The 128,592-nt window shown below is 52.2% G+C and overlaps 12 protein-coding genes across 12 annotated transcripts; 6 read left to right on the top strand and 6 right to left on the bottom strand.

Annotated features, from left to right (window-relative positions):
- Positions 1-3,417: 3,417 nt before the first annotated feature.
- LOC100900803 (uncharacterized) lies at positions 3,418-5,310 on the top strand. The gene is made up of 4 exons (XM_003737600.1): positions 3,418-3,438; positions 3,560-3,761; positions 3,846-3,998; positions 4,115-5,310. The coding sequence occupies exons 1-4, from the start codon at positions 3,418-3,420 to the stop codon at positions 5,308-5,310; spliced, it is 1,572 nt and encodes a 523-aa protein (XP_003737648.1).
- A 5,346-nt stretch (positions 5,311-10,656) lies between these two features.
- On the bottom strand, positions 10,657-11,691 carry LOC100900660 (cAMP-dependent protein kinase, catalytic subunit-like). The gene has a single exon (XM_003737599.1). It carries the CDS (start codon positions 11,689-11,691, stop codon positions 10,657-10,659), a length of 1,035 nt encoding a protein of 344 aa, XP_003737647.1.
- Positions 11,692-13,505: 1,814 nt separating this feature from the next.
- On the bottom strand, positions 13,506-18,975 carry Atg1 (serine/threonine-protein kinase unc-51-like protein Atg1). Its single transcript, XM_003737593.1, has 14 exons — positions 18,886-18,975; positions 17,814-17,993; positions 17,322-17,525; positions 16,748-17,030; positions 16,515-16,664; positions 16,176-16,363; positions 15,629-15,718; positions 15,376-15,478; positions 15,025-15,279; positions 14,655-14,871; positions 14,296-14,536; positions 14,024-14,133; positions 13,850-13,929; positions 13,506-13,739 (listed from the first exon to the last, which is right to left on the bottom strand). The coding sequence occupies exons 1-14, from the start codon at positions 18,973-18,975 to the stop codon at positions 13,621-13,623; spliced, it is 2,310 nt and encodes a 769-aa protein (XP_003737641.1). The 3' UTR covers positions 13,506-13,620.
- A 1,660-nt stretch (positions 18,976-20,635) lies between these two features.
- On the top strand, positions 20,636-26,453 carry Wdr33 (WD repeat domain 33). The gene is made up of 9 exons (XM_018639606.1): positions 20,636-20,669; positions 22,220-22,458; positions 22,548-22,721; positions 22,816-22,911; positions 23,097-23,248; positions 24,442-24,539; positions 24,627-24,908; positions 25,048-25,237; positions 25,610-26,453. The coding sequence occupies exons 2-9, from the start codon at positions 22,228-22,230 to the stop codon at positions 26,451-26,453; spliced, it is 2,067 nt and encodes a 688-aa protein (XP_018495122.1). The 5' UTR covers positions 20,636-20,669; positions 22,220-22,227.
- Positions 26,454-27,623: 1,170 nt separating this feature from the next.
- On the bottom strand, positions 27,624-28,319 carry LOC100900375 (uncharacterized). The gene has a single exon (XM_003737597.1). The coding sequence runs from the start codon at positions 28,317-28,319 to the stop codon at positions 27,624-27,626; it is 696 nt and encodes a 231-aa protein (XP_003737645.1).
- Positions 28,320-30,921: 2,602 nt separating this feature from the next.
- Positions 30,922-36,310, bottom strand: aay (phosphoserine phosphatase). Its single transcript, XM_003737592.2, has 5 exons — positions 36,093-36,310; positions 32,639-32,835; positions 32,316-32,450; positions 31,391-31,643; positions 30,922-31,269 (listed from the first exon to the last, which is right to left on the bottom strand). The coding sequence occupies exons 1-5, from the start codon at positions 36,111-36,113 to the stop codon at positions 31,117-31,119; spliced, it is 759 nt and encodes a 252-aa protein (XP_003737640.1). The 5' UTR covers positions 36,114-36,310; the 3' UTR covers positions 30,922-31,116.
- A 2,872-nt stretch (positions 36,311-39,182) lies between these two features.
- LOC100899387 (uncharacterized) lies at positions 39,183-40,658 on the top strand. The gene is made up of 4 exons (XM_003737591.1): positions 39,183-39,226; positions 39,784-39,856; positions 40,127-40,251; positions 40,387-40,658. The coding sequence occupies exons 2-4, from the start codon at positions 39,784-39,786 to the stop codon at positions 40,534-40,536; spliced, it is 348 nt and encodes a 115-aa protein (XP_003737639.1). The 5' UTR covers positions 39,183-39,226; the 3' UTR covers positions 40,537-40,658.
- Positions 40,659-40,710: 52 nt separating this feature from the next.
- Positions 40,711-45,150, bottom strand: l(2)05287 (WD repeat-containing protein l(2)05287). The gene is made up of 8 exons (XM_029111542.1): positions 45,047-45,150; positions 44,664-44,895; positions 43,893-44,463; positions 43,600-43,790; positions 43,090-43,420; positions 41,653-42,122; positions 41,118-41,527; positions 40,711-41,019 (listed from the first exon to the last, which is right to left on the bottom strand). Exons 1-8 carry the CDS (start codon positions 45,148-45,150, stop codon positions 40,800-40,802), a joined length of 2,529 nt encoding a protein of 842 aa, XP_028967375.1. The 3' UTR covers positions 40,711-40,799.
- Positions 45,151-48,278: 3,128 nt separating this feature from the next.
- On the top strand, positions 48,279-54,474 carry clu (clustered mitochondria protein homolog). The gene is made up of 7 exons (XM_003737595.1): positions 48,279-48,357; positions 49,846-50,235; positions 50,435-50,703; positions 50,794-51,053; positions 51,154-52,112; positions 52,272-54,171; positions 54,306-54,474. Exons 1-7 carry the CDS (start codon positions 48,279-48,281, stop codon positions 54,472-54,474), a joined length of 4,026 nt encoding a protein of 1,341 aa, XP_003737643.1.
- A 2,308-nt stretch (positions 54,475-56,782) lies between these two features.
- LOC100899245 (phosphatidylglycerophosphatase and protein-tyrosine phosphatase 1) lies at positions 56,783-58,479 on the top strand. The gene has a single exon (XM_003737590.2). It carries the CDS (start codon positions 56,904-56,906, stop codon positions 57,567-57,569), a length of 666 nt encoding a protein of 221 aa, XP_003737638.1. The 5' UTR covers positions 56,783-56,903; the 3' UTR covers positions 57,570-58,479.
- Positions 58,480-66,963: 8,484 nt separating this feature from the next.
- AstC (Allatostatin C) lies at positions 66,964-72,096 on the top strand. The gene is made up of 2 exons (XM_018639635.1): positions 66,964-67,170; positions 71,647-72,096. Exons 1-2 carry the CDS (start codon positions 67,036-67,038, stop codon positions 71,800-71,802), a joined length of 291 nt encoding a protein of 96 aa, XP_018495151.1. The 5' UTR covers positions 66,964-67,035; the 3' UTR covers positions 71,803-72,096.
- Positions 72,097-77,310: 5,214 nt separating this feature from the next.
- LOC100899946 (uncharacterized) lies at positions 77,311-128,485 on the bottom strand (the record flags this gene model as incomplete). The annotated part of the gene is made up of 36 exons (XM_029111536.1): positions 77,311-78,020; positions 78,305-81,862; positions 81,992-82,249; positions 82,454-84,964; positions 85,190-85,252; positions 85,498-90,972; positions 91,199-91,315; positions 91,723-91,809; positions 91,932-92,138; positions 92,324-93,154; positions 93,279-93,602; positions 93,744-93,881; positions 94,042-94,656; positions 95,363-96,064; positions 97,014-97,439; positions 102,242-102,354; positions 102,467-102,596; positions 102,784-102,912; positions 103,000-103,105; positions 103,365-103,519; positions 103,663-103,804; positions 103,908-104,038; positions 104,307-104,429; positions 104,553-104,789; positions 105,005-105,397; positions 105,542-105,827; positions 105,992-106,206; positions 106,425-106,547; positions 106,661-106,921; positions 107,059-107,263; positions 107,381-107,553; positions 112,581-112,675; positions 113,139-113,262; positions 120,647-120,884; positions 125,513-127,715; positions 127,920-128,485. Coding segments are annotated over 36 exons (22,170 nt in total), but the record flags the coding sequence as incomplete, so codon positions are not given.
- Between the last annotated feature and the right edge of the window lie 107 nt (positions 128,486-128,592).

Here is a 128,592-nt window from a genome sequence, read left to right as displayed (position 1 = left end):
TCCTGGATCATTCTCAGTTTCCATCATTCGAGCTTGCCTGTAGAACTCACGTTTTGGTTGTCAGTGTCATCTTATTGATTGTCTCATATTGCGCTCGGGGCTTCCGCGCATATGCAACGGCGTGAGACGGGGTGGGCGAGTTGGAATTGTACTCTCCTGACCCTGCTCCGCTGTTGAGCTAAGCTTCCGCCCGTAACTTTTCCTCGGCGTGATTCTTCAAGATCATGGATTCAGACATCCGCCCGACGATTCATTAGATCATGATTATTTTCGGAGAAGCATGCCGCACGGAAATATGCCTCTGTCGTGAGTGCACGTTGGATTTAATTCAGAATACTCATTCGTTTTCTCAAGGAGATAGAGAAGGAGATCATCCTCGGCGATCAATAGCATGGGACGCGCTCACAAGTATCCGTGCGCTGCGAGCGTGTGTCTAGATGCGGCGAAGTCCGCATGTAGAAACTCCGCTTCGGCTCGTGATGTTCTGTGGGAGAGGAAAAAACGCTTGATGCCGCGAGACGGCTCGGCTGAAGTTCCAAGTCAAGAAGAATTCAGCAGCTTGCTCGCAACTTTCACCGTGGCTTTCCTCCACAGTGGCTTCTCTGCCCTTGTGGTCACCCTCCGTGTAAGCATTGAAAGCGCTATCAGGGGCAGCTCCTCTCGAAAGAGACAATGAATATTCAGAGAGAATGACAATCCGATGTTCATGTGCAACCTATAAAACCTCATGTCATGATGGACGATGATCCTTCCCTCAGCAAATCTACATCAGTACCAGAGGACGCAATGTCTTCAACATTAGCTGGCTTATAGCGTACTTCATGAGGTTGTCAGTTGCTGTGGAGCTTCCCTTCCATCATATCCGGGCAGTCTTGACGCCGGAGATCGTTGGTCTCCTTGTCTACGAAGCAGTGAATTCGCATCGGAACCACAACGACAGTGGAGGCTTCCTTGAGTCTGACCGCCGAACGTGAGTTCTCGAATCTGAGATTTCTTCCACCTTACGACGTGTTTTCCTCGCTGAGAAATTCCCATGGTCAAATGGAGGTTCTCAAGCTCTTATTCCCTGACCAATGCCTCATCAAGGCGATTCGTGAATTGATATGCTCCGCGGATCAGTTCTGTTACAAGGAGGATGTTCTCCACATTTTGGGTAAGTGAGGTTGTTTCAAGGCTAGAATCGATCGACTGCAGGGATCTCGATCAATCTTGCTGATAAAGAGTACGATCAAAAATAATGGAGATCTTCAATCCAATTTTCCCCATTCAGCGCCCATAGTGCAAATGGAGGACCTCAGTCGCAGCCTGTTGTACTTCATACGGAAGCCGGAGGAGCCGAGGTTGGCTATCTTATCGGACGCGATTGCAGCGAACCATCACCTGATGATCCAGATGGACTGATGCGACCGGCTCCACGATATCCAATTGGACGTTCGCCAGCACCTGCAGTTGTAAGTACATTCTACATATATCTGTGCTTTCATCCGATATGAGGCTCTTATCTTAATAGTTGTGAGGACTTGAGCCGAGTACGTAGAGGGATACTCACATCGATCGTTCTCCGAAGGTTTGCGAATCGTGAGGTTATGGATAGCTGCAGCGTCGTACTACGAAACTTCCGAAATCATTGGTGAGTGCCCTCGGGGGGAATCTGAGGCTCTGATCCTGGAAATCAAGGGAGCAGTCACACTGAGTGTTTTCTCTGATTCCGTTTTCAGCGCATTTGTGAATCATTGCGTACTGACAATGATGCAGCACGTGGCCGTTGACCTAAATGATCCCGGAACTTTGCTAACACCCAAAACCCTCTGTTGTTTCGTGGAACTTAGCCACAGATTCAGATTCCAGAGGTGGGTCCGATCTCCCTTCCTACGGGATAAAAGAACCGCGCGCCCCAACAACTTGTTCAAGCCAGAGTTTTGTGCAGAGAATGCCGAAGATATCATGCGAAAAATCAGATGTCGCGAACCCTGCCGGTTTGCGCTCGGACGTCATACATGGTCGTAGAGCTCTTCGGAGGTCAGCATAAAACATATGATATTCTGCATGAAACTGATATAATCTTCCATAAGGAGGTTCAATAAATATATCACGGGACGGTGTACGGAGGACGGAAACCTGCAGTTACGCGCGGCGCATAACTTCGTCGTCGTGAGTTCGGTGATGGGTCGCCAGTCGCCATCATGGAACAGAGGTAGTTACTCGGGGTGATCGGACTCGCACGGAGGTCTACTCCGGGGTCCACGAATCATCCAGTCCACCGTCCGCCCTACCGTGCCATTTCAGGATCTTACAGTGTCTTCAATATCCATATGGTAGTCGGAGAGGTGCGAGACAACAGCTGATGAGCCATGTCGGGTGATGAGTGATGAGTCAGCAGAGATACCTGAGAGAAGACCGCCACCGCAACCAGCGTCGCTGAGCATGAAACTCGCGACAATTCCCCGGCTCTGCTCCACGCCTCCTCATCAAAAGTTCCCGCCGGCCTCAACGGAAGCTTTGAGGCTCGGTCGAGAATATGATCGGAGATGATCGTTGAGATTGCGTAACTCACCGGCGCCGGCGTAACTTAAGTCATGCTGAGGCGAAGATCATATGAATAGCTATGACCGAGGGGGACATTAGGCGTGATAGAATCAAGAACCTCAGGCTTGGTTAGCTGATTCGACTATTCAAGCGCGAAAATAATGCGTTTGCAAATTGGTAAGTCGCCTGCACAACGCAGACGCCTTTATCGGCCTTGACCGTGGCTCCAAATAGCTGTGACATCCGAAGATTTTGATTAAAATCCTCCAGGGGAAATCTTATCGACCCTATTCTCGAAGCGCTTATTCTTGACTTGAATGTGGGAGAAATGGTTGACTTGAACAGGGGAGAGAACTCATACCAAGGCGCGCATTGTTTTGGGAACGGCGGAATCAGCTTGTCCGCGGCGATAAGATCTTGTGCACGCACATCGGATCTCCGCCGGGAAACAAGGTGATTTTCTCGCTCCCGGTTGGAAGACTCCGACTAGCGGATCCCATATCCGCATAGTGTACGATCATTGCTCATGTGAGTGAGTGAGAGGAAAAATGAATACGGATCCCGTGACTCATTGAGAGTGCTATCGGGATGATCTATTGACGACCACCGTGTCAGCGAGAGTACTTCCAGAAAACTTTATGAGATCTGACTATCGAAGTGAGATGAGCTTCGGAGAGCCGGGCTCCTCCTAGTGTCTAACAGGAGAGACCAAAACTATGAACTGGGCCTGGTCTCTTGCGAACATGTTTGGTCCTCACTAGGAGAGAAGCCATACCCAATAATCACTCGACAATATGATCGGTAGAACGATGCACCCGCGAGAAAACATCGAATTGACTTCCAGGTCGGCGCAGACCATCCCGCTCGGACAGTTCCCTGAGAGGATTTGAGATGGACAGCCTTCCCGACGAAGTTGGTGTGATTCATTGTCATCTTCTTCTCCACCGGGATTCTCCCTCCTTATACATATAGGATTGAGTAGAGCTCATTGTCTTTCTCAAAGCAAATTACTGAGCTCTCCATGACCTTCCAGATACTGACAGGAATGCTATTGGTGATGGAACCATCGGAGCGACTCGGGAAAGCTCGGGTCTGCCGGAGGATGGCGCGCCTGGTTTCTTCCTACAGGTTATTGGAGGATGTCCGGCTCGTGATCCGAGGGAAGAACATGGCGAAAGTCACATCGGTGGTGTTGAGGAATCGGCGCTCATATAGCAACCTTGCATTTTTGAAGGGTGAGGCGCGTTCGGCGCGGAACCTCTGAGGCTGAGCATCGGGAATGCGACGCTCTTGCTACACGGATATACCCTATATTCCAGCCGATCTCGACGAATGCGACTTCGAATTCTGGGAACGCTTCGGTAGAAACCTTCGCGACCTGCAACTCATCAAATGCACATGGTCGACCCAGATATTCTATTCGATTATACGACAGTGCCCGAACCTACAGTCTCTGATGTTCTTGGATCGAGGTTTGTGGAATCTCTGGATCATCTTACACAATCGGGCCCCACGGAGACGGGAGCAAATGATGATCGTCGTGACAGCTCGGAGAAATGAGAATATTCAGGGTCGGTCCGATTTTTAGGATTGAATCATTTAGAAACCGCTCAAATATTCGAGCTTCCGAGGGAGGTCAGCCCCGGGGAACTCCGCGATGCGTTCCAGAATGTTCGCCATCTCTCTCCAAGAGCTATCATGTCGAATGAAACATTCAACCGTTTGTTGGACGCGATGCCGAACTTGACGTCAATTTCCACTTGCGAATCTGACGAGAAGACCCATTCGTTGACAAGAGGACCGGAGAACCCGGATTTGTTTCCCCTAGCGCTCCTGGATGATCACCTCATAATGGACATGGCTAAGAAACTCTCAGGACGTCTACGGGAACTCCGATTGGGATGCAGCAAAAACCTCACGAGCCGGGCTTATGCCGCCATCAGCACCCTGACCAGATTGAGAGTCCTGACCATTGAGTCAGTCCGTTCTCTCGACGATTATTATCTGTCACAGATCATACGGAGCGCTCCTGATCTGGAATATTTATCGGTGAAGGTGTTAACGAACCGCGTATCTGGCTCGAGTCTCTTCTACCTTTCGGAACTCAAGAAACTGCGCCGCCTGTGCCTCGACTGTAGCAACATACAACCTCAGTCACAGCGTTACCTCGTCAGAATCCCGAGTCTTCGGAATCTCAGATTGATTGGATGCAATTTTGCGCATACTTTCGAAACCCTGGAGAGCATTGCAAGCAACGGCAACCTCCGATCCTTGCGCTTCACTGATTGCGTCTTCGACCCCGCGTGGTTCGATGTGATTATTGAGAAAGTGAAAGGTTTGGATGAGCTCCACATCGAAGGAATCGACGTACTGACGGATGCGCATGTGAGCAAAATTCTCGCACTGAAAAAACTCCGACACTTGATCCTGTGGGGACCTCGGGTGGCAGGCCCCGAACAGAGAGCGGTGCCCGAAGAGGAGGTTGCCCAGCTTCTGAGAGACGTTGAGCCTGCTGACACTAGAGACCAAATAGGCTGCCTGATTCTCCTCGAGCTCTATTTTTGCCGCAAAATTACCGACGTGGGTCTGATTTCCCTTTTTGGCGGTCAGCCCTTCCTGCAGAAAATCGCGATCGTTTCATGCTCGTCGATAACAGATAGGAGTCTGATAGCGCTGCAGACTTCTTGCCCCGATCTCGACCAACTTTCGGCTGGACCCTTCGCCGAGGGCGCAACGAGTGGCTTCGCTCTTCACCGACCATCGGTTCGAGTCTCTAGGCTGTGACAAATTCAAAAAGACTTGAGCACGGCTTCCTGAGACATCTTTAGGTCATCTCCAAATGCATTCGCTTACGAAAGAGCTGTCTCTGACTGGGACATGTATATATATGAATAAAGGCATGATTCCACAGAGCACCTGTCCTCTCATTACAATTCCTTCCCGAAAGCGGACGGATCGCGGTATGCTCAGTCCCGGGCGCATCTCGTGGTCGCGTTTCTCGCGAGCAGAGGATCGCGCGCTCTCATATAGAGCGCACCCAGGTAACGCTCCTGGAACCCCTTTCAGAAATCCATCGGAAGAATGAGGTGAGCTCGAATGGCGGAATGGATAGGAAAATCTTTGGGATCTGCGTGATCTCCAGTCAGGAAGATGAAATCAAGACCCTTGAATTATCGCATGAGATTCGTCGTCTTTATGCTTAACGTGCTCGAATATTATAATTATATAATACAGCAGAGGTGTCTCGAGTTTCGAACCATCGTGCACTGAAGGGTTGAGCATCAATTCATACCTCCGCAAGCTACCGCTTTCTATCAGTTTCTAGACATTGTTAAGATGATCGAGGTGCTAACTTTCTTCGGAGGGGGTTTCCGGGGTCAATATACAAGGGTAGATCTCAGGTTGACGAGGCGAGCTCGGCTCAAGTCCATCGGTGCGAGAACTCTAGGGGTGGCTGAGGAATTCCGGAACGGCGATGAGATGCTATAGAACGGGCTCCGAAACTTTTCGAGACGAAGAGCGGGAAGATCCCCCATATTTCTATTTCGAAGCGTCCCGGGCTGAGCACGATTTCGGAATCTCGAGATAATCAAAATCTTAGGAGTCTTAGGAGCTCGGGGGGTTCCAAGCCCGAAGAAACGATTCTTCCCGACCTCCCGGTACAGGGCTCCGGGGCGAATTCGCTAGGAATCATCTTCGACAATCTCCCGGAGCCTGATGCCGAAATGTCCTGCCCTGAAAGCGCGGACGAAGATGCGGGAGAGTCCAATTCGTCTCCGGGATCCGACAGGACTCAAGGAGACCCAGAGGATTTCAGAGGAAGATATAAGAGGATGCTACTCCGCGGGCTCTCCCAGAGGATGTCGAAGGCTCGTGCGCCGGTGCCTGCTAACTTTGAAGTTGCGGCGGTGATAGGTCTCAACAATAAACATTTGCTTCGATGACAATTATTGTTTTCTTCAACTCGGAGACCGGTCCCGTTGCAAAGATGACTGTATGTGTACTCACCCTTGGCACCAGACACAATGAGATTGTTGCAGTTATTCATTTCGTGGAAAGCCGACGAGAAATGATTCGATTGGAGAATCCGAGTTTCAAAGGCTTGCGTTGTCGGGACTCAAGCACATTGTCGAGCCGCATCGCGGTGTCTGCTCCGGCGGTCGCGAACGACGCGACAGCTCGATCTAAAGTCCGTGAGGATCGACTCCATTAACACCGCTCACTCGCGCCCGCAGCCCGGCTCAGATATACGAATCCTGCTTCCCATAGCGAGTCAATTTTGGACAGTTTCCGTCTCAGCAGAAAATCCGACCTCGAGGAATCGGAACACCATACCCCCCGTGACGACTTTGAACCCGGGACCTCTAGATCTTGACTAGAAGTTTTCCGCCAGCATAACGGGGAGCGCTCGAGAGCCTCCCGCGAGGTCGCTCCTATGCGAGTCGGATGATATGGTCCCGCTAGGAAACACTGCCCCATCTCCGTATACCTGAACCAGTCCTAGTCGATCCCCCTCATGTGCCTCCTGAATGAGGGAGCATTCGAAAAATAGACGAGTCACATCTCTACTCTCGAATGATTACTTTGATCGTGAACGATTTGCAAGCGGGAGTTCAATCGGGAAGAGCGCAAGAACGTGTTCTGAGGGCTCACGAGCCCCTCCCGCACGCTTCATATCCGCGACGAAGATGTCCTGTGAGCAGTGGCGTAGCGTGCCTCGATGGTACCTGGGCCTGATTCCTGAAATTCCTTGCCGGGACCTCGACATGATGCCCCCGCCCCTCAGTTTTTTTTGGAAAATCTCCCAAATCCGTCATTCCACGGTCTGGATACCGATGAAAGTCAATCTAACGTAAGTCTTCATTCATTACGACCGAGCCTCGAGGAAAATTTGGCTTCCTGGGACTCCTATCGAGCATTCCTCCGGAGCAGTGATGCCCGGGGCGGACCGCCCCACCGCCCCGCCTCGCTGCGCCACTGCCTGTGAGATCTTGGAGCCTGTAGGTCTTACGAGCGAACATCTCGCGGAGGCTTATTGGTGGCACATAATGATGCGGTCAATTCGGAGGCTGAGAACGGATGGGGTCCCCTATCATTCCGCTTTAGATGCGTCCTCATCCGAGCCAAATTTCGGAATCCCGAGAAGATTCCGATCTTGAGGATGATTAAGCCGACCATTAGCCCGTGACGCCCTAGCTCTAACCCCAGCCCAGACCGATTCAGAAAACCATCTCAAGTCTACCCTCACCCGCTCGCAGAGGGTCGTGAAGTGCCATATATACCGACTCCGAAGGTGAAAAAGTATCATAAGTCTCGAAACCGCAGAGAAGAAACTTCGAAGACCAGGCATGGTGAGATTTCGGTGGAGTTTTCCGCGACGCTGGGCTGGTGTGGAGAGGCCTTTTTCGAAAAAGATCCTGCGAACATTCTGCATAATATACTAACATGATCCATCTACCTTCCAGGCAAACATGATGCAGTTACCCAAGTCACGCTCACCGTGGACTTACTCATTCGGGACCCCTGCTCAGAAGCGGAAAGACGGTCCTCAAGTCGAGCCTCTCGAAGAGGGCAAACGTCCCCGGAACTCGCCCGAAACCGTGTCGGAAGAAGTGATTCCTATGGACCACCCATCGCGCGTCTCCAGAGCGAATGCGCTCGGAATTTTTTTCCACGATTCACCAGAGCCTGAAGCTGAGCAGCCCTGCTCTGAGAGCGCGGACGAGGAGATGGAGGAGGTCATTTATACCGAACCCGGCCCGTCTCGGGGATTCATCAGGTCTCGTGCAATCCCCGGAGACGTCAGGGCGAATCACAAGAAGGCAATATTCCAAGGGCTTGCGCAAAGGACGTCAAAAAGCCAGGCTTCCGGGGCTTCTAATTTTTGGCAGTGAATTTCGCTTTCATTAATAAACTCTTCCCGTGACTACATTGATCGCTGTTGCTCATCCTCTCCGGATCGCTCTCGTAAGCAAGAACTCGAGCAAGAGCATCAGTCGATCTGGCTGTATGCATTGCTCAATGAGAAAAATGCCCTTCATCCGCAGAAGGCCTAATGCAGTCTTAGTTATTCGAGAGGCGTCTTCATCTTTCATTTTGACTCTTTGCTTCTTTCTGACGAGAGGGTATGTTGCTATCAGAAGCCGACCCAATCCGAAATATTGGACCGCGGACTTTGGTGCGCGGCGAATGTCTTCTGCGACCTCCGGAAACCACTTGCTCCATTTACCGAATCTGGCGTGCTCGGATCAGCGCTGACACTATCGATCAGAAGCGACGCTAGAACGTCGCATCCTTGGTCATTGAGAAGCTTTCTTATTCACTACTCATTACCACGGTATGTCTTTCGCCCGGCATAAATGATTTTTCCATCTGTGCGGAGATTCTCTCAGACCCCAAGAAACTAGGAGGTCGAGTACTAAACGTTCTGATAGTGGAGTGGTCAGAGCGGTCTCTTCATAGATTACATTCTGATGTAGGTCCACTACGCTGCACTATCCGATTTCGGTTCAGGGCGATGGTGGGCTCGAATCTCCGCGAGGCGGCGTCTCCAGACGGTAGAGTCTAAGGGAGAGGAAACCCAGAGGGAACTCAGGATGGTGGCCTCGTCGAGAATGCCATGGTTCTCAAATGAATCATCATCTTTCCCTCCAGGACAACGGTGGCTGAGCTCTGCGCACCCCGCAATCTGGCCGAGTTGGCGACCGATCTCACGCTCACGGGTAATCGTGATTCCGCCCTCTCGGGCGACCGATATTCATTGACTTCTCGAACCCCGAGAACTCGCACGGGAGGAGCTACCGCCCCGAATTCCTTAGCAGATGACCATAGAGCGAAATCGCTCGGAATTTCGGCTAGGAACCCACGATGATTCGCTCGAGGCTAGACATGAGCAATTCTAGCCTAGACGTGAAAGAGATTCAACTCGAAAGATTATACCCCCCGAGTTCCATCGGCTTTCACGCTAGCCAAGGTGTCGGGAGAGTTCCGGGACAATATCATCCTGCGCTCCCGCGGGAAATCTCGCTTGAAGGCCCGCGTTGACTGTTGACTGTGCGGCAGAAAAATCCGATACGTTGGGACTCAAGAATATCTTCTGGCAGTACTTTCGGTGTGGGTTGATCCTGAATGGAACTTCGTGGATTTCAACAAGATTCGATGAACCCTTACAGATATCAGCGGGGCCTCCGCCGAAGGCTCTCATGATTCGCTCAAGGCGGGTATTGATCTCGAGATTCTCTCCCAGAAAAGTTCCAGAGCAGACTTCATCCGTGGAAGTCAGCACGAGATATATGACGAAGTACGAGTTATTCGCACTCCGCCGACAAGGGATCCTGCGGGCTTCGGGAGACATGTGCCAGGTGGGCGGATATCCGGCCAGTGTCATAATTCGATGCCAGGATCTTCGCCTCCAATCGATAGATCCTCTAGCCGCTAGAGCCTGCATTTCAGCGGGAGGGAGGTGAGTCTTCTTGATAAACATATGCTGAACATCTGGCTCCCATTCCCATCGACTTCCTTCAGAGGATCCTCCATGCACGACCCAAACCCATTTCTTGGAACGGCCGCCAGCTTTCCATGAGGATAAAATCGAACATTCCCCCGGGGGATGCTACCGAAGTGCACAAGGCTAGTCTGCCGGCTTTTAGCTTGGGATCAGGATGAGTCCAGAGCTGTTCGCCATTTCCGTGACGGTTGCGACAGCTCCTAATCGACTCGAGTCGGGCCGTAGCTTACCGATGGCCGGCTTGACTGGCAGTCGCCTTTTCTCTCGGGATCGCGGGCGGCTCTCCCGATGCCGAAACCTTCCTCCACCCTCCGGGAGATTGTTTACCCGAATCAAGAGGGGGAACTGGGCTCCTTCGGCGAACCTCTCACGGGCTCGAGTCCTTCCCTTCACTTCCATTGAGGTGAAGCATTCGCGTTCCCGGATTAAGATTCTCACCGTCCGCGAGGGCTCGGGAAAGGAAGGAGAACACGTAGAGCGCTAAATTTTATTATGATCGCCACCTCCCGAGTTTATACGCATTCGGCCGCGTAGGGACTCTGTCAGAGCAGTCTCGATGAGGCACAGATGTTCTCCGGATGAATTCTTCCCTTCAATGGCCATACTCGGACCTCCGAGAAGAGTCAGAATTCGAAGAAATCCGGGTCTGCAAGACGCTCACTGCTCGGTGGTATCCTGAATACAACAACATGCGTCGTCGTGATCGGGGGTGGCAAGCGGTCTTCTTCAAGTATCGTGAAATCGGGGTCGAAGTATATGCGACAGTAATCAATGTCTCCGAACCACGCGTGGTACTTCACGTCCCGACTGCCGTCCTTGAAGATACCGAGCCTCTTCGTATGGTCTCTCTCCAGTATTTTGGTCAAGAAATCTTTCGCGTCTTCAGTCAGGGAGCAATATTTCGGATGGCGGAAAGCCTCTTGAATTTTTTCCGCTACTTGCTCATCTGTGTCTCCGCGGCTGAATGGGACCCCGGGGAAGGGATATTGCGACACCAGCATGTAGTACATCATTACGCCCAGGGCCCACCAATCAACCGCTTCATTGTGAGGTATTCTTCTGTACATCTCTGGCGATATGTAATTTATGCTCCCAGTGACAAACGTCATGTTCGGCCTAGCGAATCTCGAAACACCGAAATCGCTGAGCTTCAGGCGACCTTTAGGGAAGATCAGAAAATTTTCGGGCTTCACGTCGTGATGGATAATGTTGCAAGCGTGAACATATTCGAGCGCGAGAATCGCTTGCGCCACATATTTCTTGCAGATATCCTCTGGCATATCCTTCTTCACGCCCATCTGGTCTTTCATAGCCCTCCCGAGATCGCCGAAAGGGGAAAAATCGAGAATCAAGAAGGTTTTATCAACGTCTTTACTCGTGAAATGAATTTGGATTATGCAGGGATGACTCATCGCCCGGAGCAGGTTCTTCTCGAAAAGCGAGAGCTCCACAATGTCCCATGGCTGAGCCTTGGCTGCGTAAACTTGTCCTTGTATTCTAACTTTGTAAATTTCTCCAAAGCTACCCGAGCCAACCTCGCCGTCGAAAGTGATCTTCGTAATGCTGACTTTCGGACATGAACCATCATTGAATTTTGCTGCGAAATTCTCGCCCGCGAGATTGATAAATTTTGTATACTCTTCTCTCCGCGCATGCATCGTTTTCTCCCGAAATGGCGGAGGTCCGCTCTGACGATACGGAAGGATTCTGTACAGGCTTTCTTCATCGAGATAGGTAGCGAACCATCTCCAGCTCAAACAGATGCCTGGAGGCAACTTAAAAGTGATACTCTATGAGCCTGCACAGGAGCTTCAGTTTGGAGCCTCGGAGAAGGACGCCAATTCTGAATCATGAGGTCGGAACTCGGAACTCTGGACCAGAAACTGTCGGACTCCAGAGAACAGCGCTGCCGTACGAGGCTCTCATATGTTTGAGTGGACTTTCATGAGGAGACCAGATCCAGGCTCTTTTCGCGAAGGATCGGGGTCATCGTACCGCCTCTAGACACACGTACCACCACATCCGAAAGTATGGTCTGGGTATGGGTATGGATGCCTCATCAGAAGGGAAAACCAGAATCGATATGAACGTCCCAAGCGTAAGATCGCCATGCTTTTATTCAACCGACTTTTCTTCTTATCCTAGTCCATTATTCAAAATGTTTCCAGCACGGTAAATTAAAGGTACAGTCTCTCCTCGTGCCGACCGCGTAAACGACGGCTGCTATCACATCGTCATCAGCGACATTTTAAATTAACGAAACTCAACTTATCATTGAAGCACGCTTTGCTCCCTCCGATTGTAATCACTATGCTCATGTTGTAGTGTATGTGTGCTTGCTCTAACGACCTTCACCATCACGTCAGAAGTATTACTCGTTCAATATATCAACACATATGTCGGTTTCGGTCTCCCGCATCCGCGCTTTGTTTACAGCACTAAATTTTTACTCTATGGTCGAAGGAAATGTAGGAGCGGCAGTCGCTCTCAACCTAGCTAAAACACCGCTCAACTAAGTGGACCATGAAGGACATTCGCAGAGAGCCGTCCAGGACAGTATTCCAGTATTACATTGACATTCCTCGCGCCAATTTTCGCGCAGTCTCGGAACGTTGCTTGTGTCTCTAGAATGTACAGTGCACTACGTCGATAGGAATAGTGTGAGCGAGCGAGCACAAAAGCTTTTCACGTAGGTAAATACTGGTGGGAAAAACTCATCGAAAACGAAAGAAACGGGTCACTCAGTCGAGAACTCAACCGGTCGCAACGGCCAAAGAAAATATCGCCGGCGAGAGGTCGCTTGTTCTTGGTGATTAGTCTACGTTTGGGATCACGCTACGAGTTTTCGGGTGTGGGCACATTGGTACGATTGTATTCTTCGTATATATTTCCCTTTTTTTTCTTCGGAGTCACACTGCGGGGAGACAATTCTCGCCATGAATGAAATATTGAATAGAAATGGATGCCTTCACTTCGAATTGAACCTAAAAGTGCAACAAAAACGAGGAAGCCTAAATTGCCATATCGATGCGTAAGTAAATTGCGCTACTGTCTCCTCCACTCACTTCATCAGCATGAACTCTCGAGTCTATATGACGACGTCTTGCGTCCGAATATCGATGCTTAGAGGAATCGTTGTCATTACCACCGCAACATCGATTCCGAAAAGTGTACAAACGGTCGGCGGTAGCGATCGGAAACAAATATTTGATAGGCATAAGAGCGCAGCGCACCTTGCTTCCGAAGGCTTAATCGAAAATCACCGAGGACCTCAGTCTCCTCAATTGTTAAAAGAGCTCTCCTATGAGCCTGAGAGAATTTCACTGAGAGCTGTTCCAGCCTCAGGAAATACACTCGACGTTTTTTTCTGTCGCCGTGACGAACGGCCGAATGTCGGCGTCGTCGGTCTGATCCGCCGAAAAGCCTGATCTCCGCGAAAATACATCAGAGCGAATCGCTGGGTCAAGCAATCGATTCCTCCTCTCCGTGAACAGATACATAACCAAGGGAGGAACAAATTCACAATGTGGCTGTTTCGAAGTCGTAGAAACCAGCCTGAGGGCAATTTCAGGGGCCGGTCGCAGCATCTACTGACCGACCGATCCGACGGGTGTCTGAATGTCCCCGATTGACTTCGGAGAACTTGCGGCAGATTCGGGACCATTCAGCTGGAGATTGGTCAGCCTTCGTTCCACGGCCAATTTGTCTGGAAGCGCGGCAAGTCAGTACATACAACCAACGTAATAAGCGTACTGAGAGAGATACTCTGCGGCAATAGCCATCTACGGAGAGAAGAGTACCGAAGTAGAGACTCACATCGAGCAAGCACCGATCGATCCTCTTCTTTGTCAACCTGCTGCGCGAGACAGTGGAGAAGAATTTGAGCCGTTTGGTATCTGGGATGAAATGGGTGTCGGAAACTCAGATTTCTTCTGGAAAACTCCAAAACCAACTCCATTGCTCTCCTATTGAACCTTCCGCGGGACTCACCTTTTGAAACTCTCGAGAGGTGATCCGAAAAGCTCTTCGAGCGCAGCTGTTTGACACATATGCATCGCGTGGTTGTAAATGAGCCGATCCGCCGACAGGTTTTGACAAACCTTGAATATATGGTTTGGTTGGGGTCAATGGTTTCTCGGAGATGGGTGAAATTGCATATAGAATATGTGACTACCCGAGAGTATCTCTCAGATTTCGTATGAGCAGCAAGATCATTAAATAGGAGCTATAATTATTCAGGAGACTTATACGTCAGTATTCACCTGGGGGTCGGTCAAGGCCCTCCGGGTGAGCCCACCAGCCTGGCTCAGGTTGGTGCACTGGTCGTAGGAGGCCAGCAACTTAACTCGCATCTCTTTCAACAGCTCTTTGACGGTCGGTGACAGTTGAAGAGTTTTTTCTTCGACCTTACGCTTTGCCAGATTGAGAGCCGATGAAAGCAGATGTACCGCTCGCATATGAAGCACCAGCTGCTCAGCTTGTCTGAATGATTCAAAATTATAACTGTAACGAGAAAGATTGCTCTCAGATTGGCTTGCGAGCAGCGCCGGGGAGGGGCGCCCCTACTTCGATGTTCGTTCCTCTGAGCACCGATTCCGATATCGGGGAGATGCATTCTTACCCCCTGATTAGCTGACTCTCGTCAATGTTCCTGGGCTCGATGTTCTCGAGGTCTCCAGCAGCGCGACTCTTCGCGAGCTCGAGAATGCACGTCACCAATGCGTGAACGAAGTTGAGTTTCGCCAACGTTTCGTTGTGTTCCCGGTCCAAGATTGTCTCTTGCGGTAGCTCCGGTGGTATGAACAAGTTCAGATCTGAGTCCCCAGGCGGAGAGTTTTCTGCAACACCAGAGTTTCAATCTTAATTTCTCTTGCCTCCTGGCCCTGTCTCGAGGGTTTGCCTTCCCGAAGTCAGCTGAGCGTATGCCGGAGACCGAACACATCAATATCCGAGCGTTGGACTAGTACAGCGAACCGAAATAAAATACGCACCGAATAGGGATTCGTTGAAGCGGCTCTGAGCGAACTGTATGAATGCGTTCGGTGACATTCGGTACAGCGCGTTGGCAGAGCCCGATCGCTGCATCAGCAAAGCCCTATCCCCGCATCCTGAGAATCCGGCTTCGGTTTGGAGTTCCGGTAAGGTCATGGCGCGCGCTCCGAGCGGATGATTGCCGGGTGGGAGTTGGCTGATCCTTATGGGCGAGGTAGCTCCAGTGCCAAGGTACGGCGGCGATACTCCGGATGCTAGAAGGGGCACTTTTTAGGGGTCAGCACGCGCTTTTCCCAGTGAACGGTTTTCGAGCTCAGGAGGGCTCTGCATTATATGAAGCATTAACTTACCTCCAATCATGAAACTAGGATGAGGCGGCGTGAGATTCTCTACGTCCGGCGACCCACGGAAACCCGAGATCGGCGAATTGGACGAGCGTTTGGCGTCGGTTAACTGTGGGTAGAGAGAATTCTTGCCAAATGCCCTCTGAGGATAAGCCTCGGATTTCGGATATGAGGCGTACTCAGTGATCAAATATCTCCGTTCTCGATCGTATTACGATGGGACGGGGCAGGGTTCATGATCTCTCGCGGGGAAACGAACCTCGGGAACGCTTTTCTTTTGGCGTAGATTCTTCGAAGGTACCGGAATAGGTTGAGTTCGGGGAGTGCTGTCGGAGCTCCGCGGCGTCTGCTGAAATCGCATTGGTTTTTGAGACTTGACCGAAGCTTCCGGAGCCCGCGTAGTTGATCTACGCAATCATCTCCTAAAGAAACAGCTTGAATCTCTCCTCGGAGAACATTCACCAGAGTCAACATCCATAGTTTGTCGCTGACAGGATAGATTAAACGGTCGAAACCGGACGCTTCAACCAGCCATGCGAGCATTTGCATCGCGAAACGAACAGCGACAGAATACAGGTATTTCTGACTCTCGGTAGCGATTCGGAAACCCGCAGTCGAAACCACTGTAAGTCCCTCTAGGGGCCCCTCCTCTCGCTTGGTCTTACTGCGAGCGCTGCCAATGTCCGAGCTGTCTGTAGGGTCAGCGTACACGCTGTCATCTCTGCGCCCGGCTCATTGACTCATCACGCAGTAGCTCTGCGACAGAGCACCAAAGCAGAACAAGGACAAACAAAACGCTTACGAACCTGCTGCGAGCAGTGATCAGTGCAGATTTCATTCTCAACAAGGACGAAATCTTGTTCTTCGGGTGAAGAGAAGGAGCCCTTCGCCGCTTGAGCCGCCGCTAGGACGACTCCCTCACGCAGACCGTGGGAGGTAGGATTCTCCACATACGGATTACCAGGCGATGGTGACGGTGGTAGATGGGGGGTTCCTGAGGGCATAGAGAAAGACATGAGTATGACGCCTATCCGAAGGCTCAAGATCTGTCGGAACGAAACCGATCGGCCTTGATCCCTGTCGCCTCATGTACGACGACGCGCAGACTTTTGCGGGCGAAAAGAAGCTCGCCGTCGATAACTTACCATAGGGCGACACGATGGGCGAGTTGGAGCAACTACCCCTTCGTGGAACAGGCACAGGACTAGAGCCCTGTTTCGGATTGAAGGTTATGAAGGGATGGTTGAAGAAACTTTCGAAGTCGATACGTTGTTCAGAGCTCCTCTTGAGCAGCCCTGGAAGGATGTCCAGAATCATCAGTTGGTGATTAAGGTGGAAGGATTGAACACCGTTTCTCGGGCCGCGAACTCTCGCTTACCCCGCAGCAGATCGCTGAGCTCCGGCGATGTTCCCGGAGGAAATTTCGGGGACAGTGTCGAAGTCCTTTCATAGTACTGCTTCAGGGCCTGGGGATTTTGTGCGCGGAATGGAGCTGATCCAGTGAGGCATTGGTAGACGATCGTTCCAATCGACCAAAGGTCCGCCTTCGCGTTATACTGCTGCGACATTATCACCTCGGGAGCCATGTACATGGGCGAGCCGCAAAGGGTAGCGGCCATTACGCCTTCAGACAGGAAACGGGCGAAACCGAAGTCCGCGATCTGAAATAATTCGGAAAAATTTCACGCCTCAAATCTCGAGTTTCGGAAGGTTAGGACATCGGATTCAGCGTGGAATCATGCCGAGACTGCCTATGGGCATGATGCTCTTCTGCTGCTCTAGCGAAACGATTCTCAATTGTCGGAATCGAGTTTCGTGATGTCTCTGGTGAGCATCGAGGGCCAAAAACTCCAAGGTCTCCGATTACGACACAGCGAGACTGACACCGATTTGCGTCAAAGATTTCGAATGCGCCGGAACGATAATTATGATGCGAAAAACTCATTCCATACCTTCAGCGTTATGTCCTGAGGGGGTGGGTTGACTTTCGTGTGGCAAAGGAGGATGTTTTGCGGCTTGAGATCGCGATGGAGAATTGCTTTCACGTATAAAGCTTGCATGGCGCCAGCGATCTGCTTCAAGAAAATTCGGATTGTGTTCTCCGAGAGTGTCCCCTTGGCTTGCAGATAGTCGGCCAGGTCTCCACCATTGCAGTACTGTGGACAGAATCATTCCCCATGTATTCTCAACCGAAGCTCTCCCACTGTCGACGGAGCGGTTGATCTTGAGATTATTTTATATGATCGAAGAGCGCCTGTGCCGTGCTCTCCTCCTCCTAGCGAAAAATCTATCCCGTAGTTGAGGACTCGGACCTCCGCCTTAGATCTCTCGGACTGTTGAGCTCATGAGTATGCGGGCCACTGGGTGATGGCGTCGATGAACTCTTTGAGCCCATTCCGTTGGTATACCTCGAGCTGTGTTGCTAAATCTAGAGATTCACTCACCTCCATGACGAGATAAAAGAATCGTGGCGTTTGTTTGCAATCCAGAAGCGAGACGACATTCGGATGTTTCAGCTGCGACAGATCCTTCAGGATGTTAATTTCTTTGTCGAGGAGGTTTTCCGATGATTTAGAGACATTTTTCCGCGTGATGCATTTGATGGCGACTGCCACGTCGGGCTCCTGCGATCGAACAAACGTTCTTCACTCCAAAATCAGAAACTCCTGGAGCCGACTCTTCCGATGGGAGCGAAAACTATCCGACCTCCGTACAGATGCGAATTTCCTTGATACTTCATCGGTGAAATGTCGGAAAACTTGGAAAACTGGACTGGGAGACGTTCGCAAAAATAAAAATATGATGGCGAGGGCTTCTATGCTCTCTGATAGCTGATATTCTCGGATTCGATATCTCCCCGCGGAGAGCGAAGCGGAGAGGATTCATTGTCAACGCTTTGGATCTTCGATCCGGCTATCGTAGAAACCAGAACCGGTAGCGTGGACCATCACTCAAACTTCTTTGTCGGTACTACGAACAAAGTCTCTTCCTTCCCCCGACTCACACAATCGAACAGTTGGTGGGGTTGGACGCCAGCTGAGAGGGGCCGCTTCCGACCCAACCTGAACAGATGTATGAAAGGTCTACGGCCGAGATCCGTACCGGACTATAATCGCGGTGGAAACCAATTGCAATCATGATCTTGTGCATCGCGATTGGGAGCCAAATTGATTTGACCCACAAGTCTCCAGGAAAAGCTTTCCCATCACAGAATGGAACGACCGCCGATCGCTCGCAATCGGTGGCTGCAGGGCACAAGCGACGTGTTGGTCACCTAACTAAATATAAACCAGAGGCCCCAGAAGAAAATTATTTTGCATTTGACCAGAATGAGTCAAACACAGTTTCAGATATGAAGCGAAGAATGGAAATGGGAAGCTCAAGGCGACAATTCAAGAAAGACAAGGAGTCTCCGCCTCAGGACATGCAGTATATAATCATGAGAAATTCTTGTCAGTGGGAACTGCGGTCGGAATTGGACGTAAACTGCGTTTCTATACCGAACGGCGTACTCACCGCTCGGAGTCGCCCTTTGTAGACCACAGCAAATGCTCCATGGCCAATGAGGTCCTGGGTTGTGTATTCGTAGTCCCCGATCACCTCCATGGCAGGCCGAGAATCAGGCCGTTCGCATGTTCTCCGCGACAGCTTGAAGCTTTCTGGTCGACGACGTCAACCAACTAGCCGATCAGTCGGTCGGTCGGTCGGTCGGTCGGAGAACCCGTCTATCTGTCGGGGAGTCAGTCTGTTGGTATAGCAGTCGGATTCAGTGAAGCACAGAGAAACGCTTCCCCCGACTGCCGTCGAAGACAAAAGAGCTCACTCTGTGGCATCAAGCAAGAAGAAACGCTAGATGCACGGAGGATCCATTCAGAAGCACCACAACAAGCGATAACTCTCTTCACCCTCTTGCAGCTTGTAGCAGCAGCAGTTCGGGATCAGCTGCTCTTACTGTTTGGTGGTGGTCCTCGTCTCTATCTATCCCCGGTTCTCCGACGAATCTACGCTTCAGCTACAAGACAACAACGCACTGCGGACTGCGAGAGAAGGTGGTGAAAGCGCATGTGGATAAGCCGAGGCCATCTTTGGTGGCGCCAGTTTTCGAAATACAACAAGTGACCCAGGGAATCTTGCGTGTGAGATTGCGGAAATTGTCCCGTCCTCTCTACGAGAACTCGATTGTATATCCCACTGCCACTCTCTCAGAGGGATCGGAGCGGATGTTTCCCTTCCCTTGCTAGCGTAAGTGCTCTACGAAGCTTATCCATTCGACCGCAGAACTTCCTCGTCGATAGCAATATCAAGATCCAGAGCCTCGAAATGGACACATTAGAACCACTCTGATCGAACTCGATGGAATCTTTCAAGATTTCCGTGAGGTGTCCGTTGAATATCCCATGAGTCCCGAAACGTAGTCGTGTCTCTCGGCTGGTCACGTCTTCGTCGATATGAGCAAGATTCTCCGAATACTCCGCATCGGAGGGTCGAACGGAGGAGGCAAGCCCAAAAGGGATATGACTATCGTATATCGATCGTCGAGTTGCGCTCCTCCAGAGGATTCGCGGGAACCGAGATTTTTCTCGAGCATAGCTGTGGTCGGGTCACGACGTTACGACGGTATCAGGAGTCTCACGGATCCGCTCCGCGATCATCTCCGACGAGAGCGGAATTAAATTCGACTTATACGGAAGGAATCATGTCGGACGAGGAATCCCGGGAGTCGGCAGCCCGAGAGTACAGGGCTTGCTCGAGACATGCGGATAGGAAATAGGAATTAAGGGCACACTGCCGCCCAGCGAGGTTTGTACATGGATCAGCCGGCCAATCGTTGACAGGCATCAGGAAGTTGGAGATCCTTGATGGCGAAAGTCGTTCCCCCGCTCGAGGGAGATACGTCCTTTCGGGATCTCTCAAGTTTTACCGTCCTCTATGGATCCGATTCTGTTCCTGGAGCAGCGAAGCTCTCGGCTCTTGTCGGTTTCCATATGGAAATCGGTCCATCATGTGTGGGCCATGTCTCCGTGGGTCCGGGTCAGCGAGCTCAGCGACGAACGAAGGAATCATCGAATCAATGAGCTAGGTGTGAGGAAGTCCAGGGGCGGAGGCGCTCGACGGCGATCGTACGCAAGAGTAATATTTCAAAGTTGCCGCCTCGCCGGATCGGATGCGTCGTCTGGTAGCCGGTGTTGTATTTACACGCTCCAATGTGTGTGTCTGGGGTTTCTCGTCGTCTGGTACGGTAGTGAAAGTGAACGGTTGCGTTGCAGTGTGGTGTGCTGGTTGTTGTCGTCCTTGCGGCAGTGAGTTTTCACATTAGGGCCGCTGTTGCCGCTGTTGGCCAAGCTAGCAATCAGACTTGCGGTGCGGGCTGCGAGTCGACGAGGACAGTCGAGATTTGTCGTATTGTGCATAGTCCGTGCTACGTCTCCTCAATAAACGTCAGCTAGAATAACCTCTATGTAGATCATAGCATTAAGGGGTTTCTGTTTTATCATCCCGTAAGTATTGTTCATAATCGTCTCTCACTTTCTGATTGAGTCTCTCTGTACATCTGACAAGCTTTCGTGGATAGGCTCCTCGCTCTGGACACCACGACATATTGTACTGATCGGCACCGGCTTCACCAATAGACCTACGCCACCGACTCGTTGCAAAATCGAGCAACGAACAATCGCGTCCGCCTGCTCGTCTAAGTTCAAGGAGTGGCAGGATCGAATCCGGAGCAAGTGTCTCCATATCCGGTGAAAACGTGCCGCCGAAGTTTCCGATTGGGAATCGGGTCTGCCTCCCGAGCAATAATCGGAATGCTTCAGCGACTTTCATGGGAATGTCGAGCCACTTGGAAGGAGCACCGCAAGCAGGTGCTGCAAAGTCTCGAGGAAGTCTGGAACATCCAAGCTCCCGGAAGCGTAACTCGCTTAGACCGAATCTCGGGATCGATCTTCGCGGCTGTAGGACAGTTGTCTCTTCCAGTCGAAGTCGGTCTGAGACTCGAGCTGTCATCCCAAAGGGAGTTGACGTCGTGATTCCATCAGATGTTCAGTCCTACCATTGACCAGCGAGTCATTCGTTCATCGGAGGGCTGCTGGGACAGCCATCGATGCTTGGCGGAAGCCCGAGGGGGAATTCAAGGAAGAGGGAGAGGTTCTCTCTTAGCGGGGGAAGCCTCCTCCAAAAAAAAACCCGTCCAAATTCTCCACCGGATCTCCTGGAGCCGGGCTCAACGCTGGAATAGGCTCCTCTAGCCGCCCCCGATCGTGAAGGCTGTATAGATCGCCCGGGGCTCACCCCGAGTAGAGCGCCGTAGGTCTAGGCCTTCAAGGGAACACTTCGCGAAGGGGTGCTCTCTGCCCGGAACAAACGTTCATAGAGCTCGGAGAGCCTGTGTCAAACATTTGTTCCGGCGGATATCGATTGGCTCCCCATATCTGCCTAAGCCTCTCCTTTAGGGTGATATTTGTTAGCTTCGATATTCGGTTCTGGCTCTGCATCGACCTGACGATGGCATGATGCGGATTACTTCCAGTTCCGTCGGTGGGGACGGGGTCGAAGAATTCCTCGACGAGCAGCGCTCGTCTAGCTCGGTTCTAGTGCTTTCTGAAAGCTTCCTCAGAGGACATTTCACGTGGGCAATGTAGCTCTACTGGGCTGGAACACCGCTCAGATCCCGACGATGCTCCCGTGGACTGGATCCGTCTTCCGGGTCGATCCGTCACGCTCTTCCTCATGCTGCCCGCCTCATGCGTGACGAGATATGACGAGGAGGAACCTGTCGAAAGATTCTAAAGATTTCAACACCTTCAGTTCTTCAACTTGAGTAATGATTGTATTTCTCTTCTCTGAATTTCAGAAGACACGATGTCACAGACGCAGATGATATCCACCACACAGGTGTACGCGAGGCCTCGGCACCAGTTCATGCCGAACTGGATGCCTAGGAGTCAACATGGGCACAAACAATACTCGCAGAGTCAAGGAGGTCAGGTCAACGTGACGGCCATACCCGTGGAATTCGACGGGAAGCGGCTTCGGAAGCCGGTCGCTCGAAAGACTGTGGACTATAACTCCAGCATGCACGAGTGGCTCCAGGTTCGTATGAATGGCTGACGCATGCTTCGTTTCCCGGTGAAATCAATTCCTGATGATCGATAATAATAATTGATCGAATCGTTTGCCAGGAGCGGCTATGGCAAAGGGACCATAGGGACAAACCTGCTCTCCAACCGGATCCTGCGTACCAGATGCGAATGGTGACCCCATCGAGCATGGGCAATGATCCCTCAAATGTCGTCACCTCGAAATTCGTCAGGGCGGCGACAAACAAGATGAAATGCCCCGTTTTCTGCGTCACGGTACTTCCCCTGGTCTTTCATGAATGAAGCGTACAAAGCGATTCATAATCAAGTTTCGAAGGGAATCTTATCCGTACGTCTCATTCGCTTGCAGTGGACGCCCGAAGGCCGAAGACTGATCACAGGAGCATCGAGTGGAGAGTTCACTTTATGGAATGGTCTCACGTTCAATTTTGAAACTATTCTCCAGGTAACTCGATCACAGGGCAGAAGTTCGATGTCCGATCTTTCTGAATCTGGTGGACGATTCGGCCGCTGTCACAAGGGATTGAGAATTGGAGTATTCAGAGTAGTACAGTGGGACTTCCTTATACATGGAGTGGAGGGGCTCAGAAATCTAAAAACGATTCTCACATCGATCTTCCTCCTTCTCAGGCACATGACTTACCAGTTCGCTGCATGACGTGGAGCCGCAACGATCAATGGATGGTCACCGGGGACCACGGAGGTTACATCAAATACTGGCAGACCAACATGAATAATGTTCGAATGTTTCAAGGTCATAAGGAGGCAGTTAGAGGAATCAGGTATTTTTGCCGGGACTCAGCCCAGGTCGAATGACCGAAGCCGTCTGATAATTTTTTCTCTGTGTCATACCACACGAACTTGCCAACCCAGGCGCACAAGGACTCTCTGTGATATTTTAAACGATTTACGGTATTTGACGGTAGTGAGATATAGGGAGACGGTAGGGGAAAATACACGTGCGGAGGGTTATACCTTTACATATGAGATGACAACGCTCCGTTGAGGGTCTTCCGAGCGGAAATACTCTAAATTATGATGCCGAAAAATAAAGGCCTCGAAACGCACAGACGCGATCGAGAGGTGTCGATCGGATAGGACACGCAGCACTTGCGGAATCTGGTCCTATCATGACCCTCTCTACACTCCCCCATCCTCGTTATCCTCAATTTCACCCGCGCGATACTCATTTTTTCATCAATCGGAACTTTCGTCCATCAAGGCCATCATTGTTGGTATCGTTGTTCCCGACGTGTCGAGTCATTTTCCCGTATCGACCTAATAAACGGAGCGCTTTCATCAATCACAAAATGTTTTCTCATTATTGAGCTTTGGCACTTTGTGTTTGACCGAATCCGGAGCGTGCCCCATCGACCCGAAATTCTCGCACCCCAATCGGAGGCAAGGTTTGAATCCTACGCTCTGCCGAACTCATGAGCGGCCATCAGCCGAAACAGATGATCACTCCGAGCGAGTGAAGGATCCGCGAAGCTCGAATTCGACGCCGCGACGATTGCGGGACGAGCTCACTTTCTTTATGGTGTCGCTCCTTCGAGCCTCCACGTCACGCTCCGGCCTGGCCCAACTCTCTCTGGGAGATACGGAAACTATCCGTCCTTGCTGATTATCATGACACATCCCCACGCTGCCGCCTGAAAGACGTCTGATCTGACAGACCTTATCGTATGAACGAGGCTCGTCCTCGCTGCGAGAACTCCGATATGCCGTTTCCGATTCTATCCCACGCTTATTGAGCCGCTCTCCCCGGAAGCTATTTCTGATATAGACCATTAGACGTTTTTCTCGGAAGGCCGAGCTCTCTCAGACGGAGTCTGCGTGTACGAATCTTGACAACGACGGGGCATCCGGAGTTTAGTTCGAAGCCTTCTTGACCGGAGCAGTCTCGATTCGGTCAAGCTAGATAATATGAGAAGTTTGCCGGAAATAATGCGTGTACATTGTATTTCCTTTCCAGCTTCTGTCCCACTGATATGAAATTTACTTCCTGCTCAGACGACGGCACTGTTAGAGTGTGGGACTTCCAGAAATGTGATGAAGAACGTATTTTGAGAGGTGAGTTCGATTGATGACCTGAGCAGAGGTATGGGACGACTAACTCTCCCATACGAGATCCTTATCCTTGCTCCCTCTCTTCGACAGGACACGGAAGCGATGTGAAGTGTGTCGACTGGCATCCACAGAAATCCTTGATTGTTTCGGGATCGAAAGACTCTCAGCAGCCCATAAAGCTTTGGTGTCCCAAATCCGGTCAGAGTATAGCTACGATACACGCGCACAAGTCGACCGTCATGGACGCTCGGTGGAACCGAAACGGAAATTGGCTGTTAACGGCTTCCAGAGATCATCTCATAAAACTCTTCGACGTGCGAAAGCTGAACGTTGAATTACAGACATTCCGTGGACACAAACGCGAAGCTTGCAGTACGTAGCATCGGTCTTCCCGAGCATTGAGAGTACTTGCTCTTGACATCAGATTCTAATCCAGAAGTCGTTCCATTCAAAAGATCGGAGTTTTCTCATATCTTGCATGATACCAACAGCGTACCGAATCTCATTGCAGCTCTGGCGTGGCACACTGTCCACGAGGAAGTTTTCGCCAGCGGTGGATCGGACGGCTCCGTCATGTTCTGGACGGTGGGTACTGACAAAGAAGTGGGCTCGATGGATCAGGCCCATGATTCCTGCGTTTGGTCGTTGGCGTGGCATCCAGTAGGTCACATACTCTGCACTGGATCCAATGATCACACCAGGTGAGAAAAGTTCGCTGATTTCCAATCGACTCCGAATGTCCGCAGTGCGAGATGAGCGTAAGAGATAGCGTGCTCTACATTCTCCTCAACAATCGACTGGCATTTATTCTGCACATATCGATTCGAACAATCCTGGCTCTCGACTTCGGAATTGGATGACAATCCATTTCACTCATTCGGTCTTTTCGATGAGAGTTGTGCGCGGCGTGCAATTCATTGCCCTCATAGCATGCTTGTCTAGATTTCGAGCTCGATTGTCCTCTCCATCAGGATAAGGTCGCATCCCAGGAGTCTATAGGGCATCAATCGGAATGATTCGGGATTTCGGAGGGTAACAACCTACTCTATTTCTGATCGACTTCGATTTTCCAGCAAATTCTGGACCAGGAATCGACCAGGTGATAAAATGCGCGACAGATATAATCTCAACACGTTGCCCAGAGGACTCGATGATCTCGATGAAGACATACCCGGCATGCATGATCGAAATGCATCGCAGGACCCCTACATCCCGGGGATGGGAATCGACGCCGATCAGCTGGAAAAATTGAGAGAGGGCTCTATCCCGGGACTGGACGACGATCGACCGCAGAAGAAGATGCCGCACAGCAAGCCCATCCACAAAGGCTTCCAACAACAATGGATGGAGAATCGTGCACCGGTCAATTTCAAAGACGGTGAAGGCAAACAGTCATCGAATTCGGCGAAACAGGACCGGTCCGAAGCTAAGAACGACCGAGTGCCTCCGCCTCCACACGTGATGCAGCAAATGCCCCCTGATATGCGACAACCTCCGCAGGACGGAATGATGCCTGGCTTGCATATGCCTCATCCAAACTGGATCGAAGGCGGTTTATCCTTCTTGCCACCGCCAGGACCCATGGGTTTCCCGATGGGACCTCCTCCGTTCATGAATCAAGGCGGGCCCTTCCGACATCCGCCACCGCCGAGACCTCCAGGGGACCAGTGGGGAGGTCCCCCAGACGGCTGGCGGCCGCCAGGGGATTGGGATGCGAACGGAAACGGCGACTGGGGTAGAGGACCAGGAAATTGGAATAATAACAATGGACCGCCGGGAGGAGGACCCCCGGGAGGAGGACCCCCGGGCGGAGGACCCATGTGGAGAGGTCGCGGAAGAGGAGCTCCCCGAGGAATGCGCGGAGGACCGATGGGAAACATGCAGCGGCGAGGCGGCAATGGTACCATGTGGAGATAGTCTGCGACGCGCACAAGCCTCTGTACAAAAATTGTACATTCAATCGATTAAGTTTCTTCAGTCCCAATGGGAATCATTCTCCTATCAAGATCGAGATTTTCAATAAACGGGAAGCATCAAGCAATTCGCTGAATCACTGGCTCTCGACTCAGAGAAGATTGAGGGCTTCTTAAAATAGGAAGAAGAGGGAATCGCATCATGGCGAGATTGAGAAATTCCCCGCGGATCAGGGATATTCCCTCATCCGATCGCTCGCGTGTAGGGCCTATAGAGGCCAGAACCTCTCAAGGGATAAATTTCAGAGATACACCAGCAGTGCTCACAGGGAGTCGGCGCCCGAGACGTCTCTCGGTATCCCTCGATCCCATGACGTAATTCGGCTGCAATGCCGTTCATTGGTGCACATATGCTTGCATGTGCATCTATTGAGTTCTCTGCGGTCTTGAGCAGGAAATTCCACTTTCTAGAAACAATAATTACCCTCGCTTTGATTGCGGAATCCGAAGATGCCGCTCCTCAGAAAAGCCTCTGCACTCGTCTGCACCGTATGGAGACCTCTTTTCTAGCAGTCGCGAGGAACTAAAGCCCGGAAAGTACCGATACCGAGGTCTTTCGTCTTTCCCAGGGGGGTGATATATGATGATATGATGATAATTAATAATAATCATCCAGATGGCGGCTGGAATGTACAGTGGGAGGCGTCGAGTCGTCACCGCGCACAAATCCATGAGAGTTCGGAATACGGTTGGAGAAAAATGCTGAGGTGGACACAGTTCGGATTGATAGGAAGAATCTAAAACCACGATAAGTAATTCTGATATTCACTCCCCGTGGACACGAGACGAGTTTTGAGCACATAATTTATTCTTTTCCTCTTCCTCTCTACCATCAATCACACTCGAATATATTAGGTACGTCTGAGTTCTCGTGGATTGTAGACATTCCGAGGGCGCCGCATCGTTAGGCCAGATACATCATGAAATCATGAGTTTAAGAAGCCGTCGAATCAACGACTGGACATCATGAACTATCTCACTGTTTCTTCAATGTTTCTGTTCTATTCCCTGCTTCCGACTCCCCATCATGAGAACGGGAGGAGCGGCCTGCGACGATTGAGCTGAATCCGAAAAGCTCCCCCAATCCAAGAGGTCTCTCCCGAAGTTCGAAGCTTCAGTAACCGAGCTGGACCACGTTTCCATCTTCTGCAAGGCAATAACTCAGGCTCATCTCCACGAGCCTTTTCAGGAGGCTCGCCGTGTAGCTATTACCATCCGCAGAGTTTTTCGTCAGACATGCTCTGAGAGCATGATCGCATCTACAATCCGATAGGGTGAATCTATTGGGACCTCTGGGAGTTATCGCTTCCCCGGGAAGAGATCTGATGGGGCACAGGTCGTGATTTCGACAGCAAGCATCTGGTCCCGGAAAGTAGCCCAACGATCCATAGTCTGTGGCTGCGTCTCCGGGTCCGCACCACATGGTTCCAGGGAATACGGGGTTTGTGAAACGCGGTAGGTAATAACTTGTGCTCACGACACTGTCTCCACACTTCTCGATGATCTGAGTCATTTCATCGAAGGTTACCGCTTTCGGGATCCGGCCAAGCTTCCCGTACAGCCACTTGCGCTCTTCCGCATCTCTGACCTCGGTGAAGCGGCACGCGATGATTTCGTCCGTCTCGTTCCGAGTAACCTCCGCAACGATCACACCTTTTGTGAAGAGCTGAAGCCTGCTCGGGTCACCATCGACGGACACGTTGCCCGAGTTGGTGAACCATATCCGGGACCCGTGTGCGTCCCTCGACCACGACCAACCGCAAACTTGGGGGAGAAACAGCAGGATGAGCGCTGGAATCCGTGACGTCATCTCTGCGAGAAATCTCCGATCCGAGAAATCACTCGGCGTAACGCTTCACGGGCGCTGAGTCTTGATTCGCACTTCACTTCGGACGGGTTCATCTAGGACGGAGCTCGTCGAGGACTCTTCGAAGTCACTCCCGGAAGAGTTTCAGAGGTGAGAGTCGAGAGGCGAGGACTCTCTTCTCTTCAGGTCTTTAGCACAAAGGTGCGACGACCGAACCACAAAGAGGCAGAATATTCGGAGAACATCGAACAATCACCCAGGGGGCGGACTTGAATTATCGGGTTGCGGTCCGTTCTCAGAGTGAAGTTCTTCTCGGACTTATCGTATCTATTCTTGTTCGATTCACTCAATAATGCTCGGCCGCTTGAAGCTCTCTGATGAACTCGAGTTTCTTGTCGACCTCGCGCTGAGAAAGTAGTTCCATCTGACGCACTCTGTCTCGAGAGTTCTGACGTCCTCCGGAATGCCCCACGCGGACGAAATCATCCTCACCGACTGAAGTAGAGGAGAAGGAGAGTGACTCAGAAACAATCATTGCGGTACATTCTTCTGATTTCGTTTCGATGAATGGAAATGGGTCGGGAGCGAGCGCGGATATTTCAACTCTCTCGAGTACATTGGGGTGCTCATGAGATCCTCCTTGTGATCGAGAACACCGGGAGGGGGTTCCTGCTGTTATTCGATGGTCGTCTGCACCGGCATTGGTCTCGCTTCGGGACTAATTAGAGCCCGAAAAAACCTCCTCACCAGGATGGCTGCTACCGATCCTGACCTCGCGATAATCGAATGAAAACACTCTGAAATCTCGGTCATCAGATGATATGCAGGGTGCGCACGCTAATTTGTTCGGGGTAGAGATTTCCGACACCACCAGCCTTAGGATGCTCAATCTGCGGGCGCGAAAGAAATTTTGAGTCGGTCTTTGAAATCTCACTAGCATTTCGCAGAAGGTTGATTCGGAACCTGAACAAGGGAGTCTAGGACATCCTGTAGAGTTCTGACGATCCTTCGTACATCAAGCTTCTCAGAGCAAGCAATTCAACGCATGCTAACTCCTGGCGTGTCTCCCCGAAAAAACTTACGATGCTTCCGTTACAACCTGAGAGAGACAGTCGAATCTTCTGTGAATAACTTTTGCTCCTTACTCCTGTCTGATATGGTTCGAGTCGGGAGAGTATTACGACCGCGGAAGCCCATTCGGTCGTCGCTGCGAGCAGGCTTGCAGAGACCAGAGCGGACTCCTCGACCCTCGAAGCAGTCGACCATGTTTCAGGAACCTTTTCTCAATCGGGAGCGCTCTCGTTTCTCTGTGACATGATCTTTCGAATCTGGGAAGCCTCTCCTTCTACCTCTTCTCTTATACGACGGGTCACTCGTTGCTCCGCAATCATTTCATCTCGCTTTCGAGTGAGCGTCGATGGCTCGATGGAGAAAATTCGAAACCTCACCAATCACCAATGATATCAATCGAGCATGTTCGCCGGGGGGCGGTCGGAAGCGACATTGCATGAAACGATAGTTTATTATACGATCCATGATTCATGGAAAAGTTGAGAATGAATGTTCACTGAATAATATGATCGTTGATTCTATAAAATGTACAAGTTTTTCTTCGCGAGAACAGCCCGCAGAAGCAAATGTAGAAGTAGAACAACAAGGCAAACAACAAGGGAATCGCAGCTCCAACTCTTAGTTTGAGATGAGGCGATTATTTTCAAAGAGGGCGATACCCGCATTCGACCAGGGAGAGTCCCGTACCCTCATTTAGGATTGAGCGATTCCCGCACATATTACGTATTTCAAGACTCCATCCGGAGATCAATACAAATTCTCTCAAGGGTTGTAACAAGCTGCATCTCGAGCCAGCAAGATTTCAGAGTCTTCCATCGTGCGAAACATGATGAGGAGGGAAGCCAATCGGGTGAAGCGTGAATCGATACAGGAATACCTCGCGTAGTGCGGCGCCGGATTTCGCCGAATCGCTGTAGAGCAGGTTCCCCGAGCAGAATGATGTCGATCCGAATCCTGGCTCATGATTTCCCTACGGAGATTCCCATCTAGAGCTCGGGCTCCGTGCACTCAGACTTTCACACGAGCCGGTCTGCTGCTTACGGTCTATACGAGAAGTGGTCCGCCTATAGTCGATACCACAGGCCATGCTCAACGGGAGATCGTCTTTGTAAGAAGTGTTTACGTCACACGAATAGACCGCATGCGAATCCAGACCCGAGCGTCTTCCGAACTCCCGAGCCGTGATCGGTGGCGAAACGAGGGGAGATTACTCTGGGCTCAGAATGGTTGCCTCACTCGTACGTTGATCCCTGGCTGGGCGACTGGTCTCGATGATCGGTAGTCACTTACACCTAGGTATCACCCAGCCATCTCATCGGCTATATGTGGGGACTTCCAACACTCCACAGCGCACTCCTTCCATTTTTCACGAGAGCTGAGCGAGGAATATATTGGACCATCGATGCCATGGGGACATAGAATTGGAAAATCACCTGGATAGAGAGACGGCAACCCGAATCGATTCCGAGATACGTACGCCCTTCGGCCGGCGTTCTCTCTCTACGCAAATGAGCGATCTCCAGTCCCAAAAGGCTCTCTCAAGATTCATTCTTGTTTAATAAAACTTCTTCCCTCATGCGGAATCGATGAACATTGTGCGGACTCGCCGGAGTGCGGCAAAATAATCATAATTATTGTACACTATACGAAATATTCCTGTGTCTACATCTTAGACTATCAACCATGGGACACCGCCTTTCGGAGAAGAGGCTGTGAAATGATCGAACGATCAAGCCATGCTCAATTCTTTGACGAGATCCGAAAACGATTCGACGAACCACGGTGAAGCCGCCTTGACTTTTTCCCGAATCTGATTGCCTCCGTATCCGATGAAAGCGTCGGCTGGTGGACATGCTGCCAAATCTGTGGCTCCATCCCCCACCTGGAAGAGAGACTCTCCGCGATGACTTTCTACACGAAAAACAGATGAGCAAGGTTGTGCCGAAGGCCCTGGCTATCGAATGGATTCCGCAAAGTCGTCTCATGAATTGAAATCCACCCACCATCACTACCCGTTGATAGCCGAACTTCTTCTTCAAGTATTGGATAACGCGAGCCTTGCCGTCTTGGTTGCTAGTGGGCTGGTTCGTCTCAAAACCAGCATAGCGACCATTGAAGTAGAACTTCAGTTGGTTTGCAAAGATGTTCTCGTGAGGAATTCCCAACTCCGTGGCGACTGGCTCGATGATCGACTGGAAGCCGCCCGAGACTAGATAGACAGCAACTCCTCGCGACTGGAGGTGACCTACGAGCTCTCTGGAAAAGTGAAGCCAACGTCTTTAGTTCTGACCTGATATACTATTCACCCCAGAAAAATTACCCGAGTGAGAAAAACAGAAGAACGCTCCCTCGAATCTTAAGCGAAAGGCTCCGAGATATCAACTCCGAGAGGGGGACACGCGTCATGGCGGGAAGACAAAGGGATACCTCGCTTTGTAGGCAGCCGAATTCAGCTCGGGTCCCGTATTCGAGAGGTTCGGGAGAAAAAGCTTGCACAAGAAGAGCTCGATTCCCTTATCTACCAGAAGAATCAACGGACACCTTTCTAAGATAAGGCAGTCATGGAGGCAATGGCATTGACCGAGAGAAGAGGGGGCCGGGGATTGATCAGGCTGTGTGAGTTTTGAATATTCCAATCACGGCAACCCTCACAGGCACAGCCTGCGTCAGGAAGACGGACGATGATCGATTCGCAGCGACGTCTCTCGAATGGAGAGAGCGCGATTTACCTTGAAACATTCCCCGAATGCCGAGGTATCGAATAGTGATGAGGGGAAGCTTCCTAGTTTCGGCTGCTAGATTCATCACGCTTTGTCCACGAGCCTCCCCAACTGTACAAAGCTCATACAACGTTCGATCGTGAATGCCCCAGACCTTTATATCATGAAGTTGAGGAAAGCACCGCGACGAATCATCTCCGATACTCACTCTATGCCCGGAGAGAGGCGCGGAGGATTCTCTCGAATGTACGTTTCAACCATCTGCATGTCAGGCTGGATGAGTTGGAGTCGCTGTTCCAGAGCCTCGCGGAATGTCATGCCGCCTTTCATGGCACGCTCAGTTCTGCAAGGAGAGATGATAAGCACTTTTTCCGATCATCCGGCGGATATCCACTCACTCAATCGTCGGCCGTCACCGTGCCCTCGCCAATCATTGACGTTCGTCTAGTCATCTCCAACCCAGGAGAAGGGGACGTATTCCTGACGAGCGAGAGAATCTACCGGGATATTGAATCGCAGGATTGAACTCACAGGTCGGCAACTTCCTTCTCTCTGCCAGCGAATTTCGCTAATTCGTCGATGGCTTCATCCATGCAAACTGTAGAGTCCACATCGAAGCAAACGCAATCTGCGGCTCTCCACATAGCCCGAGTCTGGGACTCACTCAAATTGAGGGAGTGGCAGGGCATTTTCGTGCTGACACTCGACAATTGACGGATGAGCGAGGGCTGGAATTGAAAGAGACTCGATATTAACCCGCGAAACCTGAGCTGCGTTGTCGGGAATTGAGAGACCCCGCTCCGATTTCCCAGCTAAAACGGAGTCTATAGAGAGCCGGGCGGACGATCCGCTTCGTGTTGAGGTTCTGGTGATGCAGACCTGCTCCTGACCGCGGAGACCCCGTGACGATACGCATTTGTTCATATCACACCTAGAACACTAGATCTTCAGCTCCTCGTAGCAACAGAGATTGTTTTCGCTCATCCGTTTTCAACCGTACTCATTGTCTCATTCGTAGATTGTGAGTGGCGGAGCGAAAGCTCGTTCCGAGCTACATATAAATGGAATGCCTATTCACCGATAAATGGATGAAAGGGACAGATCCATGGTGAAATGTGAGAGTGATGGTCATACAGGATCCGAGAGTCGATCGCTGACACCAAAACCTTCCCAGCAGCCTTCGTGTCTAAAAGCAGCCCCAAAAGAACAGCGTAGATCGCATCGAGTGTTTCATGAATCTATCTTGTCTGAAGAAATCAAGAAAAGTCTCGGATGACCCCTAGGAGTCCTGAACTCGTTGAGCTCGACACTCTACATCAGCGGTTCCCAACCTGGGAGCCGCGGCTCCCCTAGGAGCCGCGGAACTTTTCTGAGGGAGCCGCGTACGAATTTCCGGTGTAGGTCCGGGCCGTCAGGGTTTGTCAATTCCAAGGAAAGGTTCCGAAACGGATCGACTTCATCTGCCACGATTGCCGGAATTAAGCTGCGAATGGTCCTTTTAGGGGAAGAAGAAGGGAGAGTAGGTAGGAGCCGCGGGAGCCGCGTGGGCACTGGGTATCCTGGGAGCCGCGAGGGAATTCTGGGTCCGCTAGGGAGCCGCGGGGGAATTCTGGGTCCGCTAGGGAGCCGCGGAGCCAAAAAGGTTGGGAACCGCTGCTCTACATAGAACACCTAGAGTCTGACCTCCTGAGCTTCGATAAGATTTACTGTTCATCACACGTCCCGGCGAGACCGAGACTGAATAGACAAGAACGCAACAGTCGATCGATCGAACAGAAGATCGAAGGCATAGATAGAATGAGAATTACTATGGGATAAGAGCCGAGGAATTGCACGCTGTTGGCACTGTTCCGAGATTAGTCGGCAAGGGCTCACGTTCCCGGTTCAAAACTCCAGAAAAAGTCAACTATGCGAGCACCGAGCCGATCTATGCCGCAAGGAAATCCCCGCCGTTTCTCGATGAGCTGACGATCTGCGGTTAAGGATTGTTATCGCAACAGCCTCGCATCGAGACTCGCCAAGAGACGTCTGTGTCTGAGAGCAAGTTCAAGGTTGCGCTGGTGGCGTCAGCGTCTGCGAGCTTCCCCGTCCTTTTGACGCTCATCCATGATGTCAGAAGAGTCAGCTGGTGGATAGCTCCGGCAAGCGAGACGAACATGAGATCGCTCTGGTCAGGTTCCTAGCCACAGTCCCTCCACGGAGAATCCGAGAGTCATTCCACTGTCTCGAGAAGTCCGACAAACCATGATCTGATCGTTACATAGTGCCGATACGCATCGATGAGGCTAAGCCTCAAGTTCCAGGGTATCGTATGATTGAACCGCCTCGGAAAGATGGGAAACTCGGAAACACGCAGTGGCCACGGAGGATTCTAGATCGCGTAAAGAGACTCTGCTGACTCCTCATCGCCGGCGAGAGTTCGGGCAGAAGATGTGTCGGAAGATCTTCATGTCTCGGCGCGAGCCGTAACAGATTTCTCGCCGGAAATTCAATTCACCAGGCTCCCCGAGAAATTATTGCAATCAGGAGCCGACCGCGTAGGAGCACATAGCGCTGTCGAGTTCAGCCGAGTTCGCACACACGCTTGAATATTTATACATGTAGAGTGGCACAGCTCTCGCGATTCACTCGCGCGTCAGCCTCGAGACATGGAACTTTTTCCTTGGCAGAGCAACGCTTCTATTTTTGTCGAGCAGTTTATAACCCTCTTCCTTAAGTATCGAGAGCCTGAAGGAGTGAATACTGTGAGGACGTCCAGTATGACATCACAGTTTGCCTCACCATTGTGACCAGAGGCGAATCCAGTAATGAAGACACGACACAAAGAATCAATTCGTAAACACAAATGTTCAAAGAGTATCACTCCTCGAATGGTCATCCCTAATATATAGCTCTGGCTGGCGGTAAGAGTGTCCTCATGGCCTATCGGAAATGAGAATCCTATCTCGCTATCTTACGGGCGAGAGTGCTTCACAAAGATAAGAATGATTGTGATCGGATCAGCAAGTGTCAGCGCGATCTAGGAGCGACAGAGTAGATAGCCCCCGTCGGTGCTGCGGGGAAAGGCCGCCTTCCGTGATTTGACACGACTTGTCCAGTGTCCGAAATGATCTCCAATGGTAATTCAGGGAACCCACCTCGGTTGAGCGATTACGCCTCACTCCGGTGTTTCAAAGAAAGGCACGGCGCGGAACTCTGAGCCGACCTTGTGAGCTGAGAATGCCAGTAGCACAAGAGGTTCGTGACGCCATGTGAGAGATAGTCTGTGTAAGAGGAAAGGTCCGCTCGGGGAAAGGGAAAGATTCCAGTAGTCGGGTGAGGGTTTGTTAGGCTGTCGTTCCTCAACTTGGCTTCGGCGGAAACCTGGGGTTCCGCGCGACCTTTCCTGGAGTCCATCAGGAAGACGCCTCACAGATTTCCGTGATTCCGCCGTGCACAGTATCGGCTGTCGTTGTGGGGGGCTCTTGGCGACTTCAAGCCGTACCCTTGCGTAAACTAAGGTTCTCTCACAGAACAGTTCCTCGAAAGCTCAGCGAGACCTTGATCAGAGTGTCAAATGTTCGCTCACAGAGTAGAAGGCTGACAGGAATCCCCTGAAGCACCCCGATCCCGACTTCTATCTCCAGACGTGTTGGCGGTTCACAGGTTTCGAACCCGAACCTTTCACCGAGCGACATCAGTATCCGGAGTGAGATGTCTGTTTTGCGGCCACTAAGAGCTACGTGCTCTCACCGCCTGAGCGACCAATTCATGTGATTCTCTCGCAGCTCATGTTGCCCTGGAGTAGTTTAATCTCGTCATTCTCAATGTTCCTGGAAGCTGTCATCGATCCTAGGCTCCGGGAATGGAAGTCGGCCGTCGATGTACATATAGGGTGTTCGCCGGAAGTATTGTTTTTCAGCTCCAAGTCTCGATCTTTACGATCCGATGGGGAGATTCGAAACGTCAAGGAAACTCGATCCAAAGGAATAAATATCTGACTCACCATCATTCGTGGGGAAAGCATGCGAGTATAGGTTCCGCCTTGGCTATCGTATTGAAGGTATCAGCAGGACTGTATCCGTAACACGAGATATTCGCCAGGGTTCTACAGTCTCTCCGAATCGCTTGAAAGGGTTCTGCAGGGTGGAAATGCTTGGGAACCGCCGTGTTGGGCAACCTAACAGCCGCGATGACGATTTCCGCGCGGAAATACGAGCATACAATCTCGCAGTCAAGTCAGTCACCCACTTGTTGCCCGCGAAAATTCGAAATTCGAAAACCTTACGATCATCTGATTGAGGAGAGACCGTCAGCTGATCTAGATCGTGACGATCCTGTCTCAGGATGAGATCGTGATGGAGCTCGCTCCGATGAGCTTCAGAGTCCGAGGTACCTTTCATCTCGCGAGAGAGCGTGGCGGGGTTCCGATTTCGCGAGCTCTGAGACAGGAGTAATTAGGTGAGTTGACGATCAGGGGCCTCGCAGAAGCGGTAATTGACTCGGAGGACGCAGTACGCAGGTCTCATCCAGAGGTCACATTCTTCGTCGGGAGAGAGCTACGAGACCGATTCAGACTTCTAAGCTTCTCTGCGAACTTGAATCGGCCGCTCAATCTGCCGCCATTTATGTAGTCATGCAGGGGCCCGATGGCCGGACGGGAATGGCTTAGACGTCGGTTTTTCATCGATCGGGGGCTCCGATGGCTATGGCTGCGGGCATCCCATCAATGGCAGATTTGGGGACGCTCCGAGGAGAGGGGGTAAAGCACCCATGTGCTCTCCCAGCCCAGGAGGCTCGGCGAGCCGGGACCACCACAGGGGCTATGGGATCGATCGCCCCCCTCCATTCGCACACCCCTCTTCAACTGTCTGGATACGACACTTCACCACGGAGCCCCCGAAAAAGTTCAATGCGTCGCAATAGCTTCCCGAACATTCTGCCGGCCCCGAGACGGCGGCAAGCTCGCATTCGCAATAGATAGAAAGTCCCGGGCCAACCGGGGAGTTTAGTGGTCCAATGAGCGGAGGTTCCTCCGCAGGCGTTTCGGCTGAGATTGCGACGCGCCACTCGAGCAGTGTTGGACGCGAAAAGATACTCCATCGTCATAACCATTGCCTTGTTATAATAATAGATCTATATAGCGAGCGCTGAGACAGCGACTCCGCCGTCTCACCGATCCAAGCGGTGATATGCGACGTGACGCAATATTCGACGCTCTCATCGGTCATTTAGAGTCTAGAGTGAAGGTACTCTAGGATTTTGCGTCATTCGGAGTTCCCCAAACAATCGGGAGCCGCGTCGGACTCCGCCGCCGGCAACCTTAAGGGAGGAATAATCTCGAACTTTCTCTCCATGAGAGGGTCACGAAAAAAGGACGGAAGAGCTTGTTCTAGGAAAAGAAATCGACTTATTCGCATGTTTCCCCTGGCCACTGCGTTCGTGTCCGACGGACGTAATCAACGGGGGAACTATGCAGATCTCGGTAGAGTGAGTTCTGCCATGTACACAATGTTTCGCGGCCCACCGACAACGCGATTGGATCCGAACATCAAGTTTCAATCATTGTTTCCGAGAGAACATGCTTCGAGCTCTGCCTGATCCTCCTCGGTATTAGGCAGAGCACTCGGCTGCTCCTGGATGAGACCTCCTATTATTACACAGCCCGTACAATTTTTTTTTTGCCCAACAGAATAGGTGAGACCTAAGTTGGGATAAATGGAGGCCGAACATTCCGAATCTGTGAACAGTTTTCTAGTATCAGGTCTACTTTTTCTGTAAAGTCCATTTTTCGGATTTTCGTTGTTCCTTCCCTCAAAAATGTTTGCTTCCTGCTTCACGATGAGCAAGATCCATGAAAATTGGGGAATATATAGACCCATCCCAGGTCTATCTCTGGTTGAATTTTCGTGTAATTCGGGGCAACAGTCTCTGAGCTAGACGGGTTCGAAGGAGATAGTTTTTTTGTCAGCCCTCGGCAAAGAGGCTTGCCATCCGCGTTTTTCAGCCATTTTCGAACTTTGATGCACTCTAGCTCAGAGACTTGCTCTGAATTACACGAGAATTCCACCAGAGATAAACCTGGGATGGGTCTATATGTTTCCCAATTTTCATGGATCTTGCTCATCGTGAAGCAGGAAACAAAAAATTTTGAGGGAAAGAACAACGAAAATCCGAAAAATGGATTTTACAGAAAAACTAGACCTGATACGAGAAAACTGTTCACAGATTCGGAATGTACGGCCCCCATTTATCCCAACCTAGGTCTCACCGATTCTGTTGGGTTTTGGCTGTCGGGCAGTGTTATATGTACCCGCCTTCGCGCCTTTGCGCTTGCGCTTTTATTCTATATAGGGGGGATAATGAGGGGGGTTCCTGAATTTCAAACATTTTGGTCTCTCGACGTTTGATTGGGAAGGGATCTGATTGCGGTGTCATCACTTGAGCGTTCCCCACACCCCACCTCCACGAGGGAAAACTCATCAGAGCCGATTCACTTGTCGGTATATAAGGTGGTTGGTCTTCGCCCTTGCGAAATGGATAAATTAAGAATGTTCGGGAGATATAATAGCGAGTTATTCAAGGATTCGAGACGCTCATTCCTTATCCGTTGATCATCTGGTATCATGGTCCGAAATCAGCGCGAAGCAGCCCTCCATCGAGCCTTGGTTGCTTCAGTTGCCTAGGACTCGCTCCTTTCTGTTAGATACCGCGCTTGATTATGCCGATCCTTTGCCACTCGGTGTTTACCCAAACTAGTCTTAGCGACTTCGCCGCAGCCGTCTGCCGAACGTTCTCGTAGCGTAGAACATGATCGCCGTACATAAACGACCAGTGCAGTCTGGGATGGGCTCGCCAGTCTTGTGGCGAGCTTGAATGGAAAATTTCTCTCGCGTCCCCTCATTACCCGACCGTTATCCGGCTTGATTCGCCTCTCGGATAAGATGTTTGTAGGGAGGAATAGGAGAAATCCAAACTGGAAAAAGCAGTTCTATCCAGTCAAACAGGCCAAGCCGGAATGTCATCCTGATTATGGAGATCGCGGAGATTATCGCCCCGAAGCGAGAACTGTCAACGAACTGCTTAACGGCATAGGAGCCTTTGATTGCGTCGTGAGCTTCCCGAGTACTTTCGATCGAGGTGAGATAATCTCGAGCACTAACCATGTTCAATGGGGAATACGGTTCTAAATATAGGCGGCAGGCTTGACAATTTTGTCAACCGTTGATCATCTCGAGCGATACGCCTATGAATGCACTGAAGATGCGAGTCGAAGACTCTCAACCCGTCATCTCGAACGAGAATGATTGAGAGGCTTCCATGTTCAATATTGACTTCCGGATTTGAGGCGGCAAGAAGGGGATAGCGCTGTCGGCCGAGAGGTCAGTCTCTAGATGTCTAGAATGTTCAAGAGGAACCTCATACAGAAAGAGAGCTGTCGCATTCGCGGAATACCGAAATTTCGATCTCGGACGACGGCGCGACAGTCCTGGTCTCTAGAGCCGTTTCCTACGCTATATCAGTCTTTGAAGCGGTTCTGTGTGATCTGCCGAGATCCATTATGGAGAGTATGCGAAACCAAACGGATACGCTTTTGGATCGGTTGAGAGGTCTTCTCGAAGGGAGCTTGAATGGTTCTGACTGAAGTTTCCGCCCAAGACTCCACAGACAGGTTAACAGACGGGTGATTCTTGCAGATGGCTCCCTCGATGTATCACGCGGTCGTCGCCGCAGCAAAATGGCGCAGCATCGATCTCGATCCACTCAAAGGTAATCGCCGGGATTTCCCTACTACATGAGGATACCGCGTTGATTTCGGATCCTTTCCCGGGCTCTCCCAACCGGATGGAATTCCCTAATAAATGGGATGGACTGACCCTAATAAATAAATAATCAACGAATAATGAACAAAGCCCTGAGATCCTCTTGGGATCATGTACGGATCCTCAGACCCGATCACGTGTTCTGTGGTCGGGAACTCGAAAGAAGCACTCCGAGGTCTTCATCGCAGCGAGTAATACTAGCGACTTTTCCACGCAGAAAGGACGTCCGTTGTATTCCGCGAAAGGATCGGCATCGATTTCTTGTTAGGTCCGGATTTCGGAGTCATAGTGCATCAAGATAAGGAGAACATCAATGAACAGCTCATGAAGTGCCATAAGAAGGTTCGTGCACCGCAAGTTCCGCGAATGTCTATTTGTGGAAGTTTTGGGCGTCAACAAGTACTTGTCTTATGCTCTGACATACTCTTCTTCGGAAGTCGGTCGTGGACTCGGTCGGAACTCTCGTATATTTTCCAGCGCCCGTCCATGAAGATCACGGTCATCAGCTCCACATATCCGGTGAACCTACAGCTTCTCTGCGACGAATTGGGGTATAAAGTGATCCCGTCGTTCGGGATCCAAATAGGACAGCTGCTGTCCTTTTTGCTACGGCCCAAAAAAGCGTAACACAATTTTCCGAAGTTTCGTGATTCCCAACTCCTACGTCTCGGCTAATTTCGGGATGTCGGAGCCGGTCTAGAAGACCGCTGACCCCCAAGCCCCTAAGTGACTCCGCCACTCGAGAGACGAGCGGTCCCTCAATGATTCTCACGCCTATGAAATGAATCTCACATCCAAACGAAACTCTCAGTCTTATTGTAATAAGTCAACGCGATACGTGTATGTACACGGCAAATAAATTTGGTCTCTTTACAATATCGAATTTATATTTACAATCGAATCCACTCGTAGTCTTTCAATTTCGGCAACTTGACTTTCTCCAATTTTACTCCGTTTCGGAGTTTTTCGACGAGATCCGTTTCGGCAACGTCTTCCGTGACGATCTTCGATTTCTTGATCACATCATCATGAGCGTCGTCGGTCCCACTGTCGTCGTCCAGCGCCGGTTCTGCTCTCGTTACGCCATCAATCTCCATCAGGTCAGACGTCCTGAAGATTCAAAACTTATATTGTTCATCCCGTCTCGTATATATCCTGGCTTCCCGATTTCTAGAATTTCCCGCCGCTGGGAGGAGGATCATACTCACTCGTCCGACACATCGTGGCCCAAGAAAGAACTCAAGAGGCCTTCGACCAGGAGAGCCGCTGAGGGCATGACATGCGTCGGAGTTTGTAGAATCTGCTCTATGAACCGAGAGCCCTCAAGGTGACCGTTAGATTTCAATGAGCGTCGATGAGCGTCCTTTCTGCGGTCTGTCATCGAGATGAGATGTGATCCAAAAGGAGTGACGAGACTCGCCGTATTCATCGCGGATTCCACGACATCGTGACTCAATTCATCTTCAGTGGTATCCTCGTATTTCTTCAGCACAAAGTGAAACAATTTATCTTTCCTTCCCATGACTAATAAGGAACTCGCGGATTGCCAGGGAACCTCGGAACACTTCCCTCGCCGTAGCTTCTGTGGCACAAACAATCCACAACGAATTTGATCCTCCTGTAAGAGTGCACGGCGACGTCAGTTGAAGCTCGACTTTCAGCGAAGGGTTTCGTTCCGACGATGTGAGACCGTTCGCGTGAGAGGTTCACCTCGGAACTGATTCAATTCCCTCGCTTCATTACCTGGCTTGTTGAGATTTCGGCGATCGGCGCTTCGATTCCGTGCTCAGGATGGAAAACCACAACAGATCGACTAGGTTTAATCTGGATCGCAGCGACGTTCTCCGATTGAGGATCGACGATCAACTGTTTGATCAGGGTCGGCGAGGTCCATATCCGATCAAGAGAGAAGACATCCCACGCCGATACACTCTTGTGATTAGCGACAAGAAGAATATTGCTGTGGGATGCTCGACAGAACTCGAGCGAAGTTATGCAGGATTTGTCGCCTTGGACGCACAGCTCGCCGAGGTAACGCAGACTGTCGCCGTTCTGTATTTGCCACAGTGTGATCATATGACCGAAAGAAACCGCAAGAATCGTGTGGTCCTCGGATAGCGCAATCTTATCACACGGATATCGTCGGAAATCGCGTTCTTCCACCGATTGCCAGAAAATTTGATCACCTGAAAAATGCGTAAATCGAGCAGGTTCTTAGGGGGTTGATTCTCGAGTCCTTCGAAGGGAAATCGGATATCCCCATGGAATACGGGGGAGATCCAAGCGCAAAATTCACATCCGTCAATGGTAGGGCGGAGAGACGTATCAAAGAGAACTCGACCGACACTCGGTCGAAGTCGACGAAATCCTAATCAAGCCCTGTGTTCTTTAGAGCTTGGAAGGAGAGAGACATGATCCTTTGCGGCTTACAAACAGCCGAGGCAGCGCACTGTAGGCTTCAGCCTGTGCGGAAACGTTACCTTCGCGAGCCCGCCGAACGAAGTACGGATTAAAACACCCGCATCGTTCAAGATGTGGGGGTCAAAAAGAGGCCATACCGCTCATCGTTATGAAGTGAGACTCTCATCACTCCGAAACGGATGAACTTGCCAAGAAACTGGAATCGGGTTCGTGAGACGGGATGGGAGGATACAGAGAAAACATTCGAGAAGCGGGAGGCTGCGACCCGAAGAGTGGTTAGTGATGAATGCCTAAGGACCAGGGTCGCTTTTCTAGAAACGGATATTATTAGGCATGAGCGAGAATCACCGATAATGATCACAGATAAATTCATTCCAGGCTTTCGGCCCGTCCCAAGAAACTCTCAAACTATTCAAGCAACGAGCAACATTCTGACGAATTTCTATATCCGTACAGGATCGTTGAAAGAGGATTTGTTGAGGAAGAAATTTCCGATCCAACACATCGCTCGCACCGCCGAGATCTCGGTGCCAAGAGCGAAAAATGGCGCATTTTCGATTTTCAATCGACACCAGTACTATATCCTTGAAAAATCTGGAAAGCGGATATTTTCTGAAAAAAACTCAAAGTACCGAACAAGAGAGGACGTGGACATTCGTATCACAACGCTTACTACTCACAACCATAACCATGATCGTAGCTATTATTCCGCACGAATGTTGTTAGGTAGATGAGAGATTCATTCCGAAACCCACTAACCTCCTTGCACGATAGTCCACAGTTTGAAAGTTCTGTCCGCCGACGTAACGCAGAAATATCGGCCGTCTGAATATCCGATTTTGCAAGCTCGGAGCCGATGTTTGAGATGGGGCATGAGGACGTTGGTGTTGAGGGCAAATTCTCCACTCTCGTCTTGCCACTTCCAGAACTTCAATTTACTCGTCGATGAGAGTGTTGTCCTGAACTCGACGGTCGCGAGGTATTTCCCATCGGGCGAGAAATCCGCAAGTATGATTTCGGAGTTTATGCCTTTCATCATTTGGTAATGGAGCTTGAAATCCGTCGCGAAATTTTCTCCCGTCACGTCGACCTGCAACGAGACCAATGGGGATATGTACGTCGTCTTTGGATGAGCTCGCAATCGTCTAACGGCATGAACCGCCGGAGACTCCTTTCTACATTTCTGGGACTTCTTCCCGGCTACCGAGCACTTAATCATCAAAACGGAGAGAGGGATTTCTTCGGAGACTGCTCTGCGCAAGGACTCACCACTCGGACTTGTCGGTCCTGCTCCAAGTCATAGAACTGAAGCTGCCCGGGTCTACCCGAAACCACGAGGTGGCCTCTGGAAGGCTCGTAGAGGAGTCCGAGCTCCGACGGTGAGTCTCCAGAGAAGCTGCGTTGAATCAAGCCCTGTAGCACCCGGTGAACGGTGTTCGGCGCAACCACGACCGTTAACGCTGGGAAGGGAACGATCTCTGAACCATGGATTCCCACCGAGGGACGGAAGGAGGACGATGTAAGTAAGTGTATTCAGTATAGTTCCCAGAATGCCAACTTACTGTTATCACAGTGACTGCAGACCACGTATTTTTCATTCTCAGCGACCGATATGAATTTCATCGGTAAGCCCAATCTCGGAAGGTACTGTCTATCTTCGTTCTCGATGTTCCATCTGACTAGAACACCCTCAGAGCCGACAGAGTAGAGGAAGTTCGAGCTCAGATGTAGATCGCCCACGGCCAAAGTGTGCCAATGGAGTTTCATTGCGGCCTGGTTGAACGGAGCCGTGTGAACATAGATGGCACCGTGAATGTCACCCACGGCTAGAATTTCGTTCGTTGGATGGACCGCCAAGCAGGTCGGTTTCGAAGAACATCTACTGTTTCGGACGACGCCCGGGCTCGAACAGTGGATGATTGCGACGTGTCCTTGCTCCGTCCATGCCATCAGATCCGACTGCGCTGCGAACGCGTAGAGACTACTATCCGTCGAACAAGAGTTGCTGATCTCTCGCGGCGCTTCCGCGAGATCCTCGAGGTTTCGAATATACAATGTGTTTTGAGCCTTGCCGTCGATTTTCGTGTGAGTCACATAGGCGATGAAGGGACTTTGACGGGACGCCACGAAAACCTGCGGCCAATGATCAATAATCAGAAACACAGTTCGTTCCATTTCTCTCGACAAGCGTTTGTATGGACAAACAGGTTTTCTCAGAAATTAATCCGACGAAACGATCCCGATGTGGCGTCCGCGCGCAGGAGCCCGGTTCACGGACGGATAAATTATATCCGATCGAATGCCATCGAGCTGCAGAAAAGTCGGTAGCTCACCTGAACCTTCAAGTCGGCTTGAACCAAGCGGTGCTCCGAAATGACAGAACAATCCAGGGAGTCCCATCTGAATAATCGCCCGTCAACGGAACATGACAAGCACTGGACCCTGTTGCCGGCATAGGGTGTGATGGCGACCACGAAACTCTGGTGGAACCGCAAAGTCTTCAAGGGTTCTCCAGATGTCAGAGAGAACTGGCGGATGATAGATCCCGAAGGTACGAAAATCGTGCTGGAATATTTTCACTCACTGTCATCGTGTCGCTACAAGGGAGCCGGTGCGCGAAGACTCTGGTTCGACAGATCTTCATCCTGCAGCTTCGAACGCGATTCGGTGCTCTCTGAAGCGTCTATCGCGAAATTTCGGTGTTTGTTTCGCTCACCTTGCGTCGTACGAGATGTGAGGTCTTTTATCACACAAAGCCACCCCGCACCTCCCTGTGCAGACCACGTCGTCGGCTTGACGCACCTTGCTCCGAAGCTGCATGGTTTGTGATATTCCCCCCTTTTTATGCTTTGCGGGTTTTCTGCACTTCCTAGAGAGACTTGACAAGGAGTTGGAGTAACCTGCAAGGCGAACACCACGAGGATTTGTTTGTTTTTTCGAACGGCCGAGCACGTGCGCCGCGCTGAACGATGCCCTCTCCCCGGAGCGATTGCTTTCCTAGCAGACGAACAGCGGCAGCAGCCAAAGAGCTCACGGAAGTCTTCGTCACCCCATCGAGCTCTGGGCATTCATATTCTATTATATGAGATTTCGAGCTTATATCTAACATCTGATCTTCAGACAGAGGACTTTTGCAGGCCGCAATTCGAACTAACCGCTCCGTCGCAGTGTGTTGGCGCCATTTCGGTCCATACGGAAGGAGAGCATGGGAAACACCGCGCTGCTGATTCCTGTCACCGGTGTCAGCGCAGCTTCGAACATTCCCACGGGAGTCGATGATTTGAGTCGAGAAGCGCTGCCTTGCAAGAGAGTAGATACGAGTGAGAGTCCGTAGTCCGTTGCGAAGATGGGTCCCCATAGCTCGGTCGCTTATCGAGAATTGCCTGTGATTAGGAAGCATCCGTCCAAATGTCGAAAATTCGAAATTCGTAAGTTCTTGAACATCGCTCCCTCTCACGGGAGAGTCATTCGAAGGGGTGAGTGGGCCTGAGAAACTCTTGAAGGATACTCTTAAGGGGCTCACTCGAGGCAGCACAGTCATCTCGCCGTGATTAGGAAGCTCCGATTTCACACGGGGCTGAGAAACGATGGGCTCGACTCTTTTTTGCGCCAAGTAATAATGCCTTGCTGCACCGAAGCTCCTCTTAATCGATCTCTGACCTGATCACGACTGGAGATTTTTTTTCGACCTGATTGCAGGCACGCGGATTTGCCTAGTTAGCCTGGAGGCTGTAACAGTTCCGGAAAAAGCGGAGGAAGTCCTCGATTTCGGGCATAGGTAAAAATTAGCGAACTGCGCCGATGGGGACCGAACTGCGAGCAGGGTTGGAAGCAGGCTCCATTTTCTCTTCAGTATGCTAATACGACTCACGAATTCGCCTATCTTGGGAGTCTCTGTCTTTCCTCGTGCATCCAGAAGATGGATGATCGTAGCCGAGGCTACGAGAGGGGTTTCCCGTGGATCTACGAAGCCTTCTGACTCTCCAGGTCACAATGTGCAGCAACAAGCTTCCAGCATACGATGATGCAGTATCGGTACGGCGACCCCCCTCTTCTCAATCATCTTTCATGCCTCGCGTACTTCGTCCATTACCTCTATAATTATAATCGTCCTCGATCTTCTCCGGTGATCCATCAAAATGCACGATCTTTCTTGCAGGAAGTATCCCGAAATATTTCCTCCTCTAAATCCTGGTACTTATGCAGGGGCAAGAACACGGCCAGCTTCAGGATCGCCTCCGGCTGCTCGAAGGAAACTCGGCTCTAAGAGGTCTGCAGACTTCCTCCTGGCGCGAGCCCTCATCGAGAGCGGAGAGGTCGATCGAGCTCGCAGTGGATTTTCATGATGAAGCTACAGTAGATCCCCTCTTCATCGAGTGAATCCAGTAGAGAGAGTCGGAGCTCGTGACCGTAACTTGGAACGAGAAGATGGGCTGCACGCATCGAATTATTCGGGTCGCCGAAGACGGAGAAGGACGTGTTGATTCATGCTGGGGACGGCCAACAGATCGGAATCGATCGATGCGGGACGGGGCTCGCATCGGTTCGAAGCTGGAAGTTGATAAGAAACTGGTCACAGCGATGAGTTCGGCGCGAGCACGGGTCGGATGGCAGATTGACAATCATTTCAGGACAGACGCAGTGTTGTCCTCACCGAGAATAAATGAATCCCTTCCATGGTAGTTGGATTGGCAAACACGTCGGCCAGTATCATACATCGATGTTTATCCTCTACGAATTAACATGCTTTATTCCCTCGTAATGAAGCCGGTCAGTGACTCGCTATCGATGGAGACGCGCGGAACAAAGCTGCAACACCGAGCGATATCATAGGGCATGCATGAGCAGCCGCTTCCCAAAGGGGATCAGTTGACGATCGCAGAGAAGCGTTAGAGGACGGCGGGAACCCAAAGGGCTTCCGATGGTCAGTATTTCGAGGAGAAATTCTCCCAATCGTCTTCTCGCTCTGTCATTGTAGCTGTGCTCGGGGGATATTTCCCCTCGGAAGAATCGACGGCGTTCTTCCGAAATCCCCCAAGCCGGATCTCGAAAGAGACTGCTGGGAGCCTTGACGGAAGGGCAGGGATCTCCTGCGTGTTGCTTATGTCCTGGCGGATACCGCTCATACTTACGCTATGGTCGACGAACCAATCATCCGGAGACGGCCCCTGGAAACTCGACCAACCTACGTTTGCTCCGCTCACAGGATCGTTGTACATTGTCTGCGATAATGGAACTACCTGGACGTTATGGTGGCAAGTTGAATCGGCCATAATCCACGACTGAATTCTCTCAGCAATGAGGATCAAGGTGTGAGGACTCAGACATAAGCAGGGGTCATGTTGAAAACTAGGGGTCAGCTGTTTGGGCTTATAGGTCCATGCCTGTTGGCGAGTTGGGGGTATCGGAGCTGCAAAAGGACCTCAGGGCATCCAGGATCCGAAATCAGACACAAGGGAGTCACAGATGGATGATTTGATTACTTTCCTCGGGACGAGTCTCTTCGATTTATTGTGATAAAAAGGAAGTTTCCCGCGGCCATGCTACCGATCATTCTCTTTCGGATTGACCCACCGCCGTAGCGGATGGTCCGACCCTTGGAGACTCAGATTCGGTATTGTTCTCGCGTCGACGGTCTTTGCTTCCTCCCGATGCCTCTCCCACTGCAGAACGAAAGAGGAAAATCGATCCATGGATGGTGAGACAGAGATCCGAATCCGCGCGGGCCCTCGCGAGCAGCCCGTCTTTAGGGAAAGATTCGCTCAACATTTAGCCGGCGCCGACGGCGACTATTGAGCAGCAGCAGCAAGCAGACCAGACATCTCTGCTCTGCTCATGCGACTGCGTACAGCGGTGGTGTGCTGAACAACAAACACGTGTTATAGTCGCGGTTAGTTTCTTGTCCGCGGATTCTCGTGCTGCACGTTGCTGACCCTCTACGGCTAGACATGACGAAGAAGCGTCAGGACAAGGCCACGAAACTTCCCTTGGACAAGGACGCTCTGAAGACCGGGGTCACCTCTAACGGTGAGTTGCGCGCGGTCGCTTCGTGCATCCTATCGATGTTTCCCCCCGCTACGCTGTATGCGAAGTTCTGAAAGCATTCGGAGTCTCTCGCCCGGACGGTGAAGGAAAACTCCCGTATATCCGTGAGCGGCGCCTGGACCGGAGAGGTCGCAGCGCCGGATCGCGCAGAGTCGTTCGTAGGCTTCGGAGAAGGGATCACGTGTTATGGAACACTGCGCGCATCGATGTGAACCGGGCTCCGGGACGTCCGGATCGCCCGCTGAGAAGTTTTCGAGTCGTTCTCCGGTCCGAGATCAGATTTGGCGTGCGGAGGAAGAAAAGTTTCCCCATTGAAATCTCGAACTTCATGCCTTGTTTCTCATTGCCGTTGCTTAGGGAACGCGAAACCATCAGCTGGGCGACGAACTTTCTGTCCTTAATGGCTCATCGATGGCACGCAGCGGCCGCGTTAGTCGATTACGATTGGGAAAAGTCCGATCAGAGCTGTGCCATCTCTTGAGCGAGACCCCTGAGAGGACGCTTGCCGTGCCCCGATCTCATGATTTCGATCAGGGCATTCGGATCAAAGAACAGGGCACCCTTTGATAGGGGGAAATTGGGAAGGGAAAAGTCCCATGGCTCGTAATTAATCAAACATCGCAATATTTGAACCCTCGGGAAGTTCTCGAGGCTCCGCTCCGGCTGCATTGGTCGATACCGATGCGTGCGGAACGGGTTCGAGCTGCTGTTTGAATCCGGACCTGAACGGGTTTATGGTAGAAGGGACGTCTTTCGTCGAACTATCGGGGAAACGCTCTAGACGATTGTCCCAAGCGGACCTTTGGTCATCCAAACATATCTCTCTCACCCTCTCAGATCTTCTCTGCGCGGTTCAGTCGAGAAGTTCGCGTAGATAACCTTCTTTCTCCGGCCAGCGGAGGCCTCTTCATCGGAGGTGCCCCATGCCTCGTGACAATTCGGGAGCTTTGCTTTCTCGAGATTATATTCAAACATGACTCGCTTACTCCTTTCCACGAGCAATCAATCAATCCGTTGCATTGTCCGAAGCACGAACCAATCATAACTTCAGCGTTTGATTAGGCCGGAATTCCGAACGTCCGGAGAGCATCCCGTCAGGACCCGAGGACCGGAAAATCCTGTTTCGATGTATAATTTCTTGAAGTTGGAAGCGATATCAGCGGATAAATTATTTCTCGATAATGTTTTCGAAGATTTTCCCCGATCGTTTTGTCTCGGTCCGATATAAGCCCGAGCTCCTCGGTCCTCCGATTGGTGGATAAAGCCGACTCAAGATGCGCACTCTATAGCGGTCTGTTCCGGTGAGAGAAAGAAAACCAGAGAGAGGGAAATTCTCCTCCGACTGATCCTGTCAATCTGGTGCGCGCACTCGAACATGTGCTCACGGCATGTTATTCGTCAGTGTAAATTGCTTCTGCCGTTCCGCGTCGATGCCTTGACTAAAACATTGATTGTGTCTTTCCGTTCCAGGTGGGACCGATTGCGAGCAGAATGTTGTGAATGGTCAGCCAGAAGCACAAGAGCAAAAACAAGATGCCGAGCCGATCGTTGCAAATGAGCCGAGCACCCAAGAGCAGAATGCCGGAAATCAACAGAACGGCGAAGCTGAATTAGATGCCGACATGATGTCGGACGTGCCTTTCAACATCATCGTTGAACTCCCCAACGATAAAACAGTGGAGCTTTGCGTTTCTCCTCAGGAGCTGGTCCAAGAAACTCATCAGCGATTGATGGATATGCAAGACACGTGTCATAGAACATGCTTCCATTTGACCTTCAACAATGTGACATTGGACAATTTCGCCGAGTTGAAGTCGATCGAAGGTCTCAAGGAAGGGAGCATAGTCAAATTCATAGAAGGTGATTGTGAAAGGTTTCCTTAGACATAGTCATACGTAAATCCTCGCGGCGGAGAATTCTCCCTGATTCTCCTTTCGCGTAGTCCCCGAGATTCCATCCTCTCGGTACAGGCAGAGGTACCGATCCGCGATGCCGACCCCCGTTCTCGTCGCGAGGGGCCGATTCCCGTGGCAGAGAGACTTATTTTTCGATCTTCCAGAGCCGTACACGCAGCGCAAAGCCAAGACACACCTGCGCCATATCAGGGACATGATCAACTGCGTGTCGCCCGCTGAGATATTCTCGGGACAGGACTTCAATTCTCCGTCGTTTCTCAGCATCCTCACCGGCGGGGACGTTATCGCCAGGGTGGTTGACGGCAATAAAAGCATCCGGCTAGACGAGGACTGCACGCCGCCGAGTTTCATCATGCCCGGCGCGAAGGACGTACCCTTATCGGGGCTCCTGCTCGATTGCGAGGAACAACATGTGAGTGCGAGTATTGCGTTGTCGATCCCTTCACCAAATCAATCAATTCTCGTGTGAGAGAATTCACGAAACTCGACTCCTTGTTTCCAGAGGAAAGCGCTCAAGGTTCTGACTCTGAGCGGATGGAACCCGCCCCCGGGTCCGCGAAAGCTGCGAGGCGACCTATTGTACCTGTACGTTACGACACTAGAAGAGAAAACCTATCACCTGACCGCCTCCTCCAAAGGATTCTTCGTGAATTGTTCTACCGAGGAAGTGTTCGACCCGAGGAAACAATCTCAGTTGGGGAAAGCTTCGCAGACTTATCACTCGCTAGTCGACTTGCTCAATAACCTCAGTTCGGGCTTCAAGTGAGTCCCCCCTTCCCCCCCACCCATATCCGTTCGGGGAAATTCATCCGATTCGACCGAGACGGGAAAGCATTTCCCCTCATGCTTCTCCCCCTTCCAGGAAAAACTTCGCGTTGATTCAGAAGTTCCGCTGCTCCCGTAACGACCTCGAGCGCGTGATAACGCCATACCAAGTGTACTCGTGGCTCGCACCGACTATCGAGCACACTTTAGACGCGATACGCGCCGAAGATGCATCTTCATTCAAGCTCGGATACGAGGAACAGATACCCGGTCAGACTCGTGATTGGAACGACGAACTTCAGTCGAGCAAGGAATTGCCTAAAACCGATCTGCGCCAAAGAATTCAGCGCGAGCGTGCCCTATTCAAAGTCCACGGAGATTTCGTTTCGGCGGCGACGCGCGGTGCGATGGCTGTCGTCGACGGGAATGTTTTAGCGTTAAATCCCGGGGAGGACTTCCGATCACAGATGTTCATTTGGAACAACATTTTTTTCTCGATGGGATTCGACGTCCGAGACCACTACAAGGATTTCGGAGGAGATGCCGCCGCTCACGTAGCCCTGATAAACGATCTGAAAGGCGTCCAGGCTTACTTCAGCGCCGATGTCGATGGCCTACATACGTTGGGAACGGTTGTTATAGAGTACCGAGGGTATCGCGTGATGGCTCAGTCCATCATCCCTGGGATCTTGGACAAAGAGCAGGACCAATCTGTCGTTTATGGCTCGATCGACGGTGGGAAAACAATCGTCACCCATGAAAAATACGTGGAATTGCTGTCGCAAGCGGCGGAGACGGTTCGCGTTCAACCCCACGGGGTCTACGACTCGAAACACGAAGCGGTCAAACTGTACTCTTCGATTGAATGCAAAGGAATCGTCGGAGACGATTCGAGACATTATATCCTGGACCTCTCGAGAACCTTCCCACCCGACGTCAACTACTTGAAACAGAACTTCGCGGAGCTGCCCAGTGAGCTTAAGGATCTGGGCTTCCCGAAGGAGCAGAGGCATAAGCTGTCTTCTCTCCGTCAGGAACTCATCGAACATTTTGTTGGTAAGTCACCCTCACCGCATACGTGTGGAATGCCGGAAGGATCTACGGTCTGAGCCGGGCATCTTTGAAGGGCTCAGATTAGATGCGATTCTCACCTCCATGTCGTTGCCACTGAGCGGACACGAGAACGAGTATTCATCGTTGATTTTCTCTTCACAGACCACAAGTACGTTATGTTCGTCAAGAGCTGCGCAATGGAGTACCAAAATCTCGAGAGAGCGGACAAGGACGCGAAGCAAGCGAAAGAAATCTCCAACGGTAAAGAATCCGAGTCCGCAACTCCCGCTGTGGAAAAAGGAAACGATTCGGTGGAAACCAAGTCACCGGAAGATGAGACGAAGGAAAGTGAGCGGAAATCCGAAATCCTCAAGAAAGCCACCGAAGCCGTCAACTCGCTCAGGGACGACAAGTTCCACATTGCTTTCAACTCGGATGCCTTTCTCGAAAACATAGAATTAGTTGAAAGTCCAACTCTAGCGAAAGAGCGTCAGCTGATCGTTGAAGCAGCCGACTTCCTCGTCAACACCCAAATCCCCCATCTCGTCAAGGAGACCAAAGAACACGGAGCTTCGATAATGGACGGCTATATGCTGACAGGCGCCATGCACAGCAAGGGAATCAATATGCGATATCTGGGCCTGCTCACGAAGCTGGTCGCAGCCGAACCCAGACTAAGCTACTTGCACTGCATCTGCATACAGGAGATTCTGTGCCGTGCAGCTAAACACATATACGTCAGTTACATGCAGTCGGCCGAGGCTCATATGGTCGCGGAGGCCGTATCGCATTTTCTCAACTGCCTGTTGAGTACCAAGCTCCCGGCGAACTTCCTTCCGGCTTGCGTGATCGGCGCGAGCAAGGCCTCGAAGAACCGGAACCGGAGAGCGAAGGGCAGCCAGTCGCCAACTTCGACCGGCTCAGCCACGCCCGTGGTGCATGCCACCCTGGATTGGACAACGATCACACCGAAAACTCTGTTCGATCTCGTGAAACGGGAGGCTCGTGAGTACTTCGATTACGAGCTGGACGGTGACTGCTTCGATGCCACTTATCAACAGTACGACGTTCACCGGTACGGTCTGATGAGAGGTTTCTGTCTCAAGACCGGAATTCAGCTCCGACAGAAGAACTATCATCTACAATCGAGTCTCAGCACCGGCGCGTTCACGGACCAGGACGTCGCGAGTCTCTTCCCCGTCGTGCGTCACATGGAGCCCCGCGCGAGCGACGCGTTCCGGCGCTATTTGGATGCTCAAACCAGAATTCAACAAGGCTCTCTGACGGACGCCTTCGACCTCATAGCCGAATCGTTGCAGCTCATGAATCACGTGTACGGCCCGTCGCATCCGGAAATCGTGCAATGCATGAAGTTCCTCGCTAGACTGTCGTACATTCTCAACGAGCACGAAACCGCGCTGCTGCATCAGCGACGCGCCGTCATCATGTCGGAGCGAGTCAACGGGTTCGACAGCCCACACACGATCCTGGAGTACGGGAGTCTCGCGTTGTATCTCTTCGCTTGCGGACAGGTCTCAACGACGTTGAAGGTCCTCTACAGGATGCGATACCTCATGTTGACGGTGTGCGGCGAGAAACATCCCGACATGGCGACCCTGGACGCAAACATCGGACTCGTCCTGTTCGCTATGCAGCAATACGATCTCGCGCTGAGCTTCCTAGAGCATTCGCTGCGTCTCAACATCCAGTTCCATGGGGAAAAGTCGCTGAAGACCGCGCTGAGTTACCATCTGGTCGCCGAAGCACAGTCGTGCCTGGGAGATTTCCGGAGCGGACTGAAGAACGAGAAGGAGACGTACGCCATCTACCGGGCGATCCTGGGAGACAATCAAGACAACACGAAGGAAAGTGCGGAGTTCCTCCGACACTTGACGCAGCAAGCCGTTCAGCTGCAGAAGCAAATCAACAAACTCAGTGATAGTGCCAACATGCCGAAGAATGCCAACAAGGTCATCCCTCCAATCAACGTCGCGCCTATCCCGATGGGGAGAGTACTCGATTGGCTCAACAAAATCAATGGAATCATCTATTTCAGAATCAGGTGAGGCCGTATAATCTCTTTTCGTATTTTCATGCATCTGATCGGGAATGATCCCCCTCCCTGACATATTCTCCCTGAAATCGTCATCAAGGCCAGCCATCATCGAACGATAATCGCCGTTTCCTTATTCACAGTCATGCAGACATCGAGGCGCTGCGCGTAGAGTTTACCAAGAGGACCCCGGAGAACGAAGAACAGCCGATTGAAGGCAGCATCATCGAAGAGATCGCGAAATCGAACAAGAACGCAGATCCAAAGCACGAGTCAAATGACATCATGAGAGAGCCCGTCGTTTCTTCTTAGATTCACGGAGGATTCACGGAATTATATAGAGGAAAAGAGAGAGCGCACTTGGAAAATCGCGACATCCTTCATGATTTAGAGCTCAGCACCATGATCATTGAAGTCGTCAATATCGAGGAGGAGACGTTCGTAGATGGGGAGATCCGACAGGAACCTGTGAGGAGTGCCTGATGAGCTGTGAGGACGATTGGCGGCTTCGACGGAATAATGGTTGGGCGCAGCATACTCCGAATCTTCAATATGTTCAGACCAAGGACGAAACGTCGCTCGAAGTCTAGACAGTGGATGAGAGGAGATCTAATACGTTCAACCGGAAGAAAGAAACAAACAAACAAACGAACAGAACAAAGCACAACCGAAACCCTGAAGAAAAGTCCAACCTTTCGAACTCCGTTCGTGTTACGATTTGCATAGTAATGGTAGCATAAGTACCGGTACCTCTGGAAGACTTGCGATGCCTCGCATCTTCTGCACCTATCTTCTTGGCGCCGTGGTTCCCCTTAGGAAGCGAACTGGTGAATATTGGTCCATCAGTTTACACTGAACGATCACAATCACGAACAATGTCAAATGGTGGATCTGTTAGCCCGATTTCTGAAATTTCCGAAAAACCTGGCGTCATTTTTGAGTGGAGGAAATATTTGTTTCAACCTACGCTATTTTGGTCATCCCGATACTCTAATTCATTCGATGAGAGAGTAACCATCGATTCCGATTTGTTTTTTGGCTTACGTGCTCATGATTTGGAAATCTCAGATTGGTAGATTGACACCATCGAAAGACGAGAATGAAACTTTTTTTCAAGACCGCTCATTGGGCGAACGCGGTCAATCGATGAGCGTTTTGCAGATGTATGCTTACGAGTCGGGAGCTCTGCGAAAGCTGATGACGATGAAAGAAGCAGCAAATATATTCATATACAGAGGGAGGGAGGGGGAAAAAACTACAACTAGAGACATTTACGCTTAGACTTTATAGATTACGATAGCGGTTTACAATAAATTGTATTTTTTTGGATTTTTTCCTATAAAAGAAAGAAACGTGAAAATGTGTTTTTCGCCATCCGTTTCTCTTCGAGTGACAAGGACGGGATATACGACACGGATCTGGCATCGCAAACCTATCCTGGAGCTCTTCTAATGCTCTATGTCACAGTTGTTTCTACACTGGGCGGTCGAGCCAAGCTCTCGCACAAGTCCCGGGGCTGATCGATTCCCCATCCTTCTTTAATCGAATTGAGGCCCTTAGAGACGCATCGCTCCGGTGCGGCCGACGGCCTCATAGATAGGTTGCAACCATTTCTGTGATGCCTAACTGCTCATTCTGAAGCTCCACCGAAAATACAGCCATGAGCAGGATCTCGCAGGTTCAGCCTCATTCTCGCGGCACGACTGTCGCTACCCGAGCGACTACTCAACTTCGAGGAGCCCGGAGTACGCATACTGCGACCTCTAGTCCTTCGAAAAGCCGAGCGTGAATTATTTGTGCAGCGTTGCGTCATTCTTGATACAGAAATCAGACTAGTGAGATTCGACAATTATGAGCTCTCGGCGTACCAGCGAAACTCGACCAGAACCGACTCCACATTGACCAATTTTGACGTCGGGACGAGGACGGGGAGAATTCCACACAAAGCCGTACTGGTCTAGGCTACGGACTCCCAAACTTCTTTCGCTCTGCCCCTGTTCTTCAGCTGAGAGCTGCCAGGGCCCAGCCTCGCTGCAGCTTACCGGGGAATGAAATTCAAGAGTACCTGGATCTTGTGAGATCTGCACGTCTCTCTCTGATTTGTGGAAGGAGATATATAGAATTTTCTATGAGCCAATCTTCGCAAAATCTCAGCGTCGGTAATTCTCTTGATGATTCTCGCAGAGTCATCATGAGCAAGACGAAATAGCTGGTAGCTTTGAGCTGCGCCCTTTTCCACTCTCCGGGGCCACGGTACTTTGCCCCGGGATCACGGTGTCAGTGACAGAAGCACCGGAAAACAGGACCGCCCGATACCGCTCGAACTCCCAGCACAGATCAGCAATATCATCACGTTCAGTCTCCGGTTGCCAGATTCCATTTACAGGGGGGGATTTTTTCCCCGCGTTTTCTTGTACGCGCCTCCTATAAACCCGACATACGTACGATTTTACGCTACCTTGAGCATACAAGCGTGTGGAGTAAGGCCGCTCAGAGCGTATTCGCATGAAGGCCGAATCGCACACCTACTTGCGATTCGATTGTCGAAGGCACCATCCGATCGGTCTCCTTGCTCGTCGCACGAGCGGCTGATCCAAGAAGTGCTTCAACATTCATTCACCGGTAGCCGCTGCTGGTGCTGGCTCGATCTCGACGACCCGTGCCATCGAACCCTCGCGGACTTGTGCCGGAATAATCTTTTCGTTTGTGCATCCATTGTGATAAGGAGACCGACTGCAAACATGTTCTCGCGCCTTACATTTTACCCATCTCTGGTGTATAACATCGTCATGGAACGCTTCACCGATCGGAATTGGTACGACCGCGTGGATGACACCGCCATTCTGGGTGCGCTCCCGTTTCGGAGTATCATCGAAGACCTCGTAGAGAAAGAGAACGTCCGCGGTGTCGTCTCGATGAACGAAGACTTCGAGCTCCTCTTCTGGGTTCCGACAAAAGACGAGTGGAGCGAGAAAGGCGCGGATTTTCTGCAGCTTTCGACAACCGACATATTCGAAGCTCCGACCGAGGACAAGCTCGTCAGAGGCGTCGAGTTCATCAAACAGAAGTACTTGGACGGTAGCTCGGTTTACGTGCACTGCAAGGCTGGTCGAACTCGTTCGGCGACGCTGGTCGGCTGCTACCTAATGCGGAGGTATCGAATGAAACCCGAGACCTGCGTCGAATTGATGAGAAGTAAACGAGAACATATCCTCCTTCAAGCTGCTCAATTGGAAGCTTTGCAAAAGCATTATGATAATCACGTCCAGCCGCTGATCGACCGAGAAGGTCCCGCACAACCCAACACGGATTATTGGGCCCCGGAGAGAGCCGCGGCCAGAGCGAATCAGCCTTCCGAAGGGGCGAGCAAACCTCCATCAGAAGCGAATCAACCTAGAAGCGCATAGTTTCCTTAAGTCATCGTTCACGAAGCGCCGCGGGAAATAGAAGAATCCGTCTTTCATTTACTCCTCGTCTATATCTCTTACGTAAGCATACATTCATCACCTGACGACATTTCTTCAAATTATGGATCCGACCGACCAAACAACCAACCGGCCGACAGCTCTCGAGCGTTTGGCGTTTTTTTCTGTAAATACCCCTGAATAATGTGTTTTGTTTTTGGAGGAGGTGGAATACGCTGCGGTCGTCCGCTCGGATAGCTAGACGCCACGAGCCGCTTGATTTTCCGCTCCTCGGGAATATATTCCCAATATGTTGGGTCGGGATTCATCCGTGAAAACCAAAGTCGCAAGAGCTAAGCGATGATCGTGGTCTCTCGATCATGCGAATCAGGCAGTTCATGGGGCGGAGGCCGATACATTCTGTTCGGCATTCAAAGCATCCCTGCGAATTCGAGTACAAAGTAATAAACGACTCGAACACTGCCAGCTTTAATCTCCATTGCCCGCGGACTTACGTCAAACTTGGGGTGATGCTCTCGGGGAACAAATGCGATATCATAGGTACCGAGTAGGACTGCGATATACCAAATCAGTAGAGCTAAGATTTCCGATGGATGATTTTTTAGCGATTCGACTTATCTAGACCGGTAAATTTTAGAGCTTCTCTAGAGGAAATTCTTAGATATCCACCCGCGAACCGCGAAGCGTCCCTGTTCTGGGACATCGATCCCGTGTTTATGTACGAAGTCACGCGTATTCCCGACTTGAAGACCGAGAACCGCCCGCAATGGACATTGTTTTGGGAACGGAAGGAAGATATACGAGCTGCTGTATATTCGAGAGATCTTTCATTAGGAATGGACCCGACTTCTGGCGATCAATAAAAAGAAGTGGGAATATTGTTTTGGGAAAAGGAAACTGGTATCTTCCTCAACACTGACAACCAGCTCCGACTTACCAGAGTGCTCCGAGAAAGAGCAAGAATCTCTGACTTCCAGATCGACCATCCCATCGCATCCGCCTCAAGCTTGTCACTGGAAGTTCGGAGGTGTTATAGATTGTAGATGATTGACGAGAAGATGGTCACCGAGCCCCAGGCCCCGCGCTAGCTCCATCTCGCAGTTCTTCTCGATTTCTCGACGTGCACGACATAGAGGATTCCGGAGCTCTGGAAAGTACTAGCTCCCATTCTTATATCTGCCGCGTCATCGAGCTGAATAAGCGTTCCGTCCGCGTCTCAAAGTGTGGAGCATTGTTCGCACACGACGGGTATCACGGCTTACTGACTTCTCATTCTCTCCGCGTACGGCAAGTCTGTCAATGGAGTGGCAGGGTACGCCTCGTGTTTCGACCGATCTGGGACCCCGACCAAGCTCGAGTCAACTCCCGCGGCAGTCACATCACCTTCCAGATTCTTTCCTAGTCATCTCCAGTTTGGTAAGCCTTATGGTCACTGTAGATCAACAGCACCCGAATAATTGTACCAAGTCCCCAACTAACGCGCAAAGAATCCGTTCCTCAAATTACGCCGCCGCCCGAAGACTGACCAGCGCAGCGGCTCACGATCCACGATCCTCCCTCTAGCGTGGTATGGGAGTTTGCTATGGATTCCCGCAGAACGGTGGTTCATTCAATACCGCATAGAGGATCCTTCGAGCGGGTACCGATCATCGGAATCGCCGAATTCATGCTCAGATGTATCTTCGACCGACGAGGCTGGGAGAGCATAATCGGAGATTTACTCGGGGCATCTGATGCTTCGCATCTGCATTTTGTACATTCAGACTATGTGCGTCTTGCCGCCACGGCATTTCGTCCAGAAATAATGATGCTCCGCTCCTCAGTGGAGAGGATCGCCTCTGCGCGGAACTCTCAACCAGATAAACGGAGACTTAACTGTTCGGGATCATCGCAGAGACTTCCGGAACGAACATTCTTCCGGATGTGCTCCGATCCGACTTACGATTAGAATCCACTGCACAAGATCCTTGGTAGGTTTTCGGAGACGCCGGGGCCGGCCGACCTTTCATTGTGTTTCATAAACAGCCCCCTCGGCGGGCTGTGTTGCGTCATTGCTTCCTTGACAAATAATTCATTGATCCCACGATACATCCGGTAGATCTATATCAATTCTGAGCGGCTAAGTAGGATTGTCAGCTCACTTCGGAGACAGGTGTGTCTCAGTAGCTTTTGCGAAACAGCCTACTCCGATGAGCATTCCCACCCAACATTAGTTTATGTCACTATTCTCGCTCGGTAGAATGCTTATTTGTCTCGAATGCGCGTTAAGACTCGACAGGAGTCGACATAACATGGCCTGCTCGGGCATGGGTGCGAGCGCTTCCTAAACTTTCTATATCCACTTGGGTAAGTCCACGAATCACACCGGACTCGTGTCGCAGTGTTTTCGTGCCTAGACCTGTTCCCTGAGGGAGGAAAGTCGATCATTTCGCCTACAAGAATGTGTCATGAGTCATGACTATCGAGCGATATTGCTTTCCGATTCGGGGACGTGAGAATCGAGAAGTTTTCCGCTCGCGGGTCTAAACTGCAGACACGGAAGGACTTCCCGATGCAGCGGTGACTCCGGTTTTGCTCTCTGCGCGAGGATATTGATCCACTCCGGAGGGGTAGGATAACTTTTCCCTTCCGCTGAGCTTCGAATTATCGCCAGATGATTAATCGTTTCCCCGCCTTGGGGAAAACGACTGCTCAAGTCCAGGAGCCCTCTCGCATGATTTTCAACATACATTGAGGGGATTCCAATTTCTTACTCAGTCTCGAGATGCAGTCTGTTCCGAGCGCGTCAATATCGTCGCTCAGGAAGGGATGGTTCCGGAATCGATCACGCATCGCGATTATTTGGGTGTAGAATTTCCCGATGTTTGTCCAACTGAGCCCGTCTGTCAGAAAGTACTCCTCGCAGCACTCGTCGGACACGAGCTGAGGAGAACCCATCCGATATCATGACTACATTCAGGCGGACAAAGACTAACATTCCACAGATTTCACGGTTGGAAGAGGCGTGACTTCTTCACAAACTTCCTCCCCCGATGTATCCGAGCTGGGCTGGCTGGACTCTTTTTCCCTTTGAGGACATTCGGTGAGCCTCGAACGCCCTGCCCAGCTCTCCGCTATCGGATCTAGCTCAGATGGCGCGCGGGGGCAACACTAACAGATGCGCCCCCTTTGCTCATCATTCATCATCATCCTTTCACTCGAAACAGCACACGCTTTTTCGACATCGTGTAGCACCAATGAAATGCCGCTCTCCTCGCTTCAGCTGCGGTAAAAGTTTCGATGATCGCCATTCTGCGCCCCATCAAATCCTGCGCTCGGGGACGCGTGCTCCCCAAACCGCCATTCCGGGGGCTTGGAAATCGGAAAAGTCCCACGACGAGATCACAATCCGGATAAACGTATAGGACGCTCGGTTCTTATGGATCATAAGGGCCGGCGTGGCGGATGTGCGCCATGATCGTCGCGTCGATGAAAGTCTGAACAGATTCAATCAACTAGCTATTCACATGGCGAGTTTGCGTGCGGCCTCCGCCGTGTTAGCGCAGAGCTTCGAGGTTGTGAATGGCAAACAACTCAGCTTGGACACCTTCCATAAAGAAGGAGCGTCTCATAGCTGTCTGTTTCCCGGCTCAAGCAAATCACGGCATCGGCTCTATGGTGAGTCGCTCACTCCCTCTCCTCCCCCCACGTGAATGATTTTTTTCTGGAATTCTCTCGAAATTGTGTTCGTGTGTATCGAAATCCAGGAAAAAAGGCAATCCGACCCAATAATGAATGGGTGAATCGATGTGATTGGAGGATAATATCAAACTCGCAGTCATCACTCCGACGTTTCCGAGAACGGCTCCGTTTGGATCCGGAGTCCTGCCAGGTGAGGATGAGTGTCCTCGGATTTTCTCAAGATCAGACGAAAAGGCTGCCTCGGAAGCGTCACGTGTGGACTAATAGGATCACTCGTTCCATGTGGGACGGATATTTTTTAACGAAGAAACACTGTTATGAAACTTCTTCTCAGACCTCGCCATACACAGATGGGTCTTCAATAACAAATTCAATTAAATAAGTCGATTAGAGGAAGGTGATGAGGGAGGGACGACTTCGGCGCGCGCCGGGGAACGACGCGACGGGAATGTTCTCTCCGGTTCGATATCCGGGGGAATTCTCGATCTTCACAAAAATGAGTAGGTAGCTCCTTTCGTCCTCGACTAGGCCAAGGTTGCATCGGTAACAGCTCCAAGCCTCGGGAAAGGCGTCGACTCTTCGAGAGCCGCGGACGGCGAGGAAGTCTGCTCACTATTAGCGTCAGAACGTCGTGTTGGAACACCAGCATTGGAATATGTATTCCACGTCTCCGAGGACACATCCTGTCGAGTCAAGATGTTAGCAAACATGGCGAGCTCTCATTGGTCGTTGCTTCCAGATCGGAGTCGCTTTTTTTACCGACTACGGGGGAAAAACCAGCCTGTCAGACGACTACGAAGAGCCGTCTCAAAAGAGAATACTTACGTCTTCGTATGCAGGCTCGCGACTGGCCTAATGAACGCCGGCATTTTGATGGCTGACGACGACGATCCGCTCCGTGGGAGCCTCGATGAGAACTCCAGTAGATGTGAGAAATAATACGTTTGATGAGAATGCTTCGGTATGCGAAGATCACGATCACTCTTGCGAGAAAGTTTCGTCTTCTGCCCCTTCGCAACCCTTCGATACCCGCCTGCTTGTCGCGTGATCCTCAATCCTTCGGAGGTTCCCCGGGGTAGGGGAGACTCCCGACACCCTCACGGATCCGCCTGGGTTGCCTTCTCCACCCCAGTCGGATTCTTGACCCGGAATTTCACGCCTCGGACCCTCTGTCGGGGAATTTCAGCTTCAATTTCGCGCTGTACGTAGAGGCCCAGTTTCAATCGGTTTTCAGCGGCGAAAGCCGCCGGAGCGGCATCTCATTGATTCGAGTCGTGGTTGATTCGATAGGAATCGGAGCCCTTTTCTTGGTGGATCTCCAAGGGACCCTATTCCGAATTATTTCGTCTTCACTCGGTAGACGTCAGGATGCCATTGTGGATGCATGGGGAATCAAATGAGGAAATGAGTCATTGCTTATCGAGTCGCGACGTTTCCGCAACTGGTCGCAGGGTGAGATCGGAGGGGTTTCTCTGGAAGAATGCTTCTCCAACCTCGGCCTCCGGAGCGAGGAACTTCCTCGCCTGGGACTTGAGGCTCCTTCCGCTCCCCACGTGATTCATCAACAGTAATTCTTAATCATCTGGTGCTACCCGAGGCTGCTAATAAACTTGAGCGGCAGCTCGCAAATGTTCGTGTCTACCTGACCCCATCGCGCCGCTTTCCGTTCCCTCCCGCCGCTGGCGTCGCCGAGCGACGATATTCTTCGGCTGAGTCCCGGATCACCGATGATACTATTCTGCGAGAAAAGAGCACCCTGATAGGATAAGCATGCTTCGTTCCTCACATCCATGCGGATTCGCTTCGTGATTGTCATCTATCCCTCTAGCCGGCTGAGGGCCTGGGAAAGGTCGTCCGATCGGACGACAACTCGAACGACAGGCGAAATGTGCAGGACCCGGAATGGGACATCCAGCCCAAATAGCCTTCAGCAGATGCTTGCACGCGATTTGTAGTCTTAAAATAGCTGCTCACCTCACAGTACCCCTGGAAGTTGTAACGTGATTGCTGTACATTGTGTGGGAGACCCGAGGTATCCATATGTTAGCCTCTGTTTTCTCTCTCCGCTTCCCCTACAAAACGACAAAACATTGAAAGCATTTCATTCTGATCACTATGCGGTCCCATGTCGTAACGAATCAGGGCGTGTCGCTCTGTGCATTTTGACTAGGAAGGGCGGCCATTGGTCCGAACGAGATCGCCGTTGGCTTATTTTCCTCATCCACTTTGGAGATCGACGTCACGGCTGATCCGTGCGGGGCAAGTATCCGATGGCTCCGGTAGATGATCACGAGGATACAGCCACCGATGGATCTCCGTGAGCAGGGGAAAATTTGGAGCCTCGTGGCGCCTTTTTCGTAGGAGTTCGACTTTTTCACGGAAAGCTATCTGTTCTCCGTCGCAAACCTTCCTCTTGTCCAGCTGACTCTGCCCGTAGGTGGAAGTGGAGCTGGAACTCCCCCGATCTTTGACCGAGGGGAAGATGACAAGCGGTCTGATGCTTTGACGATTTGCTCGATCGCTGGCGGTTGCGATAATTCTTCATCGAGTCCGGGACGAATCCATGACGAGCGCAACTTTCAGCCATGTCCACAAAATAGGAATTCCAGGATCACGCTCGAACGATAGCTCGGAAATCTGATTGCCTGAAGCGAGCGGAAGATGACCAGGGAGCTGCAACCATGACCAGATTCGACAATCTGTAAGCGATCAACTATTCCTATTGAGGAATACTCAATGAACGAACCGAGTCAACGCGAGGTAAAAAAACACGTGTGACTCTTCAGTTCAGCGAAATGACTTATATGAGTCTCATAGGTGCCTTCCCGGGTCATGGAGGTGGAGAAGGGTACGTCATCCGAGGAGTTCGTGAGCGAGGTATAGAAATAACGTCAAACGAAATCAGAAATAAATGGAGCCTGACGTGTGCGAAAATGAATGAGGTCCCTCCATGAGGAGGAAGAACGAGGAATAACATCATCTCAACGTGCGCAAATAGGCGAACGTCTCCGGACACGTAACGAGCTTTTCATTCTTCCGCGCTCTCCGAATAGAATTTCGCATGTAGACTCGAACCGTCAGCCACGAGCAGATTCACCAACAATAGAAATTACTCCAGACAAGCATTCATGGAGCCGGCGAGAGAGAGCGGGCGACACAAGAAATAAACTTCTCATCACGCTTTCGAAAACCTTCTTGAAGAGCTCCGCACCGATTGATTCTGACGGTGCGTAGGGAAATCAGTATTCTTCGCGAATCATTGTCCTAGGAGCCAAGGATTGGCAATCGTCTACGGCAGGCTGACAGGATGCTAGGCGCTTTCCCGGATATCTATTGTGAGTCTGTACGGCTACCGCCATAATTTCCGTGGACAATCCTCGGAACGAGCCCGTCCTCATCCGAGAGTGCAGCCGAACACGATTTCGTTTTCTTCCCTCGGGAAGAGCATCAATCAGAGCGAAGAAGTCGAATTCTCGAAAAGACCCGTCGGTTTCCTTGTAGAGCCTTGACCAGGACTGGAGTAAGAATTTTTTTCGGAATGGAAAAGCTTGGATTACGTCTCCTTCCTCTCGATCATGCATACGATCCGATCCTACAGCTCCGCTTCCGTACGTAACTTGCAGGCGTGAATTCATCCTCGATGGAGGGGTCCGTCTTCGGAATGGTGAGACTTTGCAGGATGTGCGAGGAGTCGCTCCTCTAGCGCTGGGATAGCTCGCTCCTGCCAGAAAAAGGGAACACTTGTGCACACACAGGTGGTCTCGATGATACGACCGTTGAGGCTGCGTGAAAAAAACTCATCCCTCAATGAGTAATTCTCCCACCGGTTCATTAAGCATGAGAACGCTCATAATCGAAACTGCTCCTGACTCCCTGGCTTGAATCAAAGTGCCTCCCGAATACCTGGGTTGAATTTAGTTGTACCCCGAGAACTGTCTTCGATATTCACACTCAGCTCCTTGAAATCTCGATCGCTGCTGTCAGTTTCGCGCGATATACCGATTCCCCGGGGGCTCGCGAGTCTATTCCCCAAGCTCCTCACACCCTGTCTGCCTGTCAGAGGGAGCCGTTCTAATCAAGGGTGCCCGTCTATTCTACGATTTCCTGACTCTCGACCTTCGACTGGAGGGTTCTCTCGTGTGTTTTCCATTGGAAGCCGGAGAACGAAGCCTCTTCTCTTTCCCATCATCTTCGCATCACTAATCGGCACTATACATGATTATTAGCGTGGTTCAGAATTAGTATAGAATATAGTCTATAGCATTCTCGAGTCATATGACTCAGTCCGTGAACGCAAAGTCGAGAGAGCAATGTAGGCGACTCCCGAGCCCCTAGGATCCGAATTCCAGAAATAGACAACGCAGGCTTCCGAAACATGATTACAGGTGCCCTTCTGAGGAGTGCCCGTCTATAACAGATTTCCTCTCCCTTTCATTGGGGATGTCCGTCTACCTTCCGATCTTCTCGGATGTGCACCTACATAAGTAATGGAACGGTACTTCGCTAGATCCGGAAACAATTCCGAGCGGATCCTCGTGTTTCTGAAGACTGTTTTTCTAGCAGCCATCATTCTTAGGAGGTAACCATGCATAGAAGGCGAGCTTGCTCCGAGCTGGGCGTCATCATGGAACCAGTATGTCCAGCGGTCACACTCCTGAAGCTCCCGCTGATAGGCAATCATGACGAGGAGTCTTGGAAAAAAAATCGCTTCGTGAACAGAATCAATCCACCGACTTCAATACTCCGCGAGGCCAGAGGAGGGAGTGCACATTCGACCTCCCACCTAGCCCCATTCGAGAACGATTTCGCTCTTCAGACCGTCTCGAACGGTAATACGTCCTTGACTCAATTCGAATCCCTCTCACGCGTCATAGTCCCATATCTTTTGTTTCTTTCTCCTACGTCGAACCTCCCGGTAGAGGGACGAAATCGAGGAAAATCGCGCAATGATACGAATAGCTCTTGAATATCCCCTGCCTTGAAATCTCGGGAGTTATGATAAGAGCGGCTGAAGCATGTTGACCCCAATTCGTTCGAGACTCGCAGTAGGTGAGTTCCGAGCTTCGAATCAAAGTAGTCGCAGGTTATAGTTTTCCTTAACCTAGAAGCGCCTTCGATTATCTCCGTTCGGACTTCACGAAGCTGTGGAGCGACAAGTTCCGAACTCCGTAGAGAAGCGAAGGACCGAGTAGCCTCGGTCTGTATGCTCGATGAACTCGACGAGGTTTTGACGTCAAAAAAAGAACCCTCCATACGCATTACGAGCTGGTCAATTGGACCTGGGGAGCTCTGCGGTCCCGGTGCGAACTCACACATCGGGGAGAAGTCGACGCGCCTTGTCCCGACTCGAGCGAGGATCGGCCCTCCCGGGAGATGGATCGCCCGCTCCCTCCGTCAGAGATATTTTGAGCTTCATCGATCGATAATAATCGCCTAGTGGCCACGTGTAATTCTCTGATTGACCTATAAATCACCTATAAACAAGGAAAAGAAGGTCGCGAGTTTTCTCTCCCCCGACACAGGGAGGATAAACGCGGTGGAGTAGTAAAAGCCGGCTTCGACGTGCCCTCCTCCGGATTTTGCGTCACCGCCTCGGAGGAGACCCTCACCCTGAGACCGCCCGCGGGTCTGTTATTGGTTAGACTCGTGGGGTGTTTCTATAAAAGCACGACGTCTTCGCACGATCAACAAGTTGTCTCGTGCACTTTCTGCTTCCCGCATCTTTCCAGGACTTCGGAGGAGGATCCTGAGGCTCGAAATTTCCGCGATGAACTCTTCGACAATGCTGAGAACCTGCGGACTGATCGCGTTCGTCGCGATCGTGTTCCTGGCGTGTTCTGCTGATGCCGAGCCGGCTGGAGGACTTCAAGATATCAGAGCTTTCTACGGCTTCCAAGCGCCGGTGAGTTTTCTCATTTTACAACACTCATCCGATTCGACTGAGCGGTCGTAAACTTGCCGTTCCAACTTCAAGATTGCTCTCGGCGAGGAGTCGTGAAGCTTGAGAAGTTGAACTGGTCCTTGACTGTTTAGTAAAAGGAATAATATGCGCTGGTGTTGTGAGTGACGGGCGAGGTGTTGACGGATACGTCGCAGGAACGAATGGATTGTCTGATCCCTTTCCTTGAAATGAGTCGACCAGGAGGGTGACGAATCGGAATATTCGACGAGAGAGCCTGAGACACCTGATGATCTTCGATGGACTTCTCCAGAGAATGATGAGCGCAGGATTAGAGTCGCCGTCTAACAGAGGACATAACCATCGGGTTGGGTCATGCATCTGTCAGACGAGGATCCGAGGTCAAGCACAAGACCTTGCTCAGATCTTGTAACTCGATATCAAGCTTGATAAGCGCTCCCGTTGGAGGGTGGTTGTATCGTATTCCTCCGACTTTCACCCTTGAACTCTTCGTGGTGGGACATGGATATGGTCGACCGCAAATGTGAAATGAGAGCCGTAATTACACGCCATCTGAGAAGCAGACAGATAAGCATTCAAAGTATTCTTTCCATATTAAGCAGGGAAACGGTGGATCACTTTCGAGACGAAATTTGATTGCCCCGCATTCGAGAGTGTCCTGTATGTCGGGGACGGAGCAGAACTTCTAGAGGTTCTGCTCTCGCTCGTGAAGTTTCGAAGCTCCGAGAACTTTCGACCACCTTGCCCCCTTGAAAGAAGTTCCCCGCCTAGAATCGTTGTTTCCCAATTATCGGTATTCGTCTTCGGGATGTTGGGAAGACTGGGTCGATATTATCGGTCAGTCTACGATCGTCGGGAGCCGCGGTTCCCGAGCGCCAGAAAGGCTCGTTTAGGGCTCGATTTTTCCCGTGGGCGGGGTTCTTATCAGCGGTACAGTCGAGCGAAGAATGGATCTACATAGAATTTAACGGAGAAAAACTCCCCCACGCGCTCGAGTACCCACGTCTCGCACGACAAATATCCATTACAAACATTACTTGAGTATTAATTAGGCGTTCGCAGCGAGGCCTCTACGAGAAATGGCAAACCCGACGGGAGAGGCAGCTCGCTATGTCGAGAAACATGCAAGAATTACAGAAGTAATGACGGTCTTACAAAAATGACAGGCCCTCTGAGAGCTTCCTGTAGTTTTTCGTCTCGCAGTGTCTTTGCAGACAATATGCTTTCACACTGCTTGCGAATTACAGAAATCTCGCCCACAACGAGTGCGGCCTCGAAGAACTCACGTTCCTCGCAGCTATTTCTGCCGTTTATTCTGAATCTCGATCACGTGTGACACGCCGCATTCAAGAGCGAAATTAAAAAAATCAACACCTCTCTCAACGACCTTCCGGAGGCGTGCGCGAATGCGAACATGTGCTCACTGTCCCGATTCAAATTTTTCCGTATGCGAAAACTGTTGGTCACGTGGACTACTTCAGCGAGGGGGCTTCCATGCGCGAAGACCTCAATCGGCTCCTCTCGATCGGGGAGACTCCGTCTCCGGACTTGAGATCTGTCCCAGATATGGAGTTGCCTCATGATGCGGTCCCAATTATTGGGATCGACCTTTCCATTCGGATCTATTCTTCTAAATGACACAAATCATGGGACAATGGGACCAAACTGGATAGGGACAGTCATTCGAGTAGCGGACGCCGCCTGGAGTGATTTGTTCGAGGACGACGAATCTATAATCCGAAGCTGAATCGTTCTCCCTCACTGGAAGCTCAAGGAGTCCGATTTCGTAATCTGGCAGATATGAGATGTCGTTTCAGAAATTGACGCCGCCAGAAGTGATATTTCACGTGATAACTGGTGACATCATTGAGACGGCCGGCGTACGTTGTGCAACAACTTGTCTAGATGGGTGGATTACCTCTCCGAAGGTTGCGAGATCAGTGTCAGAGCCTCTTTGACACATAAACAAAAGCCATAACGACAGCTAGCATTCAATCGGCGGAATCCTCCTTCTAGTCAGCTCTATCCGAACAGCGCAGGAGCGTCGGAAATGGCAGTTACGTGTCGGGAACAAAGACTTGACGACTTCCCGCCCCGAACAAATACTTATGGCGAAAGTCCGGAGTGCCTCACCGTCCATGCATGTACGGGGTTTTCCAGCCCACCTATATTTATCAATCGGCTAGTCGGCCGAATAGCCGCTTGACAATGAATCATCGCGACACCCACTCTTCGAGCAGCGTTCTGTCTGTATGAAAAGATGCGGAAGCACAATACCGGCTACCGAAACAGTCCTGCCCTAGAATTCACAATCGATTCCAGTCTGGCGCTCTTGTTGCTTACGTCAACCGCCGCCCAAACTCGAATTAGTGAAATCATATTCTTCTCGATCATTCGATCATATCCGACGCTTCAACAGAGGAAGACTCCACACGAATTTCCTATCGGTACCTGATGAGCATCCAGATTCGAGCCCGCGTTTAGCAACCCCTGGCGCTCGAGTCGGCCTCGGAGAATCTCCGACATTGACCCTCGACGTCTCTTTGGACATTGCGGGATGTTTTGCACGATTTCTCCTATTCGCGTCTCCTACACCTCTCTCCTCTCCATCCCTTGATTCGGACAAGGAGGCATCGTCATTCCGAATTACATGAACCAGTCGAGGGGCCTATGAATCAGAGTCTCGGCCGGTCTAGAACCTAGGAGTCTGATTTGCGCAATCTCTCCCAGGTAGGCACTAGATCGTTGATGGATTCCCATCTGGAGGGCACTCATCCACTTGAGCAGGATTGTTCCGGGTCAGCCTTATGCTGCATCCACCTCTCGTTACGAGGCAATCCAGAGCAGTATATCCGGCCGCGTAGCTAATCTACGTACTCGAGATTTCCTTAGCGCTGAGTACCGATGCCGAATGCTCACAAAATCCTTCTGACGTTTCTCAGCAGTATTAGCCCCGTACAATTACGAGGGATGGGTGCGCACAACTACCTGGATAACTCCCGATTGCCCGAGAGAGACGTCGCACCGTCACCCATGCGCTTTAAGAGTTACGCGTCGCACGACAGAAGAGATCGATGCTTAGACGAAATTTTACGTAAGCGTTGACGTAAGCTGGAGCGCAATGATTAATTTCGTTCCATTCTGGAACCCCAGAACTTTCGACGAGTCCATCAACAAAGGGTGCTTCGCTGAATGGAGATTCCTGCCCGCGGTTTCATAAAAGCTCGCCTAACAAGAATTAGGGGCTGAGCGGTTTGAAAGCCGGCGTCTTCTCCGACTTACTATGACGTTTCGCTCATAAAATCCTCATTCAAATTACTGCCATGATCAGAGCACCTTCTTTCGAATAATGAAGTTCGCTCCGACTCGAAAGGTACATCGATACACAATATATGACATTGAGGAGCTCGGTACGGGGGAAAGTCGATCAGCTACCTCGAAAACTGCCTTGGGTCCCCCATGCCTCGTCTCGTATCTGCTATACCGCTGAGCCGAGCAGTCATCCTCCGAGGCAGACAAAAAATCGATTCGTTTTCAAAGCTCTCAAACTCGACGTATACTCTCACGAGCGACTTGAATTACACGAACTTCCTCACATTCAACATCGGAGCGGGAATCTCCGCAGGGGTTCCCATGGATCGTCACGAGAAGTCGATAGAGCTCCTGAGTGTATGAGCATATGACTTGAAAGGATTTCACTTCCAAGTGAATTCGGTTTGCCCTACGCGATGTTTACAGAGTCGAGCATAGGTCGCCGCCGACGAGTCCACATGAAAGTTCTAAATCACTAAGTGAAGTATACCTCTCGTTCCAAGCAAGAACGAGTCGACGTCGAGACTGAGAGCGGAAAAACATAAAGGGGAGCTGGTGGCGCGAAAATCGATCGTGTAGAAGGCTCCTTCCCAGCGTGAATTCCTTGAGTGAGTCGGCGATGCCAGTTCTCACGCTGTTTGCTGTTAACCCTTTCTTTCGTAATGCCCAAGGTTTGAGTGAGTCGTACATGTGTCCTCGTGGACTCGTATGTGATTGCCTGCAGTTCAAGTCTGTGTCAACGACTCTCGAGAATATTCCTATTCCGCAGAACAGCGAGACACGGCAATCTTCCTCCGTTCCGTGCCTCTGAGTCGCGTAAATCCATTTCTTATCCACCATCTGGAGAGGAGAATGAAACCATTCGGGATTTTGAGGGAGCCGTCAACGAGGCGTCTCATTCTGTGTTCGGGAGACGAACTCGGTGAAGCCTCTCTCGAAAGACAGCCAGGGGCAAGCAATGGCCTTTACCATCCGAAATGGAGACTGAAAAACTGTGCACAGAGCACTGACGAAGGCATAGCTTCGCTATTAATTAATAATTAATGGCTGCGGCGCTTCATTTCCATAAAGGAATATGTGTAACATAAGAAAAGCGAACGGACGGTTGAGGCATATTAAAGTAGCTCTCCATTTTCTCCTCGACAGAAAGACGAGCGCATGAACAACATCATCGAAGCTCTCATTCAAGGCGGACTTGGCCGTGGAAGGAACTCGTACGCTGAACCAATGGCTCCATCCAAACGTCAACTTCGCTATCACCAGTGCTACTTCAACCCAGTGTCGTGCTTCAAACGGAAGTAAAATCCGAGCTCGTAGACCCGGACTGTCAGAACCGACCTCGTTGTTATCCTGTCGCCGTAATCCTTTCAACGCACAGGGGAGCTATTCTAAATCGTCTCTCTGTCTCGCTCACAAGTTATCACTGACCGACTGATTGTCACGTGTCCCTCGCCGAGCAGTCGAATTGCAAGGAGCTAGAACCGCCAGAAAAATCCTGAGCATTCGCTTGAAACGCTACGATCGAGTCATTCATAAATGAAAGCGAGCGGGGGGTCGGTGCGAGAGAGATAGAGAGAGAAAGGAGGAAGGAGAGGGAGACATAATAAAATTCAAGCTCGATTCGAAACCGTCGAATAAACAGAAAATGGCATCCCCTCAATTGCGGAATCCCGTTTCGAAGTTTTCTTTTATTCTGCGAGAGCATTTATGTCAGTCGCGACAGGGTCGGTGTTATGTGGAGTAGGAATGACGTCTAGGAGCGATCACTGAGGACTTCGATCTACATCTCGAATGACAGTCGGTGGCGAGACGAATTCATAATGGAACAATTGATAGTGCTGAACCTTGTACCGAGCCGTATTAGTGATTAGGGTGATGATCTGGGCGAAGAAATCGACCACGAAAGCCTGTGAACGGTCTCCCCTCCGCACGCTTCCCTAGATGATAGTACAGAGAGAACTTTTCGGTGAGGCGGTGTCAGAGCCGGTTCAACGGAGATGCCTTATTTCCGTCTCTCGAAAGGAAACTGCGTGGGAAGCTGCAGAGTCCGCATTCGTATCAAAAGCTTGTAAGACTTGTTCACGGCATTCCTAGCGATTAGACACAAATGAATCCGAATACACAGCTCTGCGTTGGCACGGTAGGAGAATCGGTTCCGTAAAATGTCGAAGATCTGTGAGAGCTCATCGTCGATGCGTGATCTCCCGAAGGACAACAACACAAACAACAGCAGCAGCGATCATCTACAGGATAAATGTCGATGATGTATTTTTGGTGCATCCGATCGAGTTTCGACTTTAATCCATACAACAGGAAGCTCGAGCCGCAGAAACAGCAGCGGGATCATCCAGCTCGTTGCCCACCTGCTGGCTGTCTGCCCGCGAACCGCTCCTGCTTTCCATGTCATACTTTTCGGTGATTCCACGCCGCGTTGGCGCCCCTGAAGCCCCTGTCCTCGAGCACGCAAGGCCACGTGAAAAGACCTATAAGAAACGATGTTGGTGATAATCATAATTATAGAAAATAAGCAGATATTCAATGATGCCACGTCGAAACGAATGATGGATAACAGCAGAGAAAATGGAAAAAAATAAAAAACGAAACACAGAAAAGAGCCCCATTGGCATAATTTTTTCCCCTGGAGGTTTCCCGTGATCGGATGCCGGCCAGGATTAGGCAGCCTCTCCAAGATCGATTTCTGCTGGTATCTTGCAAACGTTTTCCCGTTGCATTCGACTAAGTGGTTGAGGCGGCGTCACTAAAAGAGTATATGGCGCCGATATCTGACCTCCGATTTCTTCTGCCTCCGAAAGAGATCCATCTTCACCTGCAAACACCGTTTTTCTTTAGATTGACAATAAAGACGCGTCCTCTTCCCTCTGGACTTATTTTACCCAGCTTGATCGACTTCTCTTTGCCCAGCCCTGAATTTCGAGAGCCCAGGACCTTTCATTTTTAGATTATAGATAGAAACACGCCGCGTCCTTCAAGGCATTTTCGAATCGCCGACGAGGCTCATCGGAGGAATATCATCCTCGCCGGAAGATCGATCGATCTCGGAAAGGTACCCAGGAGACTGTCGACCCTGGGTTCATTCTTATAAGGCCGTACTTCGTAGATACGACTCGTTTCATACAGAGCTCATGTGGTTCCGGACTCAGAGCCCGGCGCTGGGACTCGAAAATCGATGCCGAGCAGAGATCGCGAACTCTCGTCGAGGAGAGTACGAGTCTGCGTTCAATGGTCATTGTCATTAGTCAGATTCAGATTCACGCGAATCGGTTGAGCCCTAACTGTCGGGAGACATGTCTGTTGGGCAATCCCTGGAATGGATATGGTAGATCAATCTCTGATCAGTTTTCCTTCGGATGATCAGGTCACGACGATTTCCGACGCGACATCGGATATCGAAGGCAGTTTTACCGTGTTTGGTCCGCGTCGGTCAGCCGATGCTCACAGTACGTCTATGCCGGCTGGTGCCAATGAGTCTCAACATTACGTTATGCCGCGGGTTGTCTCTCGCGAGCGTCAATATCCGACGTTCGCAGTCCCCGCCTCAGCACACAGATCACTCATGGGGGGATGCTCATAATTCTTACGAGGTTCCGATCGTTCGAGGGGAGAGAGTTCTCGGGGAGGGGTCTAAGTCAGGTGAACCAAGAAACATGATTTCGCCGTTCGAGCCGACTCAGACTTGATCCCCAGCTTCCGTATGCCCGACTCCCGCATGGGAAAGGAAGTCCGAAATCATTCCTGATAAGGTCCATGGACGAGCGTTGGACGTGGGCCGCGAGATTCCGGAGTTGAGGTGGTCGCCGCGAAGCCTTTCGACGACATGCACACCCCAGTCGATGGCTCTGACGGTCGGGAGCCCGTGATCAGCGAGACGCGACCAGCGGCCAACGGATTACAGCTAGAGCTTAATCACTTTGTTCCGACAGTCTCGACCTCGTTCTCATCGCTTCACAGACTCTTCAAGGAAACGTAGGTAGCCTCTTGAGGAATGTCATGAGTCCCTTCGCCATAAGCCTACTATTGGGTAGGAGGGCAAACATTCCTTTCCGGAGAGAATGAAGGCCTGTCCGACTGGTGGACGAACAAGTGAGATTGCCTTCCGAGCGAGCAGTTATTCATGAAATCGCACAAAAAATATATGAATGAAGAGCCAATCGCCACATTCGACGTCTCCCCCATGTGACGTCTTTTCCGCGCATCCCATGATTTCGATGACGCGAGTTGTAGCCGTTTCGTCGTTATTCGGTAGAGTGGTTCCCCCGGACCACCAGTAAAAGTCTGATGCTAATCCGCTGCTCGCTTCATTGATGTGCGGATGTGATTTCCGCTTCCATTGGATCGAGAATATGCCCCCTCACAAAACTAATGGCGTGGCGGGGATGGGAGCTAATCGCGCGCCTCGGAAGCGATATGGAATCCGCGTAGCGTTGTATAGAATGAAGTCAGTGCCAACCCGGCCTCTGCGATCCTTTGGCAGTTCAAGCTTCCAAATTGGACGCTGAGTCTCGAGAAAGTGCTGGAAAGAAACCCAGCCAGAACCGCACGTCCCTTGAGAATTCTGCTTCTTATGTCATTCATTCCTCAGTGACCGGCGCGGCGGTCGGAAGCGGAAATTTCGAATTGGAGCCTCAAGCCACGCCAGTACCTCGTCCCTTACTATGTACCTGAAGACGGAATATGACCAGCGAGAAAATTCCCGAATCGGCGTAGTTGTACATAGATGTGAACAGGAGAACTTCAAACCCAGGACTTATCAAGTCTCGCTCACTCAGGATGGGAAACAGGTGGCGAACAATCACCCCGGTGAATCTTGGTCTCCTTGGATATGAGCGCCGACGTGAACGGCAATCAGCGGTGGTACATTATCGTCAAGAGGTCTCGGCAATCTTTCTCATTGATTAGTCAGAAGTCAATTCCCCCTCCGTTTATTACCTCGAACTAATCGAGTTCGGCTTGTTGGAGAGTTCCGAGAGCCGAAGCCGAACGTCATAAAATACCGTATGACATCAATATACCGCGGAGGCGAGCGAATCGACCCACGCTCTCGCGGAAGTGAGATCTAATTGGACGAGAGATTCGGCTGAGTCGATTCTGCTGTTGCACTCGTGCTTGCAATCGGTCGGGGTCTTCCACCTCTCCGACGAGGATAATCGGAGAATTCGGATTGGAATGAATTGACAGAGCTGCCACCGAGAACAGGCGGGAGTCTCTGGACTCAACATGGTGCTCGAGGCCGTTCACAACTGTCGGTGAATGTTTTTTCCTCGTCTGCAAACTTGAAAAGTCATACACCTGGATGATATACTTGTTTACGGAAAACAAGCAGGATATTGAATCCGTAAGCTTTAGGCAGCCTCTCTAAGCATCCCCTGAATCAGACACCGATTCGCTTGGACAACTTTTCGTGGACAAGGTCCAAATTTGGAACATGGAGGATAGCCGCTCGCAACAGAACTCGTTCCGCAATGTTCATGAACGGGAGAATAGAGGCGGCGATTGTCAGAGGAGGAGCCCTCGCCTCCGCAGACGGGGCTCCGGCGACGAGCTCGCCTGGTGAGGCAACTCCAAATCTCTGATTCATGGCTGGGACTCACCGTCACCGGCACTTTGCAGCTGCAAGCCCATCAGGGTTCCCGCGCCTAGACCCACAAGCGAGGAAAGCTTCGAGGCATTCCGTGAATGCGTGACCTCCCGTCGGATACGCTGGAGGAACGAGAACGGTTCGTATCTGAATTCGATCCATTTATTATCAGATATTCAGTCGTAGATTCCATTGTCTTAATTATTACTTCCTATTACTTTCACACGATCTCATAAATAGTAGAGTATATATCTCATCTCGCTCTTTGAAAGGGAAAAAAAGAAAGAAATGATAAAGCGACTACACGAAAAAAAATTGAATCTCGCTTCGTTAGTTCTGCGAAAGGCCGGCTCTAAAAGAGTTACTACTTAGAAGCAAATTCCCAATGTCGATCGTTCACTGACGGGAGTGACGCTCCCGTTTCGTCCGATCTCGACGAAATTATTCAAAGCTTTATCACAAGATTAGTGTGGTCGATTCGGTCGATTCATGCGAAGACTCTCCTAGTCAAGCTTCGTCTGTTCCCGTTTCTCCGGCGACCGGTTCGTTTCCTTCGAAGATTCTATTCTCTTTCGTCTCTCTCCTCCCTCTTGATCCGCTACTCTCGAGTTTCCGCGAACTCGCATTCGATATTCGATGTGCTTCGATAAATAAATATATTTGAGCTAGGTGGGGTCGAGGTGGTGAGAGATGGGCGTAGATCCGGCTCCGGAGTTTGGCACTTCAGGGAAGCAGTCGTCAGTGAAGGGTACGGGTCGAGTTCTCGCACGTCTCGCGTAGAATAAATAACTAATACACTCTACGAGTCGGCGCAATCGTTTTGTCCCATGTCCGCCCACGTCACAAGGGAACGACCACAATCTTTACACGAGCGAACAGACTTGCGTTGACGGCAGCTCATTTTTCTTCATGAATGATATACTCGAAAGCTTTCGGCCGTCAGCGTCGTTTCGCGTCCTCTGTCGCGGCCTGATGCTCTCTCAACTCGTCACGTAATAATTCAAACTTATCTACCTAGAAGTTGCTTATGGAATGTCGATGGCAATCTAATTATTAACACATCTTAACCCTTAAAGCTTTGGCTGATGATTTGAATCGATTTTATGCTTTGTACACTCAGACACATTGATGTGAACCAACTCACGGAACTTTGCACAGCTCCTGACTGTCGAGTCACCGTTCACAGACTGCCGTTTCGGTCTCCGTTCATCTTCTCAACGGAGCCTCGAGTGTAGCCTGGAAGGCGCTTGGTAGTAATCTGGAGCTGGTTCGGCAATGGTTGGTTCGGGAGTGGTGTACAAGGGATTGGGGAACTCCGCGGGATGTGGTAGCGGTCCGGGGGAGCGGGTCCGCCGTCTGTAGGCCATCAGCCAGCAGGAGATCGCTACGGCGACGACCACGAGCGCGAGAAGAGTCGTTAAAATCAACGAAATCAGCAGACCGAGTTTCGGAAGGCACACCGTGTCGATTTCCTCGATGGCAGGGCCTTCGTTCAGCTCTTGTAGAGGTCCGATTTGATTTTCCTTCTTCTCGAAGGTTAGAATCGCGTTCGATTGAACCTGAATTTCCTCCCGGAGCGTTCCTTCCTGGAATCCGATGGATCCCGGATTGAGGTCTGATCCGCCGGCGACTTGCCGCCTTCGACGACGTCTTCGACCGAATGCGTCAACGCCTTGGCAATGAACCGGAGGACAAGAGCCAAAGCAGACTCGGATGCTGCACTGGAAGCGCAGGTTGTTGCTCGATGGGAATTTGAAAGCATTGAATCTAGCCATGAGCACTTTGGTCTCGGGATCGTAACTCCAGTTGTCGAATATGGACGTGTCGGTGGCGCATCCGTTGTTGTCGGTGACCTCGTACTGAACTTCTTCGTCGTCTTCCATCGTTTTGGCGATGCAGCCTCGAGCGAATCCACCGTAGATTTCTGCGGGGGGAATCGAATTTGAGTGAAGAAAATCAGGGGAAAAAAATACAGTACGTCATCATTGGAGCTTGCTGCTGCCATGGGAATCTTCCCCCGGGGATTTCGGGAGGAGGAGGAGGAGGAGGAGGAGGAGGACGGAGAACGACGCCGGGACGAAGAAAACGATCGAGGGGACGAGTGTACGCAATGGGGGTTTAAGAAGGAAAGACGCGGCAAACGGCAAACGAATGTCTAATCGAACCAGGTGATCGCAACTAGAGGAGGGAAGCGGTGGAAAAACTTACCGTGGGGTTGAACGGTGACCTTGAGCAGGAGGTCATCTCCGATCTCGGCCTGGGAGACTTCCTTTCCGTCGACAGTGCAGATCTGCATGTGACACGTGGGAGGTGGTCCGGTATTGGAAATCGTTCCCGACGTCGTGATCATGCTGACGTTGAAGCCGAGCGTCACGGTCCGTTCACCGGTGTTGTAGACGCATTTGATGTGATAAGCTCGTGCCCGATATGTAACAAGTTTAGGATGTTTCTGAATGACTAGAACGAACGACGCCTCGCCGTTGATGTGGACCAGACCGCATGAGTTGAACAGAACCTTGAAGTCGACCGTTTCGCGGGCGTTGCTGTTCGCGATGATTCGTCGACAGCTTTCATCTTGACTGTGTCCCTTAACGTAAACGACTCCGTTGAAGTTGTCCAGAGATATGAGCACCTGCACGCCGTCGGCGAGACACATGACGTCCAGCCCACCGGGCGGGGTGTCCTGCACCGGCGGCTCGGTTCGCTGGGGCGGCGGTACGTAGCAGCCGTGGATCTTGTCGTACGGGTCTCCGATGAAATCTGGCGGACACGTGCACAGCGCCACGTGGTTCGTGACGGTGCAGATGGCGGACGGTCCGCAGACGAAGCACGGGGAAATGCACTGCTTCGTTCCGAAATCGCAGATCTTATCGTTGGGGCAGTCGTCGTTGCTCTTGCAGCCCTCCTCGAGCTTCTCGCAGCCTCGGATGTAGGCGTCGCCTACGGTTCCCGGCGGGCAATGGCAGTCGTAGCCGCCCTGCGTGTTGTTGCAGAGCGCGTTCTTGGCGCACGGGTCGGGCAGCTCGATGCACTCGTTGATGTCGACGCATCTGAAATCGGCCTGATGTCTGAATCCGCGAGGGCACACGCAGAAGCCGTCCTTCGGTCCGACGTAGATACAGTCCTCGTTCTTGTGGCAAGGATTGGTGGTGGTGCAGTTTCGCGATTCCGCGATACAGAAGTCCCCACGTCGTTCGAGGCTCGGAGGACAGCCGCAGGTGCGATCGTCGAGGCAGATCAGGTTGCCGGGACAGTTGTAGTCGATGCCGCAGATTTCGATCTTCACGCAGCGCACCAGCGGATCGCCGGTGTAGCCGGGCGGGCAGCTGCAGCTGTGCCGATGGTTCTGCACGCGGCAGATGGCGTCGACGCCGCATTGGTCTTTGAGGCATGGATCGATGCAATCGGGGATCGATCTGTCGCAGGCCTCGTGTTGCGGGCAGTCGTCGTCGACGGCGCAGCGAGGCTTGGGCGGCGCCAGCCGGAGGCATTCGCCCTTGTAGGCGTCGCCCTCGTGGTCGGGCGGGCAGCCGCACTCGTAGCTTCCGGGCAGATTGACGCAGTCGGCCGCTCTGCCGCAAGGTGTGATCTCGACGCATTCGTTTATGTCGACGCAATCGTCATTGGGCGTGATGCGGAAACCGCGGGGACAAACGCAGAAGCCATCCTGACGGCCGACGTAAACGCACTCTTCGTTATGTCGGTCGCAAGGGTTCGTCGTGGTGCAGTTGTGGCTTGTCCTGAAACAGTAGTCGAGTCGTCGCTGGAATTCAGGAGGACAGCCGCAGTAGCCGTCCAGACACAGAAGGTTGCCGGGACATTGGAACTCGTGAGGGCATCCAATGAGCTTGTGGCAGTGGACTTTGGGGTTTCCGGTGTGGCCCGCCGGGCACTCGCACTGCGCCTTGTGGCTGGTCGCTCGACAGCGTGCGTTGTGGCCACAGGCGTCGGGTGCCAGGCAGGGGTCGTAGCACTTGAGAATGGAAACGTCGCAAGCCTTGTGGTCTGGACAGTCGTTATCGGTGGTGCATTCTCCCTTGGGCGGCTCGCAGCCCGCGTGGTAGGGTTCTCCGTTTGTTCCCGGTGGGCATACACACTCGAAGGATCCGACCTTGTTGTAGCACTGGGCCCCGCTGGCGCAGGGGAACGGCAGCTGGTCGCATTCGTTGATGTCGCGGCAGATCCCGTTCGGCATGAGCACGAAGCCTCGGGGACAGACGCAAAAACCGTGATGAACAGGCCCGTCGTAGATGCATTCCTGGTTTTCGGTGCACGGATCGGTGGTGGTGCAGTTGTGCGAGGTGAGGATACAGAAGAAGCTCCGTTGCTGGAACGGCCGCGGGCATCCGCAGTACTCGCCGAGACACTGCAGATTGCCCGGACACTCGTGATGGTGTACGCAGCCTCTGGCAATGGTGCATTCGACGTGTGGGTTGCCGCGGAGTCCGCTCGGGCAGACGCACTCGGCGCGGTGGTGGACGCCGCGGCATTCGGCGCCCCGTCCGCAGACTCCGGGCTTGTGACAGACGTCATAGCATTGTTCGGTGATCCGGTCGCACGCTTCGTAGTCCTTGCATTGATCGTCTCTTGTGCAACCCTCAATTCTCTGCCTACAGCGCTCGTGGTAAGGGTCTCCGATGAGTCCGCTTGGACAGGTACATTGGAAGCTACCGGGCAGGTTGCTGCAGATGGCGCCGTGTCCACAGGGACCGCGGCCGTGCAGACACTCGTTGATGTCCTTGCAGAAGCCGTCGTGACAGACGTAGCCTTTTCCGCAGTCGAGGTCTTGGTAGCATTCCGGTTTCGGGACGAGATCGCACCGAGACAGCGGATCTCCCGTGTACCCGGGCAAGCAGTTGCAGATCGCCTCGTGGTTGGCGGCGTGACATTTCGTGTTGCTGCCGCAGACCCCGCCGATGAGGCAAGGGTCCTGACAAAGACGGTTGATGCACGCCTTGTCGAACGAACACTGGCTGTGAGTTCGGCATCCAGGTATGCAGCGCGAGGCGTGACAGATTTCGCCGTATCCGCATTCTTCGTCGCGTCGGCAAAATCCGTCGGGCACCTTTTCGCATGCAACGATTGGATCTCCAGTGAAGCCAGGATCGCAGGTGCACAGTTCGCGATGCTGTACCGCAGAGCAGAGAGCGTTTCGTCCACAAACTCCTGATCGTAGACACGGGTTGGCGCATTGACGGTTGAGACACTGTTCATCGACGGGACAGTTGACGTCGGTCCGGCATCCGACGATGCATTTGTTCAGTTCGCAGATTCTCCCGTAGTGGCATTCTTCGTCCCGGACGCACTCCGGTGGCGGCGGGAGCACTTTGACGCAGTGGTGCTTGGGATCTCCGGTGAATTCGGGCAGACAGCTGCAGATGCGGTCGTGGTTCCAGGCGCGACACACGGCGTTCAGCCCACACGCGCCGTATTGCTTGCATGGGTCCTGACACGTGTGACGGATGCACGCCTGGAGGAAACCGCAGTGGTGGTCGGTCCTGCATCCCGGGATGCAGACGCCGTTCTCGCAGAGCAACCCGACGGCGCAGTCGCTATCGTGTAGACATCCTCCCGGTTCTCTGACTTCTTTGCAGTCCGTCTGAGGATCTCCTTGGAATCCTGGCGGGCACGAGCAGATCGCGTGGTGGTTTCTCGGCTGACACAACGCGTTGATTCCGCACGCGTTGGGCAAGCGACAGACGAGCTCGCATTGTCCGTTGATGCAAGCCCGATCGTCGGCGCAGTTGTTGTCGTGACGACATCCCTCTGGAATAGATCAGAATCGAGCGGTCAGAGCCCGCACGCGTCGACAGGAGAAGATGGAGTTCGAACTCCTCGACGAGGAGTCCCGCACACGGATGGACAAGGACGACGACGACGGTTATCGATACTCACCGATGCATCGCTGGTTCTCGCAGATGAATCCGAGAGGGCATTCGATGTCGCGAGTGCACTCGGGTTTGGGCTCGTCTTTCACGCAGACCACGTTCGGGTTCCCGCGGTGACCAGGTAAGCAGACGCAGTCGGCGTGATGGTTGACAGGAGTACAGAGAGCGTTTCGTCCGCAAGCTCCGAACACGGAGCACGGGTTCTGGCAGATTCCGTTGATACAGGCCTCGTCGAGACCGCATCTCTGGTCGGAACGGCAACCGACTGCGAAAAAAAACGTGAAATGTTAAAAATCACAACAGAAGGAAAATAAATAAAAAGTGCTGAACGAAGTACGAATCCATGCAACGAGCGGTTTGACAACGGAAGAAAATGGTTTTCGGTGAAATCTTCAACTAGAGCCTGAATCTGAATCGGTTCAGACCCTTGCAGGCGAAAATCAAACCGTCGAACGTATGTAGTACTCACAGACGCATTTATGCGATTCGCAAATGTGTCGCAGCTGGCATTCTGAATCGATCTCGCACTCCTTCGGCGGTTCGGGCGGGGCCAAACGGCATTCGAATCTCGGATCGCCGATGTAACCAGGATCGCACGAGCAGACGGGTCTGTGGGCTTCCATGACACAGGTGGCTCCGGTTCCGCAGGTTCCGGTGAGTTTGCACAGATTCGCGCACTTCCCTCTGTAGCAGGACTCGACAGGAGAACAGTGATCGTCGGTCCGGCATCCTTCGACGCAATCCTTGTTGGTACAGATCTGACCGAAAGGACACTCGCGGTCGTGGTGACATCCGACTTCGCGGACCTCGATACAATGTTCGAGCGGGTCTCCCGTGAGGCCCGGGGTGCAGAGGCAGACGGCTTTGTGGTTGGCCGCCTTGCAGTCGGCGTTGAGACCGCAGACGTTCTCGAAACTGCACGGGTTCTGACAGCGGTTCCTGATACAAGCCTGATCGTAGGAGCAGGCGTCGTCGGTTCGACAGGCGTCCACGCAGAAGCCCTTCTCACAAATCCGTCCCAGCGGACAATCGGCGTCGTGGAAGCAGAACTCCTGGGTGGGTACGATGCATTCGAACGCCGGGTCCCCGGAGAGACCCGCGGGGCAGGTGCATACGGGTCGATGGGCGACCGCGAGACACTTCGCTCCTTTTCCGCACGCGTGGGGTTGAGCGCACGGATTCTGGCACGACCGCGAATAGCAGGCCCGGTCGAACGGACAGTTCTCGTCGGTACGGCAACCTTCAACACAGTGTTGGCTGTCGCAGATCTTGCCGAGCATGCAGTCGGGATCCCTCGTGCACTCGGGAGGAGGCAGTCGGATCTCGGGCCTGCTGCAGTAATCGTACGGATTTCCTTCGAATCCCGACAGACAGGAGCAGACGGGCCGATGGACGACGGGTCGGCAGTCGGCGTTGATACCGCACGAGTTCTGGACGGAACAGGGGTTCGTGCAGCGGGTGTTGATGCACGCCTTGTCGAACGTGCAGTCGGAGTCCCTTCGGCAGCCGAGAATGCATTTTCTGCGTTCACAGATCTCTCCCGGATTGCAGGCGGAGTCGTGGGAGCAGCCATCGGCGATGCAGTGGTGGTTGCGGCAGATGAAACCGATCGCGCACGGGTGGTCGGTCGAGCACTCGGTTCTGATTTCGTGGACGACGATCTTCGCCGAGCACTGCACGCGAGGATCCCCGATCTTCTCGTGGGGACACGTGCACACCGCTCGGTGGTGGTGGGGCCGGCAGAGGGCGTTGATCCCGCAGGCGCCGGGCACGCTGCACGGGTTCCTGCACGAGCCCTGGACGCAGGCCTTATCGAACGGACAGTGCTCGTCGACGCGGCAGCCGAAGATGCACCGTGTGCTGACACAGTACTTCTCCAGTCCGCAGTCGCTGTCCGTGAGGCATTCGACCTGGATCTCCTTACAGTGAACGCGGGCGTCGCCTTCGAAGTTCTGCGGACATCTGCACTCGGCCCGGTGTCCGAGCGCTTGGCATTTGGCGTTGATACCGCAGGCTCCCGGGACGCATGGGTCCTGGCAGACCCGGTCGCGGCATTCGAGGAAAAAGTCGCAGTCGCTGTTCGAGCGGCACCCGATGACGCAGCGGGTGCTCTCGCAGATTTCTCCGCGGTTACAGTCGTTGTCCGAGGCGCAGAATTCGGCCGGAGCGCATTTTCCGCGCAAGCAGACGAAACCGGGTTGACATTCTTCGTTGACGCGGCAGTCCTGCGATTTCTTGCATTCGAACTGAGGGTTCCCGGTGAGACTGGGCGGGCAGAAGCAGTGCGCGCGGTGGTTCTCCGGCAGGCAGTCGGCGTGAACTCCGCAAGCCCCTCGGATCGAGCACGGGTTCTGGCACTGTCCGTTGTGGCAGGCTTGGTTGACGGGGCAGTTGGCGTCTCCTCGACAGCCTTCGAAGCATCGATGGTCCTCGCAGATGTGGCCCAGCTGACAGTCGGAATCCCTGTTGCACTCGACCTTGAGTACGCAGCGTCCGGAATCGCAAGATCGCTCTCTTCCGCACTCGTCCGATCTGCTGCAAATGTCCGGATCGCTGATGCACTCGACGAACGGATCCCCGAGCGTTTTCGGCGGACAGCTACAGGTGAGACGGTGACTCTTGGTGACACAGATCGCGTTGGCGCCGCAAGCCCCGATGAATTTGCACGGGTTCTGACATTGTCGACTGATACAGCTTTCGTCGTCGCGGCACGTCGAGTCGGATCGACAGCCTTCGTAGCAACGGTAGTTCTGGCAGATTTTGCCGAGAGCGCATTCCGAATCGATGACACATTCGACCTTGGAGCATTCCACCTGTGGGTCTCCGGTGAATCCGGGAAGACAGTTGCAGAGAGCTCGATGGTTGACAGCTTCGCATTTCGCCTGAGGTCCGCACGCCGCTGGGCTCTCGCAGGGATCCACGCACTGTCTGTTGATGCACTGCTCACTGTTCGGACAGTCGTAATCGGATCGGCAACCGACTGGAAAAAATATCGTAGAGCTTGAAACCATGCAGAGGATCGAAGAATATCGAATGCTATTTTCTGCTGGACCGGAGTCCACTCTCGAGGCCAGAACACTTCCGAGTGAAAAAGAAAAACGGACGAGTAAAATCGGAGCCTCGTCTCCGCGTTCACAAAAGAAAAAACAGCTGACTGGATGGTCAATTCGAAGTAATACTCTCTCGAGCGACTATCGATACTCACATAGACACAGTCCTTTTTCGCAGATGTGATTTTTCGGGCAAATGGAATCCGCTGTGCAGATGACTGAAAGGAGAGAGTCGATGAGAATTCTCATTCCGACCCATTTATCCGATAAATATCCTCAGCACGGTGGCTGGAGCCCGAACGAAAGAGAGAGGGGCGACGGGAGGAAAATTATACCAATAATAATAATAATAATGTTCTACAATGATGCCCGCAGAGATGAAGGATAATAATAATATATGGAATAATGCACTAGAATTTGGGTCGATTATCGGAAGCGTTCAGAGCTGCCACGATCAACTTACGGCTACAGTGTCGCTCTACGCATCGCTCGTTATCGAAACACTCGTTGTCGCTGCTGCAGGTGACGCGGCAGATGGTCGACTCGCAGCGAGCGCCGACTCCGCAGTCGTCGTTCGCCCGACAGTCGATCGAGCTTCGGACGCATTCGATTTCCGCTTCTCCTCGAAGTCCGGCCGGACACGAGCATTGGGGTCTATGGTTGAACACTTGACAGGCGGCGTTGGTTCCACAGGCGGTTGGACTCGCGCAGGGATCCGTACACTGGTTCTTGATACAGGCCAAATTCGTCGGGCAATCGGTATCAGCACGACATCCGACCTTGCAGAAATTGTGTTCGCAGATCTCCCAGTCGAAACATTCCTTGTCCCGATGGCACTGCACGTGGCATCGGTTGTCGACGCACCGTTCGTTCAGAGCGCAGTCCTGGTTGGTGCTGCAGGTGAGACGACAATAGCCCAAGAAGCAGATGCTTCCGGGCTCGCACGCCTGGCTCGAGCTGCAGACGATCGCTTTCCGTACGCAAGCCACGTTCGCATGGGGACGTCCGATGAAGTTCGCGGGACACGAGCACACGGACCGGTGGTTGGCGACCCGGCACTCGGCGTTCGGGCCGCAGGTGGCCTGTCCCTCGCAGGGGTCTCGGCATTGATTGCTGACGCATGCGAGATGATCGGGGCACTGTTCGTTGGATCGACATCCGAGCTGACAGCGGTTGCCGACGCAGATCTCTCCGTCGTAGCATTCGGAGTCGGAACGGCAGAGGATGAAGCAGCTGTTGCTGAAGCACCGTTCGCCGAACGCGCAGTCGGCGTCGGTCGAGCACTCGACGCGGCATCTGGTCGACACGCAGTTCTGGTGGTCGCCGCATTCGACCGAGGTTCGGCACGAGACCGAGACTCGGACGCAGGAGACCAGCGCGTTTCCGGTGAATCGCGGCGGGCAGGTGCATTGAGCCCTGTGCTGGATCGTCTGGCACTCGGCGTTGGTTCCGCAGGCGGTCGGGTTGTCGCAGGGGTTCTTGCACTGGTTCTGGACGCAGGCCTCGTCGTAGCGGCAGTCGGAGTCCGAGCGGCAGCCGACGATGCAGTTCCTCTCGAGACAGATCTCCTTGTCGAGGCAGTCACGGTCCTCCAGACATCCCTGGATGCAGTGACCGCGACTGCAGATTTCGCGGGTGGCGCACTCGTCTTTGGCGGCGCACGGCGTTCGGCAGCGGCGTTTCTCGCAGACCAGCGGCGCTGGGCACGAGGTATCGTCGTCGCAGAACGGCGGAATACGCACGCATCCCGTTGCACGATCGTAGGGTTGGCCGGTGAATCCGTGCGGGCAATAGCAGCTGGCTTTGTGGTTATCGACTCGGCAGATGGCGTCCGGACCGCAGGTGTGCGGCACGCTGCACGGCGACTTGCACATCGGCGTCGGACCGTCTCTGATGCAGGCGGCCGTCGGCGGACAGTCGACGTCGCCGTTGGGGCATTCGTTCGGATGTCGGCAGCCCGGCGGACCGTTGGGGTTACCGATGTGACGGTCCGGAGGGCACTCGCAGTGAGCGCCACCGAAACGGTTTCGGCAGAGCGCCGTAGCGTGACACGGGTTGCCTTTTCTGCAGAAGTCGATGAGCACGCAGCCAGCGACAGGATCGCCTTCGTAGCCTTCTCTACAGGTGCATGTAGCGGAATGGCGTTTCGCGAGACAGTGCGCGTTCGCCCCGCAGCCCTGACGCATCACGCAAGGATCGACGCATTTGTTCTCGTGACAGATCTGGTCGTCCCTGCAGTCCTCGTGGTGGAAGCACTCGGCCTTCTTGCATCCGATCCTCTGGTCGAGTGGGTCGCCGATGAATCCCTCGCGACATTTGCAGATCGCGCTGTGCTTGTTCGGGATGCACAGGGCGTTCCGGCCGCAGAGCGTGTTCTCGCAAGGGTCGAGGCAGCTGTCGTATCCGCGGTGCGACGAGCGACAGATTCGGCTCTCACCGCACTCGCCGTCGTGGAAACAGCGATCGGCGGGCTCGCAGTTACCGAGCACGCAGCGGAAGCCTTCGGGGCAGTCGGTGTTCGAACGGCACACCTCCCGACAACGACCGTCCTCGCAGATCTCGTTGCTGCCGCACTCGCGGTTCGCCTTGCAGTAGAGTCTGCACAGACCGTGGTAGCAGAACTCCCCGATGGGACAGTTGTCGTCGTGGTCGCAGGGAATGTCCTTGATGCATCCGGTGCTCGGGTTGCCTCGGAATCCGTCCTTGCACCTGCAGACCGCCGTGTGGGACTTCGATTCGCAGATGGTGTTGATTCCGCAGTTACCGTTGCTGCGGCACGCGTCGACGCATTTGTTGAGCGCGCAGATTTCCGTGTCGCGGCAGTCTCCGTCGGCGATGCACTCGACGACGTCGCACCTGATCTTGGGATTTCCGGTGAATCCTGGGGCGCAGGTGCACACGGGCTGGTGGTTGATGCAGGTGCACTTGGAGTTGCCTCCGCAGGTGTTCGGCGTTTCGCAGGGATCCTTGCAGTACGGCGTTCCTTTTACGTCGATACAGGCGGACGACGACGGACAGTCGCTGTTGCCGTTGTAGCAGATGTTCGGGTCGTGACAGCCGGGCTGACCGGCCTTGGCGAAAGGATCTCCGACCAGCTGCGGCGGGCACCTGCAGCTGTAGCCGCCGACGATGTTGTCGCAGAGCGCGGTGTAGTGACAAGGCTGGTTGGCGCATTCGTCGACATCGACGCAGAGCAGAGAGCCCTGGTTTTCGAACCCTCGGTCGCATTCACAGGAGGCCTGACGGTTCCTGACGACGCAAGTTCCGTGAGCTCCGCAGTTTAGATTATCGCAAGGGCTCTGACAGACGAAGTTGACGCAGTGCTCGGACAGATGGCAATCGGTATCGGCGAGACAGTCCACGGCGATACAGCCGCGGTTCCTGTCGTACGGATCTCCGGTGAACAGTCCGGTCTTGGGGCAATTGCATTGACGGCGGTGGTTGATGACGGAGCAGATCGCGTACGGTCCGCATGGGTCGTTGGCGCACGGGTCGACGCACCTGGTGATTCCGGTTCGGTCGCAGGCCGCGTGCTGCGGGCAGTCGACGTCTCCCCGGGGACACTCTCCCGGGTTCGAGCATTTGATGAAGCCGTCCCCGATGAATCCTTCGGGGCAGCGGCACGAGAAGCTGCCGAGGGAATTCTGGCAGATGGCGCTCTTGTGGCAGGGCTGTTCGAGACACTCATCGATGTCTTCGCAGCCGTACGGCGTCTCCCTGAAGCCCGGTTTGCAGTGACAGTTGTTGAGCGAGCAGACCTGGTGCACCTGGCAGTCGTTATCGGTTCGGCATCCGAACTGACAGTGGCCATGGATACAGAGCTCTCCCGCGGGGCATTCGCTGTCGCCGGCGCACGACGACATGCAGAAGTCACGGACGCACGCTTCGCCGACGATACAGCCGCTGCAGGTGGCACGGCAACGATTCTCAAAGCAAGACAGACCGCTAGGACAGTCGCCTCTACCACGTCCTGTGCAGGTGAGCACGGCCCTCGTGCAGCCGATCTGAGGTGTGGGGTTACCGACGAGGCCGTCACCGCACGAACAGTAGGCCTCGTGGTTCCTCACCGTACAGATGGCGTTGGGGCCGCACAGACCTTTGATGAGGCACGGGTTCTGGCAACGGTTCTGGCTGCAGGTCTCCTCTGAGGAACAGTCGGCGTTCGATCGACATCCGATCTGGCAGTATCCGCCGGAGCAGCACGCCTCCTTGGGCGGGCAGTCGCCGTTTCCGTAGCACATGTGGACGCATCGCGAGCCGACGCACTTCTCCCCAACGGCGCAATCGCTCTCGCGGCTGCACGCCAGTCGGCACTGCGCGTCGATGCACACGTATCCGTTGGCGCAGTCGGAGTCGTGGAAGCATCCGAACGACTCTCGGACGCAGCCCGAGGCGGGGTCGCCTCGGAAATAGCTCAGGCACTCGCAGACGGCGCCGTGTTTGTTGTCCGGTCGGCATTGGGTGTTCGGTCCGCACGAGAAGTGGTCGCAGGGGTTCTGGCACATGGGCGAATTCTTGTGGTCGGGGAAACAGGCCAGGTGTCCGGGGCAGTCCCCGTTGCCGTTGGGGCACGAGTTCGGATGACGGCATCCCTGACGGTACGGATCCCCGATGAAACCGTTCTGGCAGATGCACTCGTAGCCTCCGGGCGTGTCGATGCACTTGGCAGACGAGTGGCAAGGGCTCGAGCTGCAGAAGTGGATTTCTTCGCAGCGGACCAGCGGGTCTCCGGTGTAGCCGGGTCGGCAATGACAGATACGTTGGTGGTTCTGGGCGACGCAGGCGGCGTTGATTCCGCAACCGTCGACGCAAGGATCCTCGCAGTAGAACGTCGGGAAGCACGCCTTCTTCGGATGGCAGTCCTCGTCCTTGAGACATTCGACTTGACGGCAGCCGTCACGTTGGTCGTACGGGTCGCCGATGTAGTTTCCGTGGGGACACGCGCATTTGGGCAGGTGGTTGTCGACGACGCAGATGGCTCTCGGGCCGCACTTGAGGAAACGGCAGCCGTCCTGGCAGCGTCGTTCGCCGTAGTGCTCGTCGAACTGGCAGACCTGGGTCGGCAGGGCGCAGTCGGAATGGCTGATGCATTCGGGCTCCGGGATGGTCCGGCAGCCGTCTCTGCTGTTCGGGTCTCCGGTGTATCCTTCGCGGCATTTGCAACGTCCCATGTGGTTTAGAGGAATGCAATCGGCGTCAGGCGTGCAGCTGAAGCTGATGCATACCTCTGCGCAGCGGAACACGCCGAGTGAGTTCGGTAGGCACTGGGCGGTACTGGGGCACATGGTATGGTTCCTGCATTCATCTATAGCACGGGGGACGCACGCGAACAGATTTCCGGGATCCCGGACGTGGCTCTCGATGCACTCGCAGTGGTAGTTGTGCTCGCCGGGAATGCATCTCGTGTTGAAGCCGCATTTGTTGTAACGGCAGGCGTTCACGCACCGACGTTCGCCGGTGTTGTCCGCGCGACACACGTCATGGATGTTCGGACAGTCGAAATCAACTTGGCATTCGTCTTTTCGGCGGCAGCCGTTGATCGGGTTATCGGGGTCGCCTCTGAACCCTTCGAGACAGTTGCATTGGGCACGGTGGTTGAACGCGTGACAAACGGAATTCGGACCGCACTGCCTGCGGTCACAGGCTTGGACGCATCGGTTCCCGCGGATACAGATCTCGGTCTGAGCGCAGTCCTCGTTCACTTGGCAGCCCTCGACGACCGGGGCGAGTACTTTGCAGCCGCTTCCCGGATTGTAGGGATCGCCCTCGAAACCGGGCTCGCAGCTGCAGTGAGCCTTGTGTCGGATTCCGACGCAGATCGAATGAGGTCCGCATTTCTCGTACACGCAAACCGGGACGCATTTTCGACATCCGGCCAAGTCGGGTCGACAGATGAGATCGTCGGCGCAGTCGGTGTCTCGGTCACACTCGTCGGGGTCTGAAATCCAGCGGAATCCGTGTTGTAGTTCAATGATGGTCGATTGTGGCATTTTTTCGATCGGTTCCCGGACTTGGCGGGGGAATCGAACGAAAAAAAAGAAAAGACAAAAAAAGTCACGCCAATACAGAAATTATTTCGGGCACTCTCCCAGAGAGATAATTTTCGCCGTATGATGAATGAGGAAAGTCGAATGCTTGCAAAAAACTTCAAGACAATAACTCACTTCGGCAGCCGCGGACGAGAGGATCGCCGATGAGTCCGGGCCTGCACTCGCAGGTAGGTCTGTGGTTGATGGCTACGCAACAAGCTCCCTCCGCACACTGGTATCCGTCGCAGGCATCTGTAACATTTTAATGAATTGAGTGATTACTCAACTGAGCCTCTACTGGCGAGCCGCCTAAGCATCGGACGGGAGTTTTTCCCGGGACAGGCGCGTCCTAGTCCCCGGGAAGACTCGCGAGCTCCATATTCACGCTATTCCCGAGACTACCCGGTCGAAAACAAGAACAGTGCAACGGATAGGGAAGTTCCAATAGGGTGTTGCATCAAATGCACCATGGAAAGATACAGGATCATCTAATCGTGAGATCTCATCGCTATGGGAACTTTTTACAAGCGCTAGGCGTGATCGATGGCCACCGAGATCGCTCCACCATGAGATCGCTGACGTAACTGAGGGGCTTCGGCAGACTAAATCTAGCTCTCTCTCTCTTCCTACGCGACCCACGTTGAGTATTTCGAACTCACCGAAGCAGTCGTTTTTGCCGTCGTGACCTTTCTTGCAGGTCGCTATGGATGGGCAGTCGTGGTCGGTGTAACAACGCTCAGGCACGGCTGGAAATCGAATAAATTCTCTTATTCCCAAATCCAAGTATTCGAGGCACGAGACGAAGCGACTGGTGACACCGACTGTCGGCGGCTCCCGTGCCGGCGTTCCGGACTCGAATTTCACTTACGTGTACAGCCGGTTTCACGGTTGTAAGGATCGCCGACGAAAGTTTCGTGGCACCTGCATTCTACGATGTGATTATCGGTCCTGCAGTTGGTGTTCTGTCCACATAGCACGGTCGAGCATCCAATGAGGCACGCTTTGATACCCGTCGAGTCAACGCTGCAGATTTCGTCGTTTCGGCAGTCGCTGTTGGTTCGGCATTTCGGCGAAGCTTCAAAAGAAAATCACAAGTTCAGCTCTTTAGCTGTCGGGGGGCACGGGATGCGAGACCGAATAGGGGTCTCCCGCCCGTCAAATCGAAAGCTGCGATGACGTCAATCAGCCAAAATCGAGTCCGGCGAGGTTTTATTCGTAATCAGTCAGCAAGAAAATGACCCGCGGAACACGTGCACTTACGAATGCAGCCTTCACGGATGTCGTCAGGAATTCCTTCGAAGCCGGGACGGCAGACGCAAGTCGCGCGATGACCGTTGCCGATACAATCCGAGTTGGGGCCGCATCTCTTGTCCAAACACACGTCGGTACAGTTTCGGATTCCGACCCGGGTCAGAGTACAAGCGTCGGGATCGCCACAATCAGCGTCTTGATTGCAGAGATGCCGTTGACAGCCTCTGACCGTGTCGGTTGGATTTCCGGCGAATCCGGGAAGACATTCGCAGAACGCCTGGTGCGATTGAGCGAAACAGTTCGCGTTGAGACCACAACGTTTCTCGCTGCAGACGTCCACGCAGTCACGGACGCCGACGGGCGTGACTTTGCACGCCTGGAACGGTTTGCAATCGATGTTCGTGTTGCAGGTGTCCAGTCGAATCTCCTGACAGCCGATCGAGAACTCGGCGGGATTTCCCGCGAACCCTTCCCGGCAAACGCATTCCGGTCGGTGATCCCTCCCGATACAGTGGGCGTGGGGCCCACATCGGGTTTTGATGCAGGTGTCCGTGCAGTTTCTGATGCCTTGGGAGTTGGGCAGACATCTCTCGAATTCCGGACAATCGGCATCGTGGAGGCAGTTGTCGAGGATCGGCTGACAGCCTCGGTTCTGGTCGTTGGGGTTACCGAAGAAGGATTCCCGACAGACGCAGTTGGCTCGGTGGTTGACGGCGTGACACCTCGCGTTCGGTGCGCATTGTTGGGACACGCAAACGTCGACGCATTTGTTACCTTCCGGCTGATGGCGACATACTTCGTGGCCGAGACAATCTCCATCGACTTGACAGTCGTCCGGAACTGAATGGGGGAGGGGGAGGAAGAGGAGGAGCTTAATTCGATATCCACGACGTCGCGCTGATTCGAGAATTCGACGATCTCCCGATTTCTCGGATCTAGGCGACCCCCGAATCGAAGTACTTACCATGACATCCGATTCCGTCAAAAACGAATCCTGGCAAACACTCGCAGACGGCTTTGTGCGTTTCTCCGAGACAGTTGGCGTTGGGACCGCAGAGTTTGTCTTCGCAGACGTCACGACACTGTTTGACGCCTTTGGTGCCGAGCTTGCACTCGTGATCTTCGCGACATCCGTTGTCGTCATGGCACTCGTCTTGAGCCTTCGCTGCGCATCCTCGGATGAGGTCGTTGGCGTCCCCGCCGAAACCGGGTCGACACGCGCAGGTCGCTCGATTGTTCTGGGATTCGCATTGCGCGTTGGGTCCGCATTGAATGTTTGCACATACGGCTGAAAGAACGTAATATTCAATTATTGTCTAGCGCTTTCCGAGTCTCTATTCCGAGACCCACAGCTTTGCCCTCCTGCAAATCGAGATGGATCGCGGGAAGATGAGGGCGCCCGTCTAGCATCGGAAACATTCACGAAAACACGTACATCGTTGCGGGGAGCACCCAACTCTCTGATCTTCTGGACGTCCAGAATATCCTTCTTCGCACTTGCACAGAGCGTGGTCATTTTCGACGAGACAGTGGGCGTTAGGTCCGCACTGTCTAGTGTCACAGGGCCCTGGAATTGAAGCCAGCGGTTTATCTATCGGTATTATGCTATTAAATTTCCAGTCCAAAATCAAGTTTAGCGTGTTTCTGCTCCGACTACTCCTTGCGAGCGGAGAAAAAAAGAAAATTATTCCGGAAGAGAAGTCAAAAGATTCCCCGAGAGCACTCACGGATACATCTGCGTCGAACACAGAGCTCGTTCTGGTCGCATTGGTCGTGGGACTCGCAGTCATTCGACTGAACGGGCGGGGCCAATTCGGGCTGTTCACTCGTGGTCGGGGATTGTGCAGGTGTCGATGTTGGAGCCGCTGCACCACCACCTCCTCCGCCTGGTAGCAGACCGGGCAGAAGCGGAAGGGATGGAAAAGCGGGAAGTTGGGGAATCTGTGGCAGCTGAGGTAATTGCGGAAAACCGCCTCCGGTACCTGGCGATTGCGGGGAGCCGCCTCCGGTACCGGGCAATTGCGGGAAGCTGCCTCCGATGCCCGGAATCTGCGGGAAGTTGCCTCCGATGCTCGGGATCTGCGGGAAGGATCCGCCGCTACCGGGGCCTTGCGGGAGGTTGCCCCCGATGCTCGGGAAGTTGCCGCCGATGCTCGGGAAGCTCGGCAGGGATCCGCCGACACCGGGAACTTGCGGTAGACTGCCGCCGATTGAGAAATCGGGTGCTGAAGGTATCTGGGGCGCGCTAGGCGCCTGTGCGGCCGGCGACAGTCCGCCGGAAATTCCTGGTAGACCGGCGATCCCTCCGATTCCAGGTGGACTGTGAGCAGTGAGGATAGCCGCTGGAATAGAAGATGACTCAGTCAGTCAGTCAGTCGGTCGGCCCGTCTGCCGCTATGCGAACGCTCTCATTAGAATACGGCGAGAGGTCGAAGAACTTTGTGGGCGGCGGCGTAGATGTCGCGAGCCGCGTCTTACGGTGACTGGAGTGCGTTTGGAGACGACCGAATTATCGGAGCAATGAACCCGTTTTGGGCGATTTCGTTCCGAAGCGCTATCGCGCCGAAAACTAAGCGAACGCAACTTAGGCCTCGGGACAGTAACTGATAGATTCGTCTTCGGTTCGAACCCCGCCCGAAATCTCATAATTGACCTAATTAGGGATATGGGGTCATGCATTTATGGGCGGAGTCTTGCAGATCAGATTTTCCCATCGTTTCTCATGATCACAGAATTCGCAAACGCTCCTTGAAGGTAGAAATCTCACAGGAGAGTTCCCAGGATTGAGATGGGGAAGAGGATAGCACAGGGGAAAGAAAAAACGGTCGGGGAAATGGGAAAAATAGGAACGACGCGGCGGCGAACGACGAATGAGACTTGATGGTAGCACAGAGTTTTAGGGAAAAATCTCAGAGGGGGGGGGGTGCCGGGGGTCAAGGAGGAGAGGGGAGGGTAAGGAAGAGGAGCCGAGGGGCTGGGGATGATGGACGGGGCGACGAGAGAGTTCCGTGCCGGGAGAAAATTCGTACAAAGAGAAGGCATACTCACTGCAGGCGAACAGCGGATTTCCGACGTATCCTGCGGGACACACGCATTTGAATGATCCGAATGTGTTAACGCACTTGGCTCCAGTTCCGCACACGCTCAGCGAGCCTCCGAGACACTCGTTGATATCCGTACAAGCTGTGTAGGGATTCCCTTGAAGCCCAGCTGGGCATCTGCAGTCGAGAGCTCCGAGCTCCGAACAGATAGCATTCGTTCCACAGAGTCGCGATGAGCATCTTGTATTTCCGGGAGAACATCCACTGTACGGATTACCGGACAGGCCGGGATTACACACGCAATAGTTGGGTACGCCGTAGACGCAGTGAGCTCCGGGTCCGCACCGCGGATTACAGATGGGCGGTAGGGCGGGAGGCACGCACATGACCTCGGAGTTACCGATGAAATAGGGAAGACACCCACACTGTCCGGTGATTCTGTCGCATCGAGCGTTCAAGCCGCAGCGAATGTTTCGGCAACGATCGATGCACCAGCCGTCGTGGCACTCCTGCCCGTCGGGGCAGGGTCGGTTGGGCGTGCATTCATGTTCAGGACTGCACTCTCCGCCTTCCCAAGGGTTTCCGTGGTATCCCTCGTAGCATTTGCAGACTCCTTCGTTGTGCTGATTGACGATGCACTGAGCGTTCACACCGCACCAGACATCGGCGCACGGTGATCTGCATCCCACTTCCTTGTTGTATGCGTCACCTGCAATAATCGTAATCACGCAATCGGATTAGAACCCTCCGGGAATCGCCTGATATGGACGACGCCGTCCTGCGCCGTCGATTCTGGTTCGCGTTTTTTTCGAGGCCCGTTTCCGTCCCCGAGAATCTAATCCTTGGAATGCGAGGACTCGTCTTGCATCCAGAACCAGACCAAGAATTCACGGACCGACCCCGGTGAAGAGGTCAGCCCGAGAGCATTTGGACAGAAAGCATCAGCGGACATTTCTGTCGCCTGCTGAGCATTTTCTCAAAAGGGGGGCGAATTCGAGAAATCGTCACATTCGTTCCCCTGCCGAACCACCGCCGGCTCCTGAGGTGAGACGTCGACGCAGGCAGACGGAGGACGGACGTACGTACATGCAGGAAACGCCAAGAATGCATACGGGTGGGCGTGCATACGTATGCACATACGTCCATGCTGTATGTCGGCGGCGCTGAGTAGTTTGACTGGCTTTAAAATTACAAAGAAGCCCGCTGTGAGCAAGTAAAGTCCACTGTTAGCCAGTCAGCGAAAAGCGAGCGGCCATTTGAGCTGGTCGACGATACAACGAGAGCTACACACTCGACATAAACTTCAACGACAAGCCACCCACTGTGTTCCACCCCAACAACATGCCTCCCAAGGTTTCAGAGTTCACTTGGGAAATGTTCAATTTCGACGGAGTCGCGCGCCGAGTTCAAACGGCTCTTGCAGCGACGCGAAGGAACCGCCGTTCTCCGCGAAAGAGGAGAGAGACGAAAAAGGAGACTGCGAACTAGAGACGATCGCGCATTTCCTGTAAACGCCTAGCCGATCTCTCCTCGTCTCCCCTTCGATTGTCGAGAATGGCGCCCCTCCTACCCTCACGGTAGTTTCCTAAGGATCCCCCTCAATTGATCATCAGAGTCCAGAGAAAGAGAGAGAGTGCAGAGTCCTTGTAATTACATACCTTCGAATCCAGGCGTGCACCAACAGGTTGCTCTGTGATTTTCCGGCTCACAGCTGGTGTTCGGGCCGCATTGGAAAGTCAAACAGGGATCGTAGCAAACGCCGTTTTTGACGTCACACGAAGCCGTTTGAGGACATTCTTCGTCCGATTGGCATCCACCTGCGCGGCCGCCCTCGCATCCCACCATGGGATCTCCGCGCGTTCCGGGTGGACATTCACATTTGTAGCTGCCCATCACATTGATGCAAGTCGCTCCTGAACCGCAAGGTCCATTCGGGTCCAGCGGTAGGTTCGCTGTGCACTCGTTGACGTCCAAGCAGCCCGTGTGCGGATTTCCGGTGCACCCGGTGTTGCAGTTGCATTGTGGACCTTTCGGCGTCACACTGCAGGTGGCGAATTGACCACATTGCATCCAATCACAGGGGTCTGAAATGTTCAAAAAGAGAATTTTTTCTTAAATTCATGTTCTGAAGTCCGGACTATCGATATTTGCGCTGTGAGGCTCGTTGAGGCTCGACTCGCATTCCTTTCGACCGAATATCACGCGTTTCGAATCCCCCGATCTCCGACATGACCCGGATAGCGAATCCTGTAGAATAGCTCCCGGCTCAATGAAACCTCGCAAGGATTTGTGATAATCTTACAGTTGCGACGGCAGCTAATGTATCTACGGTCTGCAGGTTTTGAACTCTCGCCAAGAACTCGTAATTCACTGGGTAAAGGTCTCTGAACGGAACAACGAGGCAAGGCTCGGCTGACTCAGATGGACTCAGATGGCCCTAATGTTTCAGGATCTCCAACCGCAATCGATTCAGATCAGACGCCGTTTTCCGAGAACCGATACCGGACTCGGTATATTGAAAGAACGAGGTGACGGACCATCGAGTTCTCCCTCCGCGGACCGCGCGGAGCCACCAGAGAACTCGACTACGATCTAAGAGTGATGTGAAAGCCCGAAGGGGCTCTCTCAGCCTATCTGCCGGAAACAGTCGACAGCTTCGCGGTGTCAGATCCATCCGATGCTGACCCAGTATTCAGGTACATATATGGTCTCGGATTTCTTGAGGCAGGATCACTTGTGAGCACTTGGACCCGGTAGATGCATTGGATCAACTCACGAGTCCGAGAGGAAAAAAAAATCTCCTTTCATGTTCCACGATTCTCTTTCTTTTTGTAATGCAACGGAATTTCCGCGAGATCGACTCCGTCCACTGTCTGCCGCTGAAGCCCACATTTTCAAGTGGGCAGAGGTCCTTGATCAACGGGCTGACGTCTCACGATGGCCGTTTCAAGACCACTTTGTCATGACAAACTTCACTGTCCCAATCGAGATCCGAAACAAAACATTCTGAGGAAACTTCACCACCGCTGAGGCCAGCGGTCGGTTTTATATTTCTCTTGACGATGATATTCCCTGTTCGATCAAGAAATGGAAGCGATTCTCCTCAGTGTTAGCTGACGATCGGGTATATTGCTGATCATGTCGTTTCTGCAACTATTCATCCGACGGGATTTTCTGGAAGATCAGAATTGTTGGCGCGACTCGGTGCAGCGACAGTCACGCTGTCCCGATAAGGAAGTTTTTGACAAAACTAGAATCCAGACGAGGAGCGCCCCAACTCGGAAGTTGCGAAACGACTCAAACACCGATCGAGGTAACGGTGTGAATTTCCCAGGCTGAGAGGGCCTCTCCTAAAAATCGCATTTTAAATCGGCTGGACCAACAGGTAGTCGCGTTCTGACCCTGGCTCCCCAGCTGGGGAGCCGAAGCTCATTCAACAAGTCCAACACACTGTCAGCGAGCGACCGTTCCAAGGGCTCCGAACCCACATCTTCTTAAGCGTCAATTGTTTCGTCTGCCTATGAATGGCTTCCTAAAACAATCGGAAATGCTTACGACGTTTTCCCGTCGGATTTCACCTCAATTCAAAGTCATTGGCGCCGCGGTCACCATGACCAATGTTCTCTAAATGATTTGCCTTTCATTCGATGGATACAGCGAACGGACAAACGGTCGAAGTCACATCTGATCGTCGTCCGCGGCAGAATCCGACGATCCGAATGCCACCCCGCACGGCCGCCGCCGCCCACTCTCACATACGAAATATTGCGTTTTTCGTGTGTTCGATCAACAAGAACTCAGCTCCCCGCTGGTCTCTCGCTATACGAATGCAACCTCAAGGAGTTCATTATTTCGCCGAGAGCATCACGCGAACTCGAGGATGCAACGTAAGCGCGGGAACTTTCCGGAATTTCCCAGCCCGTTCGAAAGTCAGCGAGGCGGTGATGTAATCAGCTTGTGGGCCGTTTCAGGGTCCCATAGAACGTCATGTTCCCGATTCGATCGACAGAGTATTTTTCTGTTCCCGGGGATTTTCGGCGGAATTCCTGAGCGCCGTGCAAAGCTCTCTTCGCACTCGCTCGCCCCTCTTCGGAAAAAGAGGCTCCATGCTCCCGTCTAGGCAGTGAGGGAGTGCCTACCGGCGGACTCCTCTTAAGACAAGCGTCCTCTATCAAGATTCGACTTGCGACTCGGTTTCAGAGACGATTGTCACCGGTTCTCGAGCTATTGAGGATTCTTGCATTTTTTTTCGGCTGACCTTTTTGTCGAAGATAAACTCCTGGGTGCTGTGACTGTGGTCGAGGGGGCTCATAGAAAACCTCCGTGACTTGTTTCACTGGTTTCTGAGCAGGAAGATCATCGTCATCGTCCTCAGTGGGACGCTTGTACGCATTGACAGCGTCGAGTATCACAATTGAAAACAAGAAAACAACTAGAAACCCGGCGCGGGTTCGTCCCAACGCCATCGTAGGGCGCACTCAGCAGGCGCAGTTTTTCGTGGGGATTCACTGATTAAATAGTTATTGAGTGATTGGCTCCGGACGATTAAAAAATAGTCAAATCCGTTGTAGTTGCCTCACAATCACTCACACACACACGTCGAATTCACCACAGCATCCCCCGATCGATGGCGCACGGGTTGACTTGCAACTGCCGACGTCGGCGCCAGCTCCAGCAAGGAAAGGGCTTGGACGTAGGACGTTGCGTCGAACGAACGGCACGCATGTACGTATATCCCCGGTGGCACAGGGACGAGTCGGTGCGCGTTGACTAAGCTTGCTCGCTCGCTTACCGCTTGCCACCCGGCAAGCGAGCCGCATACTCCCACACGGCTGATGCTATGCTCAGCATCGGTCGCGGGGGCCTAAGGCAGCGCGCGGTGCGATAGTGACCCAAGAACTCGTTGTCGTTTGCCGTATTCTTCGTCATCGGACCTTTGCAATCGTCGTAAATTAATTGAAGCTATTGTTGTAGGAAGCTTCCGCGAAAAATCGCCACGTTCGACCTAGGGACGTTCGAACGCGGATTTCCCCCCGCGGAGCCTAACATCCCTGATGCTCTGATTTCCTGACGTTGATGAGCGACGGGCCAGCCGTCCCGACGTACCCTCCGCCGGGAGCCGACACACCGCGTAACTTGTCGTGGAGTTCTATTTTTTTTCGCGCACCTCTCATTAGCGCTCGAAAAGGCTTATTGTTCATGTTATGTTCAACTCGTAGACGGGATCATTCATTGCAATGCCTCCTGACATGTTCCAATGATGTCATGAAATGTGGATGCATGAGTTCCTACACAGAATCGGAACCGTGGGCGTGGAAACACGTTACGCAGAGACATGCTTTTTGTCTACCGGAGTAATACGCCCTGTATAGCGTCTGATTTGCGTACGGGCTCCGGATCACTACGAAACCTGAGTCATTCACGACCCGGTACAAGGTCGCGGAGCCCTTGCAAGAACTTCAGAAATCGAACGACGAACCCGCACGGGAAGCTCAACGAAAGAGAGAGGGATAGAGCGAGAATTTGAGGTTTTCAGGAATTTCGAGAAATGAGCGACGAGCAATTCAAATTCGAAGACTCGTTCGAATTCGATGGATCGAACGGGGAGGCGGATCGCGCGGATTCCTTCCGCGCCAACGGTAAACAAAAATCCGGCGAACAAATCTGAAGACCAGCTTCGGCCTCCGTGGGCGCGCAAGGACACTCAACGGAGGAGGTGTTCACGGCTCCGCAACACGTACATTCGGAAGGAAAGCATGCATTTTTTCCGACCCTCTCCGGGCAACAATCAGCCCTGATCATCGAGCGCAAGATTGCGAGTGGAGAAACCGACCCAGGAGAAAGTATTCACCTCCGGCTTGAGCTCGGCGGGCGTGAATCACAAAGCCGGAACATGAAACCTTAAAAATAATTTTCGGACGTCGAGTCAGCACAACGTCACTTTCGCATCGCGGCTTCTGAATCACATTAGCCTTTTTCTCTCAGAAAATCGTCCACTTTCAGGGGGAGCTCCCGAGGATTGATCAGAGCCACAAGCCACATCGTCAGTCAGCCTCGTCCGACTAACTAGGGTTCCTCGAACCGACACCCGAGCCAATTGGTTGCCGTTGCTGTCGCAGAATCTAGCAACCGGAAGAGCGGCCGTTGGTTCTGCAGAGTTCGCTCACTGAACAATTCGACGCCTCTCGCTGATCAGTCGTTCTCGGAAATCGGTCCCGATTTCACGCGGCCAACGATCGGAGCTCGCGCTCCGTCTCGCGGCACGAGCAACATGTATTATATAAAGATCAACATGTAATACAAACAATGTAATACAACGAGACAAACATGTAATATATGAAGATCTACTTCGCTTCATTATTGAGAAAAAAGTGAATCTGCCTCTCAGAAATCGGATTTACGGAGCCTTCCTTCGCGAAACTTCGTTCGAAAAGCGGATATTCATCGAACAACGAGCAGAAGAGCAATCAAAACAAACGGAAACAGTTTCGACAGCAATTTTGAATTCGACCGTCAGCATCACCTCGATTCCGTCGACGGTGACCTTGACGGTGATGGTCGTCAGTCAACCCCTTACTTGCATGAGCTGGTGGGCTCTAACTACAGGAAAGGGCGCCGATCTTGATCCATGCAACCGTTCTTAGTCATTGCATTGTCTCCGAAGGATAGTCAAATAGTCTCTGAGGGACTCGAGACCCTGAAGCCCCCAGAAATCTCCACGAGAAGGAGCATGGGGAATTTCTGGATAACGTCCCAGACCCGAGTCTTTTTCCTCGAGTGCCGCGAATTCTCCTCGGCATTGGATTTGATTCTCGTCTATTCAAGAGCGAGTGAAATCACCCCTCCCCGCCGATCATTTAGGGAGGTATCGAAGCTTCCAACTTACGTTTGCAGGTGTCTCCATCCAGGACGTAAGGTGGAAGACATTCACAACAGTCGTTCATGCATTGCTCATTCGCGTGACAATCGCCTTCACCCCGGCAACGCACTTTGATTGGTCTGGAAGAAATCGGACGTGCTTTGGCACGGAACTTCATCCCTATCATGGTATTGGAATTGAGACAGAAATGAATTGGTAGATCCTAGACCCCTGATAATGAGCAAAACTCACGTGCAGCCTGTTTTTGGGTTACCCGTATACCCTGCAGCGCAGCTGCACTGATACGATCCCACGAGATCTCGGCACTCAGCGCCTTGTCCGCACGGATTGTAGTCGCGTATTTCGAGGCACTCGTTGATATCTGCGGGGGAGGATTCGCGATGAGTTCGTCTTTATGACCCACCTTCTAATTCTGAATCCAGCGGGAGGCGTGCCCTCGCATTCAGCTCGGAGCTTATCGGATGATCGTGGAACGAATCGACGGCGGGGATAAGTTTCTGGATTCCCAAAGCGGAAAATGAAACGTCGGAATCCCATCGAAAACTTACTTCGGCATTGTCCATTCGCCTCAAGGGTGAAACCTTTCGGACAGATGCAGTATCCGGTAGTTTGTGTTGTGAATACGCATTCGTGGTTCTCCGGACAGGGCAACGTTGACGTGCAGTTTCTGCCGTAGACTGGGGATAAAGAGGTTTAGGTTTTTGCTTGTTTCACGTTTATCGATCTCTCCCTCAGTTGTTCGCTCTTCCGTCTCCGAGACTTACGGATGCAATAGTCTCCCTCTCTCTGGAACGGCGGTCGGCATCCGCAACGGCCGCCCTCACTCCCGTACGTTTTGCGACAAACCGTATTCCCAGCGCAATCCTCATCCTGTGAACGAGTTCAAATTTAAAGGACCCGCCCTCGAAAATAAGGAACACAGACGAGAGATTCGAATTTCACCATGGACGGCGCGGCGAAATTCCCGTCATGAGTCCGCGCGCTCATCGCCTCGTCTTGGCTTCAACCAGCCGTGCAACCGTCTGCGTTCAATCCGCGACTTCCCAGCACCTACCGAGCCCCCGAGCTCGACGAGTTCTATTCGACGATTTCCATTCCTTAGGAGAAAAGTTCGCCTCCCGGGACCTACCTTGTGGCACTCGAAGGCTTCGGCATGACAGCAATCGTAGGGATCCCCGATGTAGCCCGCGGGACACTGACATTGGAAGGATCCCTCGAGATTTTGGCAGAAAGCGTTTCGACCACATGGTTCCTTGGTTTTGAACTCCGTACATTCGTTGATATCTGATTCCGATCGAAGTTCGCGGTTATTGGATGGACGCTTCCGCTGCCTCAGATCGAGGGAATCCGACGGGATTACTCCAAGCAATTTCCCGCATTTCGGATGCGGATCATCAGATTAAGCAGCTGAGGGAAATCGTGTTTACCTCGACAGCGACAGAGTTGAGAGTCGTAAGTGTAACCTCGCCGGCAGACGCAATCGTTTCGTCCTTCAATTGAAACGCATTCTTCGTTGACGCCACAAGAGTTCGGTTTCGAGGGTGAACACGCGTGCACTACTTGATCCTCCTGAAAAAGCGGGTGCCGTGATTTTTCAGAGAGCTATGCAGACGATTCCGTTCGGCATATATTTTCGGTCGTGATTCGGTGGAACTATGAGCCGAGGTCTCACCTTGAACAGACACCCGGCATATGGGTCACCAGACGCTCCCTGGGGGCAAATACACTCGAACGATCCAGGGAGGTTCCGGCAAACTGCTCCGGCTCCGCAGGACTTGTCACTCGCGTGACACTCGTCGATATCTGGAATCAAGCGATTATTTCAACTTTAACACGGCGAAACGCGGTGGCGTATTCCGATTCAAGAAACTAGGCCTCGCTATTTTCCGGGACGTGGCGGGGTCGAGTACTCTTAGTCCACGTTTCTGTGTCCGAACATCTCCGTGGAGTGTTTACGTTGAGACGAATGCAACCGAATCATGAATAAACGACGTCCCCTCGTCGGGAGACCCGTATTCCGCGAGGGAATACTCTGGCGAAAGATCGATTGTTTTTCCGCGTGTCCACCCACCTACGCATCCTCCGAGAGAATTCGAATGTCCGGTGTATCCGTTGGCGCAGACGCAAAGGGCTTGATCGTTGTCGTCGAGCTCGCATTTCGCATGGTTTCCACAAAATACAACATCGCAAGGGTCTGGAGAGATACACATGTATACATTGTTTAATTGGATGACGGGTTTAATTCGAGATCACTAAGGCGAGGAGTGTCATACGGGCATCGCCGAACCGAACGGTACCCGGAACGGATTCCACTCACGTTTACAATCGTCCCCGAAATGGGGAGGTGAACAGTAGCATTGGCCGTCAATGCATTCGGCATGACCGGGGCAATCCTGTCGACTAGTGCAGACCGCAACTCGCTCGCATCGGTCATGAGGGTTCCCCGTGTATGTCGTGGGACACGAACACGTAAAACTTCCCGGAGTGTTTGTGCATTGGGCATTGTGTCCGCATTTCCCACAAGGCCCGTAGGACGTCGAGCATTCGTCGATATCTGGAAGCACGATACGATTGAGAAACTATTGGGGACGTCTTCAGAATTCATCATCCAACTGATCCCATATGAATCGATCATTCAATCAACGCCGCGCCCTCGGTCGGATCGGTGGGCGCCGCGAATCCCCATGTCGACCCAATTCGGAATTTTCATCGAATCTCGCCGAGTCGATCAGGGACCCGCGGCGGCCTAGAATCACAACCTTCCATTACCTGAGCAGCGGACTCTGCCGTTCCCTGTGAAACCTGGTGGGCAGTGACAACTGAACGATCCGACTTGATTCGTACAGAGCGCGTTGGGACCACAAGATCCCTGAGGGCCTAAAGCGGTGTCGCACTCGTTGATGTCTTCGCAATGTATGAACGGATCGCCGGTGAATCCGGGAGGACACGCGCAGTGGAAGCTGCCTGGCACGTTCGTGCAAAGGGCTCCGGCTCCACAGAGTCCAGACGGTCCGTGCTCGTATTCACATTCGTTGACGTCGACGCAGCCAGCTGCGATGTTCGACGGCTTGAAGGTGAAGCCGACATCGCAGATACATGTTGCTTCCTTTCCGTTAGCCTGGCACGTGGCATGAGCTCCGCACTCGACCGCGTCACAAGGAGCTGGAGTGACATGAGAGAACGTCCGATTATTATCCGTCAGCAAGCAGACCGCATCGCGGAACAGCATCGAGGAGGAGGTTTTATGGACGGAGTTATTCAATTTCATCCGACGGTCGGAAATCCTATTCGGTAAAGTGAACTCACAGATGCAGGCTTCCTTGGGGTTACCGATAAGATTATCCGGACAGGCGCATCGAAAACCACCTTCCGTGTTGACGCACTTGGCTCCCGATCCACAAGGAAACGGATCCAATGAGCATTCATCGACGTCCTTGCATTTGGACCGGGCCCCATCGGAGAGCTTTTCAAATCCGGGCTTGCATTGACAGAGATAGCTTCCTTCGGTGTTCACGCAAACGGCGTGACGTCCGCAAGTTCCTCGGCTTAGACATTCATTCCGGTCGACGCAATCGCGTCCATTGGGACCGACCTGGTTGGGAAAAGAGAATGAGGAAAAATTCCCCCGCAAGATCTCTTGCTCGGCCTCGATTCCCCTCGGGAACCGAGATGAAGTCAGTGAAATCGTTCCGCCGCCATCAATTCTGCTAGCGATCAAGAAGAACTCGAATGAGTGGTCGGGAATCTTCTGCTCACCTGATACCCAGCTTTACACTGGCACGTGCTGTCCACACAATGAGCGTTGCCGGTACACTCGTGGTCCCCTGTACAGTCCACTTCGACCACGTCCCTTTCACAAGATTGGTAGGCATTTCCCGTGTAACCCCGAGGGCACTCGCATCGATAGGATCCCGGCGAATTGTAGCACACCGATCCCTGAGCGCAAGGATGGGAAGCACATTCGTCGATGTCTGGAATTCACAAACGTAGCATCAGCCCACAGGCCTCTATTCACATGTTGAATACCGGATGGCGGCGAGAGAGGGTCATTAAAAGCCTATCCCAGAAGTCATGGTCACGCGCGGGCTTCTTTTGTGCAAGGTGCCCCGGAGGGAAGAAGATGATGCCGACGTCTAATCCATCCATCAATCAATCCACGAATTCCATCCAAAAGTCAACCGATATTCACCTGCGCAACCCAGACGGGCATCTCCAGAATATCCCTCGAGGCACTGACACTGATAAGATCCGAAGTTGTTTATACATTGGGCATTCGGTCCGCACATGTTGGCACGATTGCACTCGTCAATATCTATAAGGAAGGAACCCTTCTCGTCAGCCTCAGGAGTCCATGATTATTATTGTATTTTGTACGCGAGCTCGTTAAAAATTCGTTGGATTAATTCATTACTATGAATGGCGAACCTTGGCAGCCTGTCCTGGTGTAAGGGTCGCCTTCGCAGCCGGTTTCGCAACTGCATTTGAAGCTCCCCGGAACATTCGTACACACTGAGTGAGATCCACAGACATCTTGAACGCATTCGTTGATGTCCTGACATCCGAGTCGAGGGTTACCGGTATATCCGGGCAGACATTGGCAGTAAAAACTCCCCGGTGTGTTCTGACACGTTGCTTGCGCTCCACACGGATTCCTGTCCGAAGAGCACTCGTCGACATCGACGCAGCCTAGAGGGTCAGGACAATTAGACTCAATTGGGACAATCCGGTTCATTTTGGAAATACAGGGGATAGGTATCGGGATCTCGAATCGAGGAATGCGCCAGATGCGCCACATTGAAGGTCGATGGGGATGAGATTCTCACCTCTGTGCGGTTCCGAAGGATCTGCGAATGAGTAACCCGGGAGGCATTCACACGAGAAACTCCCTATGGTGTTCTTGCAGACGGCGTTCGGTCCGCATGGATTGTCGGTGCATTCGTCCATGTCTCCACATGACGAGTACGCGTCCCCGGTCATTCCAGGCGGACAAACGCATTGGTAGCTGCCGGGCGTATTCTGACATATGGCCTGCAGGACAAAATCGAAAGCAAAAAGTAAATCTATCTGATTCTGCGGTGATTTAAGGATCATCTTCTGCTCGCATCCAGGCTAAGGATTCTCTGCTCCGAAGGATGAGGAGCTCACCTGATGACCGCAAGCTGCGGGATCGGCGCATTCATCTAAATCTAGACAGGAGTCTGTAGCGTTGCCGGTGAAGCCTTCCAGGCATTTACAAACGTAATGACCAGGCAAGTTGCAACACTCAGAGTTTGGCACGCAGAGCGACCTCAGCTCAGGTATCTCGCACTCGTTCACATCTGGAAGGAATGCGGAGGATTAGGTTTCAAGCTTCCAAAAACTGAATAGCACTGACTTTTCTTTCTCTACCTCGACCCATCTATCGCCGACGTTCCGGTGAACTCTTCTGTCGTCTCGCTGACGCCATTCTCCGCGAGGAGAAAACGATATTTCTTCGTCCGGAGAACATTCGTTCCTTATCTTATCCTCCGTCAGATAATCCGGCAGCGACAAGCAATCCCGACGGAGATCCCGCCACGAGATAAAAGACCCTGAGCGATCATATTTGGATTGTCTTCATCTCTGTTTGTCATTGAGTCGTTCATTTTCTTCTTCTGACATCAATCAACGTTGCTTTCGCCTAATGGGAATTTTATTCCAATGACCACATCGATCGCGATCATGTTCACCGTGCCAGCACTAACAGCTGCCGAAAACGACTTGCGGTGTCCGTCGCGGAACGACATCAAACTCATCGCGGTGAACGCCGCGCGTCCCTCATTCGCTCAAAATAAAACATGATCATTCGGGCAGTGGAATTCGAATAAGGTGGCGGACGTCCTTTCGAAACGCTGAAGCTCGAAAACCCGGCTTTTGTTTCAAGTTCTGCGTCTGGCGCCATTCGAAGGTATCTGCACTCATGGGCAGAACGGTTTCTTTGAGATCTTGTCCCGGTCGATCCCTGTCTCATTCTCAGCCTCTTCTCCCTCTCCTTGGACCCCGGCCCCTGTCCAGACCGCTCCCGTCGATCCCTTCAACGAACGTAATGCCTCCGGTAGAATTTAAGAGCACATTGGGGTCGAAGGAGAACAAAGGACGAGAATTCCGAAAACTTTTCGCGCGTTCGATGGTGCCCCGGCCGAATATCATTATCCGGGGTGAGAATACGCTCAGAATAAGAAAAAAAAAATCGAATCACATTCACATTGGAAGCGAAATCAGAACGCCGCCGACCAGTCAGATGTGAGAATTGAGATTTTCCTTCTCTCCCATACCGATAATCGGCAATCAGAACAAGACCGCCGACACCAGTGCTACTGTCCAGGATGGGCGGACCGAACAGCGATTGATCGAAAAGACGCCATCATGCGGTAGGGAGCCAAAATATTGATGCACGCCGGGAGCCGGACTGCAGCTTTGTCTCTCACGAAATGCAAATACCTTCCACAGAACGCTAACAGGCGTTCGACATCCGAATTGACCTTCGCCGATTCGTTCCGTCCATTCGTTATTAGCATCGAACCTTTACAATGCATCTCATCAAGTGATGAGCGCTACCCGTTCCTCGAAGAATGCCGACTTATCGTCCTGCACGTTTGAGATGAGACTCGCTACGGCGCGCGGCGCGGATTCGACTCGGATTAGCTGGCTCTGAATTTCTCTGAGATTCCTCGCAGTGAGAAATTCTCGAACCTGAGCTCGACTGGTGCAATTAATGGTTCGAATCTGGAATTATCTTCCGAACAGGGAAATGCAGCGGTCGATGCGGCTCCTCCTCTGATCGCCCCGGCAATCGGTTTCAAGCGACCACCGATGAGAGTAATTCGATCTCGATCTGAATGCATCGACCGGCATTTGCAGCACTTAGTTGTGTCCGTAAACGCGCTTCATTTTTCGGGCCAATAGCAGATTTGCTACAGATCATTTTAGCATCACGACCGTCCGCCCTGATTCTCGACGGCGGCGGAGCTCGCTTCGCCGGTGATCAGAAAAAACGGCTGAATGAAGTCGACACGCGCCGATGAAATACTCGACCGGGACTCGACACAGCCGCATATTTGTCGGATTGTATCTCGATGAAAAATTCGGGAGGTGTCCGGAATATACTGCGATCCTTTTCTCGCTTGCTCGAATCGATTGGGACATACAAACACATGGTCGACTGTCGCTCAGGGTAGTCTCAAATGTCATACAAAATACTCAGGCAGACCGCAGCCAAGCAAGTACCTATGTATATTTTGAACGAGCACCGCGCCGTCACCATTGTAAACCATCAACGGCAGGAAAATTCATTCGTTTCGAGGTGTCGTACATCGGCGTCCTTGGCTCTAACAGCATCGTTGTGGGCCTGGTCGGTTCGTGAGCTTCATTTCTGGCTCGGAGAATCCCGATGACGATGACGACAATGAAATCGTAGCGAAATGCCGAACGATTTCTGTGTGCCCGACAACAAATAGCAAAACTTCGAAATTCTCCGAATGACCTAAGGAAAGTTATTGTGACTCTCGGTCGCTGCCTACCCCGTCGCGTAACGAGCTTCCAGATCTCGACGCCTTTCTATGTTGAGAAGCTCGACGAATTACTCATGGCTCATGGTCAATCTTCTCTCTCGGTCGTCCGCGCGGACTCATCCCAAAATCAACAGCCGGGCAGTCGGACGTAACGAGACGTTTCCAGACAGTCCCGGTCGTATTCCCAGGGGATTCCAAAGGCGCCGGAGATTCGCGGCATACACGAGCAGAATGTTGCAGTCGTCAGTAATTCTACGACCTTTCATGCAGGACACGAATGCGTCGCGGAATACCTTCCGGACGGACTTCGGAGCCGGGGCGTTCCACATACTGAAAGATGAAACGGACGATGCGGAAGGACCCTTTGCGAGTTTGGATCCTAGTCTCAGGAGACTGGAGAACGATCAGATGGAGAAATTTTTCAGCTTCCCGCTAAGAAATATGACGAAATTCGGAATTACGCGATATTTAGTTTCCAGACAGCGGAGCGTCCACTTCGTGTAAATACAATTTCACGCATGTTAGAACAAACTGCCGATGCCGCAGCTTCGCCTTAGTCCGCTGGCTGGCTCCTGACAGAATTTTGGCCACAGTGCCAACTTGCCTCATCGAGCTCACGATCCACCTGATGTTGTTGTTGTCGCTGACGTTCGGAAGTTCAGCGCGGTCAAGGACCGAGAGTTGAAGAGAGGCATGTACATGCACGTCCTCAAGACGGAAATCCCGGTGCCGTCCAGTGGCCAGAATGAATCGGCGTGTGGAAATCGAAGCCCGAGCTTGATCCCGAGATGTTTCTCAAGCGGGATCTTCGCCCACAAAGAAGTCGACGACGACCCTGTTCGCTCGAGACCTCGGCTGTGCTGAGAATGAGTCGAACTCTGAGCGCGGTAAGGAGCCGTTGCTCAATAGACGCACGCGTTGCGTAGTGGTGCTGATGCGACTCGCAACCGCAAACCTCATTGAGATCTTACTCGAAAACTGGAGCATTCGTTCACTGCAGAGATGAGCTCTGTTTTTTTCGCCGCCGAGAGCGGCGTTCAACTCAGCTTTTCCTGGAGCGGAACTCCATCCGCTCCCCAAACTCAATCTCTTTCTGATCGCCGGCAACTCGGAAATTGAAGCAGCCGCTGAATCGCGCAAGTCTTGTGAGGCCTGGCTCGTGATCAGAGCGCGATCCTGCTGACTCTAATATGGGTTGCTTCTTCTGGCTGACAGAGAAGAAGCTCTATCGCTTCGCGGAATCGGCAATACTCGACGAAGGGGTCAGAGATTCCTGATTCGCTGGATCCTCTGGACGAGACTCGCGGATACTGACTTTGGAACAGTGTATCGAGCTCGAGACCCCCTCGGCATGCCTTTGGTCCATAGATGATTCGGATCATCTCGGAGATAGACATTTATTTCGCGTGGCAGACTCCGCAATATTTCATCACGAAATAATCCAGTCAGTTTTGACTTAATTGGCCGATGGGGGGCAAATATCCTTGCTCGTGTATCGTGATAATTGAGCCTCTATTCCAAATCTTGCTCAGGCTTGCATCGATCTTCTAGTTGAGGGATTTGGGCTTGTATCCGAACTTGAGTCCTCGCAATCAAGTCCTCGCGCGCCAGGCTTCTTCCTTCCGGAGTAGTTCTGGTGTCCGTGCGGGCAGCCCATGTGCCGCCGGAGAGGCTTCGTTCGGTCGCTCGCTGTTCACGGTTCGAATTCCATTTCTCCCTTTTCGCGTCCACGACGCGACGACGCTCGGCAGCGAGTGTCTTCAGGAGAAGTGCTTTCGCTCGACGTTATTCCATTTGATATTATGTGATGATCTATTCTCGTCCGTCCTGCAGGAGCTGTTGATCTAGACGAGAAGCGATGACAACTCGGGGAATTCTCGGGGCCCGAGTTGAAGTTCGAGCAAGAATGAAACGTCGGAATCAACTTCGAGTAAACAAATTTCAACTCTCGCTAGCAGCAGTTCCCAACGACGACGCGTCGTTTGATCACCCACCAAAGGCCAACGACTAGTTTCCATTAGAACGCGCCTGATTCAGATGGAAAGAGATGCGTCCAATTTTCTGAGAAGTGTAATTTCGAAACAGATAGCGGCAAAGAATCATGGCGCGATCTGTCATGATCAGCTTAGTAATAAGCGTCATGAGGTGATCGTGATCGTCATCTTGACGGGCGAGAAAACCAACCCCGCGCACGCTCCAGTGCGCAAGCCTCCGTAGCCCACGAGGACTCCATGTAAATCCAGAGTCTCCTACACGATGAGAGATAATGATAATTCCGAGACGGATAGCATGATCCTCGATGCGGATTTGATCGGAATCGCTGATATGACGAAGACATTCGCTCCGATGATTCCAGCGCCGAATCACTGGAGATTTCTCCCCGAATGTTTGTATAAGCATAATTTGATGCAAAACGAATTATATTGATGGTCATATACATGAAAACTGGCAATCATCCACGGCGTTCTCCTCGCAAATTCACGACAATTTCCCCCCCGCCCCCTCCCGCATTGACTTCCTATGGAGGATTTCGGCGCGATCGCGCCAACTTCCCAGCCCTAGTGATAAGTATTGACAAATAATTATCACGATACATGAAGTATAGTATGTGCATCATGGATAATATGAAAACATTATTATAATCATAATGATAAGCCTGTGATGGATTGGATTTGTGCACGAGCAAAGAGTTCGCTGGAGTGCGAAGGTCTCGGGTCAGTTCTCAGGTGATCCTCATTTCCGCCCCCGCATTCAGCGCCGTCACGGGAAGGACACGCGATGTGGAGTATATACAACGATAAGGCTTCCTCACTCACCTTTACATTCGAATCCGTCACCCTCATAGCCAGGGAAACAGGAACAGTAGAAACTGCCCATCGTATTCGTACAGTGCGCGAAGACATCACAGGGCCTGTAAGAGACAGTAGGATTCAAGAACGAGAAAAGAATCGAGCGGATTGGGCGCCATGGAGCATGAATTGCTCATTTCTCAGCATCGCCAATTAATTGCTCCGATGCAGGATGTCAATTTCAATAATTCGGAATTGATCTCGAAGCCCGGCTTCTCTCCGCAACAGATTGCGGTCTGCAGTGTTCTGGCGTGCTCTAATCCCTCGCTTATCGTCTGCATTGTGATAATCTCCCCGAATTCATTCTTCATAACGGTCGGTGTTTCAATCATGCGCCGTGTACCTTCGCGGCGGGAAGCCTTCATCTGACATTTCGTACGGATTGCCTTCACCGAGAGTTTGTGCACTATTAATTATAAATCGGAAGAGAATTAAACTAACAAATCGGTGTGCTTTTCATCAAAACTGTAGTTTGTACACATGCGTTCTCCGTTCATCCTTCGTAGGAGCCTTCTATTGACTCACCTGTATTTGCATTCGTTCTCATCGGGCATTTCGCAGCCTTTGCCCCCGTAACCATCGTTGCAGTAACACAGTCCATCGAGACAGGCGCCGTTCCGACATCGGGCCATCTTTGGGTGGCAGTAGTCTGAAAATAAAATTCCAGGTTTAGGAAGAGGCGGGTGATTGAGTGGTCAGCGCGTATGTCACTTCGCGTGCGTTTCACGTCGTGGAACCCGGCAGCCGTTCAGGCGGAAGCAGATATGGATTCGACTCCTGCTGCCGGGAACACATTCCGATTCCGACCTCGATCTAAGCGAGTACATCGGCTTTCTAGATCCGTCTTCGAAAGCGATGTGATATGTCAGACGTAAACCCTCAGCTATACGGTCCGACTCGAACACGATTTTTTCGGGCTCGGCATCCGGTATTGGAATATACTGAGGAGCATACGGGACAGCCGCGGCCTCAGTCCCATCGCCATCGATCATTCTCATTAGAATGAACTCCTCTGATGTGAGGAACTCGGTGTTCTCGTTACGGTTCCCACGGAGAAACGCGACAAGCAGAAAATTGTTTAGCGTTGACTCATACGAAAATGTCATCCCGAGCTAAACTGTCAACACTCTCGAGTTCTCCACATTGATCTTCACCCTATTCCGCGCATTCGGATGCGTGATCCGGAATCGCGATTCCGAATCACATTGTCGAACACTCGGCCCGCATTTGAAAATTCACCGTTAGAATGAATGAGCTGTCGATAAACTCGACCACGACTCGCGAGAAAAAATCGAAGTCCGTCGTGATTGGTGGACCAGAGCCTGCGCTGTCTTCTTTCTTCTTTTCTCCGAACCGATCGCTGAATTCGAAGTCTGCGCGCCGAGAATGCACTATTTGGAGAACAGACTTCGCCAGAATCCAACGGCTCTCCGGTCGGGACGTCTAGTGAAGTCACCGAAAAGTCGGCTCGTTTCTCATGGGAAGGCCGGCGTCTGTTCACGTCGATGCCGGAGAACCCGGAATCGTCTACCGAGAGATCTGAATCACGGAAACTTGAGTCTGATTCTGCCAGGACCCTCGAGAATTCCAGGATTCGATCGAGACTCGAGAAAATTCGTCTTTATCGAGGAGAACCTTGGAGTAAATCGGGTCGGGAATCGTTCCGAACCGTCTTACCAGAACGGATCCCACTGCCGATAATCGGAATTCGTCCGAGTCTTCGGCTATTGATCAGATGCCTCGCGACGACACTCAGCACGGACGGATAGCTGACCGGTCGACGGAAGTGATAAGTTGACAGTCTGAGGAGCTAACGGGCCTCAAGTCAACGCCTCAGCGTCGCGCGAACTTCTGAGAGCTCTCAAGTCGCAATTACCGCATCAGTGATACCGCGAGCTGAGCTGTCTGGTCCTCGGCGGCGCCAGTTCCCGCAGATTGGGATAAAGAACTTTGCTCCTCGATGGCGACCCGCTAAAACGGAATACTGTCTTCATTCGACCGAGTCATGGGTATTCTGGGTGCTGTAATCGGGCGAGCGGCGCGTGAAAGCATGAGATGATCGAGAAGACGGTTCTGACTTTTGCCACGAGACTTTCGAAGTATAGCCGACACAATCGAAGATTGCGTTCGTGTCGTGGGCTTCGGAGACGGAGATGATCCTAATTACTGTGGCTGGTAAATTCTGAGAAGCCTTCGCCTGAGTTTCAGCTTTATTTTTTGACGGGGACAGTCTCATTGAATAATCGCCCGATCACGCGCAGGATGCCGAAGGGCATATCTGGAGATTCGGACGAGACATTTTACAGAAGACGGTAGCTCACACAGAGTGGAAGAGCAGAAGAAGAATAAGAAAAGGTGGAAAAGGCGGGAGAGGGGCAGGAGAAGATTTACGCGCGCGCGGATTTTCCGAGATTTATGACATGGAGAGAACACGCCCCTGAGCCGATCACTCGTCTCCTCTGCATGAGTATCCATCCGATCCATCGAGGTATCCATCGGATAGATCCGATACTGGGCTTTTATGCGAAGTAGGTTTCTATATGCCTTTCCGAGCCGTGTACAGGATGCCGGGGAGATATCCTCCGACTCGGGCTGGTGACTATTCGTACCCTATAGGGAAAGGAATGAGACTCGATTGCTTCTGCGGCCCCAGACTTGTACCAAGGCACGACTGTCGTCGAGAGATTCGATCAAAAAATGTCTTGAGAGAGACGTCCAATGTGAGCTGACAAATGGACAAACGAAAGAACAAACCGACTGACAGAAAAAATCGGCGCACACACACAAACAAACAGAAGCCGGCCGGACAGTCGGTCGTGCTTGAATTTTCGGGTCGTTCACCTCTACCCTACTGCTCAAGCGACTCGACTTCATTCGTTGTCGGGAAGCGCGGGGAAAGGTTCCCAACACTTGAGCACAGCGTGAGCGGGCAGATAGCCGGTGGGTCCGCCGGTAACTTTCTTAGCCGCGTGCTGCTCGCCACAAACAGTCCGGCTACAGACAATTGGGGTCGGAAGAAGACTACTACAACCGCTACGACAGCCATGAGTACTACCGTCAACATCGGTTCGGCGACCAAGTCCGCTACCGCAGCCGTCGCTGCATAAATGGAGTCTGCCTTGAAGACGCGACTTGGGCCGACTGAGTGACCAGGCGACCGGACAAAACAATGACGACAAAGGCGATGATGACTGCGATGACGACGGGGAACGCCCGCCCGCCCTAACCATAGGGACCGCTTTGCTTCAAATCCGATTTCACAGTCGCTAACTCCACTGAGAGCTCCGAGGAGGTGGTGGAGGAGGATGTTCCGGCTTGAGCGACCAATTTCGCTCTTGATCTCCATTATTCGTTTTTTCCCGCTTTTCACTTCCCCTTCTCCAGAACTGCGAGTTCCAGACTTAATCACGAAGAGCTTGATGAAACACCCAGTCTGTACTCTCTTCTCGGGTGTTGAACTCCGAATGACCAGACTACGACTCTTCCAGAGCTCGCTGGTTAACGTATGCCCCATTCGATCGTCTATCAGCGAACCGTTGATTATTATGTAGTGTTCGGGTAAATCATCCGCTTTTGTCCACGTTTTCTTATTGCCCTCCCTTCATGCATGCAGCTTTTGACAGAAACCGGTTGCGCGAAAAAGGGAATCTACCGCTTGGTCAAGCGATTTGAACGAGAGCGCACATTCCTCGGCTGCTTCGCTCGACTCCCCCTTCGTGAAGAAGAAGCGGAGACCAATAGTCGGTCTCACACAACGGTGTGTCCTCCTGAACCAGGATATGTAGGCTCCATGAGAAAACTCTTCTCCTTCACAAGATATTTCCGTATGCCGATTCGTATAGCGCGCTGTGTCTACGCAATTCACGAGCGTGATAGCCCGCTACCCGCTCCCCCCAAATGTAGGTACTTCTTCTGGACTTTCAGACGATCCGAATACCGTCTTTTGTTCTCCGTATTGAAGAGCGAATCTTGTACTCGGTGATGTATCGCGAGAAGCAGTATATCTGGATTATCTTACACGAGCGGGCATGCAGTTCAAGCGTATAGTTCGTTGACCCAACGAGCAAGGAGCATGAAGCGGAATTCCAGAAAGCTGGAGTCGGATGCCACACGGTGTCGTCGATTTCGAAGTGGGAAAAGTCCGCGTAAGAAAGGAAGTACGGAGCTCAGCCCGAAAAAAGGCGAGCATCGAGATCTTTTGTCCGAAGAGGGGAAGTTTTTTCGAGTGAGGAGGCATAGGCTCGTTCCACGGTTTTTCTCGACAATTATTCTCCCGCACTTGGGTGTAAACATACAAGGTAGACACATCGTATCAATGTTTCTCTCTACGGCAGACCAAGCTAAGGACTGTCAAGATCGAACGGGAACTTCTTCCTCCAGGTCTGAGGATAGATCTGAGTATTTCGAGGAGTTTAGGATGGGTATTCTAGATTTCTGCGCTTTTGAATGAAAACCAATGAAAGTAAATAATTCCTGATCGAGCGTTGTCAGATTAGAAGTATCGTGATGCCGCCCATGACCATTCGAGTTTCTCACGGCGTCTACGGAGCGTAACGAGACTTATGCAGGATACGGTCAAAGAAGAAACAAACAGAGATCGCCGGGCATTGTTATCTCCACAAAATCGGCCAAGCCACCCTCGCGTCGAGTTGACATGCGAGACATTGAGCTCTATTGCTCGGTTGAAATATTTGAAGGAGAACATTCCGCTTCCGAATTCGTTCGAGATCTGTCGCGACTCCGGATCCTTTTCTCCTTCCCTCAGGGAACCCCGCATCTTCGCCGAATGATTCAGTCAGGCTCCGGTGAGCTGAGCTCCGTCGGCGGAGCTGAGAAGTTAATGAAGGGCAGGATGGAGTTGTCGCTCAATCTCCACTGCTTTTCGTGTCCACTGCTAAATGGGAACCCATCGTAGGAAGCGTGGCGAATCTGATCGTTTCCATCCGTTGACGCGTCCATAATGCGTGAACAGAGCACCGTTGATGACGATAGGCCCAAGTTGTTCCGAACTCTCGCTCTTTCTGATTACGTGAGCAGACGAGGCGAGGAGGATGTCCAATCTCGGACGTAAATCTTTCACCCACTCATCCGACCCCTCAAGCTAATTCCATCATTATTAGACTTCGTCCCGAGCTCGTTCCGAGGGACTCCGCGGAGCGAACGACGGGCGGTCGCCACGCAGCCCACCCAGTCCGGCAGACTGAATCTGGGAAAAAACTCTCACGAGAGAGAGAGGACCCGAGGAATGAGAGGGGTTCTTTGTGTTAGACGAATGGGGTTTCTGTTGTTCCAATATACAGCATTCCGTGGTCTGAAATTATTACCGGGAGAAGGACTTGTGTTTTTTCACCCGAGTGATGGCGAGAATTGCATTGAAATTCGCTACGCTCATGGACTTTGAGAATGGGAACAACAAACGGCTCATGAGATTTCGGGAGTACGAGCCGGAGCGAGGACGGGTGTGGTCGCCTTCCGGAAATTCCATCCGGAGAAACTCTAGGCGAGCCACCTAGAGACACGAGGAGTGAAAAAGGCCAAGTACAGCTCTGTCGCCTGATTGGTCTCGAAACTGGCGTTCCTTCACTGGGCCACACCGACTCGTATCTCATTCCATCGGCATTTCCGAACGTCAGACCACCGTGAGCATGACGCGACGTAGAGCTAGATGAAGATCTCTGCTCCCTCTATCGCTCCCGGAGAACACCGTTGTCGCCACCGAATATTACCACCCCGTTTTTTTCTCGTCTTGCGGAGGACCACGGGGGCGACGACCACAACGAAGTGCACTTGGGCGAGGAAAATGCATTGGTCAGTCCTGAGTTTTTCCCTCCGGCTTCAGAGCCCGAAAGCGGCCATCCACCTCCATTTTCCTGAACAAGCTTCAGAGAATCACAGCATGTTTGCGGACGGTCCGAAAAGCTCCGCGCACAAGGAGGAAAACTCGACGCGGAGCGAAGGGCTAACAAATGGAGCTGGACAGTGAAGATTTTGGGCGAGTAGAGATTTCCGAGTGACGAGTTCGTGACGAGTCCGATTCCAATCAATGGTATCGATCGCTCTGCTGAAGCTACGAAGCGAAGGTGAAAAAAATGATCCCAGAACAACTCCCCTGACAGCGGTCCGCCGTCCAACGAACAAACGAACGAGCTCACCAAGAGAAATCCAATGAGCTTGAATTCGGATTTATCCATCCATCAATCGAGTCGCCAATCCAGAAGCGTATGAGTTACATCTGCTCGTATGAGAGTGTCTTTGCCCGGTGCCGCAGTCATTTTGCCTGATCAGTCATTCACTCAACAGATGTAACAAGCCGAGGATCTTGCGGCGCCATTTCGGCCCCAGATCATCATCGACGACGTCGCCGCCGACGGAGACTCCGACGTCACCGTCATGATCCTCGTTGCGGCTGTTGTCGTTGAAGTTACCACCGCCACAACCAGTCAGCCTGGCAGCCGGTGAGCAGAAAAGAAGAAGAAGAACGACTACCACCACCAACCAGCACCACTACGACAAGCAGACGCGGCAGCCGAGAAAGAGGATCACTGACCGAAGTCCGAAGCTTAGTTTGTGGCGAACATGTCTCCGAAAAATAGAAGAAGAAGGAGTAGAAAGAAGAAGAGATTCGACGGCTTCCGTACCACGCCCGGAATCCTCTGATCCCGGGTCGCAACGGAACCGCGATGTCTCTGTCAGAGCCGCTGATCGCCCGTCCATTTGAGCGTGATAGCTTTCGTGGACGAAGCGCTGTCTCGCACACCGTCCCTCTGTTGAGACTGCGGAAATCCATTTAAAGCGTCCAGATGTCGCAACTGACAAGCCCGAGCGGAATTATCATCCCGAACTGAAAATCCAAGGGTCTCGGAGACCAGAGGGACTTTTCTTTCGGATGCCGCGGAACGAAGAGCGCGAGTATCGAGCGGTAGCCGGAATTTTCACCCGAGAACGGGGTGAGCGACACGGTGATTGAGGTTTTTTCGCGTGCGAAAACGTCGAGGACGGTCGGATAGAGACTACGGTGGAACTCCACGATATTCTAGAGAAGAAGGGGCAACGTCGTGGATGCTATCTAAAGTGCCGAAGAAAGAGCTCGGCTCGTTAGAAAGCTCGACGTCGAACAACACCGTGCCTCCTCCCCGCCTTCCGAGCCGGTGAGAAAAATACATGATGATTATTTTGAATCAAATAACGCATTAACGCGTCTGCTCCGGTGCTGGAGTTCGTTAATCTCCTCGGATTCCCCTGACGCAATTTCCCCTGAGAGGTGCTCACGCTTGATATTTCTCTTCAGCTCCTCAGGGTAAATGACTTCTTTTCCTCAATTTGAAGTTGATCTTTTTGCCCATCTTCTACTCGTGTCCACTTCGGTCGGGTTTCGTTCCGTCGACTGCCTCCTCCGGATACCCGAGATCGCACCGTAAACCCGAATGCTCCGATCATCAATCATGAGCACTTACAGAAGAAGTCGATATCATTCTCGGCGAGCACCCGTTCGCGACGACTATGGTTCTTCGTAGCGGTGCTCGTTTTACGCTTCAGAAGGATCGGCCACGATTCACTGTGCGGAAAGATTCGTCACCTCGAAGAGCAACGGGTACCTTGCGGCCGGAGAGAATATGCGGAATGCGTACTTCGTGTTTTATTTCCAGCAATGTCCTCTCTGATCTTCTGACTCGCTCCTGATCTGAACGGCTCTTGAGAACTTCGGGACCAAATTTTTCCGTTTTCCGAGTCACTGATGCGCGCTCTATTGCGCAAGCGATCGATCACTCAATGAATCAGCCTCAAGAAGGCCTAAGATATCGATCATTTGTGACGCCTAGAGTCTTCAAAGCTTTCAAGATGAGTCTCCAAATTCCCGGGAGCATCGGTTCTCTTGCTCGAGGGCAGTCAGGAATAATCTCGATTCGATCGTATTCGTAAACTACCTAATTTAAACTCTCAACTCTCGATCTTCAAGCTCGAGCCATGCACATCTATTCTTACGGTGCGATATAGCGGACACACTCCCGGAGAAAATATGACAAATTACTCACTTCGATCCTGGCATTTGAGTTTGATGGAGTTCTCGTCTGAACCTTGAAAGCACTGCGACTCCCCGTCGCACAGTTTACTGAGATCAAAAAGTTGCAGGATTTCGGTGGAAGCGTTCACCTGGCATCCGAAATAACCGTCTTCAAGATTGAGAAAAAATATTTCACGCTTCCCGTACTGTCCCACCGACTGGGAGCCTGGCGCATCAATTCCAGGCCGACTGTACGCTGACGTCGGAGGCTGAAAAGAAAAAATCACGTGAGACTCAGATCGATCTTCACGACCCAACTTGTCGGGTTCTGCTAATGTTCCCAATTTCAGCAACCCATGTGAGTTAATGGGCGAAGTCTTTGACGAGACTTTCGCAGTCCCCGGGGATTCCTGCATGTATCCCTTCCGCGCGTGAGGACAACCAATTGTGTAAGAACGAGTGCACCATCGCTATTCCGTCAGAGTTACGATGAGGAGGAGCAGGCGTGTTGTATCGACAACACGCTCGTATGCAGGCGCTGATGCTTGCTGACTATTTGCGTAAACCGTCGATTCTCCGAAAGCTCTCTTGAATTCATGCCGCTTCATCGTCTGCCCGTACTCTCATGGGTCCCGGTACGACTTTCTTCCACGGTCTCATTGCTCATGATTCTCCTCGTGCCATTTACGGTTTCCCGGCGTCATTCGCTGGATTATTGACTGTTTTCGATAAGCTTCAAGTGACCGAGTCGGTGACTGTACCATGTATTAACGACGTGTGTAGATTCACACATTCTTCATTTCTGGGTTCGATATCGGGCATCGGAATGTGATCTGGATAATGAGACATAGCTTCCTGACACTTCCTCGGGAAGTCCTGCTCAATGTGGAGCTCGGGAATTCTAGTATTTGCACGAGCAATTCCGGAGTTCAAATTTCGGAAAAAAATAGCGAGACATGACTGAGTGAGATGTATCGTAGACCACCGACGTCATTGCTTCGGAGTTCTCATCAGTCCCATGATAATCCGAATTGTTTCAGAGGGGTAAGAGAAGCTTACCGCAGACACACAATGACGACTCGCGGTCAATCGGACGGAGAGCGAATACTCGCGGTGACTTCGTGGGTGGTTTCGGTCAAATGGCTCCTGGTCGTCGCCTTTATTCGATGATGTGATCCGCCCTCATGATGATCTTCGTCCGCTAACGTAATCCCTTTTATTCCCATTTCAATAACGAGCGCTTCTTTCGGAAGAGGGAATACGCGACGCTATTCTACCACTGTCGAGACAGTCGTTACCTTCGGCTCATCCCGACACACCTCGACGCTTGCGACCTCTTCCCCGCGGAAACCCTCCGTGCGACATCGATCCAAGGTCTTCCGCTACTTGTCCGGAATCGATTCGTAACGAATTTCGTGATCCGACAGGTGCTCGTCGGGCACTCTGTTCAGCAGGAAACGTTTTGGAAAGTCACCAAGTAGCTTATCGTAATCGATGAATTAATTTACCCGCAAAGCCAGGACAAGGCAAACTCTCGATTATCGTCGAGCTGTGCCGCCTTCGACTGTAACAAACCCCGATAAGGAGGAGCGAACACCAGTTCGTTTTCTCTAACACGGACTTTAAAACAGTGAACAATCAATCGGGTTCGTTCGATTCGCTCATGCTGTGCGTTCCGTGTTGAAGGCTCATAGCATGCTCAGTTGTGAAAAATCACGGGCCTTGTGATAATAATGGTTGATGATTGTGAACTCATCGGTCATTTGAAGGTTGTCACGATGTGCAGATTCCGAAAGTCTTTACGAGGTGACGAGAGAGGTTTCAGGAACGATTAGATCATTTTACTCGGTGGAGCTCATAACGAGCCTAGTTCGAAAGCCTAACTAAAGATCGTATCATGCGCTCTCGTCGCTGTCTGACTTGGAGCGTTCGCACGGCGGGATCTTCCCACAGTTTGTGCAGATACGCTATTTTACTGTCGATTCGTAACTGAAAAATCTCGACGCTTGCGTGTCTATTATTACTGCAATTTAGTTTCCATGCACCTCCGAAAATCAGTCATTGTTACATCACTGGACTTGTCTTCTGTGAAGAGAATGGGCGATTGAAATTCCCTATAAAAGCAGCGGGTGCGAAGCCGAAGTTGTGCTTAACTGTCACGCAAAGTCCGGTACCCGCCAGCCTACCAGAAAAGGCTACAGACGGTCGCTCCGAGAAGTATTCATCGGACAACGATTAACTATGGGAATTGAACACAATGCGCGACCTTCCGCTCGCTCGAATTCGGGTGGCTAAGCAAGTTGTAAAAGTCAGGAGCGGTCTTGGGGAAATGGCCGAAGACTTCGGTCACGTACGGGACATCCATCTCTCGTGCGCGAAGCCGTTTCCGACTCCGCGGCGACAGAGCGACTGCTAAGCCAAGAAAACGGACAAGGCTTCTTAGGACGGTCTGAAGTCTCCATGAAAGCCCGCGAAGTGGGCGGAGCTCGTAGTGGTTCCCAGATGGGTTGTCATAGGTCAGGTCGTCATTTTCTCACGTGCTGCAGATCATCTCGGATCTGGCGACTTATTCAAGACCGATCGCCTCCTCCAAATTCGGTGGGAGTTTGGGATGATTCCGAATGCGCGTTCTAGAATCTTGAACGGAACGTGCTGTGTCCATCAAGTCCATAAGCGGGAGGGCGAAATCCGAGGGGGACGATAGATAGGGCCTAGGTTCTACCGGGAGCTCCCATCCCGACTTCGGGAAAAAGGTGCCGGAGAAGTAAGAGAGCCGGTAACTTCGCATGTAAGCCACGGCGATCGACCCACATCAGTATTCCGCACCGATAGCGGGCGCAAGACAAGTGCGAGATAAGGGAATAGGCATGCGACGACCCCAAGCGTGGTCGGGTCAAAGCTGCATGGGACGCCAGCCTCTCGTTTCTCGTTCTGGCAATCTTCAGCAAGTCTTTGTCCGACTGCTCAGGATTCGAACCCCGATGAGCATACTTCCTCGAGTCCAACAAGTCGAATAACGAGACGGGTATGGAATAAATTGCAGAATCCTCCGATCGATCCGACGGGAAACCACATAATCTTCCGGACAGCTGCGAAAATGGGGAGGAAGTCGCCCGAGAGAACAAGAAGCTGAGCAGTTCATGAAAACCGCTCTTTTACGCGATTTTCCTGACAGACTGAATAGACGACTGAATCTAACACGGTGCTCGGCGCAGAATTTTCAGCTGCTCATACTTCGACCTATCCAGTACAGTGGAGAGGAAAAGCGACCGAGATGTCGATCCGATAGGCTCGAAATGAGGGCTTCAATCTCTCTCGATTCCTTCACTGTCATTCCTCGCCTGTGTATCAGCTTCCCGAATTCAAGGGCCGTGGCTGTTTTTCCCTACGATTTCATCGGTGTAGCATCGAAGCGTTGAGATCCTCAGAAGCTCCAGCTGAAATTCGAGCCGACAGTCTCCCAGCTGGGTTCAAGGGTTGCGACTGATGAGCCACGGAATCGTGCAACGCAGCCAACATCTACTCTCGTTTACGAATTCTATATGGGCACGCGTGAAAATTCCGAGTGGCGACGACATCCATCCGCCGCTCGCTGGAACGCGCGTCTCTAATGCTGTCTTATCGAAGAATTCCCCGCTTTCTCGTTATGACATTTATTTGATTTCAAGCATCGCTCGAATCTGTCTCTTTCTCGCTCCCCGAGTCATTCGAGCGGCCGCGGTGTGTTCAGAAATCGTCCAAGAAGTAAACAGAGCTCTAGCAGATCGGAGAATCAATTTCCGAGCGAAGAACCCACGATTGCAAGAAAATGTTGAGACCACGGAGAACGATCGTCGTCATAAGTGCGACACCAGAATGTCAAGCCAGCGGACCGAAATACTTAGAAAACGTTTGAACTAGTCAGAAGACGAGAACTTGAACGATCGACAACTCAGAATCTAGTCAGATGCCTCCAGCGATCGACCATTAAGTGGTCAGAGAGCCCGACTCGTATATCGGATCGACGATCTTGAAAGCTCCGAGGTTCTCACCCAGTGCTAGGTTCATTCACTGCGCCGCGAGCGAAGCCGCATATCGTTCCTCTCTATTTTCTTCACGAGAGTTGAAAATGTCGTCTTCTCCAATGCCCTGCTGGGTAGACAGATGATGCCATGTTTGTTCGTGTTTCACTTTTTTACGACGATTCTGGCGAAACTGTCGCAGGCGACTACGGAATTCTGTAATCGGATTCTGTCAAACCCGATAGAACTCATTTGAACGGCTGCAGACTCGCGACGACAAGTCCGATCATAGGCAGATCGTAATGATAATGATATTCACAATATCACCCTTTATCGTCTCGCACTTTAACGGGGGATTTCGTGAGATCTGGACCTTAGAGAAACGATATGAGGTCGAGCGAACGTCCCGTTCTCCAATCGATTCTTCACGGAAATATCGTGGAGAAGAGTCTATTTATTTATTCTGAGCGTTCTTTTCGAACATTGCACTATTTTGCTCGTGCGACCGCCGTCAGCGACGGATGAGATGCCGCGCAGTCTAGCGCGTGGTATTTACAGCATGACATGTGACAGTATGTACATATACAATTCGTGTCCGCTTCGTGGAAGGTTGTGTTGGTACAGAATTGATGATGAAATCCATGAACTATCAACCTCGTGTAGATGTGTCGCCTCTTATTGAGTGCGCCGTCCCAGAGCTTCCTGTCTGTGTATATTCGCAGACCTTCCGCCTCCCTCGCTGCTGCATCGGTTTTCTCCTTCCATTGATGGACGAAGGAGTCGAATGCCCGCGTGTTTTCGGCTCTCAGTTGCCTCCGTAGCTCTTCAGTGATCGGCGGCCGCTGGGTGAATACATATACATAACGTGACTTGGACGTTGGGGGAAGACAAAGTACTCTTTTCATGAAGAGCGTGTAGGAGCGTTCCAAACTTTTGAAGTTGGCTACTGTGAGGTGCTTCCATATTCGTTTCAGTCCGTATGACAGGACCGGGACGGCCTTCATTTTGAAGAGGCGATCCGCTATGTCGAGTGGGAGATCTCGTGGCCTGTCCACACCCGAAGCCATCGCTGTCGTTGCTCTCGCCGCCGCGAACTCCACGTGAGCTGAGAAACTCGTGCCGGCGGTGGTGAGGTGCAAGCCGAGATACTTCGAGCTCGGTACGAACTGGATCGGTTCCCCTCTCCAGTGCATCCTGTCGGTCTTAGCTAGTCGTCCTCCGTTCCGGAATTTAACAACACATGACTTCTGCGGATTCAGATCTAATCCAATTTGTCGGAGGTATTCACCAACGATGGCGAAGACCTTCCTGAACATGGTGGCGTTATGATGAGCCACAAAAATGTCATCCGCATACAGGCAAATGACCGCATCCTTCGACTCCTCTCGGACCCTCGCGGGCAGGTCGGCTAGGAGGAGTGTGAAAGCGATACAGCTCAGCGGGTCGCCTTGTGGCGTGCCTCTGTTCTGCCTCGCAATGACATCCTCCGACCCAGTCCGCACCATGAGTGTGTCTGTGTAGAAGAAGCTTTCGATGATTTTCAGGAGCTGTCCGTTCACTCCGGCCTCGGCGAAGGCATTTACCATTGCCTGCCTCGGAACACTGTCGAATGCTTTACAGCAGTCGATGAACCCACCGTAGAGTTGGGCCTGGTTTCGACGGGCCAGCCCCCTCTCGATGGCCGACATCACAACGTGAATTGCGTCGTTCGTTGACACGCCTCTCCTGAACCCGAATTGTTCTGGAGGCAATCTGTTCTCGATAGATGTTTCGAGTCTACTTATGATGCCTTTGAAGAACACTTTCTTGAGTGTCGCTTCGCTGGCTATTCCTCGAAATTTATTCATGTCATCTCTCGGATCTGACCTGCCACCCTTGAATAGCAAAGTCAGCCGGCTGATGTGCCATGTGTCCGGAATGCATCCTTCTTCCATGATTTTGTTGAAGAGAGAACTTATCAAAGGCACGAGTGCGGTTGCCCCCATCCTCCAGTTCTCGTAGTAGATACCATCAGGTCCACAGCTCTTTCTCATTGGTAGGGAATTTAGAATAAATTCAACTTCCTTCTCTGTCCACGGCGCGTTCATCAACCATTGCTCTAACGTGAGCGGCAGAGTGATTTGCGCGGCTGGCGGGGGAATATCTTCTTCGAAAAGTAAATTCTTGAAGTGTCGAGTTATCTCTTCTGTACTCGCGGTACATGTCGTTTTCTTCCGACATTTTTTCAGTAGAATGTGGGTTTTCTTTTTCGCTTCAGCTAACATTTTCTCATGTTGCTTCTCGCGGTGCTCGCTCTTGCGATGCTGAACTAGATGATGGTACCGTTTCCGTAGAAAGCAGTACTCCCTTCGGTACGGCCCTCCTTCAATTTTCGCCTTCCGTAAGGCCAGGAGTAGCGCTCTCCTGCGCTCTTTGCATTCCTTGTTGAACCATGGTCTTCTTTTCGCCTTGTACGGGCGAGGAAGAAGTTGAGCTTTTTGAACGAGGCGAACTAGCTCTTGTTCAGCTTGATTCACGTCAGCCGTTCTCATCTTGCCTGAGATCTGTCGTGACTCTTGTTCTTCGTCTAGAATATTGTAATCCATGCGCCGAGTCGGTCTGAGCTCCTTCTTCTTCGGGGTTTCCCGAGCGGTGATGCTGAGTACCACTGGTAGATGGCTTTTAATTGGCGCCTCCACTACCTGGCAGGCAATCACTCGGTCAAGATGTGACACGAAGAAGAGATCGATGGTGCTCGATCCGTTGTAGCAGATATTCGTCACGTCATCCGCGTCATTGGCTAGTGTATAGTCTAGCTCATCTAAAGATTCTCGCAGGACGCATCCTTTCGAGTCCTTTGCCTGGCTATCCATTCGACAGTTGAAATCCCCGGCAATCACGGTGAACGTTCGGGTGTCGATATATCTGAGCGTCTGTGTCACTGTTGACATTACTTCGGTGGACGTGAGGGTTGGTTTCAGGTAGAAGAGGGCGATTGTCAAGTCAGACGTCTCCAGCACCAACACATTCTCCTCCCGATGGATCACCTTCGGACGTCGTATGCAGGCGCTGGTGTATATGCTCACTCCACCCTCTGGTCTACCCGGACCCTCTCTGGTTCTTGCAAATGAATGATGTCCTAGAAATCCTTGGATTTCCACATCTTCTATACTGAATGTTTCTGTGAATAATAGTATCTGATGCTCCGCTAGAGTTGTAGCGTCCTCGATTCGCCCGAGGGTTCCTCTGAGTCCCTCCACATTCCAGAGAAGCAATCGGTGCTGGGTAGCCGAGGCTCTCCCGTTGGCGCTGCTTGTAAGTCACTTCGATGGTGCAGTTTCCAGGATCTTCTCAGATACCGGGAAGAATCCACTCCATTTCTTCACCCTCATGAACTTCGGGTAAAATTCGGGACTCAAACATCTTTCGAAGTCTGCCGGGTTAAAGCTGACACAGAAGGATGATCCGCCTCTTTCCACTTTTAGTTTAGAGACTCTCTTTGGTTTGCTTCCTTTATGCGTAAACCATTCTAATACACTGGTCGCGCTAGCCTTGTCATTCAAGCCGTAGAGGAAGATTGCAGGTGGCCTGCGTTTCATCCTCCTGCGTCGCTCGGAAGTTCCCGGTGGCATCAGCGCTTGGCTGAGATCGTCGTTCTCAGCTGTTCCTTTGACAACAGCTGACTTCTTGGTCGGCTGTTCGATGATGTCGCTGCTGCTGTTGCCGCTATTTTCTCCTCTTGTCTCGGAGACCGCCGACTTGTCCAGTCGGCGATCTTTCGTTCTGACGTTTTCTACAGAGTCCTTTTCGACCGGGGACTTTGATGTCTTTTTCCTCTCGATTTTCATAGGTGCTCTTGTGGTTTCGTCCACGTGAGCATCTACTTCCATCTGATCGGAGGCGGTCTCGTCAGCCCTCGCAGCCGGATGCTCCTGTGCCAACTCTGTCGATGGAGCCGGCGAGGCACCCGGCACCGGATGCCGCTGATACTTGAAGC

This window comes from Galendromus occidentalis, unplaced genomic scaffold, assembly GCF_000255335.2.
Source record: "Galendromus occidentalis unplaced genomic scaffold, Mocc_1.1 scf7180000075580, whole genome shotgun sequence".
NCBI lineage: Eukaryota > Metazoa > Arthropoda > Arachnida > Mesostigmata > Phytoseiidae > Galendromus > Galendromus occidentalis.
The sequence above is the reverse complement of the archived record's forward strand: the minus strand, read 5'-3'. Positions and strand labels throughout refer to the sequence as shown.

Excerpts from the sequence above, each read along its gene's own strand:
- LOC100900803 (XM_003737600.1), top strand. The coding sequence starts at position 3,418 with ATGGACAGCCTTCCCGACGAA. Across the intron at positions 3,439-3,559 it reads TGGACAGCCTTCCCGACGAA|ATACTGACAGGAATGCTATT; the intron begins GTTGGTGTGATT and ends ATGACCTTCCAG. Across the intron at positions 3,762-3,845 it reads CAACCTTGCATTTTTGAAGG|CCGATCTCGACGAATGCGAC; the intron begins GTGAGGCGCGTT and ends CCTATATTCCAG.
- LOC100900660 (XM_003737599.1), bottom strand. The coding sequence starts at position 11,691 with ATGCATGCGCGGAGAGAAGAGTATACAAAATTTATCAATCTCGCGGGC.
- Atg1 (XM_003737593.1), bottom strand. The coding sequence starts at position 18,975 with ATGGAGGTGATCGGGGACTACGAATACACAACCCAGGACCTCATTGGC. Across the intron at positions 16,364-16,514 it reads GCCCATCGTGTCGCCCTATG|GAACCCCCCATCTACCACCG; the intron begins GTAAGTTATCGA and ends CTATGCCCTCAG. Across the intron at positions 15,479-15,628 it reads AAAAGAAAAGCGTTCCCGAG|TTAACCGACGCCAAACGCTC; the intron begins GTTCGTTTCCCC and ends CTCTACCCACAG.
- Wdr33 (XM_018639606.1), top strand. The coding sequence starts at position 22,228 with ATGTCACAGACGCAGATGATATCCACCACACAGGTGTACGCGAGGCCT. Across the intron at positions 22,722-22,815 it reads GCCCCGTTTTCTGCGTCACG|TGGACGCCCGAAGGCCGAAG; the intron begins GTACTTCCCCTG and ends ATTCGCTTGCAG. Across the intron at positions 22,912-23,096 it reads ATTTTGAAACTATTCTCCAG|GCACATGACTTACCAGTTCG; the intron begins GTAACTCGATCA and ends CCTCCTTCTCAG.
- LOC100900375 (XM_003737597.1), bottom strand. The coding sequence starts at position 28,319 with ATGACGTCACGGATTCCAGCGCTCATCCTGCTGTTTCTCCCCCAAGTT.
- aay (XM_003737592.2), bottom strand. The coding sequence starts at position 36,113 with ATGCTTTCCCCACGAATGATG. Across the intron at positions 32,836-36,092 it reads TGCTTTCCCCACGAATGATG|CCCTCGCTCATCCGTCAATT; the intron begins GTGAGTCAGATA and ends TTTCAATTCCAG. Across the intron at positions 32,451-32,638 it reads GAGAAGGAAGTTGCCGACCT|AACTGAGCGTGCCATGAAAG; the intron begins GTGAGTTCAATC and ends CTCTCCTTGCAG.
- LOC100899387 (XM_003737591.1), top strand. The coding sequence starts at position 39,784 with ATGGCTCCCTCGATGTATCACGCGGTCGTCGCCGCAGCAAAATGGCGC. Across the intron at positions 39,857-40,126 it reads CGATCTCGATCCACTCAAAG|AAAGGACGTCCGTTGTATTC; the intron begins GTAATCGCCGGG and ends TTTTCCACGCAG. Across the intron at positions 40,252-40,386 it reads TCATGAAGTGCCATAAGAAG|CGCCCGTCCATGAAGATCAC; the intron begins GTTCGTGCACCG and ends TATATTTTCCAG.
- clu (XM_003737595.1), top strand. The coding sequence starts at position 48,279 with ATGACGAAGAAGCGTCAGGACAAGGCCACGAAACTTCCCTTGGACAAG. Across the intron at positions 51,054-51,153 it reads AACCTCAGTTCGGGCTTCAA|GAAAAACTTCGCGTTGATTC; the intron begins GTGAGTCCCCCC and ends TCCCCCTTCCAG. Across the intron at positions 52,113-52,271 it reads ACTCATCGAACATTTTGTTG|ACCACAAGTACGTTATGTTC; the intron begins GTAAGTCACCCT and ends TTCTCTTCACAG.
- LOC100899245 (XM_003737590.2), top strand. The coding sequence starts at position 56,904 with ATGTTCTCGCGCCTTACATTTTACCCATCTCTGGTGTATAACATCGTC.
- AstC (XM_018639635.1), top strand. The coding sequence starts at position 67,036 with ATGAACTCTTCGACAATGCTGAGAACCTGCGGACTGATCGCGTTCGTC. Across the intron at positions 67,171-71,646 it reads TCTACGGCTTCCAAGCGCCG|AAAGACGAGCGCATGAACAA; the intron begins GTGAGTTTTCTC and ends TCTCCTCGACAG.